The following is a 144179-nucleotide window of genomic DNA, read 5'->3' as shown; positions in this document are numbered from 1 at the left end:
CCAGAGGCCAGGTTTGAACGGCTTCCTAAAGCCGGGAATAAGAGACAGCGGAAATGTCCCTCTGGCGCGCGCCCAGCTCGGCAGAAGGAAAATGTGTCGTCCACTGGGCTCAATTAATTCAAAGATGCGGGACTGCTGGGCCGAGGGGTAGAGGGGTAGAGGGTGGAGGGTGGAGCGGAGGAAATGGGTCAGAGGAAGGTGAGAGGGCTGGAAGAAGAGAACCATACCTTTTTATGGCTACACTTTCAAGGTGTGACTTCATGGGAAAGCAGAAAGACAACAACCTTTATTAGAGGGATAGTTTCATATATATGTGGGGTTGGTTGAGGTACTTATCAATACAGAGTGTATTACCGATCAGCAAGGTGCCGGTTAGGAGCAAAACATACTTTCACCACTTCATATTAGAAGTTCCAGGTAAAAATGTTGACTTTAGTTTCTATTAGGGCTGCACAATCAATCAAATCTTAAGCCTGATAATGATGTTGTCTTCCAACGATTAAATAAACATGACTAACGGTGATATTAACGTTTTAAGAGAAAACTCTGCTGCATATCGAATCAAGCGCCCCCGAAACAGCCGCTCCCCCAGGGGGCGATGGAGAGGTTTGGGCTTCACTTTTGGGGGAGCTGGCATGTCATGTGATGAGTGCCCACTTTGCAGCAGCAGTTTAGAGTGGAAGAGTAAAAAAAAGAGACGGTCGGGAGAAACTAAAGTCAAATGTCTGGAACAGAAGACGAAGAGCTGGTCCCCCGAAATGGCTCGACATCGTTTCTCTGGAGGTATTTCAGGTTTAGGGTGAGTGATGTTAAGAAGACTAAATAAACTGCAAAGACGTCATGAAACCCACAAAGTGCAGCAAGATGAGTGTGTGAAGGCCGAGAGGAAGAACGAGCTACTCCTCGTCCTCGTCCAGCGTCAAGTCAGACATCCATCAGAGACGCTGCACAGAGACACCCTATCCACCCAACTCCTACAGACACACTGAAATCCCCCATGATGCACCACATTCAGCTAAAGAACCAGATTTTAAGTCTTTGTTTGATGCTAAATTTGTACATGAGCCTGAATGCAGCACGAAAGTGAACTGAAAGTGCTTTTGTTTGAAATAATCTTGCTGATCACTTTGGCCATAACCGTGCAGCCCTCGTGTACGTTGCATCTTTTAATGTTTTCGCTGCGTCACCTTGCAGTCAGACAGCCCTTTCCTCTGGCACTACTTTTTTTAACCGTCCAACGTCTGTATACCTACGCAGATCAGCTATTTAATATTATGATGGAGACGGACGAGAGACAAGAGGAGCCTTTTTATGAACCAGAATAGACAGGAAATAAGTTTCGCAGAGCGAGACGGGGCAAGAGAGAGTCAAAACGTCTGTCTCTGTTTGGGGAGTTGTTGAGTGGTTGATGGGTGGGTACAGCAGGGCTCTATCTGGCTTTCTGCAGCGGTTTTACACAATTCTCTTCAATGCAAACACAGAAATGTCTCAGTGTTGCCCATGGTGTGTTGATGTGCATATTTAGTGCAGCTACCCACAGCTGTGTGAGGCTAATATCACTTAAAGGACACACACTAATCTAATCTAATCTAATCTTAGCTCCTGTGTCTGCAAACTTCTTAACTATCCCTTTAAGAAAGACCTGTGACCTTTGACCCCCAGCAGGCCGATCAAACCGTCTCCTTTGTGTTTACATCAAGTATAATCTCAGGAATCCGAGCGTGACAAATGCCTGACATGCTTTCCTCTGGAGCCGGACATCAGCTGATATTGATCGTCAGGTGATGAGCAAAGGGTTCATGAGGTTGTCATGAGGAAACCGCCCGTTGAAGTCGTCATGACACTGTGGCTGACGTTTTTTTTGTACTCGATACACATGTACTTCATTGACAGAGCTTGTAAGACTCTGCACTGTAAGAATAGAGACATCTGAGTCAGGAAAAGATGAGATGTTGGAAGGATATACGATGCTGTAAGGTGCACACACACTTCCATTCTCTCTCACTTAGCTCTTCCCAAAACAGAGCTACACTCCGAGTACAAGACCGCGCTACGGAACTGATCATCTGAACACCAACGCACCTCAGCAGAAATCTTTTGCGCTGCAAGACCCACCCTGAAGTCCCTGTACTTTAGGAAAGTACGACCTCAAGAGTCGGGATCTTTTGAGAGGTAGTGCAGTGACTTTATTCAGAACTTGGTACCCACTTCTGAAACACATCAAGTTCCTCTAAAGCTCCCTCCTACCTAGGAAGGTTCCTGCGGTCCTCCTCCTCATCTCTGCAGTGTGTACTACCTCATCATAAGGACATCAATAAGTCTCAGAATCTGGACATTTTTAGGAGATCCTAAGAAGGTTAACAATCCTCTGTAGCTGCTTTTAGACGGCGATGAGACACTCAAACTCTCTAAAGAAACACACATAGTGATATTAAAACACAATATTCATGCCCACCAGCAGGAGCAGAAGAAGCAGGATGACTAATATCTGATGGCAGTGTTGGCTCTGCTCTCACAACGTGCCTCCAACACCAGAGCAATAACAAGCTTCCCTCCCCGCTCGGCTTGAGTCTCTGGGGCTGTAAACTAAACTTCACACCAGCAGCAGCAGGACGCCCGGGCCCACCTGGCAGAGCAGAACGCCAACTGCTGATTGGCTGGCACAGCAGCATGAGAGAGAGCAGCAGAACAGTCTGTTCTGACCTGTCTCTCTCTCTCTCTCTCTCTCTCTACTTGGCAGCCCATCATAAACAACCTCTCTCTCTGCATGAGTTACCTCGCTGCTGACGAGTTTCTCCCATGTGAGCAGAAGTGACACTTGTTTGTGTGAGTGTGAGTCCGCAGACACACAATCAGTGCTGGCACTCGACGGGAAAACAGAGACATTTATTTACTTCTTCTAGAAGCTCGGAGAGGGATGAAATCAATTATCAGAGCCCGTTGAGTCACCAGAGTCCCAGAAATACAGACATTTTGTAGATCTACGACAACAATTATTAACATATATAGTGATTTATTATTAATGTTTATTACATTTTTTCAATAGCATATAAAGTCCTTTCTTTAATACAAAGAAGTTTCCAATCTTTTTATCCCACGTTTTGTTATTATTGCAGTAATGTGGGATTATCAAGCAAAGTAACACTGCCAGAAACGTTACATGCACCTGACACAGTTGCGTTACAGTCCAACTGAATCTAATGCAAAAATACTTCTGGACTATTACAGGTCTTTTGGATAATGCAGCATATAACCTATAAACAGGTAATGCAGCCCCTTCTCAAACTGGGGGGTGTCTCCATCTTTGACTTCGGACCTCTGCTGACCTCACCAGAATAAATCACAACAATCTAGCGGATTGAAAAAACAAGGCTTTTTAAAATCATTCTAGTACCAACAAGCTTTAACTTGATCATTTGTACAATAAAAGCTCGATTTAGGGCTGCACTTTTAAATTGTTTAACTATTGCAACTGCAATAGTCGTGCGATTGTGAGGCAAATATACTCAAACACATCAAGCGGCTAGTTTATTGTTGCTTTGTCCAAAAGGAGTACTCACACAACAAAAGTTCTTCTGTTAGTGCAGCTCTTCACCAGAGCACAGAGCGAGCTGACCGCCGTGCAGCAGAGTCTGTGTGTCACCTGCATGTAAACTGTAAACAAGCACTCTGCTGCTCTCACAGGTCATGTCGGCGGTGTGATCGAGGCAGGCTTTTAGTTAAGCGTGGCGGCTTTTCAGTGTGTGTGTGTAATGCTCGTCCCGCTGCTTGTTAACACTGTGGCCACATACGGGGGCTGGTAACGGAGCGGACGTGCTGCGGAGTGTTTACTTGTAGCCGCTACACCTGCAACACAGGCACGGCGTGATGTTGTGTGTGCCGACAGGAAGTGGGAGACGGTGCCATCACCGAGCTGGGCACGCTGCTCGAACATACATTTAAACATCATGAGAAGTAGATGGTATATCGTAAAAGTAAAGCAACTGCAGCCTACAAGTCTGTTTGTATTTATTTCATGAAGAATAGTGTCTCCTGAACTCTCTCTACTTTTTAAAAACTCTGATGGTTTGTTTGTATATGCACATAAAAACACACTAAATTGATCTGGTATACTTTAATGATTTTCTTTTTTATCACAGAAAAATATCCCAGAACAAAAAGTCATCGCAATGTCAGATTTTTCCAGTATCGTGCAGCCCTCGATCTGTTCTCCGCAATTTTGTATCGATACAATACTGTCATGCAAAGTAAAGTGATTCTATAGTGTCCAGTGACCTGGTGAGACACCTCTTTCTCACACACACCTGCACACACACTTTCATGCAAACATGCAAAGAGTGAGACCCTCGTACTGAGAGGAGCGGTCGACTATCTGAGAAATACAAACAAACACAACCTCTGATCCCATGAACTCTGCGTCTCAGGAGATCAAAGGCTGTGAGAAGACGCTCTGCACTCAGCGGGGGGACATCACTGAGATCCAACATTGTATAGATAACAGCTTGACAACATGTGAGCAGAGAGAAATGCACTGGCTTCTTATGTAACTGCACCTTCACACAGCTGCACTGGTGATCTTCTCTACCAGGAAACCCTCAGTCAGAGGCGGAGAAGTTAACGTCTAACTAAGAGGCTCGTGTTTACATTAAAGTGAAGCCCGGCCCCCTCGCAACATGCTGCCCTGCTGGAAGGTCACACCATGGGAGGAAAAACACCAAATACTAATGTGTAACAAAGTCAGAATCTTACCACACAGTCGATAACAGTGTTGTTGAGGGGTGGAAGAAAATATCAAAACACTTTATTTTGATACGGCATCGATTCTTAAAAACACTGAATTGATTTTTAATCAAGAGTTTAAATGCAAAAAGGACGTTCTTCTCCTAATAAAATTTAAATCCCTGAATTTGCAAAGCAGCCGACACTGTCGATCAGATACCAGAGCAACCATGAACAAATATACAAAGATTGCATGCCATAGAACTTTCTGTTATTAACTAGTAACATAAATGAGTAACTCTAGGTTTAAAAAGAATACAACGAAAACAATTTAGTGTGGAGAAGGTTTGTTTGACACATCTCTCTCACTTGTGTCTGCTGAAGAGTATTAAAAAGACTGATTGTTAATGTACAGCTGCTGCTGTATTCAGTGAATTAACTGTTTAATTATCGGGTCAGAGGAGGAGACGTCTGCAGATAATTTGGCTCCTGTTAAAAACCTCAGGATCAATAAATGATAATGGTATCCTATCGTAAAAATTTGATTTAAAATGGATAAAATGAGCCTTGCTTACAGTATCACAAAATATCACAATATATTGAATGGTGAACATTTATTATCACGCCAGATTGTTTCTAATAAAACATCCTAAATATTCTTTGCAGATAAAAAACACTGAGCATGATATTCTATCTCTGAAAGAACAGATGCTTGAATGGTTGGTTATAATGACGAACGACAAACAAGAATGATTACACAGGCGAGTAAGGAAACTTCAAATCAAGTCTAAATAATAACAGAAATCAGTCGGGCAACATATTTATGAGAAAAATGAAATAAGTTCCTCTAAAATTGTTTTGATTATAAATCAGTGAAGTAAATAACGTGGTTAACATTTTGTTTATTAAACATGAAAGTGGGGAACGAGCTCCCAGAGAGCAAATTTGAATGTTCATTATTCTGGTTTTATCCGACTTACAAAGCCTAATGACTGCAGCGGAGTCAAACTGTGATCCAAGAAACATTTTATTCTCTTGTTTAGAAAGAAATTCTGTATTGAAATTAAAAGACTTCAAGCTAACAAAGATAAATTAATTGGTTTAAAATGTGCAACAATTATGACGCTCTATTTAATGCATGGCAGTGTGGCACAGCTCTCTGCAATGACGCTCAAATTCAGACAACTTTAACGTAATAGTTCTTTAACTTGCCATTTTATAACATGAAATAAGGGCTGCACTATGAGTCCCACTTTCTTTGTCATCAACATGCTGAAGTATAATAATAAGAATTTGATTGTGATTCCAACCTTTTGACATCAACAGACAAAACATCTAATTGATTTATAATTGGAGTATTGGCTTTAATACGACTGAGAAATTGCAGAGTAGCAGTTGGAACGCTGCAACAAAGCAACCTTTAGCCTTCCAGCTGTCTGTGCTGTGCAGAAACATGTGCATGATCGCAGATAACCACACACACCCTGATTTCACTTCATGCTAACACCTGCACACACACACTCTTGCACAAAACCACATGTGCACTCACTGAGAGAAAGACAGAGCACTTTCCCTCGCCATGCATCGATGGTCTGCGGCGGAGGGAGGAGCGAGAGGGGAAGGAGAAGGAGAAGGACAGGACGGGAGGAGCAGGTGGATGGTGACAACAAAACAGAAAGCGTGCCAAGCTGCCAGGCCTGGCCAACACTCAAGTGTATTCTAATGTGATTTCTCATTACATAACAGAAAGCTGGCACACGGCCGCTCCACACTGTAGCTTGGGAACAAACACACACACACACACACACACACACACACACACACAGAGACAACAGCAGCTAAAAGTCATTCCTCTTCGTCTTCTCATATGAGGATAAATGCAGCTGACAAGAAGGCCTTTAAATCTCCCTTTAACCAACAATGCACGAGTCATTTTAACCTCCATTTATCTACACAATGCGTGGGCAAAGACGACACCTCTAGGTCAAAGAATAAACATCAGAATTTATCTCATGTCGGCTGCAGGGCTCATGCTAACATCTGGACATATTTACAACCCCATCAGGGCACAACAATACGTTGGTTTGGCTGCATCAAGTTGTATGAGGGACTGACAAATCATTTTCCAACACGTCTGACTTTAATGTAGTTTATTTTGTAATTATTTGTAATTACAGAGATTCTTCTATGTAGTTTGGGAGGACTTAGTACAGGTAAAATCGACACCTGCCTCCCCTTGCCTTCTGGCTGCTAATTCACCTGCTTTTTTTCAAGAGAGTTTTAATGTCTTATGTTTATAAAAAGGATTTTAAAGATGCTTTTCCACCATGCAGAGAAAGTTATTATATACCCAAACCCGTGGCAATATTTGAACTTGATAATCATGAAATGTAAAACGAATTAAAAATGCACGAAATTATACCAACTTTCACATGAACGCATAATTCCTGTCTCTGAAGGCTGACCCAGCTGCATTGTGTAACCAGACCTACATTTATCTGTACATGTGTCCATATGGAAACAGCCAGAGGCATATACCAGTGCATTAAGAAAGCCCTGTCAGAGTGGGTTACTTCTTTATGTATTTCCATTATAGGCCTACAGTGGGATACATAAAAGGGGGTGGAGCAAGAGCAGCTGTAGTGTATAAAGGGGATTATAGGTGGTTATATAACCAGTGACCTGCCAGTGCAGGCCTACTGATCCTGGCACAGCGGAGTACAGCGGCTTAAAAGAGCGGCTTACCTCTGCAAATGACTCAATTCAACCTTAAACTGACATCATCTGTGACCAGATACATAACGCCATCAGTGACATAAACATCTGTCCTGTTTATAGTGACTACCACCCACATTTCTGCCTGCAAGGAATCAGTGAACCGTAGTCTTACTCACATTTACACAAACCTCCTGGAATATTAAAAATAACAATTCAGATTCTAAAAAGAAATACGTTATTAATGAAATTAGGATAATATGAACTGGAAAGCATCACTTTAATATTTAATTATGATTTTTAATGTACGTCAAGGCTACACTATAACCACCAACCGCGAGTATTCTGGTGACATAAGATAACTTGGATGATACTACACGAATGCATTTCTGTATAACTGCACACTGACTCACTGCTGTTTAGTGTATTACATAAGCCGAATTTCATAGTAAATAACAGACGATTCACAACGCAGCTTTGCGAGTTTCACAGGTCAATAATAAAGTAATAATGCGATACAAACATTAAATTGCCTGTTTTTTAAATGGAGTTTGGTTTGACGGTCTCTATGAAGCAGAGATAACGGGGCTCAGCGGGCACTGCTTCTTACCTTGGCTTGGTTTATGAGAAGCCCTACGAAGGTGGACACCAGCATGGAGCCGGACATGCTGCCTTTTCTCCGCATCTCCTGCTTCAGAAACGGGAAAGCGGCGGCCGGCGGCTCCTCGGGTACGGTCACCGTGTAGGACTGTCGCATGCTCGGCATGCTGGCGGTGGGAACGACCGGGTGGTGCGGGTTTATTCAGACGAACAGTGGAGACTTTCTGGGCGCTTCTGCTCTTCAGTCTTTTGCAGGAATTAGACGTTTGTCTCCGTTTCTGATAGGCTCCCTGCCTGGTGTCAGTCATTCATTCATATAACGGCACCGACCTCAAAAATCACGCCAAGTAGAGGACCTGTGGCTTTCCCTTTAAATTACTCTACCTACTGTATAATAACCCTACGGGAAGCGACGAGGCACAGGTTAAACGGATAAAAAAAGACTTACTTATGACAAAATAGATTACTATTGTTCCATTATACTCGGCAAGTGTAGGGGACGCGCGTGTCAGGTCTGTAAATGGCAACAAATGTAGCCCGAATTGTGCTCCCACTCCGTTTTACAGGTCTGAAGCTCCGCCCCTTTTGGCTCGGGTAAAGTCGGCCTACATCAAACGTCAGCGACCGCCTCCTCTCGTACTGCTTACGTCACGGTCCATCCTTCTCCACGCTGCTGTAACAGTCTGAAGGACTGTGGTCCAAGGAGACTAGTCATCTTTTAATGATCATGACAGGAAACGACCCACATGTTCCAGGTCGTTATTTTATAATCCACTATGTATTCATTTTAAAGTAGCACCATGATAAGATATAAATGGCTCCATAAACGTGACAAAAGGAATGTGATTCACTACAGTGTGTCCCCATGGTTCTTAAATTAGACTCTGCAGTCCTAAAAAAGGGTTATTAATGAGGCTTCCTGTGGTTCAAGCACACAAACAATAGGGGGTTTAGTACTTATTAGTTTCACTCTGTTGCAATAAGAGGATGAAGGAGAATTACCGCTGCAATTCTAGATTTAACCAGAAGTTTGACAACACAAGTGCAGACAGTTACACTTCTATAAGGCCAATTTAATTATGTATTGTATTATTCATTCTGAATCTGAAAAAATGTTTACACAAGCCCCAAAAATGCCCGAGTTGTTAGCATACATTAGCTTTTTTTACAGGGCAGTATTAGCATTATTTTAAAGTCTTGATAAATCCATATCCAATCTTATTTCTCCATTCATCTCTCATTTGTTTTCCACTTACTCCTTACAGTAAATATCTTGCTAGTTAGAAACTAATGCTCTACTATAGTTAGCAGGTAATCGCTAACTAGCCTGACAGGTAGAGTGCATGTAGCGTAGCCTGCTGTATGGTAGACATACCGGGAAACCAAAACAATGAGCTAAAAGACGCTGAAATGCTTGAGGGGTCTTCAGAGTGGGGTGATAACTGTTGGTCATTTGATCCATTCTGAACCATTGTTAATGTTATGTTGAATATTGATGATTGAAAAGAACTTACTGTACAGATGTTCTTTCCTGCTCTGTCACTAATGACCTAATGTGGTATTTAACCACCCTGATATTCTCTAACAAGTTGCACTAAACTAGTCTGAAGTTGTTGAGGAAACAAATATGCCAAAGATTGGAGTTAAAACAACAGAATTGAAGGCTAATAATGAATGCATGTAATCCATGAAAAAAAATCAAAATATTCATATTGAATGTTAAATCAATGCTGTAAACATTATTAAAGCAGCTTTAAGACTGAGCACACTATAAGCGTCAGTGTTGGGTTACGTTACTTTTAAAAGTAACTTGTTACATTACTACGTTACCTCCTGAGAAATTAATGCGTTAGATTACTTTAGCATTACGAAAGATAAACCCCATTTATGACTCGTGGGTTATACCATCAGGACGGCGTGTAGCGAACTGTATGTCTACTTTTGAATGTATCGACTCTACCGTCTGACAGTGAACTGGGCAGAGACATACAGTATTAGGCACAGCTGTTTCCATGACAACAATACAACACAGGCTCTTAGTCCCACCAGTGTTGTGGAGCTGTGTTTAGCTGCAGATGCTTCTTCACATTCGAAGTCGAGCTCTTCACAGCTGACGAGCCCTTATCCTCCAGACACAGCTTAGATTTCACCGTCATGTTCTCGTCACTTTCACCCAAACTTTCAGAATAATGTGAATATTTCCACGAAGTAAACGTCCTCTCTGCCATCTCGCTAGTTGAGTTAGCTAGCTGCACATGTGCACTGACACAACTGTGTTTATCTTCTGCTGGTTCGTAGCTTCCATACAGCAATTTTTTTTGCCAGTAACGGATTACTTTTAATGAAAAATTAACCAAATAACGGATTACTTGACTTGCAGAACTAACACGTTACGTTACTCATTACAACTGAAAAGTAATCTTAGTACTTTAATGGATTACTTTGTAAAGCGTTAACCCCAACACTGATCAGTAACATAAATTGTGTTTCTCTGTTGTGCTGCTATGATAACTTGTTTACAGTGTTCTCCTCTTAGTACCAGAACAAACCTTGTTTATACACATCTTGTTTTTAACTTGAGCGCAGCAAAACATAATTAGGAAAACATGCTGATGTTGTATCTGTGTGTTTCAATTCCATAACCTTGGTCTGGTGTCAAACAGTGTGACTGCGTCCGGCTTAGCCAGAAGCTGCTGGCAATGAGTTGTTACATCTTTTTTTAGTTAATGAGAGGTGAAATGAGGTGAAATATTAGGAGTAGCATAACAAAGTAAAGCTGGTGGTTACAGAACATAAAGCCGCTGCCAATAAACACTTGATGAAACATGTTGTTCAATGCTCACCGTACACAGGAAGACTTGGGTAAAGAATAAAGTTTGACACCTTCTCACATCTGAAGACATCTGAGTCATGACTACAACACAGCAAAAAATGGCTATATTGCATCGTCACTACTAACAGGACAACAACTTGATCCACAGCTGTCTTTGTGACTGCAGTGGTTCTTATGTTATCTGCATTAAGTCAGTATTATCTGTGTGTCCGTCTCCTGTCTGTCTCTATCCATCTCTCTCTTTCTCTCTCCTCCTCTATCCCTCTCTCATGGTCCATTCAGTTTCAGCTGATGTCTGTTCACCAATGAGTCTGTTTCTGCTCGAGGTTTCTGCCTGTTAAAATAAAGTTGTTGTTGCTCATGGTGGATTAATATTAGGTCTCTCTAAATAATAGAACAAAGAGTACAGACTAGAGCTGCTGTTTTTGTAAAGTCCCATGAGATATCTTTTGTTATGATCTGTCATTATATGCATAAAAATAAAAAATTGATTGGTTGATTGAGGCCTTAACTTTTTTGGCCTTTTTATGACTTTATTCAGAGTGAGAGGAAAGTTGATTAATGTCGGAAATAGGACAAGAGAGAGTTGGGATGACACGTGGCAAGGGGCTGGGGGTTAGAGTCAAAGCTGGGGCCGTGGTTTATATGGGTCCCGCAATTTAACCGCAGAGCTAAGCCTTGGCCTTAAAGCCTTAACTTTTGTTGAGTTAGCATTACCAGTTTTCCTTTCTCCCTGCTTCAAACTTTCCTCCTTCAGTGGAGCTAACCGCTGTCCTTCCTCGAGTCCTCTCCATGTTTACTATCTCTGCCATTTCTTTACTTCCTGTTTGGTACTTCCTGTTTGGTACTGTTTGGTTGTTCTATTGGTTGTTGGCAATGTTCACATGATTGAACTTTACTATTTGCATGAGCCCAGACTAAAATACTACTGAAACGTCAAGACAAGAAAAAGACTGACTGAAGACAGCTTGTAATGAGTTTTATGATCACCTCAAAGTTACAATCTTGAAGATCTCAGTTTCGTTCTCTTTGGCGGCACCTGTGGCGATAAACGGTAATTGCAGGAGCACACTTTCCATATATCCACAGTGTTGCATGTGTTCGTTCAGCCATAGTAGATTACTGTTTACTCGCAACACTTGCAGAGACCAGAAAAGCAGCCGCTTAGCTCCGCCTACCCTCTCTGGCAGACCAACCACTGCTGGCTGATGGAAAACACGTCACTGATTTTCTGCGAAAGTCGCACCAGACACCAAGTCTGTAATACTGCAAATGCAAAGGCTTTCATCAGAGGGTCACAGGCTCAATCACCATTGTGTTACCTCATTCGGGGATAGATAGATGTGTCTGTTACAGTCATGAAAAGCTGTTAGTTGTCAGCCATTTTTAAAGAGAAGTTTCTAAACTTGTGCTGCTAATGACTAAGAAAGATGAATGTGCTGTGCGTAACCTCCCACTAACAGGTGGAACAGTAAAATACCAACCAGGGAAAATGAGAATCTTCAACTCCACACTCATCTCTTTAACCTGGCTTTTACTTGGACTGTGTCATTATTTATTGCGTTATATTTTTAAGTTGTAATCTTCTTTTTGAATCATTTTTTATCTTTTGTGTTTATTTATTTTACTCATTTTAAGGTGACGTTTAACATTCAAGCATTTATTTGTTGTTGACACTCTGAACTGCTTCAAAGATGCAACAAAAATAAAGTTGAGATGAGGTGAGTTACATGTGCTTGGCCTGCTTGCACCATGTCTTGTCTTCATGTCCAAATAAATAATCAGATTGTCTTCAGAGAAATATTTAAAAGCACGGTGGGATCGAGTTTGTATGTGTACAAAGAAATAAGTGCAACATGTCCCCGAGCAGCAATCTCATGACCGAGGCTCAAACGTGTGTACACAACAAATATCCAAGGAGCACATTCCACCAGGCTAAACGTCTGTGTGTGTGTGTGTGTGTGTGTGTGTGTGTGTGTGTGTGTGTGTGTGTGTGTGTGTGTGTTTGTGTGTGTGTGTGTCTGAATGTCTAAATTCTTGAGATGGAAAACTACAGTGTGAGAGACGGTGGCAAAGAGTCAGTGTTTGTTTTAAGATATCTGCTGTCTGGTATTAAATGGGGCAAATGGCACCTCTGAGTTGTGTTATCTGTTAGAAGAGTACTAATACCCAGGCTAGCTAGCTAAATTAGCCACATAACAATGAAAACTCTTCTCTTAGGTGTTCACATTAAACTGAGATACATCATGCACCTTTAAAGGGCAACTTAAATCACTCATCGTTCTTGATAGGAGACCTGGACCCTTATGCAACATTCCTACAAGGTACACGGCATTCTTGAACTTGCAAGCCCCGATGCTAAATGTTGATGTCACCTGGTCTGTACAGTTGCAATGTGCCGGAGAGCTCAGGGTAGCGTGTGGGAGAGGTCCAGAACAGAGTGAAGCTTTCAGTGTCAATGTTCCAGCACAGAATGAAGTCTTCTGTACAGTCGAGGCAGAGCTGGATATCAGATCGAGAACGAGATAGAAGCAAAGGCGGCAGGAGGGAGGGGCTAGCAGGGTTTTGAGGTCGCCCTGAAAAAGGTTAAGCCCAACTCCTCCCCGTAATGTAGAGATGAAAAATAATTAAAAAGTTTAATGTAAAATTATCTTACTTATGATGTGAGAACTGTGAGTGATGACCGCTGACCTTTGCTGCTTGTTGATTGGTTGGTTCTTTTCATTGCTAGCCTGACAGCCCCAAGCACTAACCTTACTAAAGTTAGCCAAACAGTTTGTAGTCCAGCAGGTACTTTAAGTGTTGAATTAATTCAGTAAACTACAATAAGTGTGTCCTATCCGGTGTGTTAAAGCTAACAAGCTATTTAAAGACCGCTGTACATTAGTTATCGCGTAAAAAAAGACGAGGAAGAGTGGATGAGGTCAGTGGCGAAAACTTACACGTGGCTAATTCCAGGAAAAAGGATGCTAATTACTAATATGATGAAGGACACTGTGATGCCAAACATGGAGGACAATGAGTAAAATGAAGAAGAGAGAGGACTGTCAAAGCAAGCAGCACTGATATTGTTGGTTTAAGTCGTTGGTTAAAAGTAGCTACTAATGTTAGCAGCAGCTGCTAACTAGCAGGATTTGTCCGGATGTTTTATAAGCTGTGTCCCACTTCAGGGGCTGCATCCTTCGAAGGACGTATTAGAAGGCCGATTGTGTCACGGCACGTTGAAGGCTGTTCCATTTCGAAGGCTCCTTCAGATGCTGCGGACAAATGTGTCCTCCTTTTCATGGGCCACGAAGGATCCATCGGGTGCGTCCTTTAAGGGCTTAACATTCTTTACATCTTTGTGCACCAATTCAAACAAGATGGCGGACTCTTAAACGGCCGAGGAATACACTTTCAGCTCAATCGAATAGCTAGAGATACAAATGTTTAAGGGGCCTTGAAACTTCAAATTAACTTTGAAATAATAGGTTAAGTTATGTGACATTAGTTATTTTAGCTAGTTAGCCAGCTAGCTATCTGTTGCTAAGTGACAGGAGCAGCGCTTTTTGACACAAGGGTAAGGGCGGGAACAGCTGGTGCTGCGAACAGGAAAATCCTCCGTAAACCAGACCGTCATATTTCACTCCGGCCTCAGCGGTCTACAAAGGCTACGAATGACTCATCCTTCCTAGCCTGCGTCCTTCGAAGGATGCAGCCCTGAATTGAGCGACAGCTACAGTTTTTTTTTTTTTTTTTTACCACAAACAGCGTTACTTACCCCCTTCAAAGCTACCAGAATCCATTGACAAAAACATTACTTTTACCTCGCAGAACACTGGAGTTGTTGGTGTACCACTGATTCAAAAATTAGTTTATTGGTTTTATTGTGTGGCTTTGGTGTTTCACAGTGTTAGCTTGGATCCAACACAACACAGTAACAAACTATCTAACCAGCACAAGGAAAGCAACTCCCCTGTTCTGTGAGGTAGAATTACTGTTTTTATTTCACTGCAGTCTGGTGGCTTAAGAGGGCAGTTTTTGCTAACAGTTGTTTCTTGTTAAAAAGTATCTTACCTCATCAAAGAGGTCTACTTCTGTGGCGTACTTTTACAGGGTGTATTTGCCATGAAAAATTACATTGCAGCTATTACAGCTTGCTGAAGCTGAAGCACTGGGGGAATCTACTGGGGCAAAAACGTTTAGTAGTAATTATTTATTTAGACTCCTAAATGTGTTTAAATTAGAGCCCATGGATCTACAGAAAAAGTTTAGTATTCTGCCTTTGACTACAGCTGTAATGTTGTTCTGATATGCCACACACTGACCCACAAATCCTGCCAAGCAGTCCATGACTGAAATACTAAAGTACTGCCCTTTAATACCCAGAGAACAAAATAAAACTGTTCCAGACTTTGTTTGTTTTTATCAAACCAAGGCGGCAAACTGAGAGTCGGACGGTCTAAAAATAAAGTTGGCTCAACAAAAAGTCTAGACACAAAAACCTGAGCAGAACAACTCGGGGCACAAGCGAGCCAGCTTTCACTCAGGCATGCCTCCCCATCCTCCCTGTGGCTGCCTGTTTGTAGGATCAAAGAGCAGAAATGTGTGTGAGAGGTGTCTTTACAAACAGCTGACTCAAGGTGAGGTAACACTGCACCTTGTCTCAGGTTTATGAGTCACACATGAACAAAACCTGAACGAGTAATTAACAGGATTTCACTGAGCTTGAAGATGATTTTTTACCAGTCAGTCGACCGACCAGGCTGCAAACGAGCCAAAAGCTTACCTGATCAGGTGAACCTCTTTGTTACGAGGTAGAACTGGACGTGAATAACGCTGCAATAATAAATCAGTGTGTGCAAAACTACAGCAAAGTGTTGGGTTATAATTGTACTGTTATGAAAGTTTGATTACAACCTCTTTGATCACCTGACCGCCTTCACCGTTTGACCTATTTTCAGAAATCCTCAGACCTCTGCAAACATTTTGAGTTCAATGTTTCACAGCCGATAGAAACAATGGTGCTTAAATCAACCCAAGTTAAAATAGAGTGTAGATATCTTCTCAGGTTGGTGGTTTAAGCACAGATCTGAATCAGAATGGTAACCACTGGTAAGAACCAGTGGAAGAGTGAACAACAGAGAAACAAAAGTCAAGTGTCTGGAACAGAAGACAAAGAGCTGGTCCCCTGAAACAGCTCGCCATCGCTTGTTTGGCGGTATTTCAGGTTTAGGACGAGTGATGTTAAGAAGAACCAATAATCTGGTCATGATACCTGCGTCTGCGCCGCAAAGCAACACAGCTAACTTGTTCAAGAAGCTGAAAAACAAAGTGCAGCATGATGAGTGTATGAAGGCCAAGAGGAAGAACGAGCTACTCCCCGTCCTCGTCCAGCGTCAAGTCAGACATCCAGAACAGAGACGCTGTACAGAGACACTGAAATTACCCATGATGCACCAAATTCAGGTTAAGAACCTGATTTAAGGCTCAGTCTGATGCAGAATTTAGTTAAAGTCAAAAGTTGATACTCAAGTGAAGTATAGATATCTAAAACCTCGACTTCAGTACAATAACAAAGTACTTCCCTCCTCTGTGTTACACCATAAGAGACGCAAACAGACATATGACCACAGCAGAACCTCAGGTTACTTCTTGTTCTCCAATCCTATCACTGTATATTCACTGGATATTACGAAACTGGAAGAAGTAGAGCAAATCAGAACGAGGTCAAATTGTACATGTTGAGAACAATGCAGTGCGCTGAGAATGCTGTCGGACATATTTGGCAACTCGAATAAACAATCCAACTCCAGCTCTGATTAAAACCTTCAGCGGAGAACGAGGAGGTAAAAGGTGATCGAACTGGGTCAGAGGGATATACATTTGTTTATACACCAAACACGACCAACGGATGGCTGGAGTTGAACTGTCAATAGCAGAGGAGCGGTGTTCTATAGACAAACTGATACTCTATTAATAAAAGGAATAAAGCAGCTAAAGACTATTTTAATTGGATAATGTACTGCACAATGACTTAATGGCTCTTATTAAGCGATCAGCTTTAAATGTAGCTGGAGGTTCTTTTAAGCATGTGCTAACTAACAATTGTTCTTCATAAAAAATGTATCTTTTAATAAACTTTGCTGCTAATTAGGCTCCTACTGATACAAAAGATAAATAAAAAATATAGTTTTTGTCCGTTTAAAACCGAGGACAGACAAAGTGCTGATTTAACAAATCAAATCAAGTATCCATTTTTCCAAGACGAAGCAGAAGAAGAAGAAGCAGAAGAAGAAGAAGCAGAAGAAGAAGAAGCTATACTTTCTTAATCCCCGAGGGGAAATTCTGTTTTTACAAACATGCTACACACATTGGCCCACATACACACATGCACAAACAGGACTCCATGCACATGCACTAATGGAGAGATGTCAGAGTGAGGGGGCTGCACATGGACGTGCGCCCCGAGCCCAGGAAAGGAGCTGGCACCTCTCCAGCTACCAGCCCAAATCCAAGCTTGGTCCAGACTGGGAGTTGAACCACCCTCCGGTTCCCAAGCAAAGTCCCTACAGACTGAGCTACCGTCTACCCACCGACACGGACCCACTTTACTAGCAGCAACAAAAGCAAGCAAATAATAGTACTTGCAGCGTTGAGGCTGAAATGCTCCCAGACTTTAGAAGTTTCAGGACGCGATGGCGTTGCCTCTGCTGCCAACTTTTTGCTGTGTTTTGTTTACCTGTCCCGATTTCCCCCCTCGGGGATCAATAAAGGATTATCTTATCTTATCTTGTCACTTCCAGGTCACTGTTCAGTCAGGATCTGAGATCTCTCACAATCAGCTCTGGAAGACGCTGTTATGTCCACACAGCTAATTATTAACACACTATCAACAATTAAATCCGTTGTCGACTGATCGTTGCAGCCCTTATTTTAGGATGAATATCTTCGGGGAGAGACAGGATGGAAAAAAGGTCAAATAAAGATTGAGTTTTGTTTTCAGGTCTTGTATTTGGTTAAGATGGTTCCTCAGCTTCTGGGCTTTTCTGAAGCACACATTCATTTCTATATTTTATGTTGTTATTTTTAAACATGTTAAAAAATAAAAGAAAGAAATGCTAAGAATAATGCTGTTTAATGGAAAAAAGAGCCATATTTAATACGGTTATGCCGAGGACAAACCAGATCAGCAGATTGGTTTAAAGGGATGCCTGACATCTTTGTAATGGAAAAAAGAACATTTGCTTTGAGCCTCAAAAGTAACATATTTGATAAAAGTAGGAAAGAATCGATTGAGTTTATTTACCCGTAAAGAACCGACTTTAACCTTCCTGGTTGTTTGCTACAAATACTGGACTTTGAGGTTTGTTTGTTTTCTGTTGTTTAGTTTGATAAAGAATAAAATGTAAGATGCTTTGTGCTAACTTTCTACTAATATAAAATAAAAAATCTGTTCGTAAAACAAAGAAGCTCTGTAACTTTCATCATCCTGAACAATAAGAAAATCAAACAGCGCTCAGCATCTCTGCAGCCTGAGGACGGCTGACCTGATGTGAGACGATACGAGGTCACTAAGTGATCACACAGACTGTTTGTTTGATGCTCGTCATCTCTGACACGATTCTCTCCATGTTCGCTGATGACTAAAGATGTGCAGAAACACTGAGGATGTGGCTGAAGGCCTGGGGCATCACAGTGATTAAATGTGTGTGGAGTAACGGAGGCCGGAGGTTAATTACTGGTGCAAAGAGCCCAGCTGGTCACATCACGTTAAAGCCTCAGTGCTCCTCAGTGTGTGAATGACAGAGAGGTGTTGATAACTTCACAGGTTGGATGAGAGTAAAAATCAGGTTCAGGCTTGCCAGTTCCACAGCAGGAGAGGTGCCGGGTGCTTTAAGTTACCGATCTACACTCATAGATTAACATTAGCCTCTGCTGTGTGGTTAGAGGTATATTTGGGAAGCTAATTGGAAAGCTTAGTTGTGCACTACCAGTGACTTCACAGTGGAAGAAGTTAAACTACAGCAAAGATTGGGCGAGAAGACAATCGAACTTGACTATCTACAGGAAGTACAAGTCGTAAACGTTGAGTTGGACTACAGGTGAGGCGTGTGAGACATTACTGGCAGGTTTGTGTGACCATTTGGAGCAACAAAAGTGTTGATGAACAATGGGTTTAGCTCAGTGGGTGGAGCAGGGGCCCCATATACAGCTACGGTCCTCGACGCAGCAGCCGTAGGTTCGACTGCCACCCTCGGCCCTTTGCTGCACGTCATCCCCCGCTCTCTACTCCCAATATTTCCTGTCTCTCTTCAGCTGTCCTATAAATAAAGGCAAACTAGACACCTGAGGGAGAAATCCAGTTTGGTTCATTTGAGCTACTTCGAAAAAGAAGTTCAAAGTACTTTGTTAAAAATATGACGAATTTAAAACAAATGAAAATACAAAAAAACATGCTAACAAAAATGCCACTCACTTGGCCGTATTGCATAAAGCCCCTTCATGGTTCAAAGGTCATACATTAAGAAAAAGGAAGAAGAGCTCTGGTTGTGTATTCAGCATCCATCAGTCAGACACCTGCAGAGACAGGAGTCTAGGTGGGTTTTGTAACAAGCAGGGTTACTCAGTTGGCCAGGTAGCTACTAAAGACTGACTACTACAGACTGGGTGTCTGTGGCGACTTTAGCGGAAAAAAATCACCAGCAGCGCCCAGTTACTGACACGTTTTCCATCAGCCAGCAGTGGTTGGTCTGCCAGAGAGGGTAGGCGGAGCTAAGCGGCTGCTTCTCCGCTCTCTGCAAGTGTTGCGAGTAAACAGTAATCTACTATGGCTGAACAAACAAAGAAAAGATGGATGACTACAGATACAACTTCAACAAGAAGTGAAAATCCAAAGAAAAAGAAACAAACTCGACGCTCAGATGAAGCAAACAGTCTGAAAAGGAAAGCGACCGTCAGCCAGGAAAATCAAGAGTTACAACCGGAGCCAACCGTGGACGTCACACATGCAGCACTGTCTGGATATCTAGGAAGTGTGCTGCTGTAATTACCGTTTATCACCACAGGTGGTGCCAAAGAGAGTGAAAATTATATCTTCAAGATTACAATGTTAATAGAAATAATACCGACAAATTGGCACCATTTATTCAAGTTTCGTTTTAAAATTTTCAGACGTAAAACAGTGGAAATAAACCCCAGCTAACAATCCGTGGTGGACTTGTAAGACGAATAAAGCTGCAAGAAATGTTTTGTTGTTAAAAAAATGGGAATTTGTATTTTCCGACTTCAGTTTAAACAGTAAAGAAAAACATATTAACTCACATCTATTTAGGTTAATCCGATAATATAGTTTCAGATGTTTTTTACATAAAAGTGGCAAAAATATGTTTGCAAATGAAAGCTGCTGCAAAATATCAAACTAGCTGAGTTAAATGAACTTCTGCGTAACATGTGGGTCACTGGGTTTACAGTTATGGGCGGCTGGTCATTGTACAGTAGTAGTTTTTTCACTCCCCTCCCCCTTCAGGCTCATGACTGGACATGACTCTGACTCACACGAGGGCAGGATCGTTTAGGTTGTGTTGTGTCACTAATCTGTTTCTGAATGGAGGCTTGTATGAGCTGAACAGCAGCACCTGACTGATTACAGAGTACAGCTGGATTTATGGCTCTCAGTGGAGTTTACTTTATATTGTTAGATCTCCAAACAAGTCACTGTTTACTAATGTTGTAGAACTCCAGGCCGGTCTTAAGATCACTTTGGGGCGCCGGTTTAGCTCAGCGGTTTAATCGTGCGTCCCGTGTACAGAGGCTCAGTCCTCGATGCAGCAGCCCTGCGTTCGATTCCCACCCTCGGCCCTGTGCTGTTTGTCATCTCTACTCTAACACTGTTTCCGACACTGTCTACTGTCCTCTCTCTCAATAAAAGGCCAAAAAAATAATCTTGAATAAAAAAGCCCCCTTTTTAAGGAGCCTCTTCTCAGACTTAACTGCATATTTACTGGATCTCGTCTCACTCTTGCACAAAGAAGAATCAGGATTTTATTTCAAGAGACCACAACTGCAGAGATAGCATCGAACTGCCTGTGTGTTACATCAACATTAATGTGATTGGCACCAAAGTATCCTGCTTCAAACACAATCACTAACCTGCAGGAAAATCTGGAGAGTTTAGTTTGTAGGTGCGACACAGAAAATCAAAAGGTAAAAACCCTTCACAGTCTTTATCCAGCTGTTTTTTTTTAAGATGAAAATGCTAAAAATATTCAGCACATCAGGTTACTTATGCATCCCGGAGAAGCAAAGCCGAGCCCTGTTCAAGTTAGAGTATAGCGTCTTTACTTCTGTGAAAAGTTTACATGTAAAAGAGGCTGCAATGCCCGACCATAAGCACACATCCCCTTAAGTGCAACCCTTAAGTGCAAATTTTTACCATAGACTAAATAAAAGATGAACGACATGACAGCTCCCTAAAAGTGACGCCAAAACCTCTCTATCGAGACGGGGTCGTCTGCGGCCTGTAAGACCATTCAAGTTACGCCCCCCTGTTACAAGACACGCCCCCTGCTACAAGACACGCCCCCCTTCTTTGAAGTGGATCACGCGAGATGTCAAAGCGGGAAGGCGAAGCAGCAGGCTGCAGCGTTGAGGGAAGAGTGAGAGATCACTGTTTGCTTTAAGTTCGGACGTTTCTGACTATTAATAAAACACACACGTTTTGTTGCATCTACCATGAAAACTAATGATGGAGGTGGAGGGAGTTGGCGAAGCAGTATGAGGAAAAAAGACAGGAAAAGAAGGGCAAGAGCAATTTTGTATTTCACACCTTTTTTGTGTCTTCTAAAAAGGCCATTAAATAAAGATGTCTGTTTGTTTCAAGGGCCTGCACAGCCCTGCTGAACTTTTTAATCTGGCTGATTAAACCTGCTCTCTGACTGTGTGGGTGTGTAAAGACGTTCTGATCAGTACGCGGTGTACAGAGACCTGAGCAGACCTCGAATCAGACAGAATGTGACAGTATTATATGTTTTTAAATGAAGACTCAATGCTAGGGTCTAAAAGTCTGGATGGAAGTTAAAGTAAAATGAGTCCTAAACGTGTATTTGTGTCATCTGTCAAGAAAAACAACAAACAACTGAGGCGCAGACACACTTAATGAGGTCTAGTTCAAAGTGTGTGATTTCTTTCTAAGAACATAATCACTGTTGCAAAAACAGTTAATTAGATTAGTAACTTTCCCAAAGCTGTTTAACCGAGTGCACCTCTCTTTTTCACAGAGCAGTCGCTGACTATTTTTAACTTCAACATTGTTTGAATAATATAATCTCGAAGATCTCAGTTTCGTTCTCTTTGGCGGCTGCTATGGTGATAAACGGTAATTACAGGAGCACACTTCCCAGATATCCACACAGTGCTGCATGTGTGTTGTCCACGGTTGGCTCCGGTTGTAACTCTTGATTTTCCTGGCTGACGGTCGCTTTCCTTTTCAGACTGTTTGCTTCATCTGAGCGTCGAGTTTGTTTCTTCTTCTTTGGATTTTCACTTCTTGTTGAAGTTGTATCTGTAGTCATCCATCTTTTCTTTGTTTGTTCAGCCATAGTAGATTACTGTTTACTCGCAACACTTGCAGAGAGCGGAAAAGCAGCCGCTTAGCTCCGCCTACCCTCTCTGGCAGACCAACCACTGCTGGCTGATAGAAAACGCGTCACTAACTGGGCGCTGCTGGTGATTTTTAGCTGACCACCGGGGTCAGCCCTACACGGGTCTGTACTAACTGACTGAATGAGTGAGTGACGGTACTTTCACAGCCGTAGAGAGAGAGAGTTGCGACATCGTAATGATGGATCACGGAGCATGTTGGACCTCCACTGACATGACTCTCTGTCTATACGGCTCTGGATACTTTGTTCGGGGAGTATTTAAATGAAAATCTTTGAGATTATTCCTTTAAAGTGAAAAAATACAGATTAAACTGTTTGTTTTAGACGTTGTTTTGTTAATAAATAAAATTCACAAAATCTTCATTACGTCCGTGTAAACCTCCCTCAGTCAGATTTCTATCACATATCAGGGAGTTATTTTGTTTCTCTGACTCATCGTCCGTGTACAAATTAGAGACTTAGAGATTCCCTGCTGTCAAAATCATTTAATTTGGAACAATAATTAGTACTAATTATAATAATTATTAATAATTTTAATAATGTTTGTTTTTCATTCAATTGTTTACTAATTAATTCTGTATTCAAATGTGGAGTTTTTGAACACTGATACTGAGGTTGTTTGTGGTTTTGTGTGTTAGTATTACCTTTAGGTCTTCATGTCTTTCACAGGTTTCTACCACTCCCACACGTTGCAATATATTCTACACATGCTTTGTATTTTTGTATGAAATAAATAAATTCAATGAAACTAAAAGCTCATTTTTGCCATAAAAATCATTCAAATGATTAATTAATTATGAAAGTATTTGTTTATTTTCTGTTGGTCCACATATGAACTGTTTGGATAAGGTGTTATGTGCTGTTTTGTTCATCACATCTTTTTAACTACTGCTTGTATTTTGTCCATGATGCATTGCACTAGTTTTCTTCTCCTCTTCATATTTAATCCTGTCTTATAAGTCAACATACAGAAGACTACAGCTTGTTATTTTCATGCCTTGTTCAGTGTGATGTCATAGTGAATGTATGTTTGATGCTTTGTTAGATGTTCTTATTATAAGAGGTTTTTATTCCTGATTATAAATTCCCCACAAATTCTCCTCCAATCTCTCTTCCTCCTTCCTGCCGTCCACTCTCTCCTCCCCCTCCTTCACTCTCCTCCACTCGTGTAAGCGGTCATCGGGACTAATCCCGACGGGAAGTGGGTCAGTTGTGTGTTCTGTCCTGCACACGGCGAGCTCCGGTCACTGATACTGAGCTCAGAGCAGAGGCTGGAGGCGTGCAGAGCCCTGCACATCGTAGACACCTTCTGAGTGGTGTGAGCGAGCTAATTGGTGGGTAATAGGGAGTCAGGTATCTGTGCTAAGGGGTCATTTTTCACATCACCATGGAGCTCCTGCGTGCACTGGAATAATTACCTGCTGTGTGCATATGAAAGGTGTCTTACATATATGTTGTAACTGTCATTTTTGATGTTGTGAAGGTGATGAGAGAGTAAAACGCCTGGTATGATGCTGTTAAGCAGGTATTCAGTGCATTGAAGTTAATTTGAGCAACAGTGCCCCCCTTTGGTAAAAACAGGGTACTCTCAGAAGCCACAAAGCATTGTGGGGGTTTATCATGTGTGTGAAACTACAGAGATGAAACCAGTGTGACTCTGGGGTGCAGACTGCAGCTACTCAGCCCCACACAGCCCCTGGATATTGATCCTAACATGCCCCATAAAAGCAGCAAGCTCAGAGCAAAGATGAGGAGGCTCTCTTACCGTGGAGTCCCTGGTGGGGGAGTTGGACAGGCTGCTCGGCTCCCATGTCGAAGAGCCGTATGCTCTGCTGCTGCTGCTGCTGCTGAAGGCCTCCTGGGTGGAGCTCCGCGAGAGGGCCTCCTGAGTAGAGCTCCGCGACAGGCCTGAGTAGCCCGTGCGGGAGCTGCTGCTGTACGAGTTGGCCACATTGCTGGCCCGACTGCGGTAGCTCCGCAGGGCACTGGTGGAAGAAGACGGGGTGGAGGAGGAAGAGGAGGTGGAGGTGTCGCTGAGGCCCAGAGAGGCCAGGTCCCTGCTCAAGTCACTCTGGGATACAGATTTTCGTCGGCTGAGCGAGATGCTCGAGGCCACCGGTGAAGAGTAGAGGTAGCTGATCTGGGACGAGGGTGAAGAGTAGGAGCTGGAGCCGGTGTAGGTCGACCCCCCGCTCAGCCCCGACCCGCCGTAGGTCTTGACGGGGGTTCTGCTGAGGCTCTTGCTCCGGCGGCTGCTGCTGATGCTGTTGCTGCTGCTGCTTCCAAGGATGTCAGTGCGTGGGATGGTTCGCCCTCGGTCGGGGTCGGGGTCTGAGGAGGTGCTGTAGTTGCGGCTGCGGGCGGCGGAGCTGCTGAGATAGCTGGAGGAGGCGTAACCTGAGGATGAGGTGGAGGAGGTGGGGGACTTGTAGGAGGACACCCTGTCCCGCTCGCTGTAGGAGCTAAGGCCCGGGCTCAGGGAGCTGTAGGAGCTGTAGTGGCTGGTGTAGGAGGGGCCAGCGTAGCGCTTGGCGGTGGAGGAGATGCGGGACATGCTGCTGCTGGTTTGTCAGCCACAGGGAGGGAGAGCCTCTGGAAGACTGCATCGACTGCAGCAAAGAGACACGAGTATTAGTTCATCAGCAACTCTGCGATCAATACACTACAGCAACAATGTGGGCAGCAGTGAGGACGTCATTTATCTTTGCTTTAAGGAGCCTCCTCTGTTTCTTTAGACACAAAATGAGAATGCATCTTTTCTGCGTGTGATCATGAAAACCTAAAATCTAATATAACACATGCTACGCTCACTGTGTCATACAGTCGGCCTCTTTTAGAAGGGCTGGATTTTAGGACATTTCGTCTGTGTGAGTGAGAGGCTGGAAGTTTAAATGTGTTAATGTTTCCTCTCTAATCTAAGACCTGTAACTGCTGTTTAAATAAACATCATTTGGCATTTAACATTTTGTTATTTAGTCTGACTCTCCTTAATTCGCTCTGCGTGAACTGTGTGGGCTAAAACTTTCTTTTAATAAAGCACACATTTCTGTGCTTAACTGGTTAATAAGCTCATTTATAAACTGAAGATATTCTTATAATAAAACAACGTAAACATGGTAGAATAACAGCAGGTTATTTAAATGAAAACACACTAATAATGAATTTAATATTGATTGCATAAAGGGGCTGAAATGAGGCTGTTAAAGGGCCACGCGTTGACAAAGAAAAGTCTGGTGTAAAACACGACCCACACACTTTGTCACCTTTTAAACCAGTTATTATAAATCACATTTCCACTCACATTGCTACAGTCTTTCAAAGAATGCCACAGCGTTTCATATTAAGAGTCCTTTCTAACTTTCAGGCAGCCATTAGCTTCCATTCAGTGCAACACAAAATCAACTTATAACAACTTCCATCGTTTTGATCATCTATCAGAGTGAACGTCACGTTTCTCTGAGTACGTTATGCTGCATCGGTGCAGTGGAGACTGCATCACAAAGATAATGGAACTTATTCAAACTTTAAAACCACATCGTGCACAATTTGATCATTTCTCACTCAGGAAACTCCCAGTGGCATCAAGAAGACAAAGTGGCAGACAGTCTCTCTCCACAACTCCGGCTTTATGTTGAAAGTGTGAAGTTTGTCAACACATATCCCTCTCTACGGAAGCCATAAGCAGACATGCAGCCATACATTTTATTTACTAAAGTAAATAAGTTATTTTCAGTTGTTTTCTCAAGAATTCAACTTTGTTATCTCGAGATAACAAAGCTGGTTTTCTCGTGATAACAGGATCATTTTCTGTCGATGTAGAAAACAGAACAACCGGCTGCTCACTGTGACCTATGTTTGTTTGGTGCTTTTGCAGCTCAGGGGATTCGAGTCATGATCATGTGACCTTACGGAGGTGCAGCGCTGTTATCTCCAGATAAATAAGTCGAGATCTGCAGAAAACAAACCAGAAAGTAAATCAAATGTATGGATGCATGTTCGCTCAGGGCTTCCGTACCTCTCACAAGATCCTGTAACAGTAAGAATGCGATTTAAGCCTAAAAAAGATTTGTAAACAAAAAAATCTAAAACTACAAGCAACATGAAACGACATAAGAATGAAAATAAGGAGAAAAGGAGAGAATGATTGTGTGGCGTGTTACTTTAATGAACTCTCTAAAGATGTGTCAGGGTATTAAAACGACTGATGGGAAATAAACGTTACATATGAGGGCCTTACTGAGGAGGCTGATATGAAGTTTTACTGGTAGCTGGTAACTCTCGGTCCTGTAGAGGTCATGTTTGATAGTTTGTTATGTTTTATGAACATTTTAAAGAGGGGGTATTACGCTGTTTCACATTTTAAGACATATACACAATGTTTGATGTCTAGACTAAACATGGGTGAAGTTTCTGTAGGTAAAAGTATGTTGGAGTATTCCCCAGGCCAGGTTTCACACAGTTTTTTTCTACATGCTGCACTTTGTGACGTCACAAAGTGCAGCCTCAGCATGCTTCAGAGAGCTGACCAATCAGAAGAAAGCGGGCTTGTAGGGGCGGGGTTTCTTAAAGGCACAGAGCTGACTGAGTCGCTTCAGGCAGAAGCTGTATGAGGGCCTGCACAGAGCACCAGTGTGAGAAACATGGAGGAGTTTTTTAACTGTAAATTATGCTAAGCTACTAAGCTTGAAATTAGCAAAATAACCCCCCCTTTAACATTGCTGGATAGAGACACTTCTGGCTCTATTGCCCCTTCTGGCTCCACAGAACCATGATGACATTGGCCAAAGTGCCAAACTCTGGGCCTTGAAAAAGGGCGTTCACAAAGAAGCTTGCTTATGTGCTATTTTGGTGTAATTGTATGCTAAAGGAAGGCACAGCATCTTACTGGGCTGTAAATCACTCTCACTTAATAACCCCAGTAGAACCCTTCTCTTATACCAACATGAGATACACAGAAAAGTGTAATAGAAATCTTTCCTGAGTGTTTTGAAGTCTTAAATTGCACACCCCCTCTCTTGCAGGACACAGGCCCACCCCTCCCTCGTTTCTTCTCCCACGGCTATAATGGGAGTCCTGCAGGGCGTCGGAGGTAAAGCCTGCAGGCCGCAGCACAGAGTGTTCCCGAGGCGGCCCGAGCTGAGCGAGAGGCTCTTGTTCACATGCACAGCAGCGTCTGAATAAATAAAAGTATCTGGTGTTGCTGATCCGTGTTGAGTTCAGTGAGTGAGGCTCCTATTTCTTTAATCCGTCTCTCGCGCTGCTCCCTATCCTCTCTCTCTCCTCCTTCTCGGCACCCTGCCTCCTCTCTGAGAGCATCTCCTTCTCCTCAGTTTAATTTCCCCTCCTTCTGGGTCTCTATTGCTTTCTCCCTCCGTCTCTCTCTCCCCGTCTCTCTCTGTGACCACTGCTCTATCAATAATTTAGCATATGGATCTGGAGTAGGCAGACAGGCAGCAGGCTGGAGACAGGCCAAAACACACAGAAGCAGGCCAGGCGGCTGAGGCCACTCAGTGGAGTACTGCTTAGCCAGCCGAGCTAGCTGTACTAAGAAGCTGGCCAAGCTTAAAGTCAGGCAGCTAAAGTCAGGCTTGGTGCATGTTTGAGGTTTGCTTCTATTGTTTGACAGCAGGAATGTTTGGGAATGTTAGGATTGGCACTTTGACACAGAGAGCAGCAGTAAAACATGGATACTGTGTCTCTGACTTCATCCTTAGTTTTCGGATCTTAAACTTTACTTTGATCACCATTTTTGTCAATGAGTGATTGCAGGAAATACGTTTTGGCAAAGTGGTGGAAATATACTTTGTATGAATAATGGATGTCGTCACCCATTGGTTTGTGGACTGATGTTTTCAACTCAAGCCGCCATCTTGACTTTCTGGAGCCAGAAGTGACCATATTTGGATGAGAGGTTGGAGCTGGAGAGGAGCGAGGGTTTGGCAAACGGGATGTTATCAAAGCTAAAGTCTGTGCCCCTGGTAAATCTGTCAACTGGCAAATGAACCACGTAGTTTAGCATTGTGTTTCCCCCAGAATGAGATTGTATTTGTTGTGGTAGCTGACCAGAGAGACTAAAGAAGTTAAAGGAACAATTCGCCCCTGGAAAAAGCCGCTGTGAGTCAAAGCTGGTGTTCTCTATAATCCATTGAAGAAATCATATTTGAAAATGGTGCCATAGCTGTGGAGAAAGTTGTACAAACAGCTCGTGGTTTCACCCCTTCTACATTCCTACAACACCCAGCATGCATTGCACCCCTCCCTCTGAAAGGAACGGCCCAGCGAGAGACGCTAGAGTGAAACACTACCGTTTCTCTGCAGGCGACGGCTCAGAGCGGGACAGAATCTGAAATACGATGAGAATATACCGGTGGATCATCTAAAAAATCTTCAGGTCTGCAGTCGACATTTCAAACCTGACGATTTTGAATGAGACATGACATCGGAGGCGGCGTCCTCAATTGAGGAAGTGTAGTTTAGCGAGCTCCCTGGCCTCCGCCAGATGACACGTTTCATGTAGTCTGGTGGAGGTTTTCCAGGGCCCGTTGGAGAAGCGGACAGCCTCCTCCAAAGGCACAGAGCGACATTTTTCCCCCACCATCATGGCATTAGCTCCCCATAATAGCATGATAGGACTGAGGTTGAAAAACAGCGAACTGGCCCTTTAAGAGAGCCCATCACGTTCATATTGAATCTAACACAACAGAAAAAAGTGCTTAAAAATATCCCAACCCACTTTCATTTTGTTGCTGTGCAGCTTTTCTGTTTACCTTTCATCTTTAAACAATCAGGCCCTGAAAATAACGGACAAAACACCTGTCCAGGTGCATCACTGCTACACACTAAAAAGATACAACCTGCTAAGTTTAAACATTCATGTTCCCTCAAATTAGTTTTTAAATGTATCAATAATCTCGGCCCTGATCCTCTTTGCAGATACATCCAAAGAAAAGACAGTTGCAGAGTAACTTAGGATGGTGAACGGCAACAGTAGCAACATAATAGATCTAAATGTGGACAACCAGCCTTCTCCATTAAGCTACAAACTTTCTGTGCTAAACGTCAGGTTCATGCTCTGTATGTGAACGATGCTTAATTGCATCGTCCTCATCATTCAAATAGAATTATTTGAGCTGATTATTTGCAGCCTAAATGCAGAGCAAAAAAAAAGTTTGCGGCAGAGCATATTCATCACTTACAAGACTTCTGCCAACACATCCTTATCATCACACAAGCTCAGGCCTTCATTATGTGAGCGCTCACACTGAGCAAACACCAGGATAAAGAAATGTGTGAGTTATATTACAGTGAGGATCCCGGATGATCCGAGGCACCGGGAGTTCTGTTCTCTTTAAGTAAGACTCACTGTACGAACATGGATCTGTACTTTAACACAGCTTCTGCAGATTAGCCTGTATGTCCGTTTAACCCCTGACTGCTCATCCTTGGCCTCGGTTACACCCGACTCTCACTCCCTGTTTTCCCACAGCTACAGACCCGGGGCAGCGGAGTGAAACAAGCTCGAGCTCGCCTGGTGGGAGAGCACTGGAAACAAGCCAGTCTCACCCGTGGGAGTAACAGCACACAGCGTGGACACACAGGATTGATAAGATGATAGCAAACTATTTCTCTTCTGACGTCTCCACAGAAACAACAACACACGCGCGAGAACAAGGAGGCTGCACACACACACACACACACACACACACACACACACACAGACTTCAGCTACTCTGCATTTTCTGCCTCCCCCGAGGTTGTGCTAACCAGTGGTTCCCATAGCTACAGTGGCAACAAGCTGCATTTGTTTTCTTGCTACCGACGCATAAAGGACTTAAAAGCAGCAGCAGCAGCAGGGCCGCCAATTTACACTATCAGAGCTGCAGCCTGTTGGCTGCACTTCATGCTACTTTAAAAACACACAGAGGAAAGGAAAGGCTCAGACGAATCAGCCTCGTGCTGCTAGAAACGTATAGAACAGGGTCACATAGAAGTAAATATAAGAAGTCAGAGGGAAACAGACAGTGAGACTAAAGAAATATGACGTTATATATTCATAGTGTGGTGTGTCATTTTAACCTTTACATTAGCCTCATCCTCACTACACACTGAAGTCGAGGCTGTGAAGCTACCTTACAACATTAAAGACGCAGAAATAAGCGTCTAATAATCCTGAAGATGTTCATGTAAATAAACGTCTGTTAGTCACCATCTATCGCCGAATGAGGTAACACAATGGTGGTTGAGCCGATGGCCCACTGATGAAAGCCTTTGCATTTGCAGTATTACAGACTGGCTGTCTGTGGTGACTTTCATGGAAAAAAATCACAAGCGGCGCCCAGTTAGTGACGCGTTTCCCATCAGCCAGCAGTGGTTGGTCTGCCAGAGAGGGTAGGCGGAGCTAAGCGGCTGCTTTTCCGCTCTCTGCAAGTGTTGCGAGTAAACAGTAATCTACTATGGCTGAACAAACAAAGAAAAGATGGATGACTACAGATACAACTTCAACAAGAAGTGAAAATCCAAAGAAGAAGAAACAAACTCGACGCTCAGATGAAGCAAACAGTCTGAAAAGGAAAGCGACCGTCAGCCAGGAAAATCAAGAGTTACAACCGGAGCCGACCGTGGACGTCACACATGCAGCACTGTCTGGATATCTGGGAAGTGTGCTCCCGTTTATCGCCACAGGTGCCGCCAAAGAGAAAAAGATACATCTTTTAAACAGAAACATGTGTTAGCTACATCGCTCTCTTCAAAGCCACCAAACTTCATTGATAAAATACTGATTTTACAACACAGGATTTGGGAGTTGCTGGTTCCCTGCTGCCTCCACTGGTCAGTGTGTTTGTGATATTGTTTTGTGTTGCATCCAAGCTAACCCTACAGCAGCCAAATACCATTAAGTCACACAATAATACAAAGAAACTTGTACAGCCAAGGCAGTGATAGACCATGTTCCCCTGCTCTGTGTTAAATTGCTGTTTTTGTCAATGGAGTCTGGTGGCTTTGAAGAGAGCGATATAAGAGCTGTTCCTTCTTAAACTACGAGGTCCATCTCTGCAGGTATCCTTTCTGTAACGCTGTCAGACACTTGTCAGGTGCAAAAACAAGCACTTTTAATGCATGAACATTGGTAGAGAGCATTTCCCTGCCTGCTTCAAGGCTGTTGACAGAAGCAACCACACACATCATTAAGGCCCCAAAATATTAAATTGTAGGGCCCGCGTTTTAAAACAGGGATTCCCTCTTTAACAACTTCTTTAGATGAATAATATTTTCAAATATTAGAAAAAACCTACCTGAAATTATCACCTGACAAAGCCAATATTTACCCTGTTTGGCAGGTGACAGGTGCGAATTTAATTCCCTGTTTACTACTATTAAAGAGGCGTTCGGGCAGCCAAGCTTCTGCTAAACCTGTATTAAGAACCCTGTCGTCAACAGAGTGGCAGAAGTGACTACATGAGAAGATTTCAGCAGCTGGCAGCCTGGCAGAGACCTGCGGAGATGAGGTTTCACTTACTGGGCAGGTTTTAGAAAACCTTCACTTCCTGTGGCCTGAATCAAGAAAACAGCAAAGAAAACGCAACAAACTAGAGGTTAAAGTACCAATTCACACGAGTGGAACACTTTACATCACTTGTTTCACGATTCACAGGCTCAGTCAACCAAAGCTCACCTGAACAGAACGTTCTAGTTCCCTTCAGCTCAGTGTTTTGGTTGTTTAAAGATTTGGTTCACTCTCACCGCTCTTAACCATAAACTGCATAAAAAGATGGACGACAAGCTCCCTGAAAGTGAAGCCAAACCCTCTCTATCGCCCCCTGCTGACTGGCTGCAGTATAGGTCATAAAGCCCGCCTCCTCCATGTTAACAGATGGGACATGAGTCAAACTATAAAATCAAAGTACATTTTTCTCAAACATGGTTTCTGTCATTATAGTTAGTTCTTATCATGCTGATTTATGTCCAAGTGTTCATTTTTCATTATTTGATGCTATAAAAGGGGGGTGTGACCTCATGATTGACAGCTCTGTTGACAAATGGGGCTCCTGCAGCGTTCTGTTCCCGAGTAGCAGAGCAGAGGAGGAACGGCGAGAGGAGACGTAACTAACACTAACACTACACTCATTGAAGTTTCCATAAGCGTGAATATCTGCTTCAGACCGACACAAGAAGCTGCTCTGCTGCAGAGTGAGCCCACCTGAGGCTCCAACACGTCAAGGCCCAAGGTAAAGGTGTGTTTTGGGTAGAGGGAGGGGCGGGACGTCAGTACTGCGGCTCCACCAGCTGATCTCTACTGCACACACTCTAGATACAAATGTGCAATATAGCAGCGCCCGCTCCGGGGGGATATTAGCTTTATTTTCGTACAATCAGAGGAGATGGAGATGCTTCATCTATCTCTCTCTAGCTCTCAACACCCCTGTTGAAAACTGGCACTGACCCTGCGACCATCATGTGGCTAAAAAAAACGACCTGACATTTGAAGGATCCGACACAACAGACTCGTTCCCTGATACATTTAAAAAATGATGATGATTTTATTGGGTCTATCACCTCGCTGAAATGTGCTTCTGTTGAAGATCCGAGTTTCTAACGAGTCATGACTCAGATCTCTTCGGGCACATGTTGTCCTCACCTCGGCCGGTTAGAGAGCAGAGCCCATCTTAAGTGCAGCGGGAGAGTGTGTGTGATGACGCAGGACGGCACGGCTGCTGTGCCCCGAGGTGGCACTGCATGAATGTGACATCAGTACGGATGCTCTCTGGTGTGTGTGTGTGTGTGTGTGTGTGTGGAGAGTGTGTGTACTGTAGTAAATGCTCAGCTCGGTCTCAGCTGAGTCAGAGCAGGAGTGAGGCGAGTTCTGTGATTGATAATCAGAATGGATTTATGTTTTGTTTCACTGTTTGTTGGGTGTAAACTCTCTCTGGCTGCTGGTTGGTCAGCGGCGTGCATGTGTATTTGAAGCACGCACATTTATTTACACCTCGCGCACGTTTTGATTCCATAATGCCGGAACGCTTTAATAAAACACACTGGGGCAGCTTAACGCAGGCGTTGCTTGGTGCAATGTAAAATGGCGAAGGCGGCATGACGGGGGAGCCTTCTTACGCCGTTGTGGCAGAACCGCAGTGCGGGCTCCAAACTAACAGCCCCTCCCCCAGGGGGCGATGGAGAGGCTTGGGCTTCACTTTCGGGGGAGCTGGCGTGTCATGTGATGAGCGCCTACCTCTCAGCAGCAGTTTAGAGTGGAAGAGTAAACAACAGAGACGGTCGGGAGAAACAAAAGTCAGCTGAACAGAGGACGAAGAGCTGGTCCCCCGAAACGGCTCGTCATCGCTTGTTTGGAGGTGTTTCAGATTAGGGCGAAACAATAATCAGCAAAGAGGTCATGAAACCTGCGATTGATTGCGACTGCGATGGTGAGTGTATGAAGGACAAGAGGAAGAACCAGTTACTCCCCGTCCTCGTCCAGCATCAAGTACAATAACAATTTATAATCCATAGGACATTCTGGTGTTTCCATTACTACAATATAAACCACAACAGCTGTAGCAGTACAAACAAACACCACCATAACATTGACATAATGTTCTCATAAGGAATACAGTTAGAAATCAACACAGGGGCTATTAGGGGGTCTCTGAGCTGAGCTGGGTTTGGCGTGGTCTTACAGGCGGCTATATTTACCCTGAAATGTGAGCAGATAAGAGACTGCTGATGTCTGTGAGGGCCACACTGACGCCTCTGCCCTCCCTCTCTGCCCGGTACAACTAGCTGCCAAGCTGTGTCGTATTAAAGCGAGACTCGGCCGCTTCAATTGGCCACCCTGACCGGCCATAGTTGGACCTTCTCCAGCCTTCCCTAGCGACCGGTTCTGCATGCAACACTTCTGTTTTCTCCACAGCCGGGTCACGTGTGTCGCATCGTGCTACGAAGGAAAGCAGACTCTAAACTCCAGGAATTCAAAAAGCCGGCACATCATTTTTTCAGCACAAGTTTCTAAGACATAAAAGCACCCAGAGAAGAAGTCAATTAGCATTTATCATTTCCACCATCTGTTGGTGACTCACAGGAGAGGCCGTAAAGGCAGCAGTGACCTCACAGAGTCTGCAGTGATTGATGCTGCAGCCTCTGCAGCTCACTGGCATAATCCTTTATTTATTGAAGCAATCATTTGGTCAATTAGATACCGGTGTTATTTGAAACACCTATCAATCTCTGCCATACTGACTGACTCACAGAAATGCATCTGACACTTAAAGCAACTGGTGGTTAAAGCATTAGTTCACACTGCTGTAACAAATTCAGCTGTCAGCACACAGGCCTCCTAACTATTCAGAGACTCAATTACTCGCAGCACTTTAGCTCACCTGGGTGTCAGCGATGATCTCATTCACATTTCATTATGTTTATATTTATGATGTTAACAATATTATCCCTGCAACCGTCTCGCTCAGGGTGGGAGGCTCACATGCTGTTGTGACGTTGTGCTGCTGTGATCCAAGAGACTGTTAAATCTCAATCATGTCACCGCTTTTAAATTCATCAGCGTCTGAATAGACAATGGATAGTGAAAATCTGGAGGGTCATGAGGCCATTTTACGAGACAAACAACATATCTGATAACTCATTATATACCAACGGCAAAGTGACAACAGCTAACGTTAGCATTCAACCAATTCCCAGGCAACGTTAGAGTTAACAACTCTTAAAGAGCAGCTCCTGTTTTAAGACTTATAAAATGCTCTGCTTGAAATAATAAATCCTGTCTGATGTGTTTTTTCTGCAAAATATGTTTAATCACCTTGTAAAAATCCTCCAAAGGCGTCTCCTCCTTCTCCCTCATTAGGCCCCGCCCACTATGCAAATTTCCAACCGCCCCCTCCATCGTGAAAACAAAACACGTCTCTGCAATCGTTTAGCGGCAACTTGCTGGGTACAGCTGGCTCGCGCATCGCCGAAGTGGTTGCCATAGGTTACACGTAATGATATGCATAGCATCACCCCGTACATTAACGGGATTGGCTCCTTAGGTTTGTGACGTCTCAAACCTGCCAATCTGAAAACATGTTGTTCAGCCTGTCCTTGGTACACTGGAGTTTAAAAGCAGACAGGCCCAGCCATGGAGATGATGCTCATGTTGTCCCTGATATGTCTTGTAGCACATGAAGAATACTGGCTAGTGTCCGAAACAGAGGAGGAGAGGGTGGGAATGTCGCGGCAAGGGGCCAAGGGTGGGAGTTGAACCTGGGGCCGCTGTATCGAGGAGAATAGCCTCCGTACATTATTTAACCGCTGAGCTAAACGGCGCAGACACAGGTTTCATGCACTCTTTATTATTTTTTCTTGCTTAACATCACTCACCCTAAACCCGATGTTCCTCCAGACAACCGAGGACGAGCCGTTTCGGGGGAGTTTAACGAGTGACTTGCTCTCATCCTGTTTTAGCCTAACAACAGGCAGCGTTCAAAACTGAGCGTTTGTAACACTTCAAGGAATCAACAGGTAAGTATATTTTGAGCTAGCATGAACAAAGCTAGTACCAAGGACAGCTAACTAGAGTCTGACTGACAGGGGATTTTAGAAATGAAGACTTGTATTTATTTTCGACAGGAAATATTCCCTGTTTACCAAAACTGTGGCGCCAAAGAAAAAATAACCCTATTTAATGTTGTTCTACTGAGACACGCTGTGCTGTGATGCTATGCTACATGTGCTGCGGACAGTGTTGAGAGCATTGTAAACTACGGAGTCACAGCACACTCTGCTGCTTACGCTGTGTGATGAAACCGTCTCTAGATAAATCCAAGCTTTGTTTTCTGCATTATATGTTCTGAAAAGATAAATACACATACGCTCATATCTGTGACAGGCTCTTATCAGCTCCATAATATCGGTCTAGCTCTACTGATAACCTACTAACTCCAACCACATGGCGACAAAAACCAAGATGGTGACAGTAAAATGGCAAACCCCACATCAAAACAGTCACTGTGGCGACGTCCACTTCCTATATGTAGTTTAAGGTGTGAAGTAGTTACCTGCCGTGTTTGTAGAGGTGAGTGTCAGACTCTGATGGCACTGGGGCAGCTCATCCTACTGTTGCTACCCCACAGTGTACTCACACACACACACAGGCTTTGTGATCACACCTGTGGAAAGACACATTATGTTACATGACATCAGCACACAGGAAGAAAAACAGCAACATGAACAACTTTCATATGTGACGGAGGATTTTGTTGTCTGATCACAGTATCGCTCGATCATATGCTGTCAGATAATCCATAGAGGCCTCAAAGAAAGCAGAAACCTGCTTGTTCTGTGTGTGTCTGTGTTTCCCTTTCCGACATTCAGCATGAAGTGAGCCTGGAGGCCGTCGTTCAACGCATTCTCCGGATTTCATGTCCGACCATTAAAGTTTGATGATGCATCCTTCAGCTTGTATTATAAAATCCAGAAAAGTTGCTCAATTACGAGCCCAGGCAAAGACAAAGTTTGACTCCATCTTGGACATCGTGTTGCTCTCCCAGCACCTGTTTCAAAGCTTTTATTTATCATCACAACCAGCTACTGTATACCTACATTTTTACAACCCAATGCAATCCTCACACAGATCAATGGCACGGCGATGTTTCCTACCACAGAGAGACGTCCGCAGCTGCTACTCATGCTAGAACAACCCAGAACTTTCTGTAACGCTACCCTCCGTCCTCTATCACCAGCTGATCAAGCAGCCTGCACTGAACGTACGCTCTCAACCTACAAGCAGGTACCTAAAGGAAGAAAAGGAGGAAGAGTGGTGGTTAATTTGTTTAGTAAGCGGCTCACCCTGGTTGTTCTGAGCGGCCAGGTCAATAGACAGAAAGCTATGGGGTGCTACTTGGGAGGCTGTGGCCCCAGAGTGTGAGAGGATAGTATGAGCACAGCGATCCAGAATGCCACAGATCAGGTTACAGAGGCGGTAAATATAGCAGACGCCTCTGACCTCTACAGGTCACTCAACACTCTGAGGCATTCCAATTTGCTCTTAAAGGACTCGCATTAAGGCTTTTTATAAGCCGAGCTGGGTAAGCATCGGCTCCACCAGCAGCACGCCGCTTCAGCCAGCAGATCGGCTGCTTTCACAGAAATTAAGAGTCAGTCCTCAGCTGCACTGGATCAGGATTCATCCGCAGGCTTCTCCTCCTGCGATGGTGCCACTGCAGAGCAAATGGCAAAGACATGTTATACACCCGAGGCGTGTGTCACGCTAAGTAGTTTGTTGGCTGTCAGTTGCTCTGAAATTTCACACATCAAAGTGAAATTCGCTATCAAGTTTAACACGGACTGCACCAACTTTAAATGGACACTGGAGGTGAACTAAGTCAGAACACAAAAACACTTCGCAGTAGAAATCATTGGTCCAAAAGTTGGTCCAATAGAGCCGTCCTCTACTGATCAGTATAAATATTTTGCCCTGACTTTGTGCACAGTTGCATTAGGGAACATTACCACTATCCACAGAGAGCCGCAGGTTTAATGCCACTTCAGAAGAGGACAGACTTTGTTGTATAAGTGGAGTGAAATGGAGTAGGTCTCAGTAGGTTTCAATTTCTGTTTTGCTGCCTTGTCTATGACGACATAAGGGATGTTTTCTTACTTTTGTTTAAAAGGCCTTTGCCTTTTATAGCTAGGACAGTGGATAGAGTCAGTACTGAGAGAGAGTTGAGATGACACGCAGCAAAGGGCCGAGGGCTGGAATCGAGCCCGGGGCCACTGTGTACATGGGGCGCACAATTTAAAGTCGAGGTGAAATTACAATATAGGCCAAAAAAAATACAGATAATCCATTTCTTCATATTCTCATATCAAAATCTGATCATTTTTTCTTCCTGTAAATAAAAATATCCCGTGTTCTTACGTAAGTTAGCACCAAACAATTTCAACCAAGCAATCTGCAACATTTAGCCGCAGAGCACCAAGAACACTCGGTCAGTTAGCTAGCTACTGCGCTGTGGAGAACGTCTGTCTACGCCCACTTCTCAACGATCAAATCAAATCCCTCTAATGATATGTCCCGCCTGCACGTCCTGTTTCACTCGGAAATATGTCACGATACGGAAGCTAGATACTCTCGAAATGCCGTTTCAGCTCGACTCTTACCGCTGAGCTAACCCAGCGCCTAATAAGGGATGTATTTCTAAGTAAAATTACTTGTATGCAGACTTTGTAAAACTTGAATTGTGCTTCAACAAGGGAACCTGTGTTTAGGTTGTGTATTGGCAAGAATCTGGCGATACGATATGCGATCATGACACAAGGGTTAGGATGCAATATAGCCATATTTTCTAACCCTCGAGAAAGGAGATATATTGTGATTTTAAAATTGTCATTTTAGGGAAACTTTTATAGCACAAAGAACTAACCACAATATGTTTGAAATCCTATCAACATCCATTATCATAGCACTGCATTGTGTACAATTGAACTTCGTTGTCCAACGGTCCATGATCGAAAATGACATGTCCAAAATGAATGGAGTATTTCTCTGCAACTACAAGGTCTGTATGATCAATGGTATCAAAATAAAGATAACACTTGTGAGGAGGGGTGGGAATCACAGGGTAACTCACGATACGATACGCGTTAAATAGCCCATCATAGCAAATATATCACGATATAGTGATTCTACAATTATCGATATATTGCAAGGTAAACATTTCACGTCGCCCTCATTCATGTCAATGCGGTAAGTCAAAATTGCAGGGAAATCTATTTAGAGTGACATAGTTGTAAATTAAAATAGCAATATTTGGCACCAACCTATCAGTTTCACCAGAGGTGTTAGCATCATTGTATATGTCACTTGGTCATAGTAAATCAAGATTAAACACAGCAGAAATGAAAGATTTTCAACACATTTCTACTTTCAAATGATGCAGTTGCCTATTGCAAACCATAGAACAACATCTGAACGCTTCCTGTGCCAAGATTGATTCAAATAAAGTGAAGCAGAGTAAAGTTAGAGCGTAAAGACATGTTCATAATAAGATGATATCTAATGTCTGACAACTGTAATTGCACTTGTAGTGCTTTGTAAACCCCTGAGGGTTGGACACAATAAGTTCATGACCAGCATAACAAACGATCACTGATCAACTTGTAAGTGTTATGCAGATTTGTCAAGCCGTTTTCTACCTTGTCTCCCTTATTCTGGCCACATATGTTGATAATATAGGTCCAAAATCAGGTTACGGTAAATGTAGCACAGGTAAACAGTTGACATATGAGTGCAAGCCAATGGAAAAAGACAGACGCAGCACTGTGGTGGAGGTCTCTGTGAGGGGTGTAGCATTACATGACACAAGGAGGAGATGGGACGATTCAGGCACAGCAGCCGTGGTCGGTGTACTGCAGTGTCTGTAAATGCCTCTGGACGTACGGATTTAAGCCAGTATGAATGTATTTGAAAGCGTCCTGTGGGATAACGTTAATCTTACCTGCCATTAGATAACCACTCGTTGTTCGGTTAAGGCAGCGGGACAGGTCTGACTAAAGTCCGTCAAGGGGGCGGAGATGAGATTTGAACTGTGCTAACTTATCGTCTTCTGGACTGGGAGAAGGTGTTAGGGAGGTTGAAAGTTAATTCCACGATTATGCGTTATCGTTTCGTCTCTTAAACCTTTAGTCAGCGTCAATCATCGGTTAGTTAACTTGGCATTTAGCTGATTACTCATACAGTATCAGTGAAGCCAAGACAACAGCCTTACGCTAGTGTGTTCAGTAGTGATGTGTCGTTCGTGAACGAGTCGGCCATTAAAGCCAACTCCTTTAAGTGAAGCATGGGAGCCGGTTCCCGTCTGAGACAGCTGTTTTTTTTCTATATTCAATTTGGGGTTTTTTAGTAAATAACTCGAAGGAAAGAAATAAAATGTATTTGTTAAGAATGATCCATAAAAGTCTCACTTAGCTAATATCATCGAGAGCCAAACACACATTTAAAATGTAGGTTAAAAAAAATAAAAGTAAAACAATTGTTAACAGTCATTTAAAATAATACCATAAAAATTAAATGAAATATATTTGTCTTTACAGAGTGTAATAATTTGTAAGCGTATATTTTAATGGTGTATTTTTTGCTAATACAACTACAGTCGCGACCCTGTGACTGACTGGTGACCAGTCCAGGGTGTACCCCGCCTTTTGCCCAATAACAGCTGGGATAGGCTCCAGCCCCCCCGCGACCCTCAACAGGATTAGCGGTGTAGATAATGGATGGATGGATGGAACTATGGATGGATGGTTTTTGACATGACATGACATAGGCTATCCCACTTCTTACTCATTAATACAAAACAATAATTATGGTGTTCTCAATAATAATATGACTTCGTTCAATTACATAAATATTTGCACACAAGTGCAGACCTTTGCTATATTTAAAGTGTCACGGGTTCATTTTTTTTGTGATTTGGGGCTATTTAAATCAAAATGGTTGATTTATTAACATGCAATCATGGAGTAAAACATATCTTAATATAATGAAATTATAAGATCCATAAGTTGTTCTGAATGAAGAGCCGTTTGGGGAACGAAAGAGTAGGCTCGAGTTACTGAGCTGAGCCAAATGGTCCGACTCACAAAAAAGAGCCCCAATTCCCATCAATACTTGAGATAATACAGAAAGAAGGCTGTTTCGCAGTCATGGCCAATGCCGAATCTTTAAGTGGCTCAATTGACTGCTGATGTTTTGAGTGATGATAGTTAAGAAATGTATTCATCCCCGGCATGCCATGCAGCATAAAACCGCTTGTGTGGTGCTTCTGTGCATAGCGGTGAACAGTTATGTTGCCTATCAGGGCTTTAGTGGTGTAAGGTCTGCATTCACTCACCTCACAGTGTCATCCCGATCCAAACTGTCAGCGATACGCCCCCAAAAGTATCACTACGGCTTTTCAAACAATAATTTAAGTTGCAGTGACGGTTGACCGGTAATGTTGATGAGAAGACTTCCAGTAGCAACCAAGTAACGGTTATGTTCGCTTTAACGGTGACGTCATACCTGTACCAATGCTTGTTTCTGATTGGATCACACCTTTCTGTGAGCGTCACCAGCCAGCGCAGCGAACCGCCTCCTACACCGTAGCCATGGTGATGAACGTAAACATCAGGGATACTTTCATTGAAGAAAAAATGTTACGTGCAAATAACATTTGTATGGTTTTTATTATAATTTTTTATCTTTCTCTGTTTAATGTTAGGTATTAATAATATTACTGTGTTTGTTAATTGTTCAAATATTTAATAATTTTGTACTTTGACAGTAAAAGAGACCTTTAATTTTAAATAACATTGTGATAATTGTGTAATTTTGGTTTATGGTTATGACCCGATTATTATTATTTTTATTTATTATTATATTTATTTTATTTTTAGGAATAATATAAATACTTACAGATTTAAGTAAGTTGAGAAAGCAAGTACAAATAAACACTACAAGTAGTTATTCCCTAAAACTGTGCTAAATTTATTTTACATATATATATTGCTGCTAAAAAAGACATTACTATTATAGTAATGCACTATTGTCTTATTGACTTATTTAATGTCTTACTGATCTTACTTATCAAGTGTTTTTAATGTGTTTTTATACATATCAATTATATTAATAATTATATTTATAAACTTACATTTCTAATCTATGTAGACCTGTAAATAGTATTTGAATGTAAATAGTAGATTGATCTCTTAATGTTAATCTTACCTGTGATTGATTTCTGTGAGAGCAAAGATAAACCGGAGTCAAATTCTTTGGAAGGATAAAGATGAGTCTGATTCTGATTATTTACAGGTCAAAACCATAATAAAAGTACTGTTGTATAAATAAACTAAAATAAATAAACCTGTAAAAAATAATTATATTGTGTTAACGTCCTTTTGTATTTGACTATGCATAGATGTCACTGTGTGCAAGACTTTTAATTCCACTCTTAAATGTTCCAGCACTCAAGTAGTCAGGCATGCTGGAGTGTGCGAGCGTCTGCATCAAAGTGAATGAGTCATAATCAAATCTGTACCATGAAAACATCCGGGCGCCTGACATGTTTCCAAAGCTGCTGTGAATGAAACAAAGTGTCACACACCAAGGAGGGAGACGGCCATTTTATTACCAGCAAGTGACGCATCCTTCTCTACATAAACTAATACAAGAAAGATGACTCACTCTGTTCCATTTAATACATCATATAGGCTCCTAAAAAAAGTGAGCAAGCTTTAAATGCCACAGATTGTGAACAGTCCTGTGTTATATATATATAGTCATGTGAATTGTTTAGCTTAAATACTGGTGTACAAGTCTGAGAGGGGATGAAACCTGCACATTTAGTCCAACAAAGGTCTGTAATCAAATACAAATAAAGCCTTCTGAGATCGATGGTGCACTACTTTTAGAGACAGGCGATGACTCAAGCAGTGTTTTTACTGATATATCCAGGGTAGGAAGTATCCATTAGTTTCCATCAAACAGGAAGTACTATACTGACCCTGAACTATGTGTTTACTACTAAACTTAGCAAAGGAAATGTGGAGCTTTTTAAAGTATGAAATATCTCCATTTCAGCAGGTAAAACCCTAATCTCATTTATTTATTTTGAGAGTAATATCGGTTTATTACAGCTTTTCATTAGCTCAATTACTTCTTAAACATAGCACTGGTTTAAAGGAGGAACGAGGGAATTACTTGAATTTAAAGGAGAAATACACCCTCAGGAGTTTTTTTTTTGACAGCTTCGATTAACAATTCCCAACATAAAACAAGAAAGATGCTTATTTTCTGCCTGATTTAGATGAAAACATTGATAATACTTTTTAGCATGATGCTAAATATGAAGCTAGCAGCCCGTTAGCTTTAGAACGAACCCCCCTGACTGTAGCTTCATATTTAGCATACAGAGAATACTAGTGGTTCAATGTTCTCATCCAGTGGTGTATCCTCTAAATGTCATAATTCAAGAGAGATATCAGGTCAAATTCAAGGGTAGCTCATTAGCTAACATTGGACAACAGCTAATGTTAGCACTCAACAAATTGCTAGCTTACATTAATTAGTCAATGGTAAAGTTATCTAGGAAGTGATGAATACTAACACTAAGTTAGCTGTTATATAACAGTCGCATTTAACCAATTCCTAGCTGATATTACTGTTTGATAGTGGTGGCTAATAGCTTCATACTTAGCATACAGACATGCTAGTGGTTAACTCTTCTCATCTAATTCTCTAAAGGGTAATATGAACCTGTATCACAAAATGCCAAAGTAGAGTATCCTTTGAATGTCATGCGGGTCATTGGGTCAAATTTCGAGGTTAGCTCATTAGCTAACAGCTAACGTTACCACTCAACCAATTCCTAGCTTAAATTACCTAGCCAACATAAGGTTGTCCAGGAAGTATTGAATACTAACACAAGGTTAGCTGTTGTATAACAGTCGCATTTAATCAATTCCTAGCTGATATTTCTGTTTGATAGTGATGGCTAATGGCTAATGGCTAATGTTAGCTAGGGATGTTAGCTAATTGGTTAATGAATATGTTGTTTTATTTTGAAATATGGCCTGATTTTGCTCTGCATTTTCTCTATTCATGATCTTTTTAGTTCCTTATCATGTGAGACTCGTTGCTACGTTTAAATGTCTACGTGGAATACAGCAGTACGACTTTATCACAGCATTTGAACCAACCTGAGCATGATGTCAGAGGAAAATGGCCGCCATGTGAATTTGGTGAACAGCTATTGTTTTTTTCCTAACTTTAATATTGATTCTTACTTTGTTAGTTATGAATCTTTAATGTTACAGACAAATGCTTAAAATCAGGGGCTTTAAAATACCTTAGCCTATATTTACGGCTAATAGCAGGTGTGACAGTTAGCATTAGACATAATAAATAACATGATGACAAACATTTCATAGGGGAAAAAAAGGGGGGGGGGAGTCTGTATGAATTCAACAGGTAAACAATCAAATACCTGAAACTGTCATAGATTTTCCTGGGCTTCATTTAGTCCATTATTCCATAAATCCAAGCAGGCGCAGTGACCTCCTCACATACACAGAAAATCAATAAATTACATGCATACAGCCCATAATTAAATAAATAAATAAATAATTAAATCACACACCCTGTAAATAATAACAAACCATATGTTCTCACACTGATCAGCACAAACACAATAAGTCAATAATAACTTGGTGCCAGCACTGCACTGCTGCTCTCTCTGTGGCTAATGCTACGCTAACATTTATCATGTCTCTTGCTGCACCTTCACTCATCATCGTCTTATTACATCAAACCCTCTAATATTCAAGTATAGCAGTAGTGTTGTAACATAAACACTTGGTATATATAATAACAGGAGGGAATTAATGTAGCATTTACATACTTATGAGACACTTTGAGGGCGAAAACACTTTTAAAAAGAGGCTAAAGAACACTGAGCCGACATTTATCAACAGTGGATGAACTGAGAGTCCAGGCCGGACACGTGTTTGTTTCAGAACAGCCACTAAATGTGAATATTAATAGGGATACGCAATTATATTGGGGAATAGGAGAATGCACCTTTAAAAACGTGACGTAAAAAATAAAGCTTGTTTTACATGCAACCTAAATTGATGTAGTTGTGTTATTGGGCCCATTGAATGTGTACATTTACAGTGCCTTGCAAAGGTATAAATCCCCGTTTTTCCACATTTTACTATATTAAAACTTGAAAATTTTGAGTTCGAGGAGGAGTGAATACTTTTGCAAGGCTCTGTTTAATGTATGTTACGCCTGCATCCGTCCTTGGCCCTTCAAAATAAAAGCTCTCATAATAATACATTAATGAAACTACAGGAAAAACTGCAATCGGCCAATATGAGTGGGAAAGTATCGGGATGTTGGCATAAATAAATGATTGTGCGTCCCTAAATACAAATGCTGTGGCCTAACCTATCAGCTGTGTCTGCAGCTGTAACACTGTGTACTTTCATCTGCACTCTGCTTGCTATAGGAAAAATCGATAGCACCAAACATCAAACATCTATTCTCCTCTTATACAAGGTGGAGCTATATAATAAAATCAATACATACTGTGTTTTGATATTCTACATTATAATAACAGCTTTAAGAGTTATCTTTGGCGCAGGAAGGGGAGAAAAGTAGAACAAACACTGATGTGAAGCAAAGAGGGAATATTTCAGAAATAAAAGAGGGCAGTTAGATTAGTGTCTGTTAAAGGACACTTACTGATTATGTTCTTAAATGATCTGCAAATGAGTACACTGTGTAAAGATCCATAAAACAAGATCATATGCAAGGAAATGAAAGACGCAATGTTTGATGACATAACTTCAATAAATAAATGATCTAAAATAGACGACAAGAAAAACTAGTGTCTGCAAAAACAAAACAATCAACATATCTACCTTATGTGTGTAAAAGCTCCTTAAAATGACTCAACATAATCTGAGGATTAAGCAGGTAACTGACAGATCAAACCTGGAGTTACACAATCGATTTAAACACAGAAAGTTATTCCTTTCTACATCAATGTGCACTGATAGATTGTCTCTTGGGTACCCTAGTGTGTGTGTGTGTGTGTGTGTGTGTGTGTCACCTCTATCTAGTGAGATTACTGTAGTGGCAGATAATATGTTGTATTAATAACACATGACACCTGTAGGGGGCAGCATATGACACAACACAACAGCTGCTTTGTGGTAAATTGTTTGGACATGTGTGAGTGTACATTACATAGACTCTCCATAAGAAGTGGACACAGCCTCGGTGGACATGATAAGGATGTGCCCTAAACCTGCGTTCTTTTTAATGGCCAGCAGGGGGTGACATAACTGTTTGCAACAAGAAGTTAAATGGTAAAATGTTCCTATTTCTCTCTTGCACCTCAGTTACATTTTCCTACTGAGTTTATGGTCTCAATCTATAGCTTAACATTTTCTTCAGCACAGCACGATGCTGATTTTGTAAATGATGGTACCTGTCCAAGTAAAACAGACAAAAAAGAAGGGTATGCTTTAAAGCGGGGCTTCCACTGCGACCTGAAAAAGTCTTCGTTTACAGCCCTATTTAAGACACTTGAAGGAGACAGCTGTTCTTTTTTTTCCAGTAGGTACATGTGAGCTGTGTCTCAATTCAGGGGCTGCATCCTTCCCAGGACGCGGTCTACGGAGGATGAGTCATTTGTAGCCTGTGTAGACCGCAAAGATCGATATGAAATGATTCTGGTCTATCGAGGATTTCCTGTTTGCGTCACCAGCTGTTTTTCCGCCCTTACTCTTGCGCCAACCAACCCCCCTGGCTTCTGTTGCCTAGCAACAGGTAACTATCTGGCAAACTAGCAATCATAATTAAGGTCACGTAACTTAACCAATTCTTGTGGAAGCCAAAAACTTTATGTTTTAAGTGTATTCCTCGGCCGCTTGAGAGTCCGCCATCTTCTTTGTATTGGCACGCAATGAATCTTGGGATATGTTGGGCCGCGAAGGATGCACCCGATGGATCCTTCGTGGCCCGGGAAAAGGAGGACGCATTTATCAGCCGCATCTGAAGGAGCCTTCGAAATGGGACAGCCTTTGACGCGCTGCTGTGACGCAATCAGCCTTCAAATAGGCCCTTCGAAGGATGCAGCCCCTGAATTGGGACATACCTATCTTTCCCTAGCCAAAATTTGCATCCAATTTGAGGATCCTGAAATATGGACGCACCTTGTTAACCAAGGTTTTAGGGGTTAAGAATTACTGATGTCACAGTGGCTACGTCCACTTCGTATATTCACTCTATGGTACATGTGTGCATAAAGTTAGAACAACGGATCTTGTTTGGTGATAAAGAAAGAAACATACAGATGTTTTCTGCCTCTCATCCAGAGCCAGGTCGTGATGCAGCAGGCTCAGCAAGGTCGCTTCAACCTTTTCCAGCTCCTCCAGGGGGTCCCAAAGCGTTCGTTCTTAAGCCAGATGAGACATTTAATCTTTCATGAGGAGTCTGAGATGATGCTCAGAAAACCTCCACAGGAACGCACCAAAAAGATCCCAATCAGATGCACCAATCACATCCTCTGGACGTCTGAGCTGATCTTTAAGGTTGAGCACAACTACGGCCTCATATGACCGTAGCTGAGAGTTGGAACAGATGGACAGGTGAAGTGAAAGTTTTGCTTTCCAGCTCAGCTCTCTCTTCACAGTACAACGCCTGCATTACTGCTGACACTGCGCCAATCAACCTGTCAATCTCAGGCTCCATTTCAGACTCGCTCATGAACAAGACCCTGAGATGCATGAACTCCTTCGCTCGGGGCAGCAATTAACTTTCAGCCAGAGGAAGCTGTCCTCTGTTTTCCAGCATAGAACAAAGCCTTGTCTTACAATTGGAGTTGCTAACTCTCATCCCAACTGCTTAAAATTCACTTGTAAAGCAGGCTAGTGCGAGCTGAAGGTCTGGGTCTGATAAAGCCAACAGGACAACATCATCTGCAAAGAGAAGCACATTTAAAGTCTCCTCCGACCAGATGCACCTATCCATGAAAATTACAAACATAATCACTGATAAGGGGCAACGCCTGGGACAGCCTGAACGTGTGTTCAGACCAGAAGCAACAATTACTTTCAAAGTCAATGCCAAGACAGGAAAAACACTTATTTGTGCAAGCTGAAAAAAACAGAGAGAAAGAAAGAGAGAAATGAGTTTGATGCTGTGTCTCGAAAGAGCAAGACGCTTGCATGATGCTGTGTGTGATTCTCTTGGCGCCCCAAGATCGCCTCAAAGTTTCTGGCTTGTGGACAGACATGACATATTTTGGCCTCCCTTTAACAAGTTCAATTCAATAAATAACAGCAAACTCTGATTATTTTAGGTGCAAATTAACAGATTTTGCTGTAGTAAGCCAGATTGCAGCTGACATGTGACTTTGAAACCGCCGCTCACCGGAGACAGATGGACAGGCACTCTGCACCTGAAAAGTAATGGCAGTGGTTCCTGTTCATACGAAATATCCAGGAGCCGAAACTGAAAAAATTCACTTCACTGCTTTTGGTCTGAACACAACTTAAAATCCTCTTAAGACATGTTTGATTTCCTGCCGGTGCCACATACTTCTACAGAGCCCAACACAAAACAAGCCTGGGGACACGGTCGTACGCCTTCACTGAGTCCACAAGAAACACAGAACTCGATGAAGGAAACATCAGCCCTCAAATAGTGTTTAAGCTGAAGCCATTTTGTCATAAAGTGGTGTCTTTTTCCTTTTTCTGTACGACCAATTTTCCCTGAACCTGCCTCAAAAATCCTTTTAGCATGTTGTTACTTTACTTTTCAACCTCAGTCTTATAATGCTAACATGGGGAGCTAATGCCTTTATGTTGGAAAAAAATGCAATGTCACTCTGTGCCTTTGGAGGACGCTATCCGCTTCTCCAATGCACCCTGGAAAACCTCCGCCAGACTACGTAAAAGGCGTCATCAGGCGGAGGCCAGGGAGCTCGCTAAACTACACTTCCTCATTCTAGGACGCCCGCCTCCGATGTCATGTCTCGTTCAAGATCGTCAGGTTTGAAATGTAGACTGCAGACCTGAAGATTTTTTAGACGATCCACCGGTATATTCTCGTTGTATTTCAGGTTCTGTCCCGCTCTGAGCCATTGCCGGCAGCGAAAACGGTAGTGTTTCACTCCAGCGTCTCTCACTGGGCCGTTCCTTTCAGAGGGAGGGACGCAATGCATGCTGGGTGTTGTAGGAATGTAGAATGGGCGAGCTGTTTGTACAACTTTCTCTACAGCTATGGCGCCAATTTAAAATATTATTGCGTCTATCGATTACAGAGAACACCAGCTTTGACAGTTGACAGCGGCTTTTTTCCTGGGGAGAATTGCTCCTTTAAAACGACAGAACTGCAAAGACTGAGAGAAGCCTTTTCACTGTAGGAACATCTTGTGCCAAGCAATTAAACTTATCTGCACTTGATGTTAAAAATAGAGAAGAAGTTAATTTATTTCTACATTTGAATCTTGTTTCTGATACATCTTAAAACATCTGGTGGGATCTGTTATGGTTTAAAATCAGCATGTTATACGACACCTACCTTTTATCAAACAATCACAGCTTGATGTAACATCTTCTAACCTTTACCCTTAAAATAGAAAAAAAACACCACTGAGCAACAAAATGGACCCAAAAAAATCATCAATCTCTGTATAAAGTGTTAGGCATGAGTTTCCTTCAACAAGTGCTGCTCTTCCTGATATTAAGCCCACGTTACAGGTGCAGATAAGCGCAGCAGAGCCTCACTACTAATCAGGGTAGCTTTTGCAGTAAGTGGGCGAGCCGTTGGTGCTATGGTACATGTGGTGTACGTAGAGATGGAGCCGCTTGGCCGGTACAGCAGTGCCCTCCCCTCCTCTGGTTCAGCTGCGAGCAGATTGAGAGTTGCTGCTCTCTCCGCCTGTTCCCCAGACTGACAGATTTGCCCACCAGCTCCAGTGGACTCCCCTTAAATAAAGCTGAAATAAATAAAGACAAAAGTCTCTCAGGACTGGCTGCATTTCCTCCCAGCAGCCATCTGTGCAGTCTCCATGATGTTCTTCGCATCAGTTTCTTGTTTTACGCTCCAGCAAGCGGACGGCGGATCCTTTTTTCCATATGCGTGTTCCAGTGATTTTGTGAGTTCAGTTCAACAAATAATCCAATTAATCGATCAATCAGTGAGTCCCTCTTCTCAGCCGGTTCGTCACCAGCCGTTTGTTCACTTGGTCTTGGGCACCACCAGTATTTCATCACCGTCCTGGATGCTGTAGGAGTGGAGAGCCCGGGTGTTGTACTTCATTTCCTCGGGGCCGAAGGCGCTGCATTTGTCGATGTAGTAGAGCCGCATGCTGTTGGTGGAGAGCTGCACGACGGTCGTCAGCTGCTTCTTCAGCTCGGCTACGGTCTGGTCCAAACGGATGTTCAGCTGCAACAAAGATGGACAGTTTCTACACTTAAGCCTGAGGGCTGTCACTCATTTCACTTACAAAGAGTGGAGTGGTAGAGGGGTCTGAAGAAGACCAGAAAAGTGCAGTCCATTTATAATAGTCTTAAATTTAACTTGTTTAAACCTGCAGAAACCTGAAGTATTAAGACTCTTGGTGCACCAGTTAGTCAAAGTAGGGGGCAGTGTTAGGAACACACCTGTTGCACTTTTTCCTCACACTGAACCTCCACCTGGGCACGGCAGCGAGGTCGGAGGTCAATCTCAGCGAGTGGTTCCAGCTTCCCATACTTGGTCACCAGAGAATGATATCTGAGGGAGGAAAAGAGGAGTGTTTAGACCAAGAGCAGGTGAAAGTCAGCTTTGTGTCACTGCACGTCTTGACTGTTGGATCATCTGTGTTTAAGAGCATCGGTTCAACACAACCCACAAATATCCCTTCTACCAGATACGTTGAAAAAACAAATTTTCTCCAGGGACTCTGTCTAGATTAACTTCACTGCTGCTCCCAGTTACTTCAGTCAAACCAGAGCCCAGTTTGACGTCCTGTTAGCCAGGATCGATGCCAGGATTCCTCTGATGGACACCAAATACCAGCATTGCTTTTCAGCTGCGGAGCGCCTGTCCATCTGGTCCCAGTGAGTGGCAGTTTCACTGTATCAAGTCACGCGTCAGCTGCAATCTGGCTAAAAGCACAATTACTTTTAAATTGCTTTTTTAAATTGACTTGAGATCGACCATTTCTGATGCAATACCAGGATGTCGGGAGAATCACAACCCCGTTAGGCTTTCATGAATCAGTGTAAAAAAATTCAGCTCACAAGATGGCATTTCAGGTCGCTCTGCACATCTGTCACGTGGGCTGAAGCTATAGCGAAGGAAGCTCATGGGACAAACTGCTCACCCACATCTCTGTAGGAGGGCAGGTGAACAACAAGTACCATCCATCCATTATCTATACCTCTTTGTAGAGCTGCACGCATCACAATTGCGATGTGCGCATGTGCAATAGTCACATCACAGGACGTGTGATTGTGAAGCAAATAAAGTGAAACACGTCGAGCTGCTACTTTATTGTTGCTCCGTGCAAAACGAAAACTCGCCAGTTTTTCATCACTTATCTACAACAAAAGTCCGTCTGGTATCACATCAGTGCAGCTCTTCATCAGAGCACGGAGTGAACTGACCGCTGAGCTGCAGAGTCTGTGTGTCATCTGCCTGTAAACTGTAAACAAGCACGCAACACTGCTGCTGTCACAGATCATGTTAGCAGGATGATCAAGGCAGGCGCTCCGTTACGTGAGGCAGAGACGTTTACATTAGCAGCCGTGTGCCGACAGGAAGTAGAATACAGCGAGCTTTGTTTCAAAAAGTCACCGGGCTGATCACGCTGATTAAACATACATTTGAACACGGTTAGATATGCTAGATTACATACCGTTAAGAGTAAGGCAACTGCAGCCCACAAGTCTGATTGTATTTATTGTATAAAGAAACGTGTCGATCCACCTGAACTCTCTCTACTGTTTCATGCAGGTGTCAGAGTTGCTGAACCAAGTGTGGTAAAAGGAGGAGAAGAGGTTTTGTTTTGTTAAACGCAAAAAGATTTAAAAGTCCCAAATCATAAAAAGTATGAATGTTAGTTGTTCATATAAACATGAAAACAAACTGTGTTTATTTGGTATAATTTCCTGTAATTTAAAAAAAAAAACAATAAATAAAAAAATAAAAAAATAAAAATAAATATCGCAGAACAAAACGTTTTTTCTAATATCATGCAGCCCTTCTTAAAATTAAAATCATCCCAACCGATTTCTCTATGCTTAACAGGCTAACAAGCCAGATATGGTGAGTGCACACTCCGATACCTGCTAATACATGCTATCATATAAATTCATATCATATTAATTATTAAATTCTAGATTTTCACTCAATGAAAAAAAATTATTTGTCCGATATTTGGATGAAAAAAATCTCCAATTGCACCAAAACCATAAACTCGGGTGGAGCTTAAGTTCAGCGACTGAATCAGCTGAGGTGACACTGAGCAGCTCCCACCTGTCACCCAAAGTGACCAAACCCCTAATTATTCCTGACTTTGTGCCTAATTTAAGGGTTGAGTTATAATAAAAATCACTCCCGCCCAGCTGTTAGGAATAAAGAAACTAGCTACAGAGACCAAAACAGCTTTTTGTACCAGGCTGTAAACATGTTTGATTCTGCTGTAAAGTTGGACATCAAAATACGGGGCCTGTTGGGGATTGACTCGCTTTCGGACGCAGCCTCAAGTGGCCACTTAAGGAACTGCAGCTTGCCGCTTGGTCTGAACGCACCTTTAGAGTAGAGACAGTGTGCTCAGCGTACCTGTAAGGCAGCTCCTCCTCAGGGTAGTCTTGGTAGTAACGGATGAAGAACCTCTCTGCGTCTTCTCTCTCACTGTCACTCACAACACTGCCATTTAACACTGATATTGAAGAAAGCCTGGGAAGAAGCATACACGGTGTATTAAGCAGTAGAGCGGCAGGTATCTATGATACTGAGAATCTGAAGTTTACCACGATTCCCCTTATTACATCACTGATGTCATGGCAGAGACTCACTGTGCTATCATGAGGCTGCGTCGCTCGGCGTTGGTGTAGGTCTGCAGTAGAGGGATGCCCTGCAGCCGCACCTCCTCCAACTTTGGAAAGAAGTTAAGCTTCTCGATGTCATCCCACCGGGTGAGACCTGAAAACACACACACAGAAGTTCAGCTGTTAGAACAAGACAAATAAGTTGAGGTCTCGAGAAAACAAGCGGAAATTAACTTGTTTTCACGGGAAAACAGTAAATGAAACTCGTATTGATCATAACGGATTGAGTAGTTAGATTGTACTGTTAGCACAGGTTATTTTAGTGTTCGTTAGAGTTGTGAGTTTATATTATTTAGTAAGTTAGTTAGCAGTTTAGGCAGTAGTTACTTAGGTTGTTAGATCTTTCCAATTTTAGCTAGCTTGTAACTTTAGTTGTAGGTTAGCTTTAGCTGGTTGGTTAACTTCGCTAGTTAGCTTTAGTTAGTGTTAGTATTTGTATTAGTGTGTGTATTTGTTAGCTAGTGTTGGTATTTGTATTAGTGTTAGTATTTGTTAACTAGTGTTGGTATTTGTATTAGTGTTAGTATTTGTATTAGTGTTAGTATTTGTTAGCTAGTGTTGGTATTTGTTTTAGTGTTAGTATTTGTTTTAGTGTTGGTATTTGTTTTAGTGTTAGTATTTGTATTAGTGTTAGTGTTTGTTAGCTAATGTTGGTATTTGTATTAGTGTTAGTATTTGTATTAGTGTTAGTATTTGTTAGCTAGTGTTGGTATTTGTTTTAGTGTTAGTATTTGTTTTAGTGTTAGTATTTGTATTAGTGTTGGTATTTGTATTAGTGTTAGTATTTGTATTAGTGTTGGTATTTGTTAGCTAATGTTGGTATTTGTTTTAGTGTTAGTATTTGTATTAGTGTTGGTATTTGTATTAGTGTTAGTATTTGTTAGCTAATGTTGGTATTTGTTTTAGTGTTAGTATTTGTTTTAGTGTTAGTATTTGTATTAGTGTTGGTATTTGTTAGCTAATGTTGGTATTTGTATTAGTGTTAGTATTTGTTAGCTAGTGTTGGTATTTGTTTTAGTTTTAGTATTTGTATTAGTGTTAGTGTTTGTTAGCTAGTGTTGGTATTTGTATTAGTGTTGGTATTTGTATTAGTGTTAGTATTTGTTAGCTAGTGTTGGTATTTGTTTTAGTTTTAGTATTTGTATTAGTGTTAGTGTTTGTTAGCTAGTGTTGGTATTTGTATTAGTGTTGGTATTTGTATTAGTGTTAGTATTTGTTAGCTAATGTTGGTATTTGTTTTAGTGTTAGTATTTGTATTAGTGTTAGTATTTGTTAGCTAGTGTTGGTATTTGTTTTAGTGTTAGTATTTGTATTAGTGTTAGTGTTTGTTAGCTAATGTTGGTATTTGTATTAGTGTTGGTATTTGTTTTAGTTTTAGTATTTGTATTAGTGTTAGTGTTTGTTAGCTAATGTTGGTATTTGTATTAGTGTTAGTATTTGTTAGCTAATGTTGGTATTTGTTTTAGTGTTAGTATTTGTATTAGTGTTAGTGTTTGTTAGCTAGTGTTGGTATTTGTATTAGTGTTGGTATTTGTATTAGTGTTAGTATTTGTTAGCTAGTGTTGGTATTTGTTTTAGTTTTAGTATTTGTATTAGTGTTAGTGTTTGTTAGCTAGTGTTGGTATTTGTATTAGTGTTGGTATTTGTATTAGTGTTAGTATTTGTTAGCTAATGTTGGTATTTGTTTTAGTGTTAGTATTTGTATTAGTGTTAGTATTTGTTAGCTAGTGTTGGTATTTGTTTTAGTGTTAGTATTTGTATTAGTGTTAGTATTTGTTAGCTAGTGTTGGTATTTGTTTTAGTGTTAGTGTTTGTTAGCTAGTGGCCAGAATGGGTCGGCAGTGTTACTTCCCCCGCTTCAATAGCACCTCTGGATTGCACTTTTTTCCAGCGGACCTAGAAATGAGGCGTCGGTGGTTGCGTGCATTGGGCCTACCGGACTGTGAAGCTGAGAGTGTTTCCAGAGAGTGTTTCTCCAATGTCATGGAGCTGGATATGGGTTTTGACTTAATGCCTGAAATAATGCAGGATGCATCATGGATCTCTGTTTCTCTCTATTAAAAAGTAATAAAGTCACTATTAGATTATGTAATGAGTTAAGGGATGTTAATTCACTGCTACTGCATAAAATAATCTGCATAATTTTAGCTTGATTAAAGTTACATGAAACTGTATTTCTATATGTTTATCATATAGATTAAATCTGACAGCCTGTTGGACTGAAACAAACAAAGTGTTCTGCTTTCAGAGAGGCTGAGCAAATAAATGGGTCTGAAATTAAGCTATGAGTAACTAAAATCCAGGTAATTATATCATCTACTGTTTATATTTAAGCAACATCACATGAAAGGGAGTGATGTTGTGCTGAATATCATCACAGCTGTGATTTGGTTGTAGGCAGATAATCGCAGATAATCACAGTCGTGCTGATATTCAGTACAACATCACGAGTGTCATATTGCTTTTATACAACAGTTATACAAGCAGCAAATAGTAAAAAAACAGTAACAATCAACAACAGATTATTTTTGCTACTCTAACTCAACTAATTCCAATTTAACTGAAACTGGACTTGTGTTGCCAAGCAACCCAAACATTCAGCTGCAGCCTGTGTCTGCAGGTTACCACAGATCATTTATCATCAACCAGTGAGATAAGAGTCTGCTGTGTTTCAGAGGTACCAGCTTGCTTAATGTAGACATACACGGTCTGCTGTGATGTTAATTAACAGTATTCAGAACATGTGGCTGAGGCGGAGTGATACACAGAGTGAAAAGTCCCAGTGATGTCGTGCTCTATATCAGCACTCATGGAGTGCCTCTTGTCCAATCAGATTACTTGGTCAGAACTAACTGTTGTAACGGATGAAGTGGCTGTTCATTAACATTCACTTCTGCCTGTTGGTCATGTATTGTGACATACATTTCTGCTGTTGGTCTTTTCATGGGCTTTAAGTTTGTAGAAATCCTAATCAACCTCTCTGCTTTATTATCTCTTGCTTCAAGAGATCTGAACTCAATAGTAACAATCCCTGGACTCAGAGAAATTGAACTTTTTAAAGGTGAAATCATAAAATGGCTTGTAAGAAGGTGGTTTTCTGTGCTTCAGGCGGAGGAGATATGACGCAGCGATCCACTGAAGACATCTGAACATGTCTTTGGATATTGCTTTTGTCCTCTCGTCTCCAAACACAACTCTAAAAATAGCATGACTGCTAATACTCCCTGAAATAGAAACAATTCCTGAGATAAAAGCTGACGTGGAGAAGAATCTGTCGTGAGACTCTACAAATAACACAAAGATTTGAGGATGAGGTGACATGTTTGCTTGTGCTAATTTTATCAGCTGTTATGAAGTCGTTGCATAAAGATGCTGCTGCTGTTATTGTGGAGGGACTAAAAAAGATCCAGTAAGAACTGAAAATCTGAAATGTTTACACAAACAATGAAACCATTATAGACTAAAACAGCCCATTTTAAATGTTTGTCTCAAAGCCACTGGATGTTTGGCTTAAAATTGAAAATAAAATGCCTTTGTGATATTAAAGTAAAGTGTCTGCTCAAGCATCCGATAGAGTTTTAACCGTTTCTCAACACTGTGGAGGCGGAGCAGATCAAGTTTTGATTGTGTTGAGCAGCCCATTCGGTCACAGAATTTTCAGTTACTAAATGCTTTGCTATCCATATCATAGTTAGCAGTTAGCATACACATGCAACGTTAGCTGAGATGCCCCTATCTGTTCTCAAAGCTATGAAGGCAATGCTAAACGAGATCTCTGAAGTGTTGGCTAGAGCTATATTATTACAGAGCTAAACTATCCACACCAACGCTCAACACTGTATGTTTTATTTAATGTTTATTTGTATAGGGACAAGTATGAAGCAAGTAAACCGATGCCACAAACTACAGCCTTGGCTAATTTGCAATGCCCGTCAACAACAAATGCACAAGAGACAGTACAAAACACACTCAACCATAAAACAGATATAACGATACAGGATACAAAATATCCGACAATAAAACTTAATGTAAAACAGGAAGCACAAAATCATACATGACTACAAGACTGAGCCCTCTTCAAAACCGGTTTCAGACAGAGTTTAAAAAGCTCCCAGTCAGGGTCCAGTTTAACTCTGCAGGTGAGGCATTCCACATATTGATCCCCTGAACAAAAAAAATGCTTCGTCCAAGTGATAACTTACGATGTCCAACACCCTTGGACATAAAGTAAAAAATTGGTCTGTGGACGGTGCTGAGAGTAAAAAGCCAAACAGCTGGCATGTGAATTTTCTTTTGAATGGATCAAAGAATTAATGGTGTAACAATTTTGGAACCCATCAGCTAAAGTCTAACGACAATGTTTCCTCTAGGAGCAACTTTGAACATGTCGGGCATGTTAACACCGTCATGTCTTGGTTCATTACATCCCCCGGATTCTGTCTGTGCTGAGTCTCAGTCTCACTGTAAACAGTAAGTTACACAGAGGCTGCTCTCTGGCTTACTTCAGCGGCATGAAGCCCAAACAGAAACAGATTTTCTTGTGATCGACTTTAATTAACGGCTCCTCAGTTTGCTGAAATAACAACATCATGATGCAGATTAGGAACAACATGAAGCTTTGTCAGGTCTGTCCTCAAGAGGAGAAGAAAACTACTTTAACATGAGAAGGAGGGCGGAGCCATCATTTCTGATGCATTCGCGGAAGTCAGGAAATCTAATCGTTGACCAGCTTTCACGTCAAGTTAAAATTTTTTGATCTAGAACAGATTGTTTGCTGAACTCGTCTGTTTTTAGAGATTAATAAGAAGCTAAATCGTTGTCAGATGACGCCGTTGGGAGACGGGATGTCATTACGGCGGATTACGTTCCTCCTGCTTTTGCTCTCATATGAAACTTAAATGAATTTTAAATCAAATTTGCATTTAAACTTATTTCTCAAATGTTTAAGATGTGTATTACGATGAATGTAAAACCCTATATCACAAATAAAGAAGGCTATTTGGATTTCAAGTTGCTTTACACCAAAACACACACACACACACACACTCACTCTCAGATCCACTGACCTGAGTTGTGCAGGTTGATGCTGCGTAGGTTGGGGAAGAGCCGCTGCAGGATATCCTTGTTGTCCTGAATGGACTCCAGGTTGTTGTTGGCCATGACCAGAGTGTCCAGGCTGGGGAACATGGAGCCAAACTTGCGGACTTCGGTCCAGTCCTTGAGGCTGTTGTCGGTGATGTGAAGCAGGCGCAGGGTGGGGCAGGCCACGCTGGAGGCACTCACACTACTGTACTCGTTAAGGCACAGGAACAACTCCTCCAGCCTGCATGAGGAAACAGGAGAGAACAGGACTGATGTGCTGTGTGAAACAGAAAGGGACTGATCTGGGGTTTTCACATCTTATAAACCCTGCAGTCCTACCAAAAAGGTATCTTTGGCATCTTATCTGTCTTTAAACAGCAATATCCTGCAAATAAAGCAACAGAGAAACAGTTAACTCTTCTCCTTACTCAGGTATCTCCCTGGTGAGCAGCAGCAAGGTGTCCCAGGACACCTGAGTGTTGTTGAGGACGAGGCGTCGGACCCGAGAAAAGGCTTCGGCACACCGTGGCTCGAGGGTCATTCCCGCCAGAGGGTTGGAGCTCAGGTTCAGAAACTCCAGGTTGGGGATGTTGGAGACAATCTTACTGATCTGGAAATGAGAGGTTGATTTGTAGTTTTATCAGTGACATTAGACCATATTTTACACGTCGACGTCACATTAGGGGGATGATTGATCGGCAAATGTAAAGACATTGATAATGAAAATCTAGAATGACATCGGGCCATTTTAACCTACATTTTTTTATAACCCATTAGCAAACTCTTAGACAACTGCTAACATTAGCCTTCAACCACTTTCTAGCTTACATGTGCATTTAATTGTGTTACAAGATACAGCGGGAAAGGCAAAAAAGAACTGGTTGAATGCTAAAGCTAGCTCTTGTGACTTAGCTGTCGGTAACAAATGAGTTATGAGCAAATATGTAGTCTTAAAATATTGTTTAGATATGTCCGGATGTCCCTCTTAATTTTCACAATGAATTGTCTTTAGCTGATCAATCCAGAAGCCGTGAAATTATAGCGATTATATATATAGCGATGCATTTTAAATTGAATAGTCAATTAGTGTTTCTGGACAGTAATTGAGCTCTACAGCACAGCGGGAGAAGATGAGGCTTTGGACGCACACTCAATACTTGTTTGTAGGACAGATTAGTTATTGGTTGCGTCTTTTAACAACATTGTTTGACAACAAATATAATATGAACTTTGGCTAGCTTTATCCTTGAATGAAAATGAACCACTGTAACAGCACCTCATGCCAGTCCTGCAGCTTGTTGTGAGACAGGTCCAGCTCTATGACATGGGCACAGAAGGCAGCGATCTCAGCCTGGTCTCCTGCTCGTCTGATCCCACAGCTGTTCAACACCAGCACACTGGGCAGGTTCAGGCGGTCTGCAGGTGAGAAGAAAGAGGAATTAGACGATGTTAGAGGGGAATATTGTCACTGAAAAAAACAGGCTTTTAGAGTTTTTATGTAGCTTAAGTGTCCTTCAGATTAATATGTAATTAGTTACAGGAGGCTAGGATTTGTCAAAAGAAAAAATGAGTGCCTGTAGAAAAGTCCTTCAGAGGGACAAGCTTTCCTACGCTACTGTGAGGACCTTCAAGGGCCTGAACTTTTACTAAATTAAGAAGGTAAATCAGCACTTCTTCTTTTACCAGAGTCATTTTCTTACACAAATATCTATACTTTTGTGTACTTTTGCCTCCTCTGCCCCCCCTTACCTTTCATGGGCGAGCCTTGAGGACCCACGGTGGGCACCACCACCACGCCCATCCCAGGCCCTCTGCGGTACGGAAAATTCTCCGGGCTGTACTTTTCACTCATCACCTCCACAAAGCTACGGCCCTCCAAGTCCTCTGGAGGCTCCATGGCTCTGTCCTGCCGGGCTGATCCCACCTCAGCTGGACCAAAGTATGGGGAAGAGGCAGACACCCACAGTGATTAGCTGTACACTACACACTATGTCCAAACCGGGATTCAGACCAAGAAGCTTGTAGCTGTGAGGCAAGAAGCCGCTGTACTTATAAATAACAAGAAATTAAATAGTGAAATATAATCACTCTTCCACAACCCAAAAAGGTTTCTTCTTCTCTAAACCCGAAAGTGGAGAAAAGCAGAAGACAAAAAGAGAGGGACTGAAAGCATTTGCGTTTCTTGACAGTAGGAGTATAACTGTTACCTTCTTCTTATTCTAGTATTATGTTCATTATATGGCATCAAAAAAACAAGAAAAAATACTCATATTTCTAAACTAACTCCGCATTACACCTGATTCTGATTCTAATTTCTGCATAACAACTGACTTTAAAGACATAATCTCGAAGATTTTCATTTAATTAAAGGTCTGTTAAGTCACCATCTATCTACTGTAACACAATGGCGATTGAGCCTATGGCCCACTGATGAAAGCCTTTGCATTTGCAGTGTATAGTATTATTATGGACGGGGGGGCCGGTGGCGACATTCGTGGAAAGAAATCGCCCAGTTAGTGATGTGTTTCCATCAGCCAGCAGTGGTTGGTCTGTCAGAGAGGGTAGGCGGAGCTAAGCGGCTGCTTTTCCGCTCTCTGCAAGTGTTGCGAGTAAACAGTAATCTACTATGGCTGAACAAACAAAGAAAAGATGGATGACTACAGATACAACTTCAACAAGAAGTGAAAATCCAAAGAAGAAGAAACAAACTCGACGCTCAGATGAAGCAAACAGTCTGAAAAGAAAAGCGACCGTCAGCCAGGAAAATCAAGAGTTACAACCGGAGCCAACCGTGGACGTCACACATGCAGCACTGTCCGGATATCTGGGAAGTGTGCTCCTGTGATTGACTTTCATCGCCATGAGGTGCCGCCAAAGAGCACGAAACTAAGATCTTCAAGATTCTAGCTTTAAACCTTGATTACAAGGTCCTCCTCTTCACATATAAAGCCTTTCATTTTCCAGGACTCTTGTTAGCTTTTTTGTAATCTGCTTCTGGTTTCCAGCAACATCCGGAAGTAAATCTGTGATTCATCCTTTGTCGGTTACACCCCAAAGCTGCGGGACACTTCAGCTGTAGATATCAGGGAATCCAGCTCACCTGTACTTTTAAACAGAAGCTTAAAATGATCTCTTTACTGTAGCCCTTAACTCAGGAGGACTTTCCTGATATATGCTCCTTTAAACATTGTTTTGCACTTTGTATTGCTGCACTTATTTTAAAATGTATTTTACTTCATTTTATGTAATCTAATTTTTAATTGTTTTATTATTTTTATAACGTGGGTTTTATTTACTTTATAATATCCATTTGATGAATTTTATTTTGATCTCCTTTTCTGCTATGAAGTGGGTTTTAATTTTACGTATTAAATGTTTACGTTTTCTTATTTTTACTTTTATTTTTAACTTTATCATCAACAAATTAAGTTTATTTTATTTATAGTAATACTGTTGTAATGTATGTATTTCTATCGATGATGAATCCTCTAAATGTTGAAGCTTTATTTAAGGTAACAGTTGATAACTGTTGACAAACTGATTTTTGTTTGATTCATTTTGGACTGAATCCACATCAGCCCCCGTCTTTGTTTGAGCCTCACTCGTGTAAATTTCCAACCCTTGTCTCCTGCTAAATATAATTATCAGTTAATTCATTTCACCATGCGGCCATTAATAAAATATTCTCCATCCTAGCGTTTGTTTGTTTGTTTTTTTAAATCAGTCCACTTTTCTCTTGCCTGTATATCTGAGTCATTCATGCTGAAACACGAGGATGTTCTGCTCTGATGAATGACTGCATTTCTCTTTAAGAGAGGTACGAAAGATAGTGGGAGCAGGGAGGGACACAAGGAGGTGTCCTCCGCTCTTATCAGCAAACCACAGACACTGTCCCATTTAAATCTCCCTAAATCTACTCAGAGGAGAGAAACACAAAGTCTGATCAAAGTACAAACTTTTAAAAATAAAACAGGAAGAGAAGAAGGCCCTTTTGACCCAATGTATCACTTAAGGTTTTATAATTAAAACGTCGAGCATCTGTGTGCTTTTTAAAAACGCACGGGCGGGCAGAGCCTTGCTGTGGAATCTGCTGCAGGGAAGCATTAATTATGTAGTGGTTTTTGCTGAAATAAAAAATAAAAAGATCCTGTTACAATGTCTCATTTGAGGAGAATGAGCTGCGGTAAATTGTGGTAATGTATGAAAGCAATTTGTTATTCTTACGCTGATACATCGAGTTATTTGCTGTGACACTCGGTTATTTTTACACCCATAAAACAACATGCATGTTCGAAAACCTTTCTCTAATTTACAACTGTATGTGGTTTCAGTTCAAATAAAAATGGCAGGAAGTGTCTTACCTGAAGAGACGTTTCCTTTGATTTGACCACCTTCACTGCTCACTGTCTTGGTCTCTGTTAGAACTGTTGGCCTGTCAAAGAAATCAATAGTAGCCTTATGTATTTTGCATCCACTGACAGATGTATTTGTGCATTCATTTTGCATTCAACAAGACAAATCTGTCGATCAAAAAGATAAAAGACAAGGCCTTTTGCATTGTTAGTGGTGTCTTACTCCAGAGTGGCTGGTAGGGCTGACAAACGTCTTCAGAAGAAATGCTGGCCCCTCTTTGATCAGATGTCACGATTTGATCTGGACAGGCCAGAAAAGGGAGGCGGACTTGGAGGGCTGTCACCACATGACACTGAAGAGCAAACAAGGTCAAAGATCACTGTCTACCTAGTTATTTATTAATTCACTCACCAGTATCAATATAATCAAACAACATGGAATCACTTTAAGATTTAGAGCTCAGTGCTACTGTGAGCAGACATACTGCCTCCACAGTGCACATGCAAACTGGACAGGAGATTCCCCAAAAGAGTTAACAAAATAAAAGCTAAATATGAATCCCACTTACTTAATAATGACATTTTGTGCTGCAAGCAAGTGACTTAAAAAGGAAAGAAAACATTTTGATATGTTTGTTTGTCATTAAATGTACAAAACCATGTCAGTCGATTAACCAAGACGTTAGTTCAAATTCGGCATACATCGTAAAGACAAAACAATTTACATTTGAAGTAATTTAAACATTTATACGCTCTTTACCTGCTTGAATCTGTCCTAGAGGAACGTCTATTTGGTCAAAGTGATCGTTAGAACAATAGACAAACCGATTCTAAAAGACATTTTATGGTAATATTTAGCTTATTATTCTAATATTATTAAGCCGACCTGATATGAAACTTTTAGTGTTTCGTTATAAATCTTAAATGATATTGTCACGTGATATATTAGCTCATAAGGCACAGGCGTCACTATAGTGATTGAATGTGGAGTAAAATTTGGCTTGTTCTCTTTATGTGAAACCCGATATGTTCAAGGCCCCTTTAATGTTTGGTGATTTTATACATCTTTGCCTTTAAGTTAATGTATGCATCTTACAGTTTGAAAAACATGACAACCTGCGATTCGGCACGAAAGTCTTGTAAATTCGGCTCTTTATTTAGATTAAATAACTTTTATACGTGTTTTACTAACGACAGCCCTTCACAAACATAACTCTGGGTTGGGGAATAGTGCTCCTTGCAACCACAGACATACCGATTATCGTTGATAACAGTTGATGTTTCATCACAATATTGTGCTATTATTCAATTATATTTACGCCGATCTGATATGTAACTTGTCGTAACTCGTAAAAGAGCTTATGTTATGTTGTAACGTTACACATTAGCCGATTCAGCGTGTGCTCCTCTCAATTGAACGAATATTGAATGGAATTTGGCTTGTGCTGTTCATGGTGAGCTCGTTTTCCCAAATGTCCTTGAAAAATATTGTAATTGTATCCTTCTTTGATTATCAGTCAACGTACGAATCAAAAAGTATGTAAAACATGACGCTCTGCAATTCAGCATGAATATATTGTAAACTCGGCATATTTATTTATGAAAAATCTGTCATTATTCATATAAAATCACAACTTTTTTTTCAACGTTATTTACTAGCAAAACCCCTCACCAACTAAGTGGTGAATCCCGAATCAGAAGGGTTATAAAAGTTGATATTTCATTGTTGTTAGAGAAACTTATTCTACGGAATTGACGCCGAGCTAATTTATATATTTTGGGGATTAGTAAAAGGTATGATATTGGTGCTAATACAGTAAATTAGCCCTGTAAGGTACATTCAACTAAAAATGTACATATTCTTGAATCGAGTCTGGTTTTAATCAAACTAAGAAGCGTAAAGGTAACCCTTTACAGACAATAAAAACACATTTTCATATCATATTCCCCTGTTAAGGAAACTAAATTTAACATGTGAATAAAAATTACAAACTAAACGTTATGACAGCCGAGCAGCAGACAGTGTCCAGTCCAGAATCAGAGAGTCTGACCCCCAGCATCAGCTCGATGGAGCCGGAGATGGATTGCAGATGGCAGCGGTATAAATATACTTTCAATTATCACTAGCTAATGCCAGTATGCTCAGAGACCTTGTCAAAAACTGATGAAATAGAAGGCCGTCTTTCTACATACCTTTAATGTCTACTTTGAATTTTCCTTGTTGATAACAACAAACCAGCTGTCATTTTGCTCGCCAGTACATCCCGGAAGTGACGTAGCTTGTTAGCCCGAAAACGATTTTTTTCTCTTTTATTTATTTATTTTTACCTCCTTTCAAGTAGCAACACTTGAAATGTATTTAAATTTTCCGAGGCCGTTTACATTGTGATGCTAAATTATTGTAAAAAATAAATAAAAGTAATAAAAACAGAGGTCCCCCTCGAGAAGATGATGATGTCATTGTGTTTCTGCTGTTGCTGCTGATTCTGATGATATTTATCTTTTCCTGCTTCGCATGTATTTAGCTTGCCTGGTAGTCAGCAGATAATGTCCTTGATTTTTTGTTGATAAAACTTTTCACATTTTAGCAATTATCATTGCAGGAGAAAATTTGCCAAGACGGCTAAACTGGCACATAAGAAGTGTCTATTAGAGTGTACAGTCTCTAGAATCTTAAACTGTATAAATTAACAGATAATAAGACTGATAAAGATGGTTGCATTAAAATTTAGGTGCTATGGTTCAGGTTTTCTGCAAAACTTAATTGTTAATTTAATTAGAAACACCTGTGAGTTTTCAGCTTTAAACCTGTCAGTATGTCTTCTACAGTAAACTGCTAAATAGCCTTAAATAGTACTTGAAAAATAAGAATCACCTTAATTATTTTAGAATAATATTTGTGTCTTCTTTTTAAATGTTTTCTGAGAGAGCATCGTAAAAGTCATATAACAGACGGGGTAATAAAATAAACAGCAGGCAGGACAATAATTGGCAATGCAATACACTTATAACAACAAACACTGTATTTCTAATTAAATGAAACATTAATTAACACATCAAATACAGCACATAAATCGATAAATTGTCCATAAAACAGCCTAAAGTGCATTATTTAGATATTGCTAAGATAGGAAGACTAGGGAATGTAATGTAACTGCTCACAAACCATGGATGACCTTTAACCTTTGCTGAATGAAAGCACAGATATTGAATCTAAAACAGACCATCTGGAGACTCTGAGGTACTTTCACTAACACTAATTTCCTGTTTGTCTTTAGTTGACCCAAATTAACAGCTATATTTGTCAGGAAATTAGTTATTGATCTTAGTTTTTAAGAGTCAAGAGGGTGAAACAAAAAAGTACAACAGCGCCACCTATATTCATAATGCATTGTTGTTAGTGAAACTTGTGTTATGTTGAGTAATGCCGAGCTGATCTATTTAATGGGATTAAGAAAATGTCCGATATTGGTGCTGTTACAATAAAAATATCCTGATAAGCAACACGCAACAAAAAAATTGACTGATTTTTGAATGGAGTCTGGTCTTTTTTAAAGTAAGAAGCGTAAAGCTAATCCTGTACAGACTGTGGTACATACAATAAAAACTAATGTTCTCATCATATTGCCACTTTAAACAATACAAGCAAGAGAGCAAAAATCAGCATAAACCACCACCACCACAGTTTTGTCACCAGCAAGAAGATATCATATAATCAGCATATTTCCCTGTGAAAGATCAATGTTTATTAAGACAAAATTACAACTTTTATATATAATTTATATTTCATTGTTGTTTTCACTCTCAGAATTGATGCCGAGCTGATCTATGTATTTTTTAGATTAGTAAAACTTCTGATATTGGTGCTGTTAGATTAAAAATATGCTGATAAGAGCACAACTGAAAATTGACCGCTTTCTGAATGGAGTTTGGTTTATTTTTTAACAGTAAATTAAATTGATGGATTAAATTGAACTTTCTGTTTTAAGATATAGAATGAAGTACGAGCTAAAGAAATATACAGAGCGAGTGTTTAGTACTTAAACCACCACCAGGTTATGTGACAATAACAGAACATATCTACACATCATCACTAAACATGGCGATTAAACATGCATTAAAATATCACACTTTAAATCACATGTATTCTGACCCTGACCTGCCTTACACGGCACTACAACCACTTTCAGGTTCTTTCAGTCTCACAGCTAGATCCCGATTTCTCTATGCAACAGTGCCCCCTAGTGGTTCTGTGTCAAACTAAGTGTAATTAGTCGATATTTTACTCACTACAACATAAAATGTTTTTGCTACAACACCACCAACAACAAAGTAATAATAGATTAATCCTAATCTAATTTTAATGCTAAAAGTACACAGGCAGACATGAAATAACACAACAAACATGTGACTTTGAATAACATGGAGGTTTATTTAAAACGTTACTGCGATCACAAAGACAACTTCAGTGTTCAAGCTGCAAATGAAAGGAAAAAATGTCAATTAGTTTTGAATCAACAGTCTGAACAAAAGGGTTTCATTCTTCCTCATACAAGTATGCTTCTTTTTTAAGCCTAGCTTTTCATTTCATCATGTTCACCAAAAGTTTGTGTTTTTGCCGCTGACAGGCTCAGAGTGGTATTTTAAGTGTCTGACAACATTACAAAAAGGATCCCTACAGAGATAGACCTTTTTGCTTTGGACTAAGATGACCAGAAATGGCCAATTCATAACTCACCTCAAAGCCACCAGACCCCATTGACAAAAACAGTCATTTTACATTGCAGAAGGCAGGATTTTCTCGCCTACCGCTGCCTCGATCGATTAGTTTGTTTGTGTTACTGTGTCTTCAACAAGTATTATGTTGGAGCTGAACTAACCATTTAAAAAAAGTAAAGTCAGACAAACAAACATAACAATAGAGGCAGGGGTAGACCAGCAACTCCTGGGTTCCTCAAGGTAAAATTACTGGTTTTGTCAATGGAGTCTGGTTACCTAAAAAAGAGGGATGTCACGCTGTTTCTGTAGGGATCCTTTCTGTAATGCTGTCAGACACTTAGAATAACAATCTGAGCCTGAACTTTAGATCGTACTTAGATCAGATTGGAGCCATTTCAGCCTGTTTTGCAGCTGGGATTCAATAACTTTTTGTAGCTTTTAGTCATTTAAACAAAAAAATGTCCTAATAGGGCGCACTCTCTCACAGATAGTTACCTGAAACACAGGGGAAGATGTAGTTCATCTCAGCCTGGTCATCTGAGAGGACAAAGAAGAAATGAGTCAGAAGTAGAAGAAAAACTGAACATCAATACAGGGAAATATTCTTGTTTTTATAGTTGTGCTTAAAGTAATCGTGACACACATGTACAGTGAGTTACAAGTTATAGTTCCACCTGTTTTAGGAACCTGTCTGAAAAACTGTTTTCTTTAAGATAAACTGCAGCCTTTGTTCTTTTAAGCACTAAAAGAATATGTCCTGGTTTCTCACACATACGTTATAAATTGTCGTATTTGATCCCTCAAAACGTAAAGCTAACCCTGAAGCTTTGCTGAAACTTTTTTTGTTTAAAATAAGCCAGACTCCAAACGTCAATTTTTAGCTGTATGTGCCCCACAGAGATATTTTTACTGTAACAGCACCGAGTTCAGACTTTTTACTAATCCCCAAAATACATCGATCAGCTCGGCGTCACTTCTGTAGAATAACTTTCAATAACAACAGTGAAATATCAACTTTTATAATCCACCTGTCTGTCGTTGGATTCACGACTTTGCCCCAAAGTTACTTGGTGAGGCGTTTTTGATAGTAAATACCTTATTGGTCTGAATATTAGACGCCCCCCCCTTACCAAGACCAAATCTGTTTTTTTATAAGAAACCATGTTTTAAATATCTTTAAATTAAATTATCACATTTAAATGAAATAAAATGCCTTTCACAATTTCAATAAATCATTAACCAACAAAGTGAGGTTTATTTATGGAGCAGTCTTAAAACAGCTGGATGGCGCCATCTACTGTTGTGAACGTATATTGGCTTTTAAAAGTCTAGACCCTGAATGTAAGACGATCCCACTTTTTCAGATGTATTTCAAGGAAACTAAACCCGTCTTATATTCAGACCCACACGTTAATTTAGCCTTAACAACCACTGATTTTTCATAAGACGAATTTACAATATCTTCTTTCTGAATCGCAGGATGTCACTTTACATGTTGACTGATGTGTGACCGACTTACCTGGCTGGTAGTAGTCGTAGATCTTGACCACAGCTGGCTTCAGGTTCTGCACTGGGAGCTCCTGTACGACGTCTAAACTGTGGTTGATGGCTGTGTCATTTGGTAGCTGTTGGACGAAAAACAGATCACATGATCAGAAAGGAATTTTTCAGAACATCCATTATTGTTCCTCACTGTGATTCCTCTCACCTCCCGGAGGTACACCAGAACATGGTCATCCTTTTGTTCTACACGATCCACCAGCAGGGCACCTTTGAGCTGTGAGAAGATTTCATTCAGCTCTATTATTAGCACAATCATTCTGACATCACAGAGGTTAAAGTTACTGTATTAACTCACCTCCTTCAGGGACTCGGGGTCAGGGACGAACCCAGAGAGCATTTTGACATCCAGGATCACCATGTTTGTGGTTCTCTCTTTCCCAGTGTATCTGTAACGAAACCAGAAAAATGAGTTAGTTACAAAAACACCACCAGGAACTACTCGGTGCCAGATCCCCCTGGCCTATTCGATGGATTCCCATGTATTTGCAACACAAGAACATCACCTTCTGGGCTGTATCCTGAACAGCATCCACGGCTCTTTTAGTTGTATGTTACAGATTTATTTAGATGTGTGACTTTTCCATTGTTTCCTTTAATACTTCATGACATGTTTAAAGTGAAAATCTCAAAGTTCTCAGTTTCGATCTATTTGGCCGCACCTTATGGCGATAAAAGGTCGGGCGGTCGCTTTCCTTTTCAGACTGTTTGCTTCATCTGAGCGTCGAGTTTGTTTCTTTTTCTTTGGATTTTCACTTCTTGTTGAAGTTGTATCTGTAGTCATCCATCTTTTCTTTGTTTGTTCAGCCATAGTAGATTACTGTTTACTCGCAACACTTGCAGAGAGCGGAAAAGCAGCCGCTTAGCTCCGCCTACCCTCTCTGGCAGACCAACCACTGCTGGCTGATGGGAAACGCGTCACTAACTGGGCGCCGCTTGTGATTTCTTCCGCAAATGTCGCCACAGACAGCCAGTCTGTGATACTGCAAATGCAAAGGCTTTCATCAGTGGGCCATAGGCTCAGTCACCATTGTGTTACCTCATTCAGCGATAGATAGACTTAACAGCGGTTATTTAAATAAAAATAAATAGTTTGGCCGTGACCACTGTGATGTCATCCATTTGCTAATTAACCCCACTTTCGAAGCCTCAAGTTCCTCGTTTCTATTCAATTTAAACTTACAAGGACGCAAACTTCAGAGTCATCCTGGGTCTCGTAGAGGTGCTTGTGCAGACGGCTTCTGGCTTGACCTCCACCCGGAGCGTGGTGACATCGGTTGGAGTCGGGATGTTGTAGTGAAGAGAAATCTGGAAAAAAAGGTCAACGACAATCTGAGGAATATATCCTTGCATGCTGTGCGACAGTTGTTTTGTGTTGCTGCTTGTAAACGCACTAAATCATGAATCATGAATCCCCTTCAGGGTCCCTGTGAGTGTGTGGAAAGGGCCTCGTACCTGATAACATAGTGGCATGTTCACTGACCTGCATTGAAGCACACGCATTCCCCTTCACCTCCAGGCTGTACTTCCCTGCCCCTTCCTTCAGTACCTGCTCCTGGTAGAGCAGCTTGTTGTTATTGTTCACGTCGAAGGTCAGCGAGCCGCTGGGCGCCTGGATGGTCACTGTGCTCGCACCGTCTGGACTGAACACCAGAGTGGAGTAGAGAGCCAGAGCCTGCAGAGCCACAACTGTGTCCTACAACACACACACACATTATATGAGCAACATATGGAGCATCCCATGTGTTTTTAAATCTTTGTTATTTAAAATAAAACACTAGCTATGCCACAGACATTTCAAAGAACATTGTTTGCTTCATATTTGTCCCAGAAGAGTCCAGTTTCACTCTGTTTGAGCCGTACCTGTGTGGAGGAGAAGCCTCCATAGTAGTTCTGCTGACTGGTCAGCCACCTGATGATGCGGCTGGAGACTCCCAGGTCTTCAGCAGTAGGAGAGGCACCGAGTTTGGCCAGCAGCACATAAGAGCTGATCTCAACAGACAGAGAGGTGGACGTTTCTGATGCTGACTGAGACCAGTGAAGGAAACCTCCTGAAAACAGCCACAAACAGAGAAACAGGCACGAGGTGAGCTACATCCACAGTGATCTCATGATCTCTCGCAGGACCGTAGGGAAGTGTTCTGGTTTCCATTTGTAGTCCGAGTAATATTGACCAATCATGTATCAGCAGGCTGCGGCGTATGCAGGAAAAACGTGTGGAGAGCAGGCAGAACATAATCCACCGTAATGACATCTCAGCTCCCATCAGCGTCATCTGACAACAACTTAGCTTCTTATTAATCTCTATAAACAAACATCTGCAGCAAGTTCAGCAACAATCTGCTCTACATCAAAAATTCAACTTGAGACAAATTCCCTTGACGCTGTGTCACGAAAGCTGTTCAGCGTTTAGATTTCCCGACTTCCTTGAATGCATCAGAAATGATGGCTCGGACCTCCGTTCAACAAACGTCTCATGTTAAAGTAGTGTTCTTCTCCTCTTGAGGACAGACCTGACAAAGCTTCATGTTGTTCCTAATCTGCATCATGATGTTGTTATTCCAGCAAACTGAAGAGCCGTTAATTAAAGTCGATCACAAGAAAATCTGTTTCTTTTTCGGCTTCATCCCGCTGAAGTAAGCCAGAGTGCAGCCTCTGTGTAACTTACTGTTTACAGTGAGACTGAGACTCAGCACAGACAGATGAACAAGCGCTCCTCCGGGGTATGTAATGAACCAAGACATGACAGCATTTATTTTGCTTCACTTTTGATCTGAACACTCGTCGCTTCTCAAGCTGCTGACTGGACTGTAAACAATGCAGCGCACGGGAAAGAAAGTCTTAGCTGGAAGTCGTTTAACGCTAAACGCTGGCTCAACCAGAGAGTCGTTGGCCATCGTTGAGATATTATTCAAAGCAATTAAGCCTGAATGTTTTCCTTAAGTACGATGACTCACCTTCGTGTATTGCAACGGTGTCGAGGTACTTCAGAAGGTGAGCACGGGTGTCCATCTCTCCTGCCAGTGTGAAGACGTACGCCAGCAGAGCTGTGGTGTAGGTGTTCCTGAAGTCACCGATGGACTCTCTGAGGCAGGACAGGCTCCTGCTCACCACAGGCTCCTGTAAGAGATTAAGTAATAGACATGACAACTCTTTCTGGATGACATGGAAAACCTCCCTTCGCATGTGATTTAATCCCTCTCTCTAGAAGCCAAACATCAAAACAGAAATAAAACAACTATCGGAGCGATTTGTCCTGGGTTGAGTTGACTCACAGTTGCGTTCGGGTTCATCTCCAAGAAGGCAGCAGTGATGTACGCACTGAGAGTCACTATATCAGACACACCTCCCTGTGGAGAGGAAGCAACATACAGACGTTTATAATCACTAAACATCCAGAGTGGCATCTATCGTTCATGTCACCATAATGAAACTTTTGATATGACTTTAATGAATTTACCCAAATAATAAAAGGTAAAAGAAATCTGCTCTCAAATGGGAGTCGACACATCACAAACTCTCTACACTAACAGTTTTATCTCACCTTCATTCTGTTGTTGAAGAGTTTTCCTGACGGTTCAAAGCAGCCATTTTCCCGTTGCCTATTTTCCAGCCAAACCTTTGACTCTTGGATCTTTGTTGGGTCGATGAACACGAAAGATTTTGCTTTGGCGAAGGACCTCAGCACAAACGCCGTCAGCCTGAGGATATTGAAGCAAAGTTAGAACACGCTCTGGGTGAATACTTGATTCTGATTGGCTGTCAGTTATTTCAATTAATCTGAGAATTCAAAGCAACAGCCAGTCACAGCCTCTGTTTACAATACATGCTAATTGTTAACAAGCTAACAGCTAATTACAACGATGAGGGACTTTAACATTTATTTTAACCTCTTTGAAGAATAGAAAAAACAATGTAGAGTGTAGTCCTTCAGTAACACTGAACACCACATGATGGCGCCTGTAACACCGCCCGATAGTAAATATGACAACAAATAATAAATTTGTCAACAGAACATGTGGATATGATTCAGTGATGTGCTCACCAAGTGTTCCCCGGGCCCGATCCGAATGTGCTGTAAGCGCCGTCCTGGTGCTTGTAGTTCAGCTGCCTCTGGTAGCCTGTATGAAAGGAACAATGCTTCTTATTATTCTTATAACGACTGTGATGTTCACATTTTCAGATCTGAGGAAATAATTAGATGAGCTGAATGACTCAGTGCTCTTACTTTATTTAATATTCATAATACACAGCTTTGTACGGAAGCCCTGAAGGGAAGTGAGAAAGTGTTTTCGATTGTCTGATCTAAAACATTTTCTCTTGTGTGTTTAGAACTCATGAACAGGTGAAAATAACTTTTTTCTTTTATCAAATTTTATTTCCACACGGGATAACAGACTATCCATCTACCTTCCTACCTATCCATCTTACTACCTACCTAACTACCTACCGACCTATCCATCCATCTTCCTACCTTCCTACCTAGCCTTCTACCTACCTTCCTTCCTTCCTACCCATCCATCTTCCTACCTACCCACTCTTCTACCTATCTACCCACACCTACCTACCTATCCATCTACCTATCTTTGTACCTACCTTCCTACCTATCCAACCTTTTACCTACCTACCTACCTTCCTACTTATCCACCTACCTACCTCACTTCCAACCTATCTACCTACCTAACCTTCGACTTACCTACCCATCCATCATTCCACCCACCTACCTTCCAACATACCTACCTACCCATCCATCTACCTACCTACCTACCTTCCAACCTATCCAACTACCTAACCTTCTCCCTACCTATCTACCTACCTACCGACCCATCCATCTTCCTGCCTACCTTCCAACCTGCCTACCTACCCTTCTACTTACCTACCCATCCATTTTCCTACCTACCTACCTACCTACCTACCTACCTACCTACCTACCTACCTACCTACCTACCTACCTACCGACCCATCCATCTTCCTGCCTACCTTCCAACCTGCCTACCTACCCTTCTACTTACCTACCCATCCATCTTCCTACCTACCTACCCTTCTACTTACCTACCCATCCATCTTCCTACCTACCTACCTACCCTTCTACTTACCTACCCATCCATCTTCCTACCTACCTACCCTTCTACTTACCTATCCATCCATCTTCCTACCTACCTACCTACCCTTCTACTTACCTACCCATCCATCTTCCTACCTTCCTACCCTTCTACTTACCTATCCATCCATCTTCCTACCAACCTACCTACCCTTCTACTTACCTACCCATCCATCTTCCTACCTTCCTACCCTTCTACTTACCTATCCATCCATCTTCCTACCTACCTACCTACCCTTCTACTTACCTACCCATCCATCTTCCTACCTACCTACCCTTCTACTTACCTATCCATCCATCTTCCTACCTACCTACCTACCCTTCTACTTACCTACCCATCCATCTTCCTACCTTCCTACCCTTCTACTTACCTATCCATCCATCTTCCTACCAACCTACCTACCCTTCTACTTACCTACCCATCCATCTTCCTACCTTCCTACCCTTCTACTTACCTATCCATCCATCTTCCTACCTACCTACCCACCCAACCAACTTTTAAAGACCCCTTTCTTAAGTCTGTCTTACATTAGCATTGTCTCTGTAATTGATCGTTATGCTAAACTGAAACTTATGATTTCTTTCGTTATCGATTAATCTGCTGAATATCTTCACAATTAATCGTCTAATCTCTCAGAGCCCAAAGTCACATCTTCAAATAGTTCACTTTACAGTTTCTGCGATTAATAATCAAAAACAAACCAGTAAATCCTCAAATTACGAACTTTGAACCAACAAAATGTTTGACATTCTGCTTGAAAATAACCAAAAACTCTAATTTATTATGGTTTTAATGATAATTGCAAGTTAATCTTAATATCAGAGATTCTTACTTTGTTTTTAGCTTCAATATTAAAGAACAGATACACACCACTGGTCAGGAAGTTGAAAGCCTTGTCCTTGATGGCTTGGGTCAGTTGCTCTGTGTTTTTCAGGTACTGGAGGATGTAGATGTTGGGGGCCAGGAGAGCCATGTTCTGCTCGCCGCACCCGTACGGCATCCGCAGCAGCCCGTCCAGGTTCTTCAGAGCTCGGCCCAGGATGTCACCTGCAAGAAAACACCGACTCACTAACCAGGTCTTTGATTTATAAATGGGTTTGTCCGGGGGAGATTTTGGCTTCACTTTTGTACAACAAGAGGAAGTGGCGATGTGTCGTCCATCTTTATATTCAGTCATTGGATTTTACACATCAAAGTCTGTTTAAAGGTGCTCAGGTGCACTTTTCAAAGACTAATTTCACTCAACATAAATCATCATATTACCCAGGACTGAAACAAGAGCACGGGCAGATCCAGCGATCACGTTGTCAGGGAGTTGTATTTCAGTTTCCTCCGCCAAAGTCTCATCTGTAAACAAACAGAGAGACACTCAGGTATAACTCGGTGCTTAAATAAAGTATAACGTCACATCGACTGACACGATTAGACTCGGGTTCAACCACACTGACCTTTTGGACAGAGCAGCCAGTTGTGGGTCTTTGTCATCTCGGTTCCCTCAGCCTGAAGAGTGAAGAAATATTGTAAGGAGAAAAAGTACAGTGTGGATGATATAAGACGAGTACGGGACAAGAGATATATATTTGGAGACGCGGAGAATAAAAAATGTAATGAAGTAAAATAAGTAATTGTATGATGAAAATCTCATTTTTAAGATACCAACCTTCACTATGAGAGATTTTGTGACAATGTCGATACGGCCTCTCTCCGGCACGCTCACGATCTCGTTGTCACATGAAGCGTGGGACGCCACAGCCTCGGCGGTCACTGACACATTTACGACCCCTGAAACAAAGACACATTAAGTTGGTTTTCACTTGGATTAAAAAAAGGAAGTCAAATATCTAGCTTTTAATATTTATATATTTATTATCTGGCTTTTAATTTGAAGTAATGTTGTAGGCAATATTATTTTATTGTATTTTCTTCACTTTTAACAAATTTTTTGTGATTGATTTCTCACATTTTATTGTTTTATTGTTCAAAATGTTTCTTTTGTTGTCAATCATTGGTCTTATTTTCTATCCACGTGTTTTAGGTTATGTGAGCGGCGCTCAAAGAGAGCGTTCATCGAACATTCTCATATTTTTGGTGAACTGAACGCATCAATTTGCAACTCATGAACGAGAACGTGAGCGTAGTTCACTCTGGAGAAACGCTCTTGTTCCGAGAGGTACCACGAGTTGCCGGGCAGTCGGATTCACAGCACTCGGCACGCATCCAACATGGCTAATGCTGCGAGCAATTCAGCAATTCATAGCTGTGCTGCTGAAGCCAGTTCTTATGAACATTAGGAATTTTATGAACAAATCAGAAGAGACTCTAACGGGAGCTTTTCTGCAAATTGTGCCCGCTGGGTCTTAAAAAATACAAGTCAGAACATGAGTTGCATCAGCAACATATTTGAAATGACAAAAGTGAAAAGTAATAGTCTCGAAGATTTCAGTTTCATTCTCTTTGGCGACACCTTCTGGCGATAAACGGTAATTGCAGGAGTACACTTCGTACACATCCAGACGTCCACGGTTGGCATCCACAGATGTTTGTGGATAATTAATCAGACTCACACTGAATTTTACTGATTTGAGCCACATTTCCAGAAGCTCTAAATACTGAAGCTACAATGCCAGAAGTCAGAGACTCAGTCATAGGAACAGGATCAACAGACTCAATAATAATTGTTTCCAATTGTTTGCCAAAAGCAGCCTGACCCCCGTGGCAGCCTGTAAACCTTTATGTTCACACCAGCTTGATTAAAAACTTCACCTAAGGCTGAGGGGTCCATGGTCCAGCTGAGGGTCTTGCGCTCACTGCCACACAGACAGGATGAGTACTGGTCACCGGAGAGGGGGGTGAGGGTGTAATCCAAGGAGGGTGTTGGGGTCACAGTCACCTGTTCAAAAGAGACAATGCATTTTATGACTGGGTATATATTCAAAATGCCAACGCTTGATGAATCTGTAAGAGAGTGAAAGGCTTCTTTACAATAGCATTGATAAAGTTTTGACCTGGAAAAGACAGCTGAGTATATATGATGATCTTTGATGTTAAAATGTAAAGGGAAACCTGTCTTGCTGTGTAATAACACTTCTGTACATGTGAAATAATTTCGTTACCATGATGCAGCTGGACAGGTAGTTGAAGACGGTCGCCTTCAGCTCAAAGTTCTCCCCCCGGATGATGGAGTACGGTAGGCTGAGCTCGAGGAAGAAGGGCTGGAAGACCGTGATCTCTTTACGAGGAGCCAAACCGAAACCCTGAGAGGACAAACAGAACGCCTCCGTCTCCCAGGTGGTGATGGTGTCGGGGACAGTGAGGGGCACGTCCTTCATTCCCGAGTCCCTGAATCAGCACAAACACAGAAGCCAGGAGACATTTAACACATATTTGCCTCTCTTATCTTAAACATGCACACACCGCAAGTTCTGAAAATGATGGCACAACACTCACTGCAGGTTCATCCTAAGCAACGTACCATCCCATATAACCCTGTACTCCTGAATCCTGAACTGGAGGTGACATTGTTTGTTTTCTGTCAACATTAGCATAGCTAGCTAACGTTAGAGTGTTTACAGATGGTTGGAAACACTGTCAGCGGCTCTGTCTCCTCTCTCTCTTATTGTTGTGAATCACTTGGAAAGGACAATGTAGTCATCCAGATTTGAAGTCCTTTATATCCAGAATGTTTTAGATTAGGGCCTGATGAGTCTGCCATAACATTATGACCACCTGCCTAATATTGTTTAGGTCCCGGCTCGCCTTCTTCCCATAGTGCATCCTCCATCCACATGATGTGATTCATCAAACCAGGCCACCTTCTTCTATCGCTCTGTGGTCCAGTTCTGATACTCATGTGCTTTCTGCGGTGGCACCCTGACCGGTCTGCGGCTAACCAGCCCCATACACAACAAACTGTGATGCTCTGTGTGTTCTGACACCTTTCTATCAGAACCAGCGTTAACTTTTTCAGCTGTTTAAGCTTCAGTAGCTCTTCTGTTGGATCGGACCACACAGGCCAGCTTTCACTCCCCACGCGCATCATTGAGCCTTGGCCGCCCATGACCCTGTCGCTGGTTCACCGGTTTTCCTTCCTCGGACCACTTTCGGTCGGTCCTGACCGCTGCAGACCGGGAACACCCCACAAGAGCTGCAGTTTTGGAGACGCTCTGACCCGGTCGTCTAGCCGTCACAATTTGGCCCTTGTCAAAGTCGCCCACATCAACTTCGAGGACAAAATGTTCACTTGCTGCCTAACATATCCCACCCACTGACAGGGGATATTGTAACGAGATAATCAATGTTATTCACTTCACCTATCAGTGGTCATAATGTTATGGCTGATTGGTGTACCTTACTAAGTAAAATGTCTCTACAAATAATCATACAATCACATACAAAAGGTAGAAAATCTGTGTTAAAGCTCACCCAACTTCCACCAGGTCCCATATCCAAGTCTCAGGGAAAAAATTGCGGACTGTCTCCACTGGTGTAGGGGTCCCGCCTCTTTCAGGACCCGCTGCACCAGCTACACCCATTCTGGCCATTGTAGGAACCGAGTCATAAACTACATGATATTCTATAAAGAAACCAGAAAATGTTCCATCAGAACACGGGATGGCAGCTGAATTAATGCAAGGATGGTATAATACATGAAATAAAAAAGTCACCATAGTGGTTTCTGTGGTATTGTTCTCCTCTATAACTGAGGCATGTAGGCGTTCGAATAAACAGATTGGTTGCCATCTTCAGCCCTACATTCTGAAAAATCCAACAAAACACAAAAAGAGACCATTAAAAGTTTGTAAAATGTACAACAACAAAGAATTAAATATTGAACACATACCTGGAAAACGTTGTGAGCATCATCTGTGGCGCGGTGTCTGCGCCTGTATGGCGCAATGGATCTTACTGATCTCACTAGCAAGCATTCAGTGGGGTCTTCAGCTGCGTATGGAATATGGGTTGATTTTCTGACCGGCAACAAATTAAATATCTGGAAAGAAAGGAATGGTTACAATGGTAAGGCAGCAAAAATGAGTTTCCTTCACTAAAATCAATCTCTCAAGCTCTCTGGCATTTAATTTAGAGTAATGTTATAGAACTACCTTTATCCCATGTGTTTATGTTTTCTTATTTAACTTTAAATAATTGATTTTTTACATTTTATTGTTTTACTTTTGTATTTTTTTAGTCTGTTGTTTTCTGTTCATATTTTCTCTCCGTTTGTTCTATGTTTGTATCAATGACTGTATATATAGATGGACGACGTGTCTCCGTCTGCTTCCCACAAAAGTGATGCCAAAATAGCCCCCGTGATAGGCGCTGCCATCTTTCGATGGTGACGTCATTTGGAGCCAGAGACTGCGCAGTAGAGATCGGCGGGTGTAAGCCACTTCCGCCAACCAAAACACACGCTTAACTTACCGAAAAAACAGCACGGATCCCGCACACCGGCGTGTTTAACAGCAGAACAGCTTCTCTGTGTTGGTCTGAGGTTAACGTTCACAGGTATAGAAACTTCAATGATTGTTTTTGTTTTACGTCTCCTCTCGCCGTTCCTCCTCTACTCTGCTAATCCGGAGCAGAACGCTGCAGGAGCCCGATTTGTCAACAGAGCTGTCAATCATGAGGTCACACCCCCTTTTTATAGCATCAAATAACTAATTAAAAATAAACGTGTCAGAAAAATGAACACTTGGACATAAATCAGCATGATAAGAACTATAATGACAGAAACCATGTTTGAGAAAAGTTTATTTGGTGTGTATTTTGATTTTATAGTTTGACTCATGTCCCATCTGTTAACATGGAGGAGGCGGGCTTTATGACCTATACTGCAGCCAGTCAGCAGGGGGCGATAGAGAGGGTTTGGTGGCACTTTTAGGGAGCTGTCATGTCGTCCATCTTTTTATATGGTCTATGGTTTGTATGAAAGGTTCCATTTAATTAAAGTTGAGTTGAGTCTTGTTTAAAGGAGTCAGCTGAGGTGGTTCAGGCAATTAAACAACATGAAATGAAGATTACATTACAGCTCTGAGCAGTGCATGATAAACAGAGAGTTAGATGAACCTGAGTGTTCATGGAGATTAGTGGATACTTGGTTCATTTCAGTATTTAATTGTCTTACAAAATATTCGATACCAAACAGCTAGCTTTACAACTGGGTAAAACTTGCAACAACATCTGCATTGAACTGACTTGATCAGCTGTGTTTTTCAGTCGGTAACAAACCAAGTAAAAGAGGAAAGATTGACCGTGAATAAATCTGTAACCTTTGGATGCCTGATGGCAATCGATGGCAATTTTGTGCTTCATTCCTTGTTCATTACCTTGTCTGTATTCAGAGTTTTCCCGGGCTCCTTGATGAGCACGCTCTGGTCGACAGCGCTCACACCACACAGAGAGTCTGGCTGGGCCGTTATCTGCAGGGTGTTCTCCTCTCCTGGGACGGCTGAGGACGGAGAAAACTCCAGCGAGACCTAAAACAAAGAGTGTCAGTGTGATACAACTGTCTATTGTACTTCAACATCTTTTGAGAATGCTTTTATAAAGTCTTACTGCTGTGTTTAAGATCGTAATGTGTATAAATGTAGCAGGAAAAATCATTATCATTTCACCAATGTCAAATTGATCTGCAACTGAAAGATGGATAGTGAAAATCCGGAGGGAAATCAGGTTATATTTCAAGTAAAGAAAAAATACATATTAGCTAGCTATCGGGCCATATCACTAGTTATTACACGGCTGTGTTAAATACTTGATTCTGATTGGTTAATTACGGCATTCCAAGGTCTGTTATTCCTCAACAATAGACCGTTGTTATGAAGAACAGACCGTTGCTAGGTATGAGGCTCTAATCACACAATCTGGAGGACTAACTGTAATCATATCAATCCACAAAAAGAAGTCCGGTAAATTTGACATTGGTCTGTTTACAGAGGAAATAAAAGAAAAGAGACGAAACAGCGGAGAGAAAGCAATAAAGGTTAGACGATGCAAAAGCTAACAATGAGATCTACAAACCTGAAGACGGCACATGAAGTAGACATTAAACAGAACACAGTACGGGATACGGCGGCGTTTAAAGACGGTGAATGGAAAGGAAAATGTCAACAGACTCTGACAGTGACGAGACAGAAAACCTCCATCAGGTGCTGCGCTCATTTACAGAGGAAATGTTTCCATTTAATGCGAGTAACAACAGCTAGCTTAGCTCATTTTAAGAAGGCTACAGAGTTAACCGTTCCTATGGACGCAGCTCTCACTGTGAGTGTAACGGACTATTTCTAAACGGAAAACGGAAAAAGCTGTGTCATAAACCGAGGAACCATTTCAGGGTGAGATGTGCTAACATCACTGTTTAATAGCATTACCCATAGCCTACAATAGGAATGGAAATTCCTTGCTTAGAGTAAAATTAGCTAGGAAGTGGCTCAACGCTAACATCACTCTCTGACATATAACATGAGAAATGGGAAAGTTAATTCCTAGCTTACATTTCAAGCTTACATTAATTATTAGCTAGTAAGTGGTTCAATGCTTACATCAATATTTGATAGTGCTACATGATATGACAGGAAAGGCATATATTTCCAGCTAACATTATTACTAGTTAAAACAACGTATTTAAAGTCGAGCTGAAAAGGCATTTTGAGAGTATCTAGCTTCCGTATCGTGACGTATTTCCGAGTGAAACAGGACGTGCAGGCGGGACATATCATGAGAGGGATTTGATTTGCTCGTTGAGAAGTGGGCGTAGACAGACGTTCTCCACAGCGCAGTAGCTAGCTAACTGACCGAGCGTTCTTGGTGCTCTGCGGCTAAATGTTGCAGATTGATTGACAGGTGGATGTCATGATATTATTGGTTGTTACTAGCTTATGTAAGCACGCGTGCTATTTTGTTTTACGGGAAGAAAAAATCATCGGATTTTGATATAAGAATACGAAGAAATGGATTTTCTGTATTTTTTTTGGCCTATATTGTCAAATAGATGCACAATATTACCGGGGATGTGATCTAAAAGGATTAAAATGACATTTTTCATTTCACCTCGATTTTAATAACCTATTAGCTAACTTTAGACATCAGCTAGTGTTGAAATTCAGCTACTTTCAATCTCAAATTGCTGTTAGCTAGGAAGTTGCTGAATGCAATACAATAGGAAAAGAAAGCAATATTAGCTAACTGATTTAGCTTCCCGTCCTGAGTTTGCCTAAGAGGAAAATGGCTGCCATTCAAATGTGGTGAATATAACCAAATGTTACATGATTCCACACCCACGTCTGTCTACACACTGACCTTGTGACTGAAGCATTTCTCAGTGGAGAAGTCAGCATTGTTGGCGATCACTGTCTCACTGGGGAGGACGGCGTAAGCAACAACCTGGACTTCTGGGGCCATGTCTGGAGACACTTTCAAACTAAAGGACACCTTGCCCTCCGTCACTGAAACAGCAAACAAGCTTTTATGTCATCAATTCATAATTCATAGTTTAAAATGTATCTGCTGAAATTTGTTTCATAAATGCTAATGCAGGGTAATAACTGTATGCATTCCCAACATGCATCATGCCAAACCAAATGTGTACAAATTCAGGTGTCATATTTTTGGTCTAGATATTCAAGCTTAACCATGCCAAAACCAAACGCAATACCAGGAACAGTGTTAATTTCATTAATAAAAATTACAACGATAAATGTCAACAACCTTTTTTCTTTCTCACAAGCTACAAATAGATTGTTGATAAGAAAAACTCTGATGACACGCATGTTTTGTTTTCGTTAACGAGACAAGACGGGACTCAAATGTTAGTGGTTATGAAATTTTCCCACAATAATCTGTCTGTCAAAATACAAGCTATGCATTCCTGTAACTGGTTGAATTGGTTGAGGGGCGTCTGCAGATCCCCCTGAACCTGACCTTATTACTCATGATGTTAACTTATTTTTTAACGTAGTGCTCTGTATTAATGAGAGACAGAGAGACGCCCTGTGTCTACAGATTAGGTGGGAGAGTCTCGGCTAGATTATCAAAGGGAATCCGGATATTACACAAGTAAAAGTGTAAAGAGATGCTGGTCTTTACAGATATAAACACTTGGTACAACCTGTCACCTTGATACCAGTTTCTGATACCTGTATAAGACTAATTGGATTGGGTTAAAGAGACAAGACTTTCTGACTCAAAGTTACCTCTATGTACAGATTCTACATAGAAAGGTTGGGACGTGGATTTCTAGGAAGGCAAGTGTCCTGGTTTTCGTTTAAACTACGCTTGTAGTCCGAGTAATATTGACCAATCACGTATCAGCAGGCTGCGGCGTATGCAAGAAAAACAGTCTGTGAAGAGAGCAAAAGTGAGGACGATTTAGCTTCTTATTAATCTCTATAAACAGACATCTGCATGCTAACAGCTAACAAGCTGTTCTAGATCTAAAATTAAGTTGAGATGAATTCCCTTGACGCTGTGTCACGAAAGCCGTTCAGCATTCAGATCTTCCGACTTCCTCGAATGCAACAGATCGATCCGACCTCCGTTCAACAAATGAGCATTTAAAAAGTTTTCTTCTCCTCTTGAGGACGGACCTGACAAAGCTTGAATTTTTACTTCTTACAAATCTGCATCATGATGTTTAAATTTCAGCAAAGGTAAGACCCGTTAATAACAAGTACATCACAAGAAAGCGGTTTCTCTTTCTGTAAAAATGCAGCACGCGGAAAAGGACGTCTTGACCTGAAGTCATTTATGCTAAACGCTGGCTACACGCCCGGCACATTGAGCATCTTTGGAAAGTGCTGGAGAAGACTTTACGCAGCGGCCCGACTCTCTCATCATCAATACAAGATCTTGGCAAAAATGTAATGCAACTCTGGACGGCTAATGTGTGGCGTAATCAAAGCTAAAGGCGGTCCAACGAAATATTAGAGTGTGACATTTTTTGGGGCCAGGCAGTGGATAATGTATATGAGACCCTAAATTACAGACCCAGAAGGCTTTTTTGTGTGTTTCTAGCAGCTTTAAACAAAAGTTCAGTTAATCATTGCAAAGTGAATAACTTGTGGTTGATTGACTGAATGAATCAGATATAATCCGCTTCTCCCTTTCTCTCAAAGAATAAATAAAACAAACATTTACATTATTTGCCCTCATAATTAGAATTTAGTCCCTGGACTCATGATTAACGCCTTTTCCTACCTGGTTTATCGTCCACTTTAACTTGTTGAAATCCTTGCATTACAATGGCTCCTCTGGCTAAGACCTGTGAAGTTCAAAAGACACAAAGAATGAGATGTATTACAGATATTCTCTTGAACAGCAGATTACTAACAGTCTTTGCTTTTTCACCATGTTTGTCACAAAAATATTACACTTAGAAAACGTTGACCCACCAGATACATCAAATCCGCTGCGCCCTGGTCCTCCCCAACTACAGTGTAGCGGATGGATATGTTTTCCTCTGTGTCACAGCGAAGTGGTTTACCCTTCTGCTGCACCTCCAGGGAGCTGACTGTTTTAGTATCCTGAGAGGTAGCTTGGGCCAAAGACACTGTGTGCTCTCCGGTTTGATGATATGGAGTTCGACGCCCGTCGTACCTCGGCACGGGTTTGCTGCTTATCTACATTGTGGAGTTAAAACATCAGAGGTAAAATTCTGTGTGTTGTAATCAAGCTTTGACAAGACAAAATCACTGTTTTCCACCCTTACGTCACTACTGTTTACTTAAAAGCCAATATGCGAAGATTTTTCTGGTTATAATAATGAGATTTATAGTCTCTAGAACGCTAAACTTGCTTTTCTAAACACTATTACAACAACTGCATGGACTTTACAACAGGCTATGACGTTATTCTAAATGCCTGTCATGTCCAACTGCATGCAAAATCAAACAAAATGAAGATTGTAGCAACTTTCAGCACATCGCTTTGGTTTTCAAGCGTAACTTTACATAATTAGTTCCCTCTCACAGCTCTCATGAGTCAGTGTTACAGTCAGTATACTACCTCCACAGTACCAAACAGCAGCTGGACACAGTTATAGACTAGCTAAATAAGCTGATAATGTTCTAATGTGTTGGTAGAGACCAAAACAGAGCTTTAAGTAGAGTGAATACTGTAAATTCATCAAAGCTTCTTGTGTCGGTCTGAAGCAGATATTCACGCTTATGGAAAGTTCAATGACTGTAGTGTTAGTGTTAGTTACGTCTCCTCTCACCGTTCCTCCTCTACTCTGCTACTCGGGAACAAAACGCTGCAGGAGCCCTATTTGTCAACAGAGCTGTCAATCATGAGGCCACACCCCCTTTTGACAGCATCAAATAACTAATTAAAGATAAACTTGTGATACACTTGGACATAAATCAGCATGATAAGAACTAACTATAATGACAGAAACCATGTTTGAGAAAAATGTATTTGATGTGTATTTTGATTTTATACTTTGACTCATGTCCCATCTGTTAACATGGAGGAGGTGGGCTCTATGAGCTATACTGCAGCCAATCAGCAGGGGGCGATAGAGAGGGTTTGGCTTCACTTTTAGGGAGCTGTCATGTAGTCCATCTTTTTATACAGTCTGTGGATGAGACTTTAATGCATCTCCACATCGTACTTACATGGAGGTTGAGTTCCCTTTTACTGTCGTCTGTGCTCATTGTGAACGCTGCCACTCCCTCGCTGTTAGTTGTAAGATTCTGCAGCAGATGTGCCGACCACCTCTCACCCTCAAACAGGTACAGCGGCATGTCAGGAATGGGTCTATCATCGTAATGAACAGCTCTAACCTGTTGGAAGCACAGGGGTGTATCACTGAGGATGCTTCAGTTGTTGTGTGGAGACTCACTCTGATGAAGTGAAGACCACGTGCACTTACTTTTCCGGACACATCTGATCCTTGCTCATAAATCTTGGGTGTGTCAAAAAAGGACAGCTTTCCGATTACATAGGAAATCTCTATTCTCTTGTGTTGTTGGTGTGAAATACCTGTACAAGAAGCCTCTGTGTTACAACTCTGTGTACACCATATAGATTAAATCCATGACATTGTAATTCTCTCTTTTTAAAATATTAGATTTGGACTTGCCTGTCCCCTCCTCCTCCACACTGGCCTTGAGTTGGAGTGAATCTCGCAGCACTTTTTGGTCAATTCTTGTGAAAGTGGAAATCGGGAAGATAAATGTTGCACAGCCTGTCTTATCCGCCTAGAAAGTGAAAAGAATGTGAAGAATTCGAAGGAAATTAAAGTGAATAGAAAGATTTGTTTCAAACTCTCCACCTTTATACCTGAATTGCTCCTTAAGAGTTTGAATTTAAAATATACAAACTTTAAACTGGTTACAGGACTTTTGATATTCTCTCATTTGCTCAGTGTTTTCTAAGGTGCCCCCCCCAGGTAAATCATAACATTTCAAAGAACAAAACACATTTCATACAACAAATTACTTTAAAGAAAACACAAAAACAATTTCAGAAAACAATCTTGGAACCCATCGGCTATAGTCTGACGACGATATATCCTCTGGTGAACATGTCTGGTTCAGCCAGCGTTTAGCAATAAACAACTTCCAGCCCAGACTTCCTTCTCCGTGCGCTGCATTGTTTACAGTCCAGTTAGCAGATTGAGAAGCGTCCGTGCGTTCAGATCAAAAGTGAAGTGAAATTCTCCCTCCAGATATGTCAGCAAAATAATCGCTGTCATATCTTGGTTCGTCCCATCCCCCGGAGGAGCGCCCGTTCATCTGTCTGTGCTGAGTCTCAGCTTCACTGTAAACAGTAAGTTACACAGAGGCTGCACTCTGGCTTACTTCAGCGGGATGAAGCCCAAACAGAAACAGATTTTCTTGTGATTGACTTTAATTAACGGCTCTTCAGTTTGCTGAAAGAACAACATCATGATGCAGATTAGGAACAAGTCAACATGAAGCTTTGTCAGGTCTGTCCTCAAGAGGAGAAGGAAACTACTTTAACATGGGAAGGAGGAGGTGCTGGTTTAGCTCAGTTGGTAGAGCAGGCGCCCCATATATAGAGGCTACAGTCCTCGTTGCACTGATCGCAGGTTCGACTCCCAGTCTGCCGATCATTTGGTGCATGTCATCCCCTGCTCTCTCCTCCCAACGTTTCCTGTCTATCTTCAGCTGTCCTGTCAATTAAAGGCAAAAAGCCCAAAAAATAATCTTTACAAAAAAAAAAATGAGAAGGAGGACCGAACCATCATTTATGATGCATTCAAGGAAGTTGGAAAATCTAAACGCTGAACGGCTTTCGTGACACAGCGTCAAGGGAATTTGTCTCAAGTTTAAATGTTTGCTAACAGATTGTAAGCTGAACTTGCTGCAGATGTCTGATTATATAGATTAATAAGAAGCTAAATCAGATGGGAGGATCAGGATGTCATTACGGCAGATTGTGTTCCACCTGCTTTTGTTCTCCACACAGACTGTTTTTCTTGCATATGCCGCAGCCTGCTGATTGGTCAACACTACTTGGACTACAAATGGAAACCAGGACACTTCCCGTACTAAAATCCAGTCGCATGTCAATAGAATTTCACAAAGCATAACATTTCATACAACAATACATTTTACAAAATATAAAATAATAAAATACAACTCTTCAGAAAATGTTGTTGTAAGTTTGCAGTGTTTCCTTTGAAACGCCGTTGTGTTTTGTGATTGTCATCGTGTTAGACCTTCAGGGTCACCATGTTTTTAAACCTTTCTTTGATAATGAAAGTTCACTAACTCTCTTCAACTGTACCTGCTGTGTCTCCATGTGGGACGGGGCTGTTACCTCTGGATGTTCAAGGCTTACACCATAGTATCTGCCATGATAGCGACTAAGAGGTCGGTGCATCTCAACTATAATCTTACCTGGCACAGGCTGTCCGTATGTGTACCTGAATAGATGGACACAGAAAAAAAAGTTCAACAGTCATTTTCAGTCATTTTCTCACCAAACTGTATGAGTGAAAGAAATTTGACTTACTTTGCACAAACTTCAGCTTTGAATTCTTCCTGCCCAATACTCACTTCATCGGATACGTTTATTTTTACTTCAAATTTCGGCAAAACTGCAGATAAACCATTCATTGTTAGCATTCTTGCTTAATGACAACATAATAAATTGGAGGTTATAAAGATTAACAATAACTTACCATACTTCTCCACCTTGAAGTAGTGATGAATTTTAGCTTCACCAATCGTCACGATGATATTGTAGCCTCCTTCGCGAGCCTCAGAGTTCAAGGAGTAAGAAAGCTGCAATATTCTGCCATTTGATGTTTCAGTCAACCACTGTCCAATCCTGTTGTTGGCAGAATCCTATTCAACAAAGTACAAATAATTAGGTAATGTATTTATCTACATGACAAAAGTAGGAAACTAATGTGAATACAGGAAGAACACGTACATTTTACACAGAATTCAAGTGCTAATCATGCTGCTTCACAGTGTAAAAATAACATGATATATTGGAGTCAGTTTATATCTTTGTACACAGAAGTTGTTGATAAAATAAAACGTGTAAAACAAAACACACAAAACATATGTAATGGAATATAAAGAGATCATAGTTTACGTCTCTATGGGAATATGTCTGTGAAGGTTCTCAGTCATCCAGGTCATGGTTATTAGCTGCATTTTCCATAGAAATTCTAAGCTTAATCCAAAAGGCAACTGGACTCCGTTGAAGTTCTTGAAGACGTTTCACCTCTCATCCAAAAGGCTTCTTCAGTTCAGTTTCAGCGTATAGTACTAATAACCCACAGAAGCGTATATTTCTAGCTCCGTCCACCAGTCAGTTTAGAGCTGAAGAAGCCTTTCGGATGAGAGGTGAAACGTCTTCAAGAACTTCAACCGAGTCCAGTTGCCTTTTGGATTAAGCTTAGAATTTCTATGGAAAATGTACTCACCTTCCAAAACACTGCAACCAACCGCACTTCATTTGCTCATTTCTGGTTAATTTCCAGATTTTAATTGCCTTTCTACTAGTCATATTTTGAACATACTAGCTTTACAAATATTCAAAATGGTATCCCACAAGGGTCCATACTGGGTCCTATAATATTTGTAATCTATAACAATAAATTAGGTTGAAATGTTAATGACACAAAGTTTAATTTTTATCCTGATAACATCATGATAATACTTGAGTCTGACTTCAGTTTGTTACGAGTTAATATAAAAGATCTCAGGGTTTTTCTTCGCTTTTCTGTTACCTTGACTTTCCAGCCACCTTACAGGTGTGGAACATCAATTACCAAGTTGAATTTACAGTAGAAACAATGTTGAGTGGATATTTTCTTACCTCAATTTCGATGATATTGTACTGAAAAAAGCGAAAAAGAGGGATGCATTAAAAGACGATTTCATTTATGTTGTTGACATCACAAAATATTTATTTTTTATTATTATTTTTAATGAGGGTTGTTATCCTGATCCCAGCTAAAGGGGAGGATGTAAGATGGAGTTCAGGAACAAAGTGTAATATGCTTTTAAATTGGTCAAACAATACAACATTTGTTTAATTGTTACAGTGATAAAGCACATAAAGTAGACATCACATATTAAGCGCCTGAGTCTAGTTACGTAAAAAACGAACAGGACTTTGTCCTTGCAAGATAAGCCCCAAAATATCTGTCAATCAAAACTATTTAATTAAACTTTTTAATTACTTTATATTTGTTACAATGACAGCAGACAATCACATTAGAGGTTTTTATCTTTCGACCTGACCCTGGGACCCGAACAGGGACCGGTATGGGTCCATGGTTTTTTATGGTCGGTCTGATCACATCCCATTCTATTACAGGGGGTCCCCGGGCTTTATTATAATATTATTATATATGTGTACTTTTTGTACAACAGGGCCCTGGACATCCTTCAGGTATTAAATCCATTAAAATATACCCAGATCAGCCCAAACATCTTTGGGGATCTACATAAGATCGAGAAAGGAGAGGCTGTTCAAACACTCACCAACTGACTGGAAGGTCTTAACTTGCTGTCCAGTGAGACGACTCTGAAATGCACTGAAAGATATTGAAGCGATTACATGTAGCTTTTACAGTTTATCCACTGTAGTTTAAAACATCCTGACAGACCTCTGAAACTTAAATCTGTAATTCTTAGGGCCTGATAAGACAGGACGCTTTTAAGCAGCTTGGGGCGGCTTTTTGTCATTGTTTTCAATGAGAGGCTTTTTGCGCGCTGCTTTTGCTTTGCAGAACGCCTCGCTTTTCTCCGCTCTGTGCGCCTTGCGTTTTTTGAGGAAACGCTCCGAGCGCCTCGAGTCGAAAAAACTTCAACTCAAAGCAGAAAAGAGCCCGACGTCATGGGCGTTTTTTCTCATTGTCCAATCGGATGAAAGGAGAGGCGGGCCTTCTGTCAGTTTACAATGTAACAGTTAGGTTAATGACAGCTAATGATTCGGTGGTTGCCTTAACAACAGTAGGGGAAAAAAGCCGCCCCCGCTAAAACGCGCTCTGTCTGATCGGGTGTTTACTTCCACAGTGTTTTACAGCCTGCAAAGCGCGTTCTGTCTGATCGGGCCCTTAATCTGCTTCTCTGCCAAAGTCTGAGCACTATAATGTTAACATCATCACAGATAAACAGATCAATGTTACCTGTTTGTCCAGGGAGGTAGATTGGTTTATCAGTTTGGACGAATGTGCTTGGTCCGTAGGTTTTGATCATGACTTTTCTGACTTCCTTTGAGTAGAATGTTTGTCCTCGCACCTCCACCTCCAACATCATAACTTCATTTTGAACTGAAGGAGGCTGTGACACACAGATATTTTTATTAGACACCAAGGGTACCATTAACTCCTCAAAGATGTATGCTGTTTTTAAAAGAATTTACAGATTCATCGCATGTGTTTGTTTTTTTACAAATATATTGTTACCCTGGTATGGATCCCTAGCTTCTATAATAGCCATTCCATTTCTATTTTATTTTGACCTATTAACTTTAACTTGTGTATTATGTGACTTTCATTCCTCAGTTGATAATGGAAAAATTAATTAATAAAAAAATTAATAACTAATTTGCTAAAATGACCTAGCTAACAGTTTTGTTAGCTAGGTCATTTTAGCTAGGCAGTAATGCACAGCTAAGAGTAATGTTAACCAGGCATTGGTTGAATGCTAATATTAGCTGTTGTGATTTAGCTGTCCTTAGTGAGTTATCAAATAGATTGGACTTTTTGAATTTGGTTTTCTTGTTACTCTTTTTGTATTCTGACAGACAGCAAATTTGAAAAGAGCAGCTCTGTTTTTCAGTTTTTGGCTTTGAGCACCGAGCGAACATTATTGTTTGGTAGTGTTACAAAAGTGACACAAAAGGAAAAGCATACATTTCCAGCTAACGGTTATGTTAGCTTGCTGATGGTATTGTTAGCTAACAGTTTTGTTGGCTAGGTAATTTTAGCTTGGCAGAAATGCATGGCTAAGAGTAATGTTAGCTAGGCATTGGTTGAATGCTAATGCTAGCTGTTGTGACTTAGCTGTTGGTACTTAGTAGGTTATCCTCTCGTTACTCATTTTTTGATTCTGATAGCAAATTTGAAAAGAACAGCTCTGATTTTGAGGTTTTCAATTTTTGTTTTTTGGTTTTAAGCCCCTAGCTAACACTACTGTTTGATAGTGTTACACAACACGGAAGGAAAAGCATACATTTCCAGCTAATGGTTATGTTAGCTAGCTAATGGTATTGTTAGCTAACAGTTTTGTAGGCTAGGTAATTTTAGCTAGGCAGAAATACGCGGCTAAGAGTAATGTTAGCTAGGCATTGGTTGAATGCTAATGCTAGCTGTTGGTACTTAGTAGGTTATCCTCTCGTTACTCATTTTTTGATTCGGATAGCAAATTTGAAAAGAACAGCTCTGATTTTGAGGTTTTCAATTTTTGGTTTTTGGTTTTAAGCCCCTAGCTAACACTACTGTTTGATAGTGTTACACAACACGGAAGGAAAAGCATACATTTCCAGCTAATGGTTATGTTAGCTAGCTAATGGTATTGTTAACTAATAGTATTGTTAGCTAGGTAGTAATGCATGGCTAACAGTAATGTTAGCCAGGCATTGGTTGAATGCTAATGTTAGCTGGTTTAACTCCCCTGTCCTCAGTGAGTTATCAAATAGAAAGGTGTTTTTGAATTTGGTTTTATCTTTACTCATTTTTTGATTCTGATGGCAAATTTGAAAAAAAGCTCTGATTTTCAGTTTAGTTTTTGTTTTTAAACGAAAAAACAGCCTGTAGTTTAGTTATTCATTTATAGATTCTGATGGAAAAGCTGATTGTACTTTAGTAACCCTGACCTTTGACTTATGAAAGCGCATTGTGAAACCCCTTTTCTGCTGTCCTAAGGAATGTTTTTTATCATTTAACACATTTTCAGAGAATTTAAACGAAATGTCGAGAGCTGACTGTAAACTTGTTGCAGTTGTGGAATTCTAGAGTGGATGTCTTCTCCATGAGGGTTATATTCTGTTCTTGGGACATCAACTTGACGGTCATGACCAGAGTCTCATTGGGCTTCATGAGACTCGCACAGAGCTGGGTTTCAGCTCCGGCTTCGATAACTGCAGGAATGGTGACCATGTACTGCCTGCGGACACAGGAATTATACACAAAGAAAAAACTCAACATATCTTAGAAGATAGAATTTCCAATACTGCTTAAAATCCAAGAGTTGTTTTAACGCTCGTTTGAAATGAACGTATCTCCTGTGAGCATGTTACAACAATATGAAATAAATGACTATATTCTTTTGCTAGTTTTTAGACAGTACGCGTGAACTTACGGCCCTGCCACTGCCTGATCCGCAGACATCCAGCTCAGATAGACAAACAGTGTCCATGTCCACGTCTGAACCCCAGGACGACCCATGACTGACTGCGATGAGCCCCAGAGAGAGCATGAGTTAAATAAACTCTGCCACAAATCAATACACCTTTCCCCCACATCACACAAACCCACTCATCAGTTCTTGGTAGGCTTTAAGTCAATCATTTGCAGTAAAGCCAAAGTCCTGATATCCAGACAGAGAGCACTGATGAAATTAGGCTGTTCATTTATATTTAATCTCTGTTAAATTCAAAGACAATTGATACCAAACCAACTCGATTTGTTGGCTATTGAGTTGCCTTAAATAACAGGTTACTTAAAGCTCCTGTGAGGATTTTTCATTATTAGTTATTAGTTATCAAACAGACTGAAACTTATACGGATGCCTTTATATGGCCTACAAAAGGAAACGAGACCATCAGCGACAAAATTGACCATCTCCATGTACTTATTTTTACCGTGTCGATGTCGGACGAGGTGATCAACAGCATGCTACTGAAACAGCCTTTTTTATTACATTTTCCACAGCAAATACTCACAGTGAGTGGTACGTTTGACTGTTAAAAAGAAGCAGAATGAGATTTTTCGTTAACACTACTTACCCATGTACAGGCCAGGATTAGCAAAGAGAAAAAAAGGAACCGCTCTGTCCAAAGGGGTCGTAAGTTCCTCACAGTAGTTTTAACAAATGCTGAAACAGTCTCAATTGTGGTTTTGGGTATAAGCGAGTTAACAAAGTAAATGCACCGATTCCATAATTTATTAGCTGCCAAAGAATCAACTGGTTTCTGTTTAATTATTATGCGAGAGAAATAAACAACAATAGCGCAGTGCTAGCATAGAGTGTAATGATGGTCAAAGCTTGCAAAATGTCAGCAATAAGTGTTTATCCTTCTTTAAAATGTATATTATTTTAAAACACTGTATTGAAGGGATATTAGATATCCGTCTAAAACAAAATCTAGGTCAGAATGGGTGTCAGGAAGAAAATCCGGTATCAGAACATCCCTGGCCTTTACTAATGCGCATAAGAGCTAGCTAGCTAGCTGCAGGTCAAACAGCTAACGACTCATTAAAGCTGGCTCCAGCTGGCTCTAATTATTTACCAATAATTTTTCTCTTATAAATTATTTTTGACAAATATTCTTTATGCACATGCTTTTTACCGCTAATAAGTACAAATACTTCTCTACTGTACTTGAGTGGAGTTTCCAGGTATCCAAACATTACTGGAGTATTTATTTTTCTGACTACATTTTACTTTCAACCCCTCCAACTGAACACAAATACCTTTATTTTATACTCTTTACAATTTCAAAACGAGCTATTTACTTCAGCATTTGCATTGGAGGGGAATTATTGATTACTGATGACAAACACAATTATTGCACAGACAGGGGACATACTTATTGGCTACTTCAGAAACCTCCGGGAAACACTATTTGCTTTGTAGGATGCATGGCAAACACACACACACAAACAGTTGTCAAATGACTGTCAGGATTAGGCTGGCTTAATATCTATTAGAGTTTTTACAGCCTGTGTGTATTAAAATGTAAGATAAGCCTAATTCTCCTTCACAAAAAGTGTTTAAAAATCCGGTAGATTAACTTAAAAGAATAAGAAATTAAATAAAACATCGTAGAGGCCACCAAATTCTGGCTGCAATGCAAACGCCTGACTCACTGATCCTTAATCTGTCATCTTTTGACCCTTTCAAAAGGTTAGAGTTACATGCTTCAATTGGGCAACCCCCTGTTAAAAGTTAACCGATGACCTTTACCCCCTACTTTAACTGTGTTTACATTCTATAACAAGAGGTGCACTGTCCAGGTCACTTTCAACACACTGAACAGGTAACTCCTGTGGGGTGTGGGGTCACTGTATTTACACTGATTCATTATTTATTCTGCGCAAAGAGAACAGCGTCCAAACATACTAAACGCCTCTGGAGATTTGGCTTGAAACAGGTAAAATAAATACATGATATCAAAGTTTAGAGTCTCATTTATCATTCCCGAAAATCTGAGTGAAACTGAACGTAATCAAATATTTGAAAACCTGGTTCAACAAACCGTCCACTTCTCCAGAATGTGTGGGCGTGGCTGATGCTACGTTTGAGCTGTCCGAGTCCAAATTAGAGGAGGAAGAAGAAGCCCTGTTATCCTATGTTGTCCTAATGTTTACTTAAGTTGGTCACGAAATGGTGAGTTTAAAAAAATTGTTTGCAATCTGTATCATAGTTAGCAGTTAGCATAAACATGCTACGTTAGCTTTGGTTTCCTTTTTGTTCTAGCTATAAATGCAATGCTAAAAAAAACGATGGCTCTGCTTTCATTAGCCAGTGTTATATTATTATACAGCTACACAACCAAATAGCTAACTTGGCAGAATTAATATTGGTATACATCCAAGCATAACCACAACGAATTACAACCCAGAAGGTTTACAGAACCTTCAATGACTATACTACATTTTTTTCTTATACTATTTTCGACTTTTTAGATTTTTCTTTAGATCTTTTTATTGCGTACCAAACATCCTACATCATATAGTAGGAAGGCTTTTGTGGGTTTGGGTTTCTAGTGGCTTTAAACTGTGTCTTCACTGAGACAACAACTAAATTTATCATTAACTTGCAGGAATAAAAAAAGAGGCGACCAATCACAGTTCTTCAGTGGATTTATTTCGCGCTTGTTTTAAACCAGTGACATGAACCAAGAGGATTTTTTAACAACCTAAACCAAGGGTCCCATAGAAGAAAACTACTTTAAAATGCTCGTTAGTTGAACGGTGGTCGGATCGATCATGATGCATTCGAGGAAGTCAGGAAATCTAAATGCCGAATGGCTTTCGTGTCAGGGAATTTGTCTCAAGTTGAACTTTAGATCTAGCGCAGGAATAAAGAAAGAGGCAACCAATCACAGTTCTTCAGTGGATTTATTTCGCGCTTGTTTTAAACCAGTGACGTGAACCAAGATGATTTTTTAACACCCTATCCAAGGGTCCCATAGTAATAGTTTGAAGGTGGTTGTCAGGTGTGTTGTAGCTTCAGGGGATGTGCGTGTAGGCTTTCATCTACAGGATGTTTCCTCTGTGCAGAGAGGGTTATCGGCACAGCCCTGCCCTCCATCCAGGACTTCTACCGGTCCAGGGTCAGGAAACAGGCAGAATAACATCACTGCAGACCCCTCACACCACGGACACTAACTGTTCAAACTTCTCCCCTCCGGTAGGCGATACAGAACACTGTACGCCAAAACAACCAGACACAGGAACAGTTTATTTCTGTCACTCTGATGAACAGTTAAAGTGTCAATTCACATTCTGTGAATATACTGAAAATACTACAACCATCTTCCTCTTGTATACAACAACCTGATTCAACAATATATATAGTATATAGTACTTTTAGTTTTAAGTGTCTGTGTTACCTTGTCTAACCTGTCCTTGTTTTAAGTGTCAATTTACGTGTTGGTACATTGAGCTCATTGTCCTCTTAAAATTACACATTAAGGAGACTTATGTTTTTATTTTACCATTCAAACCAAATGTCAATAAATTGGCAATTTGAACTGCAAAACTAGCCCTTCTGAAGATAGCCCATGCCAACAGATGGATACTTTATTAACCCTTTACAGGAAATGACACACACAGCAGCTACAATCCCAGTCAAGACACCACATCTAAGGCTGAACATAACAAACATTTAGGCCTGTTAAAATACAAAACAAAAAATGCAGCAGTTATCTTCTTAAAGTTGTTTCCCATCATTCGTCTACCAATCTGTCAGTGAACTTGAAATATTGGCAACACAGGGAACTCCTGCTGCTCTTTATAAAAATCGTAACACAAGTGTAGTATAAAAAAAGGGGGGGAGTTTAGATGTATTATAGCTGGCAAATGCATCAAAATATACCAAAGTTAGGTTATGACTATAGCATCACATACATTGTTTTATTTGTACTCATTGAGCCATGCTTATTATCACCTTTAATCAACACATCTAAGCTATGTTTAGTAAACTTGTCTTTCTTAAATGACTTATTAAAGTCATAATCTTTTTTAACATGTTTCCACCTTCCACACACGCACGTACGCACGGACCTGCAAAACTTCCAGTCAGTTAATAAAGTAAATAGCATGTAAATAAACTGCAGAGGAAATAAAACATTGTTCAACAAACACAAGACAAGTTTTTAAAATGAAGGTCAAGATCTTTTTATTGATTGTTCATTAGTTTTATGAATCACACATACAGTGGTTACACGGCTGTGAGGGGTGTTGACTGTTTGAGTATGTTTGTAAAAACAGAGAGAGAGCAAATTAAACTGGAATCAGTGGTGAACGGCGGAATGACCACACTTCACTCTTCAAGCTGCAAAAGAAAGAATACGACTTATTTACTGCAAAGATTCAGCCTGCTCTCATTGATTGCTTAATTTAGTTATAGGTTAAAAAAAGGTCACATTTAGAAACATTTATTATTCCTTATTTAATTGACTAATTTAAGAAATTATAGCTCATATGATGCAGTACGATACGATACTGTATTGCCACCTTAAGAAAACTTGTCTTGAACTTGAATTTGCCTCTTCAGTAGTACTAATACATTAAATAAAACATTCAACATATAAACAAAGAAACACCTAGCAATCACAAACAACATATATTGCACATTACCCATACTGCACATGCTCCAGATAACTTACGTGGCAGGGATTCAATTACAGAAATATCACATTGCATGCGTTAACTTGTAGGTTACAAAATTGTCACATTTAGAATAATTTATTATTCTCTTTCTATTGATTAATTTCAGATATTAAAGCTTATAGGATACTGTGAGATACGATACGGTAGGATACGATGCACTTTACTGTCCCCGTAGGGAAATTTGTCTTGGACTGGAATGCTGCCTGCTCAGTAGCATCAATAAACAATCAACATGTAAACAAAGAAGCACCTACCGGTCACAACCACAAAAGACACACGTATATTGCACATTACTCATATTGTAATCCATATTTACAGATTCTACATAGAAATGTAGAACAGGCGTGGCAAGTCTTCTGGTTTCTGTTTGTACTACGCTTGTAGTCTGAGTAATGTTGACCAATCACGTATCAGCAGGAAAAAGTCCGTGTGGAGAGCAAAATGGAGACATCTGCAGCTAACAGTTCAGCTAACAATCTGTGCTAGATCTAAAATTCAACTTGAGACAACTTCCCTGACATTCGGCGTTTAGATTTCCTGACTTCCTGGAATGCATCATGATCGATCCGACCTCCGTTCAACAACAATTAGAAAGTAGTTTTCTTCTCCTCTTAAGGACAGACCTGACAAAGCTTCACTTTGACTTTTTACAAATCTACATGGTGATGTTGAAATTTCGGCGAAGGTAAGACCCGTTAATTAAAGTAAATCACAAGAAAGACGGTTTCTTTTTCTGTAAACAATGCAGCACGCGGAGAAGGAAGTCTTGACTGGAAGTCGTCTGTGCTAACCGCTGACTACACGCCCGGCACGTTCACCGGTCTCCCCAGAGGCTATATCGTCTCAGACTGTAGCCGATGGGATCCGAGATCGCCCATATTGCACATCTTCCAGATAAATTATGTGGTAGGGATTGAATTACTACAGATTTACTCCATTATATTGGTTTTGTAAAAAATATCATATTGCTTCTGTGTGATACTTAAAATCGTTACCATCAACACAAGGGTAGGTGTATTCTTCCTGATCTAGGTCACCTGAAGGATTAAAAGAGAAGCAAAAAAGAGTCAAATTTTGTTTGTTTGTTCAACAGTGTAACAAAAAAAATGCAGCATTTCAAGCTTTTGAAATGTTGTACAGCTCTGATAGGCAGCAGAGTTTGTTATCGTCTGTGTCAATGTTTAGTAAAGACAAAGTATCTGGTTTACTTGGCTGGTAGTAGTCGTAGATCTTGACCACAGCTGGCTTCAAGTCGGACACTAGGAGCTCCTGTATGAGCTGTAACTTGTAGCTGATGGGTACGCCCTTTGATAACTGGAAGAACAAAACAGTCGATACCATCAGAAACAAATCTGCAGAGCATCATCTATCGTTACTCACTGCGATTCCCCTCACCTCCTTTAAGTACACCAGGACATGGTCATCATTGTGTTCAACACGTTCCACGTTTTGTTCACCTTTGAGCTGTGAGGAGACAACATTTAGCTCTATCATTAGCACAATCATTATGACATCAGAGAGGTTAAAGTTACTGTATTAACTCACCTTCTTCAACGAGTCGGGGTGTGGGGTAAATCCAGAGAGCATTCTGACATCCAGGATCACCATGTTTGAGGAGCTCTCCTGTCCAGAGTATCTGTAACGAAACCTTTCATGTATTATCCTTGTTTTGTTATTGAAGGCAGTGTTAAGTTTTCATTTCCTGTTTTATTTTCACCCTTCCCTCTTGCTTTACTTCCTGCCTTTGCAGCTTGTCTGATCGTTTGCCCTACCCTCATTGTTTTCCCCTGTGCCTCACTGTCCACCTTCCCACGTGTATTAAGTCTTTTTAATCCCTCGTTTCTGTGGCAGTTTGTTTTTTGTCAAACTTTCCACCCTTCCTCCCATCAGCGGCTATCTGATGACGATTTAGCTTCTTATTAATCTCTATAAACAGACATCTGCTGCAAGTTCAGCTAACAATCTGCTCTAGAACAAAAATTCTACCTAAGATAAAGTCCCTTGACGCTGTGTCACGAAAGCCGTCCAGCGTTCTGATTTTCCAACTTCCTCGAATGCATCAGAAATGATCGCTCAACAAACGAGCATTTTAAAGTAGTTTTCTTCTCCTCTTGAGGACAGACCTGACAAAGCTTCATTTTGACTTTATACAAATCTGCATCATGATGATGTTTTTTCAGCAAAGGTAAGACCCGTAAATCACAAGAAAAAGGATTTATTTTCCTGTAAACAATGCAGCACGTGGAAAAGGAAGTCTTGACACGTTCACCGGTGTCCCCAGAGGCTATATCGTCGTCAGACTATAGCCGACGGGATCCGGGATTGCTCCAACAGTGACTTACGCCTACTAATATGTATACAAGACTTTTAAGTCACATACTTTAAAAGACTGAGTATCTTGCAGGGTGACTACTTACAAGACTAGACTGGATTCCTGTTGAGATTATTTCCCATCATCCTTTTGATGGAATTTTACAAGAAGATAAATGAACAATGGAGCTGAAACAGAAGCAGCTTGCGTGCGAAGTGGTTTGCTTTACATGCGTTGATTGAGGCAAAACGGATAAGCTAGCAGGTTGTTAGCGAGGCATTTCCTTCCTCCCTACGTCAAAGTTCTCACTGGACCAGCCAAAGCTAACCGCTATCACGCTAGCACCTAACAGAAATTGAGCGTTCAACTATTGTGTCACATTCAGTTAGGACACGCTGACAACAGCCCTCGAGCGTCCCCTCCATGTTTCTCACCTACATCGTTAAGTGCTTCCTGTTGCTGGAGGTATCGCACCTTTTGGTTGTTGACAATGAACTTCACTATTTGCATTAGCCAAAACTAAAAACTGATAATATATGATGTTTTTTTGTCAAGAAAAAGGACTTTAGTTTCATGACCACTTTACACTAAACACTCGAGATGATGAAAGCTCGCCGCAGCAACGCCTTTGTCTGCAGCAGTGAAACCACCTAGAAGTTGTTAGGCAAAGGAAAGTTTGTTCACAATGACCAAATTATTCAATCATTGCTGCAACATCTGTAACAAGTTGTTTATATCTTACAGGCACTTCATCTTCAGATTCATTGTGGGTCTGTTAGTGAGGACGCCGCAGGTAGCCCCTGTACTGAGGTCTACACTGAGGGTGTTATTTTGGACAGGAGTTGGGATGTTGAAGTGATGAGAAATCTAGGAAAGAGAGACACAAGGAATATTTATTAATTTCATAAACATTGAACAACCTTAAAAGCGAACGTCAATGGACTTTTATTTGCATTTTCTAAAACCATGGTTCTCAACTGGTGGGTCGGGACCCAAAAGTGGGTCGCGGGGCTGTTTTCAGTGGGTCGCTGATGTGTGCTTGGAAAAAAAAGTCTATGCTGTGCCTTTATTTTGAAGGACATAGGTTTCCTATGACGTGCGTGCAGTAGTAGAGTAGTTAAGTCACGCTCCATGTATCCACCGATTGGGTAAGCCCAGCTCCAGTTACATTTACATTCTTGAAACTTGATGAGCCTCACAGTAGATGCATTTATGTTGCACTTTTTTTGTTTATTTCTGTTGGAAAAAGGCTGCTAATTGAATTAATTGTAGAGGGAATATTTCCTGCTCGTCAGGTAGCCGTCTCAGGTCCAAACTGAACAATTTTTTTATTAAATAAATTTGAGTGGTTGAAAAATGTCTGAAATTTGGGTGGCGATTCGTCATTAAGGAGGTGGTAGGTCCTGAGGCGAAAACCAGTTGAGAACCACTGTTCTAAAATTCAGCTAAAATGTACGCAGAATTTCATGGAAAATTGACAAGTGACATGTTCAAAGGTCGAGAGAAAGCTAGTTAGTGGATTTTTAACCAGACGTTTTGGACTGTTTCCAAGAATAAGAATGAACATCCTTGCTTAACGAGAGGGCTTAATCTCAGATAAGACGGTCTACCTCCATTATAAAAAGCAGATGGACACATGGCCAGAAATTGCATGATTTTTTCACCCGTCCAATTTGGCTTCAATGCGTATGAACAACAACTTCTCTGCTGTTTTTCTTTGAGCTCCAGTGTATCTAACGAAAAGGCTGCCTCCTGTCCTTCCCTTTTTTGTTTGGACACTGGAGCCATTTGCTTTAAAGGAAAATAACGACATCAAAGGAAAACACCACGGTCGCTCAGAGCTTTATGTTTCACCGTATGCTGATGACACGACGTCATACATGTCTAACCTCTTAAAACTCCTGGACTCGCTTAAGAATTTATTTGATACATAGTTTATCTTTAAAGTGATAATCTTAAAAATGTTCTTGTAAATAAATGCCAGAGAGGGTAGGCGGAGCTAAGCGGCTGCTTTTCCGGTCTCTGCAAGTGTTGCGAGTAAACTGTAATCTACTACAGCTGAACAAACAAAGAAAAGATTGATGACTACAGATACAACTTCAAAAATAAATGACAAAGAAACAAATTTGACGCTCAGATGAAGGCAAACAGTCTAAAAAGGAAGGCGAGGAAAGAGTTACAACCGTAACAAAGGGAGCCAACCGTAGACGTCTGGTTAAATTGGGAAGTGTCCTCCTGCAATTATCGTCTACCACCAAAGAGCACGAAACTGAAGTCTTCATGATAAAATCTTTAAAACAGTTAACTAATGACAAGAGGACTCAGCTTGCTTAAAGATAAGTTCAAAAATGTTAAGCGCGTACAAATCTGGATCACACACATATAATGAACTTCATGAAGGTAACTCTACTCCTTTCCCAATTTTAAGATATCTAAGAACAGTATCTGCTGCCTGCTAATTTTCTGGTACTACTGAGCTAGTGACAACAGGGCGTAGTTATACAGTCAGTGTTTGTGGGGTTATACAAAGAGAAACAGGAAGAGCTGCAGTTATGACTGACCTGCACCGAAGCACACGCATTCCCCTTCACCTCCACTTTGTACTTTCCTGTCATGTCCTGCAGCACCTGCTCCTGGTAGAGGAGCTTGTTGTCCGTGTTCACTGCAAAATCCAGCTGACCGCTGGGAGACAGGACCGACACTGAGCTGGCACCTTCTGGACTGAACACCAGAGTGGAGTAGAGAGCCAGAGCCTGCAGAGCCACAACTGTGTCCTACAACACACAAACCAGAGCCAAATACAAGTGATCACATTTTGTGTGAAAATCGAGCAAGCAAGTTCTACATGCAGGACTTCAGGTCCATCTGAGGCCCTGATCAGACTGATTGAGGGGTTTTTGTTGCATTGAGAGGCTTCCTTTCTCAAATGTTTTCAATAAGAAGAAAGCAGTTTGCATGCTGCTTATGTGCCCTTGGTTTCTCACGTTTCAGACTCCTAAAGGGCCTTGTGTTTTCTTGCTGTCTTTGCACGCTACAGGTGGACAGTCCACTTATTAATCCAGTTAATTGATCGAGGACGTAATCGTTCTCTCAGATTGTTTAAAAACATAAAAATTGGTAATATTACTTGTTAATACTTGCTAATATATTTGACAAGTCTTAATAAAGATTGGCAGCCCTCCCAAGAGAAGTGTAAGTGTTGTTTTCCCTGAAGAGATTCCAGCTTTACTCTGTTTGAGCTGTACCTGTGTGGAGGAGAAGCCTCCATAGTAGTTCTGCTGGCTGCTCAGCCATCTGACGATGCGGTGAGCATAGCCCAGCTCTTGAACAGAAGGGTTGGCACTTAGGATGGCCAGCAGCACATAAGAGCTGATCTCCACAGACAGAGATTTGTCTGTCGCTGTCTGAGTCCAGTGGATGGAACCTCCTAATAACAGCCACAAACAGAAAAATGCACAAGGTAAGCTACATTCACAGTAATGAAGCCTGAATGATTTCTTTAAGCAGGATAACTCACCTTCTTTTACTGCCACAATGTCCAGGTGCGTCAGAAGTTTAGCACGGATGTTCATGTCTCCTGCCAGGGTGAAGACGTACGCCCGCAGAGCTGTGGCGTAGGTGTTGCTGAGGTCATCGATGGTCTCATTCATACACGAGAGGCTGTTAGCGATAGACTCCTGTAACAGATTAAAAGAGTACTTTACCTGTGCTAGCGTTGCTTTAGTAATTTAGCTGCTAACCACAACAGAGTTTGGCCTTGGTTAGTTATGTGTTCATACATGCATATTTGCATGACATGGTGTGTTGGTCAGGATTAATGCTTGCCCTGATATGAACAATGGTATAAGTTAAATTCTGTAAAATAATTCTGGGTTAAAAAACAGTAAAAAACACAAGCATGTAGGACATGTCAAATCAGAACAAAGCAGCAACGTGTCAAGATCTGTGTGATATATCTGTGTAAAGTTATTTGTTTGGGTATATCTTGTGAAATCAATTCGCAGTTAAAATTTTAATCAGCACAAAATCTGATTACTTCAGGGAGTCTACTCACAGTTACGGTCGAATTCATCTCTAAGAAGGCAGCCGTGACGTAAGCACTGAGAGTCACCTCATCAGACACTCCACCCTGTACAGAAGAAGCAGCATAAAAACGTTTTACAACGTTTTCAAGTCCTTATCAGAAGTGGCAAATTGTGTATAAATTGGTATAAAAAAACTACAAGTCAGGGCTCAGACTACAGGAGTTTTTCAAAAATCTGTTAAGAAATCTGTTTTGGGTCCTTGGTCAGCGCAGATTATCAGTCTAGATTATCTGGTGAAGTTAGATTCAATATTAAGCCTCCCGAACAGCTCGCAGAAGGATTGGAGCCGTCCCTATAATAACAAACCTGTTTGATATAGGATTTAAAGTCTAGATGATTATGTTGGTACTTTCTGAGAGAAAAGCCTACAAATAGACGGAGCAACGGTTAAAGTCGAGGTGAAATGAAAAATGTCATTTTAATCCTTTTAGATCACATCCCCGGTAATATTGTGCATCTATTTGACAATATAGGCCAAAAAAAAACAACAGAACATCCATTTCTTCGTATTCTTATATCAAAATCTGATCATTTTTTCTTCCAGTTAAAAAAAAATATCACGTGTGCTTACGTAAGCTAGACCTAACCAATCTGCAACATTTAGCCGCAGAGCACCAAGAACGCTCGGTCAGTTAGCTAGCTACTGCGCTGTGGAGAACGTCTGTCTACGCCCACTTCTCAACGATCAAATCAAATCCCTCTAATGATATGTCCCGCATTGAGGCTATCGCTAACTAGCATACATTTGAAGGATGAGTCACATCTCAGGAGGTGCGATAGTGAAGCAAATGAACTGAAACACGTCAAGCTGCTCACCCAGTTTCTCGTTTTCCATCACTAATCTACAGGAAAAGTCACCGGAGAACAGAGTGAACTGACCGCTGAGCTGCAGAGTCTGTGTGTCACCTGCCTGTAAACTGTCACAGATCATGTCTGCGGGATGATCGAGGCAGACGCTCCGTTACATGCGGTAGCTTTTGAGTGTGTGTACTCCAGCTATCAGCAGCACCTTGTCCCGGCGCTGGATAACGCTGTGACGTACATAAACGGACCGTTTACAGAGCGGACTTCCTCCGAGTGTTTAGCGGCTACACCTGCAGCGCACACACAGCATGAGGTTGTGTGTGCCGACAGGAAGTAGGAGACGGCGAGCTGCTGTTTTCAAAAGATACTGTCACAGGTTGGTCAAGTCTTTGTATTTATTTTAAGAAGCGTGTCACTCCTCCTGAACTCTCTCTACTTTTTCATGCGGCTGTCAGAGTCTCTGAACCAAGTGTGGTAAAAGTAGGAGGGTTTTTGTTTTGTTAGAGGAAAATATATACGTTAGTTTTTTGTGCAGCCCTGTTCTACAGTATGTGACGCACCATTATTTTGAAATCTTACAGCCTGTGCATGTTTGAGATTAGAGAGAAGAAGGTTTTTCACATGTGAGGGTTGCTTCAAATCGGTAAAACTCCCACAATCCGAGCCCGGTTTGACCTTCTGTTTCCGTTATCATCAGTCATTTCTTTCAGCTCACCTTCATGGCGTTGTTGAAGAGTTTCCCTGACTGTTTAAAACAGCCATTGTCGGTTTGTTGGCTTTCCAGCCAAGACTTAGCACCGTCAATTACTGATGGATCAATGTAGATGAAATTCTTTGCCTGGACAAAAGATCTCATCACAAAGGCAGTCAGCCTGAGGAGTTTGAAACAAAGTCGGACATTTAAGACAACAGGAAACACTGATCAGAGTAATGTGCAGAAGTGCTGTTACATCATCTACTCTAAGTTTAAAGGTTTTCTTCTTTCTATCTTGAGGTAAACTATATGTACATGTGGTATAACACAGTAAATGTTCTTTGTGGATGATTGATCAGTTAACGTTCTCACCAGGTGTTCCCTTGTCCTGATCCAAATGAGGTGAAGTAGCCGTAGTAGTTCTTGTAGTTCAGCTGCCTCTGGTAACCTGCAGAACATCAGGAACGTGCGTATTAGGGCAGTTACAGTATGAGCACTGCTGAATGTGAGGTTAGTTTGTTTATCTCACGTAGGTTTGAATGTTCAGGTATCAATAAAAGACAGTTGAGAGATGAGGAGCAAAAAGCGTTTTAGTCACCTATAAAAATCAATATGACTGCAAGTGTACTCTTTATTTTGAAATATTTTCATCTTATCTTTTTTTGGCTCTGTTTTCTCGACTGTTTTTTGTGTTCCCAATAATCCTCTATAGAAAAATGGTCTCTGTAAAGTTGTCTCAGTGTTGCTCGGTGAGTGTTGTTGTTTATATGCCACAGCTGTCTATGGCTCATACTATCAACAGAGCACGGTGAAATCCATATGGTGACATGACACAATTTGTTTCAACAGTCCAGAAAAAAACACAAACATGAACTGACTTTTATTTAGCGAGAAAAAGCACCTCCTGACCCAAACAGCTGATCTGCAGCACACAGGGCGCAGCAGGTGAAGGAACTCTGAAGTGTGTTTGATAAAACATAGTGCCAAAGAAAGGAGCTGCTTAATAGCAGAGTGAAGTGGTGAAAATATTCATAATATAGCACACATTTATACACTGATATTGTTTTAAAGTCGAGCTGAAACGGCATTTCGAGAGTATCTAGCTTCCGTATCGTGACGTATTTCCGAGTGAAACAGGACGTGCAGGCGGGACATATCATTAGAGGGATTTGATTTGATCGTTGAGAAGTGGGCGTAGACAGACGCTCTCCACAGCGCAGCAGCTAGCTAACTGACCGAGCGTTCTTGGTGCTCTGTGGCTAAATGTTGCAGATTGATTGGTTGGGTCTAGCTTACGTAAGCACACAGGATTTTTTTTTTTTCACCTGAAGAAAAAATGATCAGATTTTGATATAAGAATACGGAGAAATGGATTTTCTGAATTTTTTTTGGCCTATATTGTCAAATAGATGCACAATATTACCGGGGATGTGATCTAAAAAGATTAAAATGACATTTTTAATTTCACCTCGATTTTAAGTGCCAAAAATAAGCACCTAGAGTATAACGTAGCGTAGTCCGTGTGTACTCCTGCTGCTACTGACTATAGGTAAAGCAACGACATTCGATAGTAACCACATACAGAAGAATAATCTGTTGTCTAAAATTGGAATTAGGAGCACACAAGTTGTCGTTTTTCAGCTGTAAAGTAAACAGAGACTCACCGCTGTTAGTATAGCTTACACCCTTTTCCCTGATGGGTGGGGTCAACTGATTTGTGTTCTCCAGGTATTGCAGGATGTAGACGTTGGGGGCCAGGCGCACCATGTTCTGCTCTCCGCAGCCAAACGGCATCATCAGCAGCCCGTCAAGGTTGTTCAAGGCTCGGCCCATGATGTCACCTGCACATAAAACACTGACTCACTAAGAGCGTAAAACCAACTCAACTGACCTTTAACGTTCAAAAAACGTTTAAAATTTGTATTCTGACTTTACATTAACAGCTTAATCTTTCTTAAAAATAAACACATTTGCAGAACAAACTGAAATTGTGTTCAGTTAATAATTTTACACGTCTGAGCACATTTTCTCTCTTTAAAGTCCAAAATGTGTTTTGGACACTTTTGGTTCTGTTGGATGTTTGAAGTTCACTATTCTCAGTGAAGAAGGAGACATCTTTGCTCCAGCATTTACACTTTCAAAATGCTTAAAAACATTTGCTCATTTATAGATTGGGTTTATTTTTCAATAGGTAGACGTGTAGATGTATTTTGTTACAGGTTGTAAAGCAAAACAAAAGGGGATTTTTAAATTTGCTGTCAGTTACATGAAAGCTCAATCATTGTGAAATGGTTTGACAACAAGGGTGTAGAAGGAAAACTTTTTATGCCCTTAATAATGATGCTTCGAGGGGGGAAAGTCTCTCCATTCAGTGTTAATGAATATAACATTTTACCCAGGACTGATACAACAGCACGGCCAGATCCGTCGATCATATTCGAAGGGAGGTCTATGTCAATTTCCTCTACCAGAGTCTCATCTGTAAACAGACAGAGAACAAACAAGTTAAAGAGAAACTTAATCACCGCTTACACAAACGTGTCAGGGATGGTTAGTTTATCAGGTCAGAGTGCAGCATATGATGTAATTTAGCCATTAAAAAAGAATATGAGAAGAATATGAAACCTTACCGTTTGGACAGAACAGCCAGGTGGAGGTCTCCTTCTCCTCAATTCCTTCGGCCTGATGGGAAAGAAAATAATAATTGTTCAGGCTTCTTTCATTACATGCAGAAAATAATGGTTAAAGGATACTCTTTCACTTTGTCATCTTGCTTTAAAGATACCCACCTTGACTCTAAGAGTTTTTCTGACGATGTCGATGGGACCTCTCTCTGGCAAAGTCACGATCTCGTTGTTACATGTCAAATGGGAGGCCACAGCCTCAGCCATCACCAGAACTTGCAAATCCCCTGAAAAGACAAGAAAAACAAACACCGTGAATCTCAATATTTTAAATATCAAACCAATTTTGTGTGTTAAGGCATGGTGGGAAAACAGGAACAGCGGACCCTCCATCTCATCATTCCGCTCAGTGTGACTGAATGCTGGATTCTCACCTAAGGCTGTGGGGGTCAGGGTCCAGCTGAAGGTCTTTCGCTCATTGCCACACAGACAGGATGTGTAGTCGGCACCAGGTTTTGGTACGAGTGTGTATTCTAAGGAAGGGTGTGGGGTCACAGTTACCTGTGCAATAGGAACAACAGTATATTTTAGAACTGAGGATTTTGTGCAAAAAAAGGGTACCATTTTGAGCTCAAAAAAGCACAACTTTTAAAACATTTTGTTAAATTCAAAACAAAAATGTAATTATCAGGAAGCTTTAAACGGTCCTAGTTAAGAAATGAAACCTGAGGGACAAGAGAGATGCATAATACATGCTTTTATATCTTCACGCCTGAACTCAGCAGCCCGATTATTAACTAAATCAAGGAGGTTCTGTCATATCGCTCCAATTTTAGCAGCACTACACTGGTTGCCCATTAAATTTATTATACAGTTTAAAACTTAACTAATAACTTATAAGGCCATAAACGGTCCGGCTCCCGATAACATGAAATAACTTTTAACCCCCTACAGCCCAGCCAGGCCCCTGAGATCAGCTGAAAACCTTTTAGTGGTTCCACAGACCAGACTGAAAACCAAGGGGGACCGTTCGTTCTCGGTTATGGCCCCTCGGCTTTGGAACAGCCTTCCCCTCAGTGTGAGATCAGCAGACTCCCCTGCAGCTTTTAAGTGCCTCCTCAAAAATCACTTTTTATTTTTATTGTGTTTTATGTACATTTTTTGTTGCCACTGTGCTTGCCGTAGTATCATCATATCAATGTACTTTCTATGCACTTTATTTTTCGTACATTCAAGAATGTATTCTTTTACTCTTTTATTGTCATTCTATTTATTTATATGACATTACTATCTGCCATTATTATTATTATTATTATGTGATCATATCTTATATCTGCATCTTAATTGTTTTTAATGTGGTGATTTCCTTCCACCTGCTCCACATGGGCTCATTCTCCTATCCACATTTTACTTACTTACACCTGAACATATTTATTTTGCACTTGCACCTCCATGTGCTTAGGTATGGGCTCAGGGCCGCGTGACACTATTGTATGTTGAATGACTTTTGTATATCACTCGGGGGATTTCTGTTCTACTCTGGAAAGCACTTTGTGCTCCAAGCTTGAAAAGTGCTTTATAAGTAAAATCATTCTCATTATAAAGTTGACCAACGTGTTTTGTTCGGTCCAATCAATGACAGGTTGACAATGCTTCAAAAGTGAGTGTGAAAGTGAAAAGGGGAAAAATAGTTAAACTAACTCAAACTATTAGGCTCCGTTCAAAAACCATAAGTTTGGATTTAATGGGTTTGCAAATATGGAAAAGGAGATCATCAGCATATAAGGACAATTTAACTGTGAATCGTCTGTTCTCCTTTTAGTTTTAGTATCTTGTTTAAGACGTGGTGGGTTTTAATAGCTGGGTTGAAGTGAGACCATGGCCTGTTTTCCCTATGAAGGTGGAAATATGCAGATAAAACCATCTTAGTCCAAAAAGGAGCCAGATTTGACTCCCAAAAGAAATGGGTGAAGTTCCCAGGCAGTATATTAATAAAAAATTGGTACAAAAAATGTTTTCACCTAGCACCATCCAAACTAATGCCAATCAGTCTTAGCTTCTCTTTCTGTTTAGATCACATTACACCGGGTGCTCCTAGCATGTTAGCATGTTAAAATCATCCATTACCATGATGCAGCTGGACAGGTAGTTGAAGACGGTCGCCTTCAGGTCAAACATCTCCCCCCGGATGATGGAGTACGGCAGGCTGAGCTCGAGGAAGAAGGGCTGGAAGGCGGTGAGCTCTTTGCGAGGAGCCAAACCGAAACCCTCAGAGGACAAACAGAAAGCCTCCGACTCCCAAGTGGTGATGGTGTCGGGTACAGTGAGGGACACGTTTGTGGATCCAGACTCTCTGAATCAGCGGAAAAACAGAGATCAGTCACATTCCCACTTCCCAAGGTCTCTTGCTATTCTCCACCTCTCCACCAGAGGCCCTCATTTTTTCCCTCCCTTATCCATCCACACACCTGTTCCCGGTTATGATCAGCCTTGCGACAGCTTACAAACTGCACTCTAATCAGTCCACTTCACTCATCAGTCTCATGCCCTTCATACCACAACATTCAACTTGTTAAATAATTGTTGTTGTGAGTTTTCTTTTGGGGTTTCCAGCTGCCAGTTTGCTGCTACCAAAAAAAGCCCTGCGTGAAAGTGTTAAAACATAAACTGGGGCTGCATGATGGTGCAGTGGTTTGTCGCCTCACAGCTAGAAGGTTCTAGATCCTGATTCAAATATCGGTTGGGATGCAGTGGGCCTTTCTGTGTGGAGTTTGCATGTTCCCTCTGGGTATTCCAGCTTTCCCCTTTCTGAACCCACAGGTGTGACTGAGCTTGAATAATCAAATTAAAACAATGTGAGAAAAGGATTCATGTGTTGGATAAATTGCACAAAACACACTGCGGTGTAGTGACTGTGATCTCAGATCTGCTGTGTGAATGTAAAGTAGTTTCAGTTCCTAATATTTCAGAGTCAGATCATCCCTAATACAGATAAAGAATATACCCAGGCAATATATAGACTCATTGTAAGAGAAACATCTGAAAAATTATTTATACCTTTCCTGAGCATCTTAAATGACTAAAATGATTCGTTAGCACAATTTGAGCCATCAGGTTAAGCTGTATCAGTTTGTGCCGGGAGACAGCCATAAGTCACATTTTCCCCTTTCATGAACATCAAAACTATTTGGGACAGGAGCTCACCCAATTTCCACCAAGTCCCATACCCAGGTCTCTGGGAAGAAGGTGCGGAATGTCACCATTGGTTCTTTGGCGAACCCAAATCCACCTGCGGGTCTTTCCAATGAAGGAGGATGGGCATGAAGTACAGGACCTGTAAAGAAACCAGCATATATGTTCATGGCAGAGAACAGTGATGACACAGTGAGCTGTTTAAATGCTTGTGTATATTTTCAACATGACACTAGATGGAACATAAAAAAAAGTCACCATGCGGGTCGTGGACGTATTTTCTTCCTCCGTACTTGAGACATGAAGGCACTCGGATTTGCAAGTTTGTTGCCATCTTCAGCCCTACATTCTAGATAACCCAACAACATGCAAGTATCATTAACAGGTTAATGAAACAACAGAAAATATAAATATATTCGTATGTCAATTTTAGTGAAGTAAATACCTTCAAAACGGTGTAAGCATCTTCTATCGGCTCGCCATGCAAAACGTATCTTTTAGGCCTCACAACCAAGCATTCATACTCATCCTGAATGTCAAATGGAATATAGGATGTTTTTGTGACAGGCAACAGGTCAAATATCTGAAAAGAAAGGCATGGTGCAAGATTATAATCTGTTGGTGCAATGAAAATGATAGGGAGCTTTACATCCACAATGCATTTTAAAGCCCCCCTCCAGTGAACATCAAGTGTTTAACCTTGTAAACATCTCCATGTGGTGTTCTTCATATGCTACAAGACATATCAGGGACAACATCAGCAGTCATCTCCATGGCTGGGCCTGTCTGCTTTTAAACTGCAGTGTACCAAGGACAGGCTGAACAACACGTTTTCTGATTGGCAGGTTTGAGACGTCACAAACCTAAGGAGCCAATCCCGTTAATGGACGGGGCGACGCTGACTATTAACGTTAACGTTACTACTACTAATTACTACATTTCAAGTCAGCTAAGTTTCAACAAGTTGCCATTAAACGATGGCAGAGGCGTGTTTTTTTTTCGCGATGGAGGGGGCGGTTGTAAATTGCATAGTGGGCGGGGCCTATGCAGATTCAAAGTGTTTCTAGGGAGAAGAAGGAGACTCCTTGGGAGGATCTTTACAAGGTAATTCAATATATACTATACTGGATACATTTTTCCAGCACGTTTTACAATTAGACAACAATATCCGCATTGAACTGTATTGATCAGCTGTATTTCTGAGTAGGTTACAAGAGGAGAAAAAGAGGATTGGTCGAGAATTAAACTGTGGATGCATTATGATGTTAACAGTCCGTATGCGATCTTTTGTGGTTCATTCCAGCATTTACCCTGTCTGCATCCAGAATTTTCCCGGGCTCCTTGATGAGGACGCTCTTGTCGACAACGTTCACACCACACAGAGAGTCTGGAAGGGCTGTCACCTGCAGGGTGTTCTTCTCTCCTGCGACAGCTGAGGACGGATCAAACTCCAACTCCACCTGATGCATACAGAGAACTATTAATTTAACATTTTAAGCCTCTTCCTGAAAGTTATATTAGCTGCAAGTTGCATGCCATGGTTTGAGCAGAAGAAGGACATGGTAAGTTATACTAGCAAGGACGCACATGGCTCGCACTGCCAAACCCCCAAACCTTTTGAACATCAGGTTAGAGCATTGTAACTGACTGCTAGTGAGGTATTCATCATTTCCACAATATAATTTGACATACATAAAACTGGCAGATTTTTTGTTTATAAAGGGCTGCAACGGATACAACTTGATTTTTCTTCTCACTGACCTTGTGCCTGAAGCATTTCTCAGTGGAGAAGTCAGCACTGTGGGCGATCACTGTCTCACTTGGTAGGACGGCATAAGCCACAACCTGGACGTCTGGGGCCATTTCTGGAGAGACTATGAGGTTAAAGGACACCTCGTCCTCCGTCACTGAAACAGCAAACATGACTTATTATTCACATGCCTCCAGAGATCAATAAAAATGAAGAAATCATCAGGCGAAGCTAACTTAGGGGGTATATCCACCTTTGGTATCTTTTATTTCAATCTCCTTGAATCCTTGCTGGATGATGACTCCTCTGGCTAAGACCTGGGGAGATTGAGACAAAATGACAGAGTGATGCAAAAAACAGCAGATTTCAACCCCGACTGCAGAAAGTCAAAACTAATTTGTCCGTCTTTGATGTCTTTGGCTTTACTGAACACAACATTGGTAAACCTGGATAACTGGTATAAAGCTGCTAGCCGTGCTAGCTCTGGGTTTGTTATTGTGATGAGAATGCGGAGATGAACTACTGAATCCTGTGAACACCGAATGAGCTGATGGACATCAGCTACGTTGCACAGCCGGTGGACATTGGGACTGAAAAGGGGGGAGTCAGGCATTGTCTGAGAGACTCCGGAGAGCGTGCTGTGCGTCGGGGGTGGTGGCGTTCACTCCGGGATCAGGAAGGTGCCATTCGCAGCTGGTTAGGGCTAAGAAAGGTACGACAGGGGGTTAGCGTGTTCCTGAGTGAGGAGGGGGAGATGGGGAGGTTTGCTGCCTCCTGTAGTTAGACAGGGCTGGGGCTGCAGGAACGCAAACCGCCTCTGCCACACAGTTATTATCGCCACCAGCATACTGCTGTTGACGTTCACTGACTTTGCTCTGCTGTGCCGTCTTATATCCATATTTACAAGTAATATTCGCGTATATTTATGTCCATTATTGCTGTGTATTTATGTGCAATATTTGTGTATATTGTTATCGAACAGCGGAGAGGCTGAGAGGGGTTGAGTAATCACGGGGGGGGAGTGTGGTTCACTGCATTTCCAGAAGTCTGACATGATGTGCTCTCATCATGTTGTGTGTTATTGATCTCTTGGTGGTGTGTGAAACAAAGCTTAAGTGGTAGTGTTGCCAGTTCTGGCGCCCTCAGCGGTGGTTGCTCTCCTCTAGTAAACCTACAGAATCCCTGTTTCCAGTGGCGTTGCGTATTAACAAAGATTGTCATTTTATGTCATTCTTTGTGATTGGGTGTGATTTGCCTCAGGTTCCTGACACTTCTCCCACACCTCTTACGGGTTTCTGGTAGCTTTTCGGCCAGGCTACACCTAAACACAAAATTATAACATTATAGATGAAACAACTGATTTCTACACTGAAATTCTTTAAAAGGGAAACTTTGTGTTTAATGAGGTTGGTGAGTTTGGAAACACTTTATAGTCATGTTCACTTATTCAACATCATTATTCTTCATTATTCTTCAGATCATTATTAAATGGTAAATGGACTGTACTTATATAGCGCTTTTCTAGTCTTGCCACCACTCAAAGCTGCTTTTACACTTCATGTCACACTCACCCATTCACACACACATTCTCTCACTGATGGCCTAAGTGCCAATCTCCAATCAGATCTATGCTCAGTCATACCCTGAATGATGGCTATGCCACTGGGAGCAATTTGGGGTTCAGTGTCTCCCAAGGACACTTCCACATGTGACTGTAGCAGTCAGGGATCGAACCCCCGACCTTCCGATTGAGAGACGATCGACTCTACCACTGAGCCACAGCTGCATTCTGCCCGACATTATTGTGCAACTACTTAGCCTTAAATCAAAAGTTCTCCCTCAATAACCTTACAAATTATGGCTCTCTGAAAGTGAGGATGTAATTTTATATGACTTATGATCTTAATATGCTTTGTTCAGTATGAGCCTTATGTCCATGCCCCTATGCCCATGTCACTGTAAGACTTCATCCAGCACTTACCATATACACCAGAATCCCAGAGCCCTGTGCCTCTCCCACGATAGTGTATTTGATAGTCATGTCTTCATCTGAGTCACAGTGAAGTGGTGTCTCCTTCTTCTGCACATCCAGGAAGCTGACTGCTTTAGTGTCCAGAGAAAGATCTTGGATCATAGACATCGTGTGGCTGCCTGACTCATAGTATCCTTCTTCACGAGCATGGAAGGCTGATGAAAGCTGTGTTTTGTCACTTGCCTAGATTGCAGAAGAAGAAACATTATAAATGAGCTCAAGTAGCTTGTAGTAGAAAGTGACTTCATATCCTTTAAGGTCATGTTTTTAGTGCTACTTCATACTTACATGGAGGTGGATTTCCCCGTCAGAATTAGCTGTGCTGTATGTAAAAGCTGCGACACCATCGCTGTCAGTTGTGAGATTCTGCACCAGAGTTGCGGCCCACCTCTGACCCTCAAACAGGTACACCGGCAGGTCAGGAATGGGTGTGTCATTGTAATGGACTGCTTTAACCTGTTGGAAGCACAGAGTTGTATCACTGAGGATGCACGTTGCTTCAGTATGTCTGTTCCTCCTTGTTTTATTTTACCTGGTGTTTTATTTTGTATAGTTCACCTGGTGTTTTATTTTGTATATATTACCTGGTGTTTTATTTTGTATAGTTCACCTGGTGTTTTATTTTGTATATTTTACCTGGTGTTTTATTTTGTATAGTTCACCTGGTGTTTTATTTTGTATAGTTCACCTGGTGTTTTATCTTTCTTTAATTGCCTGTGAAGCACTTTGTTCCTGCTGTCCATAAAAGATGTTATATAAAGAAACTTTGCTTACTTGCACTGTGCAGAGCAGACCTTCAACAACATCTATTCTGCCCTTAAATCATTAATATGAATTTTGGATTGTGAAAAAAATAAGAACACATTTTTAAAAACGTTTTTTTCCTAAAAACAAAAAGAGACGTTACCAGTGGAATCGTTAGCACCATAAAGAGATAAACACTTCTTTACAAGTTTTAACTTGTGACTCTCACTGATTATTAAATGCAGTTTATGATGTTATTACGTTTTCATTATGAAAAGATTGACCGCTTATTACTGAGCTAATGTGCCCATTGATTAGTAATGTCTGTTAAGCACAGAAAGTCTAACTTAAAAAAAAGTTAAATGCCAAATGATTTTTATTAAAACAACAACCTACTTAATTTTTCTGATTAAAAAGGCGCATTGTTAACACATTTACACTCCCAGCTTTAAAGGTCAGACATAGGACTCCTTTCCACTTCAATTTCAGCACTTAAAAAAGTAAGCGAGTACGCCTGGTGTAGAGGTGCACTTACTTTTCCGGTCACATCTGTTCCTTTCTCATAAATCTTGGGTGTGTCAATAAAGGACAGCTTTGCAACAACAAGGGAAATACTCAGCATCTTCTCTTGTTCGTGTGTTATACCTGCATAAGAAGCCCCCCATTACTTCACATTATTTAAATTGTGTATATTTGTATTCATATAGTAGCTCTCTTTATTAAAAAACATAATTGAACTCATAGACTTGCCTGTCCCCTCCTCCTCCACTTTGGCTTTGAGTTGCAGAGAATCTTGCACCACTTTTGAGGACATTTTTGTGAAAGTGGACATCTTGAAGTTGAAAGTGGCACAGCCCGACATGTCTGCCTATAAAACACGATACAATAAAAGGTGTTTCAAATATTGTTGAAGCAGGAAAGTGTGTCTGTCGCTGTGAAAACGGTACCTTCTTCGTCTCCATGAAGCACGGGGGAGTTAAATCAACATCATCATGTCTAGAATAATAGAGACGAAGAGGTCGGCACAGCTCGACTTTAATAAGGCCTGGCACAGACTGTCCGTATGTATACCTGAAGAGATGAAGAAAAAAAGCATCGTTGTTCAAACAGTCATTTTCTCACTAAATTGTAACCATTTTAGATCACAAGAGCGTTTGAGTGAAAGACTTACTTTGCACAAACTTCGACACTGATTTCTTCCTGCGCAATGCTCATTTCATCAGCTGTGTTTATTTGTACCTCAAATTTCGGCAAAACTGCAGATAAAACGTGATTGTTAGCGCTCTTGCATCACCACAAATGCTTTAAAATGGAAGAAGGACAAATTAGCCACAACTTACCATACTTCTCCACCTTAAAGTTTTGATAAATTCTTTCTTCACCAATCGACACAATGACTTTGTAAGTTCCTTCACGGGCCTCAGAGTTCAAGGAGTAAGAAAGCTGCAATATTTTGCCATTGGATGTTTCATTCAACCACTGTCCAATCTTGTTGCTGTGAGCATCCTGTTAAAAGGCAAAACGAGGACATGAGGGTGAACATGTACACGCCAGCAGAAATACAGGGCTCCCTTTTTCTTCTTCCGCATGATTACAGATGACACAGTTGATGTTAAAACATCATGTTGACTTAGCACACTTTAATGAAAGCTAACACTAGCAGATCTTAATCAATGTAGAGGCAGGCTAATAATAGTTATACATATACTGGTGTCACTGACAGAAATAACTCCTGATTAAAATATATTGCCTTAATCAACACTGTGGCAGCCACGTTATTTTACTTATGCTCTCTGTTGTTGTCTGTAACCAAGTCTCGCTCACGAAGAAGTCTGCGCGAGACCGTAGTTGTTGCAGGAAAAAGGAGAGAGGAGCGAGAGAAGACGAAGACGAAGAGGGAGAAGTACACAAAGCGTTGCTCAGTGCTATCTAAAAGATTGTCATGGCTGAAGATCCTCTCCCTCTTCGTCTTCTCTCACTCCTCTCTCCTTCTTCCTGCAACAACTACGGTCTCGCGTGAGACTTCTCCGTGAGCGAGACTTGGTTACAGACAACAACAGAGAGCGTAAGGTAAAGTAGCATGGCTGCCACAGTGTTGTCAGACACTTATGATAACGATCCGAGCCTGTCAGTAGCAAAAACAAGCGCTTTTAGTGGCTGTATGTTGGCGTATGCCCGGTGCCCCGTTACATTGTATCTCATTTCGCAGCTGCCGGCCGGTGCTGCTGAATACTGGATCGATTTCAATAATTGTTGTCTCCACTAGTCACTTACACACAAACACAATTTAAGCTTTCCTTGCCAAGAATCTTTTTGAAGTCCTGAGCTCTAAATTGTTGATATGAGAATCAGCATCAAAATGTCAGACAGTTTTTCTGTAGTTGTAAACAGGAAGTTAACCAGGTGAATTTAGATAGAACATAAAAAAAGGTGTGTGGATATCGTCTTACCTCAATCTGGATGGTATCGTACTGCAAAGAGACAAAGAGAGAGATGTGTTAAAGGACGACTTTACAACACAATGTCATTAAAGTGTTGAGTCTGTTAACTAATATTTAAGTTTGTGTACTTCTGTATTATACCCTTGGCTGCTGTATAGGAGTCACCAGAGGCCCAAAGATACAATAATATTCTAGTTTATCAGTCATGATGTGGTTTTATTGCCACTGTAAACATTTTGTTGAATGCTGAGTATTTCCATAACATGAACTTTGATTTATTATCTTTTCTTTAACTGCTAATTATGTCCACACATTAACATTTTTAACATTTGATAAAATAAAGTTTTCAGTTAAATCGAAATGACCATAAAATTCAGTGTATTAGACGCACTTTTCTTACATTTTCTTTCATCTGAAAAGTGGACTTCCTATATACCCGTGCGACCAATGTACCAGTATAAAATGCAGAGAGAGGTATTTTATTGTGTTACAGTATTTTACCCAGACGATGGCGCTATAATCTACAATCTAGAATATATTCCTCACGGACATGCGCCGCCATGATCGCCGGTGCAGCGGCCGTCCTCACAACAGTCAACATTACTGTAGGCTGAGCTCAACTACCGCACCGGTAGCTAGCAGGATTACAAACTCCACATGGTGAAAACAGATGGTAGGCTGTAATTTGTATGTTTCAAATGAAGATGAATTGAGATAATGTTACAATATAATAAGTTATAAATAACGTATACACGCGATTTATTAGTAAATAGCAATAGAAAACCTTTTGTCCCTCTGGAATACCCCAAAACAGACGGCGACTAATATTTCGATGCGACTTATATTCCAGGTTTTACGGTAAATAAGGTTGTCTCCATTTAACTTAACCTTTGTTGGCCTCTTCAGAAAAAAAACTGCGCATTTTCCAGTGGACTGAAAAATAAATTGTTTTTGTTTTTCTCGTTGCAAAAATGTGTTACCTTTTATCTGCAGAAATACTCTTAAAATATCAAGAGATAGATACTTGCTGTCTGTCTTTAGATGCATTATCATAATTCTGAATGCTGAATCTGAATATTTCAACTACAGTAAAGAGGCTTTCAACTGAGTATCTTACATTCTCATTAACAAGACAAACTTCTTTTTTGAATTAAAATTTGGTTGTTAGGACTTTAAAATGTGTTTTACTGCAACAGAATGTTAAAGCTCCTGTGAGTCACTTTCAGTTTGTGTTGATTTTGGCGCCCCCTGTGGACAAAGCCGTACCTCTTATCTCTTTGATGACTTTGTCCTGTACATGCTGTGGTGGTGGTTTTTAAAATAAAATCTCATCCTGCTTTCTTTAACAGTCATATGCCTCACTCACTTTACGTTTTCATCCTGGAAAATATAAACAACGGCAGCGTGCAGTTAATCACTCCGTCTGACACCTACCCGCCACCAGCAGTTTCAGGCATTAAAAATAACTATACAGAAATAATCAATCTTGTCGCTGATGGTCTGCTTTGATTTTGTAGGTCATAAAGAGTCGTCAGAATTAATTTCAGTCTGTTTCATAGCCAGTGAAAAACTCCTCACTGGAGCTTTAAGAAAACTGGATTTATAACAGCATCAGCTATCATTTTCAAACACAGCCCGGCTGAGTTTACTCAGAGCTTTACAAGGAAATCATTGATAAGCGAGCCCAGTCATGTCCGGAACTTCATTTCGTAACTTGCTCAACTTGCAGGTTTGTATATTCTGGCTTCAAACCTGCACCATTATCAAACTGTGTAACTGATATCATGAAATGATGTCCTAAGGTTCATTTGGCAAGTTTAGGTTTTGGGTAGGGATAGACCGATATCGGCCGGGCCGATTATCGGTGCAGATATTCGGCATTTTGACGCATATCGGCATCAGCCTTTTTTTTTTAATCCGACAGCCGATAAGAGATCAATTTAAAACTGGATTATTTTGGCTCTGATGCAGCCGCACCTCTCTGTCTGCAGTCACTACTCTGTCTCCAGCATTGTCCCACCCACAGCACTGATTGATTACACGCAGAGCCATGGCACGGGTAACAGCCAATCAGCAGTGAAAGCTGTGCATGCAGACCATCACACACACGGCGGAGAGGAGAAAAAGTTCATTTCTTTGCAAATTTTATTTAACTTTGTTTTATTTACTTAAAAAAACTTCAGGAAGTTATTTATTTATTTATTCAAATTTTCAGTTAACTTTATAAGAGATGCTGCTGACCCTGGGAACTCCCTGCGCTCTTTGTTTGTTTGTTTAATAAATATATGCTTAAAGGCATTTCAACAAAGTTAAGTGTTGGAGTTTGTATTATTCAAAATTTTGACGCCAATATTTTCACTTTTATTGCAAATGAATATCGGCTCCAAATATCGGTTATCGGCCTCCTTGACTACTAATAATCGGTATCGGTATCGACCCTGAAAAAACCATATCGGTCTATCTCTAGTTTTGGGTATCTGCCAATTACCTAAATCAATGAGTTAAACTTTAAAAGTCAGGCTATAACACTGCTGCAAATTAAAGTCAGAATTCAAATATCATTCGTTTATAAGGAGAACTTGATAAAGTGTTGCATGTTGGGTCCTGTCACCCTGAGAGGTGCACGAGGGCAAAAAAGTTCGGGATTTTCTGGATCGCTTCAGCAACTTGAAGCCCATACAGCAAATGCACTATTACTTCCTTTACTAGTTCCAGCATATCTTTAGATTCGGCTGTTAGTGGATTTGTCACCTCCAGGTCTTAATTATTCAAAAAGGAGCTGTAAGTGTTTGTGCAACTATTTGATGACTATTTAAGTGTTTTTTCTAACCTGAACCATTTAAAACTAACCAAACATTGTTTTTTAAGGTGATGGACGGGGAAAAAACACTTGTGTCACTGTGTCTGAATGAGATGCTAAAGGGGGTTGGAAAAGCCTTGGCATTTTATGTCCTGGGATAACAACAAGGTGGTGTGCTACAGGAAGGCCTTGTAGTTGTAACTACAGGTCGTCAAATTGCTTTCAAAGTCTTTTCATGTGAATTTAAAAAGACAGCCAGCGAGTTCCCCGGTTCAGCAGGGGTACACCTTATTTTTCACAAGCTACTTGATCCTGAAAGTGAATCTCCTGACCCAAAAGTGTATAAACTAAATAAAGGACTTGATATTAATAAAAGATTAACTGGGTGAATTTGACTCCAGAGATTATGCTTTGGACTAAAGTTATAATGATTTTAGAATGTTGTAATATTGTCAATCCGACAACAGCCAAGTTTTATCTCGAGGTCCCTCCCAAGTAAAATTGCTGCGTTAGAATAGGATGCATTAAAATATACCCAGAATGGCAATGACACCCATTTTTATAATCTAAATGAGATCGAAAAGAAAGGAGAAGCTGTTCTTACCACCCCGACGGCAGGTTTTAACTTGTTGTCGATTGTGACGACTCTGAAATTCACTGACATGAAGACAAAGAGATTACATGAAGCTTTAACGGCTCACAAACAGAATCCATTACAGAAACTAACATCTTCAGTGCACTCAGTAATTACATCATTACTATCAAACCAACAATTGATAGTATTCAATGGTTAGAATAATAGAGAATGGCTTCTAATTAAGCCTGCTCCCTTTGCGTCTGTTTAAGGATGGGGCAAAATGTTGACCATTAATCAGCTCTCAGCTGTCTAATGTCATTCTGCTTTGTATAAAGTTTCCAGATTCTATGAAGGTGATGAAAATCTGGAGGGGCACGGGACAATATTTTATAACTCATTAGGTACAGACAGCTAAGTCACAACCGCTAATGTCAGCATTCAACAAATTTTGGCTAATATAAACGTTGGCTAGGAATTTACGCATCTCCTACCATATCAAACGGGAATATTAGCTAGGAATAAGTTGGATGCTAACATTAGCTGCTGTCTAACAGTGGCTAAAGGGTGATCGATATATCAATAAGTGGCTGATCGATCAGGAAGCATTCATGTTTATACATTTTGTAAACCTGGAACCCAGCAGTATGACATTTAGAAGAAAATGACCGCCGTGTGAATCTGGTGAAAAATGCTGGCTTTGTTTGGCTCAGTGTAAATAAACACAGCTAGCGTAGCTTCTTCACAGTGTTTTTATGGGGAGCTAATGAACCATGTTACACATCTGTTACTGGTGTCTCCTAGAAACTAAGTTTGTATCTAACTTAACTTTTTTTCATAATGACTTACATTTCTCGGAGTGAAAGACGGCTACATTTATGTACAGAACATAAGATTTTAGGATTTAGGATGTTATGGTTAGGAAAAGATCTTAGTGTATGTTAAATGGCCCATAAAACACAATATGTGTCTTAAGTCACTGCAGACTATCTCTGTTATTTAACATAACCATTAAAAAGCTGAATAATATCGTAGTCACCACGGCTGAACTTTTACTTTGGGGTGAAAAGAAATGATTCCTTCAGTGTGAACATGGTTTCAACATGGCTGACAGGTTCATCACATTTCCTCACTATACTGAGAGACAAAATTATTCCTTCCTTCCACATTTCCTTCCAATGTATTTGCTGACTACAATAAGTTGTATAAACATGGAATTCTAGGAGAAGGGGAATGTTATGTTAGTAAGCCAGAGCTGCAACGTAATGACAAAAATACTTTTGTGTCCTACGCTGCATGCACATCAATTATTCGTAAAGAGGTATTTAGTCTATAAATGGTATCATATAACATCATCAAAGATAATTAGCTCCACGTTACCATTTTGTCCAGGAAGGTAGATTGGTTTATCCGTTTGGACGAATGTCATTGGTTTATAGCTTTTGATCAGGACTTTTCTGACTTCCTTTGAGTGAAACGTCCCTCCTTGCAGCTCCACCTCCAGCTTTGCCATTTCATCGTTACCTGATGGAACCTGCGTGAAAGACAGTCGTTTATTAGATATCAGGAGAACCAGTAACCAGAAAATCATCGTAAAGCATCTTCTTTTTTAGTCTGTTGAAACCTTAGCGGTGTGTCAGCTTTTGCTAATTTACACCAACGTAGGTTATAGCCTCCGTAAATCTGCCTTGAAATAGTACAAATGCATATATGTGACATAGTTTTCTTTAGCATCCACTCAAATCTGAGGAGATTAACTTTCAGCTATTAGAATACTTAGTTAAAAAGCAGCTAGTTTTGCTGTTTGGACCATTTCTTAAGACTGTGTAGGCGCGGCAGATCACATTTTGATTGACAAAAGATTGAGTGATCTGATTTAGAATCAGAGGAACAGAAGCCATCTGAAAATATTCATCTATTCATTTCAAACAGTCACTAAATGATGAGTTTCAGAATGTTTTGCTCTTCATTTCATAGTTCGCAGTCAGCATAAACATGCAATGTTAGCCGAGATGCTGTTTGTTCTCAAAGCTATGAACGCAATGCTACAAGTTCACTCTGTAGTGTTAGCTAGTGCTACAGAGCTTAAACCCCCCCCGCTGAAAATTGAAAACCACTGTTGACTCTCAAAACCCTTGGCCATTCATACTTGGCCTGCGGACGGCGCTAACTAGGGGTGGGACAAAATATCAATATTGGAAGATATATCGTCGTCCTGACTGGTGTGCTGCAGTTATCGTATCGCTGGTGTCAAATTTGATGATGTCTCCAATCTGAGTCACTTAAGACTCACTCCTTAAGACTTTCCCTATGATTGGAACGCAAACTAATTTTTGTAACAAATATCGTAGCTTAAGCACGCCCTATTCAAACCCAAAATCATTACAATTTTGACAATGACAATATTTTAAATTTGGATTAAAACTATTTTTATACATTTTAGATTCTACGTTTTATGTAAATGTTTTACTTGGATAGAAAGCAGTGGCTTTAAACATTTTCAAAGGATGTTGAGGAAATGAGTCAAAGCGCATCTCGAGATCTGACCATGAACTTGATGCAGAAGTGATATGGCTGACTGGTTATCTCCCTGATGACGGTCAGGTTCTGCTCCTGGGACATCAGCGTTGCGGTCAGTGCCAGAGTCTCGTTGGGATTCAGGAGACTCGCACAGAGCTGGGTTTCAACTCCGGCTTCAAGAATTGCAGGAATGGTGACCGTGTACTTCCTGCAGACACAGAAACACACAAAGATGACACAAACTTCAGGATCGTGCAGCAAAAAGTGAAAAATATTAAACGTATACACATGAAATACACATGCGATAATTATTCTTTTCCACATTGCAGGTGAACTTACGGTCCTGTAGCTGCTTGACCGACAGACAACCAGCTCAAGAAGACACAAAGTGCCCATGTCCACATCTGAGACCCAGGACGATCCATGACTGACTGCGATGAACCCCAGAATGATCATCACTTAAATAGCGCCCGAAACAGAGACCAACCCACGTTCACACCCACACAGACGGACACGAACACGTCATGCAACCCACTCTATTTGACTTCCCTTTCTTACATATTAATCATTTATAAATAGCAAAGTAAATAAAGAGTTTAAAGCAAACCAAAATTAAAGTTACCTATTTAAACAGCTTAATGGGGTTTTGTGCTAAAACGTTGTGATTCCGGGACACTGTTTCGCAGAATGTGAGCATAAAAAGGTGAAAACATCTTGTTTATTTGATATCGGTTTTACTATAGATTCTACATTATGTAAACCTGCTTTGCTCTAGAAATTAAAGTCACGTTTTTAATTTTAAAGCTCCTTTTTGAAGAACTATCAGTGCTTTTTGATTGTTATTGTGTCTTTGTATCTGATCTTGTTTTGTGATGCACTTTGAGCTGCGACATCTGTGTGAAAATGTCTCAGAAAAACATATTTTAGGCTTTTAATAATATACCAGCGCTCTTTACTGATATTGTAAAGGTGTTTATATTTTTGGACTTTATTTCTTCCCTTAGGATATTGCAGCTTTTCTCTCTGTGCATTTCTTTCTCCATGACGATGCCAAGATGTTGTTGGTTGTAGACAAATACTTCCATGAATCAATAATGCGTAGGCTCATTAATGTGATAATAATTCAGTTCTGCAACTTTGCACTTTACCCAGCGTGGGAGGTTGACCTCTCCAGGTAAACAGCTCTTAACCTGATTTGGTAAGTAAACCTCTGCAGACTGATGAAACCAGCAAACACCTGTTCAAATACTGTCACAGATTACAACACTGGAAGATCATCCACATTTGTTTGGCAGCAGGTACGCGCATGACTCAGACCACGCGGAAGAACCGCCTACATCCTGTGACAGAACAAATGTTTGGCTTTATTATTTATCATGTCATTTCAAGCTTTACAGTGTGTCAAAAATGGGGTCAAAAATAAGGAATGAATCGCACCCTCTACTGCAGTGTTGTAGTTAAGTCACCAAACCTCGAGTCAGAGTCGAGTCTCTAGTCTAGGGATAGACCGATTATCGGCATCGGCCATTTTTTTTTTTTAATCCGACGGCCAATAAGAGATCAATTTAAAACTGGGTTATTTTGGCTCTGATGCATATGCTTAAAGGCATTTAAACAAAGTTAAGTGTTGGAGTTTGTATTATTCAAAATTTTCACGCCAATATTTTCACTTTTACTGCAAATTAATATCGGCTCCAAATATCGGTTATCTGCCTCCTTGACTACTAATAATCGGTATCGGCCCTGAAAAAACCATATCGGTCTATCTCTACTCGAGTCCCCAGTGTTCAAGTCCAAGTTGAGTCACCAAAGAAGAATTCGAGTCCGAGTCAAGTCCCCATTACCTAAGTCCAAGTCCTCAAGGTTTAATTATGTTAAATGCAACTAAGCTGAGCTTTAACTGTCTATCATCTGTGCGTCCTCATGTTTACGACCTGCACCCAGCTCTTAGAGGGTGTGATGTTCTTAAAACACGGAGCCAAATGATCAATAAGTGATCTAAAATAAAACTTTAAAGACAGGTCTGATGGAGCTCAGGATTTATGAAGACCGCTGTTTCACTCCAAACTATTTTCTGTATGAACCTCGACTGACTGTGTGGGACCTTTTGGATGTGTAGAAAACACATTACATTCATTAGAATTACATTCTGACTGACCTTGTCGGCGTATCTGAGGATTTAAATTATCAGTGAAATGACAGCGCTGTGTGTCGTGCGTAAATGTGTACCGCGCCGGTGAGACGCACTCATCGTTTCTGTGCGATCACTGCAGGTGTCTAATAAACGCTAAAATACCTGCAACTAGGGCTGCTGAATTAATCGAATTTTAATCTCAATTACGATTTTGGCTTCCACTGATTACAAAAAAAAAGTTATTAAAAGTAAAGTATGTTTACTATAAAAAAGTATAAAAGTAAATCCGTTGTTTGGAAACACTTTGGTTTCAAAGAGTCTGACGAGGAGCAGCAACAAAAACTGACACGACCAATTTGTTAAATCACCTGAAAATTAATCACCGAGTTGCCGATGACTTTATTTTAATATTAATTTACATGTTATATAATTTATTTTAAAAGTTCTTCCGTTAAATAATGTTTGAAGTTCAAGAAAACACACTGTGACAGACTGTTAAATAAATGGTTGCTGTTCCAAAGTAAATAAGTCATCGTTTTCAATAATCGTGATCTCAATTATTGACCGAAACAATCGTGATTATGGTTTTTGCCATAATCGAGCAGCCCTACCTGCAACCCACCCCGTTAGCCCAGTCCACAGTGACATGACTGTGATCCGTGCATCACTACGACACACCCAATGCTGCATACACATATCTACTAGTTTACAGTGTAACAGTAACGTAGCGGTACATTAACCTTTGTCTTTTTTTGTGCATTTGCACTGAAAAAATGTCCAGGCAGCTTTTCTCAGTGTACTTTGCTGTAAAATCAAAAAAACGCGGGATACGTGGAGCCTCTTTAGGCATCCTGTCAGGAACAAGACGGCGAGTGACGAGCATGCAGGGGAACACACGTGATAGCTCTCGCTCCACACTGAATAAATTATTAAAAACAATAAAACATTTCTTATCAATAAATAAGTCGGAGGCCTAGACTCGAGTACTACAACACGGCTCTACTGATTCAATAAGGGACAGCCCCCGACAAAGACGAGGGGAAAGAGTTCATTCAAGAGCAGCTTATCAGAATGTATAACAATGCAGCTCAGTAAGGATAAAGATGCTTAATAACGCAGATCGTTATGTTCTTTACTGTTTACAGACACTCAAGTCTGCAGTGGAGCTCAGACACACCCGAGATGAAACAAAGAAGTGAAGAAGAACATCAGGCTTCATGATCGAATAAAGTTTTAATATCAAATCGTCACTTCTGTTCTGTCCGGCGTCAGCCGCTCCCTCTCTTGCTCATCCATCAGTTTCTTAGGACTGAAGTACTTCCTTGAATCCTTGAATCATCCAGACTAGGGCCTTTCTCTCTCATCTCAAGGGACTTAAAGGTTCCTCCCACCAACTGATACTGATCATCTGTGTTTTAACAACAATCCATGAATTATTAGGCAAAAAGCCCTGCTGGTATATTGAAGGTACATCCATGCCATTTGTTCCGGCTCTATGTCTCCCTGTTGTGTTTGTCCCTTTTCCCCTTCTGGAGCGGGTTGCACCAACTGGTCTTTACTAAGCCTGGTCCTAACTGCTAACTCGTCTTTGTTAAGACCAGTCTTCAGAATGGACTTCACGTCAGTTGCACCAACCACACTTAAGCCTGGTCTTAACTAGGCCCCGTCTTAGCGACGCGCGTTCATGTGAATGTCCATGTCAGCGTCCGTTGCTAGGATACACTGTTAACTCTGCCGCTATTTTGCTAAATTGTTGGTAATCGTTCATCATTTTCTGCAACAGAGGACCAGAGGAAAAAACAATTTTACTGACATTGAAATTAGAAAATTAAGAGTTGTGAAAAAATGTATTGATGCCAAGCAGTAAAATATAGTGACAAACAGAGGGCAAAAAGTGGAATAGCTCTCTCAGCAAGGCAAAAAAGGACGCACCTTCGACAAAAAAAAAACACCCAACCAGCGGGGGTCCCCCTCCGAAAACATCTGCGTGCAGTGACATCATTGTGGACATTTTTAAAAAGGATTCCCCTGCCCTCACTGGTTTGGTCGGGGTGGAGAGCAGCGGTGTTGACCAACCGCTGGAAGAGAGCGTCTCTGCAGAGGTGGATGTTCACATCACAAGCGAGCAGAGTAGCGTTTCTGTGAATTGTGAAGGTGTGTATTCCACATTAACTACACATTTATTTATTAGGTTAAGTTTGTTTATTAGTTTAACAGGCTAATAGATGAAACAAATAATAACATCTGCCAACAAACTCTGCTTCTATAGAGTGTAATAACGTTATGCTACATCCTAGAAATTGTCACATAACAGTAAAGGCCATATGAATTTTCTATTTGATTTCAGACTCTACCGATGCCACTCCAAGCAGCAGCGGAGGCGGAGCACCACCACCACCAACAACTAAATGGAGGAGACGGGACGACCTTCAGCAGGTCCTGATGGAGAAGGAGATCCTAAGGGTGGAGGCAGAAACACGAAAATTGCAGACTGAGCAGGAGAAGTTGGAGCTGGAAAAACAAAAACTATCCCTGAAATTCCAACTGCAAAAAAGTTGCATGCACCTCCCTGTCTTGTTGTTGAAGAGGGTGCGGACAAGTCGTCCACCAACGTCCTCATGCACTGCAGGGACAACAGGAGTGCGGATCCTCTTGGTGACGCAGATGTTGTGGAGGACAGTGCAGGCTGCGATTACAGTGCAGACTCTTTCAGGGTGCATCTGCATCTCCCCGTGAAGGCAGTAAAACCTAGAAAATATAGCTAATGACTATGATACTGTCAGGCCCAAATTTCTCTCTAAGTGGCGAATGTTGTTTTTATTTAGTCCAATTCTTTCATATTTAGAGTGAACATGAGATTAATAATCTATTTAATGAGATAAGTCAATAGTCAGCTTTGCTTTGTGCGATTATGTGTCCTGATTAATGTGTCAGCACCATGGATAGCGGCATTTTCCGTCTCCCTCACCCCTCTTTGGCCAATGACGCTATCCATGGTGCTGACACATTCATGGCAACTAACCGAGATATGTTCCAATTTTAAGACTTTAATTCATTCACTTTTTTGTTTACTTTATTCGTAACCATTTTCACTTGATTGAATGGCCTTCAATCACGTTTCAACTTTTACTATTTATCTTGCCCTGCATTTTGTTATGTTAAGTTAACACATTTGTTCAGCATACATTTGCGGTCTATTTAAGGAATTAAATAAATAAACACAGCATAAAGGCAATTATTAAGGTTTAAGTGGGAGGAATAAAAGAAATAGGCTAATTATGGTTTCTGTGTAGCTCACCTGCGCTCGAGGTCTCCGATGCATCGCTGGGGTGATCAGCCAGCGTTTCAGTGGGTAACCGCTGTCGCAGAGGAGCAGCCCGTTCACTCGAAGCCTCTAAGTCCTGGTACATGCACCCTCCCGGAGGATGCGTGCATCATGTGTAGATCCAGGCCATCTGGCCACTAAATTAAAGATCTTATAAATGGCGTCGCATACAATTTGAACATTGATGGAATGATATCCCTTGTGGTTAACATAGAGATATTCATGTTCAGATGGCACCTGGATTCGGATATGGGTCCCATCAATGCAACCCACGATGCCAGGAATGCCAGAAGCCTGCCAGAGTCACCATTTCATCACCACCGACTCCGCGCAAGGCGGCGGCTCAGTGCCAGAAACACCCTGCATATGGATCAACAGGTGGTGGACTTGTGGACAATTATCATATCTCCAACTGTATTTTGAAACGCACCGTTTGCATAAAAGCGATTAGCAGCTGCAACGAGGGTGACAACGCTGCGCTGTGGTCTGACACAAACTGCAAGTCCGGTGACAGCTCTCCAGTAAGTTCAAATAGATCCCTCCTACAGAATCGAGACCTCTCAATCAGCTGCTCATCGTTGTATATGTCCAATGGATTGCTTTCTGGATAACTCTCTCCCATCTAAAAGCCTGCTTGTTTTAAAGTCTATAAATAAGACGTGCCCTTGTGCTCAAAGCTGTCGTTACTATAGAAACAACCTATATTTTGACTTTACGCCTGCTATTGAGTAGGTGTAAGTTTTACACCCGGTCTTAGAAGAGGGCTTAAGCCTAGATGGTGCAACCGGCTTAACTATTAGGTCGGAATTAGAAGCTATTAATTCAACTTATACTCTCTATTGGCCATTACCAGAACCCGACTCTTCACTTGAAGATGATAAACAGGTATGGAGAGACATATTTATCTGAGGTAAACAAACCTGACCCAGCAGCGCTCAGGGACAAGAGGAGACTTGGCTTAACCTGCACAACCATGTGTGTTTTGTTTGTGCTTTTTGTTGAATTAACTAGAATTTACGCAAGTTTGTGCCCTTTTTCCTTCATCTTTGAACACGTAAGTGCATTAGTGTAAATGTTTTTTCAGGCCACAAGTCAACTAAGTATTTGCTTGATCATATCTGAGGCCAAATCAGCAAAAAGTCTGTCACACAAATAGCAGCCTAAAGTGCTTCACACTATAAAACGAAACAAATACAGACAAAAAATAAAAACAAAATAAAGCAACAATAAAGGCAAATACACAAGACTAAATATTATAAGAAAAAAACCCAATAAAAATCAATAAATACAAGTTAGTAAAAGTTAAAAAAGTTAGTAAAAATGGTCAGTGGAGCTCGAGGAATACATCACTCAGCAGATATCTGATATGGGCCATTCACAGATATAGTGTTATCAAATTTTTTTTTTAAACATATAATCGGTAAAACAATGCTTGTGGGTATGTTGAAATTGGGTCATTATGCAGTTTAGACAGCGCAGGGTGCGATTTTGCTGGAAAAACTACATGGAGCATTTATGGATTAAAGTTTTGCACCAATTATGTCACTTTTTAATAACAGACTCCAGCAAAAGGTACACCTGTGTTTCCTCGCTCTAAGCTCGAACAATTTTCAGGTCAAATCTTTCTTCTGTCTGCTGGTTTGTTTAGTGAAATGGTTAAGTTAAAATAACCCCCGAAGTCTTTGAATATATTGAAGAGTTGAGGGTTTATTAAAGTACGATGCATTACAGTAAAAAATAAAAACATAAAATGCAATGTGTGAAAAATCCCCTCCTCCTCCTCTGACTCTCCTTTACCTGCCTCTTCACTTCCTGAATGGGCGGAGCTTCAAAGCTAATAAAGGAAGCCAGCTCACCTGTGACAAGCTCTTTTGGGAACAATGGAACTGGCTGGCTGCATGTGGATACCCCCTCACCTCAAGTTTGAACTGTGTATTTGATATAAAACCAGTTAAACCATAAATATTTGGACTGGAACTAGGAAAACCAGGGTTCATCTAAAGCAAATATTTTTCACAATGTTTTAACAAGTAAAAACTAATCTCACCTAGGGCTGCACATTTATTCGAATACCAATCATGATTTTGGACTTTCACAATTAAATATTTGATTGTCGGTGATATTGAAGTTTAAAATGCATGCTTCGTCTGCTGCATATTAATCAAGCGCTCCCTAAACTAACAGCAACTCCCCCAGGGGGCGATGGAGAGGTTTTGGCTTCACTTTTGGGGGAGCTGGCCTCTCATGTCATGAGCGCTTTCCTTGCAGCGGCAGTTTAGAGTGGAAGAGTACACAACAGAGATGGTCGGGAGAAACAAAGTCAGATGAAGTCAGTGAAGTCGAGGAGGCACCGAGCCAGTTGGTAATGGGATTAATGAAAAGACCATATGGGGAGTACTGAAGTGCTTTAACTTACAGATCATGCTACTGCTTTGCAGGTACCATGAAACATTACATTTTACATACAACTCTGGTACTCTTAGAATAAAAAGATCTGGTAATAGACTCACAATGCCTCCTACAAAGCCTTTGGTTTCACATGGGACTCTGGTCTCCTGCGTGAAAGGACTTGTTTGACCCATCTATCGTCCTAAACCACCATCCAAACTTCACTCGTGAGATTCTTAATCTATCATTAAAATCATCAACAAGGTCATCAAGAAGCATTTTCAAAAAGTTTCAGAATATGTCAATAACCTTGTTGGGATACATTAAGGACACATCTCACAATAACAGTCTTTGGACAGTTATTTGATGTAGAAAAAGTGGGGTTAAAAAGGACATCAGACTAATACAAACAGGGATCTTGGCAAGGGATGACATCGCATATCACTAACCCTGGCGTGGGTGGCACTATGCACATGCGGGACAAGGATGAAACAAGCAACAAGATCCAAGAAATCTCTCAGATCAGTGAACTTGAAGATAAGACGTTATGTTATCATGTTTTGAGAGGGGGTGGAAGACAATCACAATGAGTTCAGGCTGTTCTGCTTCTGTAAACATTGCTAATTTTTCAAATACTTAAAACAAATACCAAAAGGACATAAATTGCAATAAAACTAAATAAAACTGTGGTGATCCCACTCCGTCATTATTTATTTTACTGGAGTAAAAAAGGGGAAATTAGGAGAAAAAGTCTCCAACAAAGAAGCTTAACAGAAAAAAAAGCTGAACAATTCTCAGAAATAAATCATGAATATATAGCGTCTTGCTTGAGAGGGATCTATTATTCAAAAGTGAAAATGTGTACAATGATGGGCTTGTTTAAAATATAAAAAACATCCTATGCAACTTAACCAAGATACACCGATCAGCCATAACATTATGACCACCTGCCCAATATTGTGTAGGTCCCCCTTTTGCCGCCACAACAGCCCTGAGCAGGCATGGACTCCACTAGACCTCTGAAGGTGTGCTGAGGTGTCTGGCACTAAGACGTGAGCAGCAGATCCTTTATGTCCTCGAAGTTGCGAGGTAGGGCCTCCGTGGATTGGACTTGTTTGTCCAGCACATCCCACAGATGCTCGATTGGATTGAGATCTGGAGAATTTGGAGGCCAAGTCAACACCTTGAACTCATTTTGTCGTGTTCCTCAAACCATTCCTGAACCATTGTTGCAGTGTGGCAGGGCCAGTCTGCGGCTACACAGCCCCATATGCAAGAAACTGCGATGCACTGGGTGTTCTGACACCTTTCTATAAGAACCGGCATTGACTTTTTTAGCAGTTTGAGCTCCTCTGTTGAACTGGACCACATGCGCCAGCCTTTGCTTATCAATGAGCCGGTTTGCCTTCCTTGGACTACTACTGGTAGGTACTGACCACTGCAGACCGGCAACAACCCACAAGAGCTGCAGTTTTGGAAATGCTCTGAACCAGTCGTCCCTTGAAAAAAGTTGCTCACATCCTTACGTTTGACCATTTTTCCATTTCAACTTCGAGGACAAAATGTTCACTTGCTGCCTAACATATCCTACCCACTGACAGGGACTATTGTAACGACATAATCAATGTAATTTACTAAACCTGTCAATGGTCATAATGTTATGGCTGATCGGTGGATATTCAGTTAAGGGCAGGCAGTTGAGTAGCTTAAACTGTAATAATAGATGTCTAAAACAAACGGAATCTGAATGTATGTGTATAAAAGCTCTGAGCCAGGTCTCCTGTACCCAAGTCCTCCCTCCAACTTACGTTTAGGTAGTTTGGAGAGTAGCTTTTTTCTTTTACTGAATATTAATATATAAAAAAGACACATGGTCTGATGCGTAGGGCTTTATCTTGAGACACTCATCTATTGGACTGTCTGGTTGTTTAGATGGGAATATTCAGAGGTGTGTGCAGATGAAATCTTGGATTTGCAGTACCTGAATAAAAAGATTTTTCCAAGCCTTGAAGTCCAAGCCTCTTTCCTCAAACCCTCTTCTTTCCCTTCCTTGATCGATGCAACCTTGTCTTCTGCAACATGTGATTGCCCCATCACTGCAACATCTACAAGAGAGTCAAGAGTTAAAATACAGTATATTAGTAAAAAAACATAATAATGAAGAGGAACAGTGGTGGCATTTCACACAACTAAATGCTTACATATGATGGATATTGAAAGGAGGGGGATAGGTCTATTAGTATATGTATCAAGTTAAGAGTGCTGGCATATCTTTTTTTTTTTTTTAACCATAATCAAGCATGTCTACCAGAATGTCCCATTAAGTCCTGCAGGTAGAGGTTAAAAGTAGGAGTAGGCAGATATAAGATTTTTAATACCAATAACGTTGTCACCAATAATAATGACAATCTAAATCATTGTCACCACAAAACATCTATGGCTTTACAAATGGCTTCACCTTTGAACAAAAACGACTGTAGCACTGCTCGAGTTAAGTATGGTAAAGCAGATTTATCCAATGAAACAACAGACTCCGGCTAGCTAACAGCTGCCTGCTAGCTGTAGCTAACGTTAGCTCGAGTTACACAGCCCATGACAGAAGTAGTTTACTTTTACCTCATGACGCTAACTAAGTATATTTGCAGCCACTTCAGACAGTCCTCTTCTTCTCCGTCTTCTTTATCGTCTTTTAAATCCTCTATCCGTGGATACACCAATGACTGTTTATACAGTCTGTGAGATACACACATTAGCATCGTCATTGCTAGCGTTAGCATTCTGTAATCATTGCCAACGTCCGCTCTCACTCGTTTCTTAACGATAAAAAAGCATCTGTCCATAATCCGCTAATTAGCACGGACATATTGTATCTCACCGAATGATTCGTCATTTATAATAACTCTCTGACAGGTTTAAGTCGTCCCGCACATTTACAACACGACGATATTACCCCGCAAATTTCGTCGCACTAAGAAACACCTAACGTCCACGGCCATTATCACCTACGTCATTGAAACGTCATTACGCAAATCAAAATATGAAAATATTTGTGTTTTTACATATGAAAGAATTGTTTTCCATTTTCGGTCTTGTGTTATTTATCTTATTTTCATCTTCTTTTTTTGATCTTATTTTAACATTTTATTATTTGAATTTTACTTTTTAAATCATTATTACGACACTCTATCTTTGTATTAATAATCATTCCTTTTCATTTAATTTATTTTCATTTGTAAAAGCACCTCAAGGGCAATTCCTTGTATAACAGTGCACTAGAAATAAAGCTTATTATTATCATTGTCTTTGTTGTTGTTGTTATATAAATACTAGTGAAAACTAAATAAGCTATTGGTTTGAAAATTCTGAACCCCAAAAATTTACATTATTACAATTGCGAAAAATAAATACATTAGTTTACATTTAATAATAACTGCAACAACCAATATTTCAATAAACCGTGTTACAAAAGACTTAAAATTACATGTTACAAATATAAAAAGTGTAAAGATCAATACTTTTTTTTTATGGAGGAGAAAGACATTATAAACGCAGGAAAATGTACCTTGTACTTGTGTTTGTAATGGTACATCCATTTCACACTGTTTGCACTGATTGCACAAAACAAATGGTCACTTTTATGATATTATTTTCAACTTACACTTGTTTTCACTAGGTATCTGGGAACTATTGACACTTACACTGGTCTGTTGAACTAGAAAAATCGGCATTCATATTATAAGGGTACATTTTTCGAGAATTCAGGGTTGCAGTTCCATTTGTGGTCACCAGATGTCGAAATTTATACGCTGCTTGAAGGCAATGGAAGCATTCTGTCAGCTCTACGTATTTATTCAGTGGGATGAGGCTGTCTGAAACGCTCCTTTTGGCAATATCTTCTCTTTGAAGTAGTGGCTAAAGATGAATACAATTAAATAAAGGTTATTAGAGTTAGGTGTAACAAGTACTTGACATACATTTATTTATTTCACTAAAGTTCAGATCTTCAGTTACCTTTTTGCTTTTTTTACACTAGGATGTTAGGTAAGGACTTTTCCACAACTTGTAAAGAAAAATAAAAAACTTGCATGCAATATATAAAATCCGTATTTTATATTTCCCCGTAAGGCTTTCCGCAGGAGAAAACTGACAGCCGGAACAAGGAAATGACATCTAGCCGGTCCATCGACATCACGGGTTCAGCGTTCATTCATAGTGGAGCTGTCTGAGAGGAAAGCTGTGAATACAATCAACGATTTCGTGTGTTTTTAATGGCCTCTGTGTTACTAAAAACTCGCTGTTGATTCGTAAACTATCAACGGAGTGAACCGGATCACTGACATGTCGGAGGAAGCAAGTTCTCCGGTAAGTTTTACTAGAATTGACCCGGTGTTTAGCAGCATGCATGAAGCATCTTCGGTGGTCGCTTGGAGATGAATAGCGCTATTTCCGCATGCTACGTCATTTGGAACACGTTGATTAGTTAATCTTCGTGTCAGTCTCAGCGATTTGTTCTCCCATTGGACGATTGAAAAGATATGAAGTTTCTGTCAAACGGTGGCCGTTGAGACTAGAAAAAGCAAATGAACAGTCAGTTTTAAGGGTTCATTTTTTAGAATAGTATCGTTTTTACCACGTAGTTGACCGAGATAATACACTACTTTGACAAACTGCCTGAATAGCATGTCAAAAAAATTGTGTAAGCAGAACACGTAACCCCAAGGTTGTGTTTCCCTGTTCGAATGCTGAACTTTAATACCCAATATTTTAGCCCTTGACACCTTAGATTTAATCACATCGCTTTGCTTTCCAAGGGTTGATTGTTTACTGAAATTCGTCTCAATATCCAAGCAGAAACACTGGGTATTGTCTCTACATTTATACCCTTTAATTCGAGTTGAACGAACCGAGCATCATGTCTGCTTCCGCCCAGCAAATTTACGTCTGTTTTTGGTTGTAGTTTTCATGATGTATCTGTCTACGAAAGAAACAACCACACAAAAGTTATGAATGTTTGTCAGATTAAGTGCTATTTGTCACACTTCATCCATGTCGAATGAAGGAATGCAAACGTCTGACAATCGTATAACTCTAATGAGTCTTGTTTATAATGCAGTAACTTGACGCAAAGCAAACTAACATTGAATTGCTAGATTGTAAAATGCAGTTTTGACAAAGACACAAGAAAGAGAACAAATGTAAAAACGTCGTCTGTGGAGCACAGTAACCAATAATGAGAGAAAGGGAAAAAGAAACTAGATAGCTAGAAGTTGTTTGAGTATCTACTTGTATACTTTATAAAGAAAATATATAAATTAAACGTTTTCTATTATTGAATATTTAATTCTGCTAGGTTCCACGGGTTTGAAAGGACAGATCAGCTTGATTTGTATGGGTTTAGATATATTCTTTGATATATAATGTGGTTTATATCTTCCTATCAAAGACACAATAACAAATATGCTTTAAAAGTTAATTTCACATGTAGGGTTCTGTCTCAGTTTATAGGAGCCAGTCTGTTTTTGGTGGCTGGACATTTAGAAATAAAAAGTTTCAGAGGAGGAACAGATCGCTCTATGTAATACAAACCCTGTGACCACACCTCAAACATGAGACCCATCTTAGCTGCCCCTCCCTGCCTTTATAACGGACCCCATGAATTAGCACGCTTATCACTGGGAACCAGAGATATCTTGGGGTGGAGGTCCTGGAGGAGGAGGAGGAGGAGGAGGAGTAAAAAAGACCACTGTTCAGTATCTTGACTCTATATGACCTCAGCACATCTCCTTACCGAGACACAGCAGGCAGGCAGAGGACACAATAGCCTGTACAGTGCACACGCTCAGTGCGGACTCTCAGAATTATGGAGGAAGGACCTTACAAGTACATCAGGGTGAGGCGAGCAGAGAAAACGCCTCAGCACATTCATAAAGTAGTTACAGAGGAGGTTGTTACTGTTTCAGGCCGATTGAAGGACATCAGTAACATATATTTAAGTGTTTTGGCACAAAGTGAGATTAAACTCTTTTGTCTGATTTCTCTTTTGTCCCGGCAGAACGGGAATGGAAAGGTCAGTCGGGTCATCCGGATCGGAACCCGCAAGAGTCAGGTACAGTCCTACTTTCATTCAAACCACGAGGTTAACTTTAAATGTGCTTTGGTTAACATTTTAAACATTTAGACAGTGTGGCTTTTACATCATTGCAGATTTAAATATTTGTGATTTATTTAAGTTGTAGCTTAAATTTAAATATGACCCCGACACAGCCTCAGTGTGTCAGTGAAACGTGAATTATCTAGAGCTGCAACTGTTAATCTATTGAAAGAAAAACATATAATTTAATAATAAATTAAGATTAGAGTTAGATCAGATTAAGTTTCTGTGATTTTTAAAGCTATAATGTCAAACATTTGCTCATTTTGCTGCTTTTTTGTTAAAAAAAAAAAATCTTTTAGTTTTAAACTGTTTTGATAAAAGAAGACATTTAAAGACGTCTCTTTGGGCTCTGGGAAATTCTGATGAGCATTTTTCCAAACTTTTTGAGAATTATTAGACTAAATGATTCATCGATTAATCTTAAAGAATAATCAACAGACTGATAATCGTTAGTCGCAGTCCTTGAATTATCTGATGCTGCCTCCGTGCTGGTTCAGATACAGCAGAGCGACACGTCTGAGGCTCTTCTCCTACAGATAACAACGTTGTGACTCAACAATGTGTTTTTAAGATAACTGTTCTTCCTCCAGTCTGTCAGACTGATTCGATGCTCTTTGCCTCTGTGGTGTTTTTAATCATTTTTACTGCTATAATGCTGCTAAAGTGAATCTCTTCTGTGTTCTTCTGTTCCAGCTGGCTCGTATCCAGACCGACAGCGTGGCCGACATGTTGAAAGAACTGTACAGTGACGTCGACCTGGAAATAGGTGAGAATCATCGCAGCCTTTATTTTCTGTTAGAGGCGTTTCAGCTGCAGCTTTTGTCTTTATTAGAGCCTCATCAATAAACCGTTCAATCAAATTATCAGGCCGATATGGGCCTGTCACAGAAATATCTGTATCAACATATATGTTTCTGTTACTCACTGATATGAGAGTGTTTGTTATGTGATCATAAATGAAAAGACAAATAACTTATTGATCCCAATTATATTTGTCATGATTTACACACATGTTGTTTGTCTGCTAAAGTCCCATTAGTAAAGTACAATTCAGTATTTTAATGTGAAAGAGCTCAGTGAGCGACGTCTCTGTCTTACGTAACAGAAGTCATCAACACCAACATGGCTGCCACCTCGGCGCCTTTCACCTTGTTTCCTTCAAATGAGACAAATAGTCAGCGCGTGTTTTTCTCGCCTCTGTTGAATCAGTTTTGATTTTCTGTGGGGACGAAATGTTTCTCTCCTTTGACTGATTTCTTTCACTGATCGTACCCTGAAAAGTTTTAAACAGAAGTGAAAATCACTGCGTGTCCGGTCACGTTGAGAGCTGCAGCTAAGCTAAAGGAGCATTAGCCAGTTCTGTTAGCACGCAGGAGCTCTACAAGGTTTCTTTGAGTGTTAAACCAATATTACTTTAGCAACTAGTGGCTGTGAAGTCTTTCTAAAAGAATAACAATTATAATTCTCCGCCATCGTACATTTATTTTTACAAAATCAGCCCATGCTGCTCCACCAGGAGGGGAGGGACTCAACAACTCATGTGACACGTTAAGTCAAAATGCAGTCGTCACTTACACAATATTATTCCTTCACATTAACAGAGGTTGTTTCCACGTCTGAAGCAGTGTTGTGTTAAAAGTGTGGCTGCTCGATGGTGCTTCCTGTCACCTGAAAATCCTCTTTTGTGTTTTCTCTCTTTCAGTCGGCATGACGACGACCGGAGACAAAATCCTGGACACAGCTTTATCGAAGGTGAGGCTCGTCATGACGCAAATATACTTTATAAACACACACGTCGTCCTCCACCAACATTCAAGAGGACGATAAAGAACAAACTCTTCAGCTCTAAAACTCACAGGCTTCAGTGTCAGTTCATGCTCACTCCTCATTGTAGGATTGATTTGAGGTTTAACTTGATCAATGTAAAGTGAGAGAAAATGTTTGTTTGTTTTCAGATCGGAGAGAAGAGTTTGTTCACCAAAGAGTTGGAGAACGCTCTGGAGAGGAACGAGTGAGTGTGACGCTGTCATCTGTGGCTGACAGCACGCAGGCTTCACACCATCGCTTCACCAGCAGACACCAACCGTCTTTACACACTCGACTGTTCAAGCTAAAAACATTTTTACAGCAGAAACATCTTTAATAATGTCTGACTTTATATGAAATGCAGCTTTTAGCCTACAGCAGGCCTTTTTATAATCCACAACATCCTCTGAGACGTCAATGAGAGCTTCATCTAGGACTCAAAATAACTGTTGTTTTAGTTATCGATTAAACTCCAGATTATTTTCTCAATTAGCAGATTAATCTTTTAGTCTTTAAAATGTAAAATCACGTCTTCATTGGTTTAATTTGTCCAACTAACTGTCCAAAACCCGACGATTCTTCATTTATTGTCCTGAAAGACAAAGAAAAGCTGCAAATCGTCACATTGAAGAAGCTGGAACCAGAAAATATTTGACATTTCTGCTTGAAAAATGATTATTAATTGATTATTAAAATAGTTTAGGATTCTTTCAATGAATCGCTGCAGCTCTTCGTGCCCAGAGAAACCCTCTGACTCGCTCCGCAGCCTCAGATGTAGCAGCTGTTTCTCTTCTGAAGCAGCTTTGAAGACGTAAAGCTGAATGGCTGTTTTATTAAACGCCGTGAGACCTTGAACGCAGCGTGTAAATCTGAGCGTGCTCTTGTGTGCCCTTCAGGGTCGACCTGGTCGTTCACTCGCTCAAAGACCTTCCCACCACGCTGCCTCCAGGATTCACCATCGGGGCCGTGCTGAAGTGAGTCACACACACACACACACTCACGCACACACACACACACACACACACAGTGTTCAGTGTGTCTGTGTATGTTATGTATGTGTGGAGACTGTTTGATGCTTTAAAGGGTCAATAGGTCAACTTTCAGTCAGAAAAACCTTCTAATGCAGCAGTTCGATTATTATTTAAGTTTCCAGCTTCATTCCAAAGACTTTATTTTCACTTACTGACAGTTGCAGCTCCTCAGAAAGTTTGAACAGGCTGAGTTTAAATCATTTTGCCACAGAGTGAAGATCGTGACCTGGAGCTCAGTACAAGTGGAACATGTCTTCACTTACTGTCTCTTCTGCAGGCTGCTTTAGTTCTTGTTGTGAAGCTTATTGTGGTTGTTATTTGAGCAGCTGTAACCACTCAGTGTCGTTTGCTTCCTGCTGCTGTCAGGAGAGAAAACCCCCATGATGCAGTGGTGCTACACCCGAAACATAAAGACAAATCTCTGGAGACTCTGCCAGAAAACAGGTGCAGTCACACAGATCCTTCCACCTGTTGTGTTTGTGTTCCCCTCGCATCATAAGTGTGGATAAGTTGACCTCCTTCTGTGTGTTCGTGCAGTGTGATCGGCACCAGCTCGCTGCGCCGCGCCGCTCAGCTGAAGAAGAGATTCCCCCACCTGGACTTCAAAGATATTGTATCTTTTTAAAGACTCTCTGGCTGGAAAATGAGCGAGTTGTTTAGATTTCACTGCCCCACAAACTGTTAGTTTACAGGTTTAAGAAGCTTTCAGGGCGCTAGTGAGACAGAGTGGTCTCTCAGTTGTTTTCCTGAGCCGTCGTCTGCAGCGCGGGAACCTCAACACACGTCTGAAGAAGCTGGATGAGAAGGATGACTTTGCCGCCATCATCCTGGCTGCTGCCGGCCTCAGGAGGATGGGCTGGGAGAACCGGATCAGCCAGGTAGGTACAGTTTTAATCGTCTAAAGTCGACTCTGTGAAGTCTGCGGGGACATTTTATCATCTGACTGTCTGATCTGTTCCTCTGCTAGATCCTGGGGCCTGAAGACTGTATGTACGCTGTGGGACAGGTATGAACGACGGCCGCATATATGACTGACACATACGAGTGTGTTTACCTTGATGTGGCTACAAGTCTGGTGTGTGTGTTGATTTGTTCTCCCTACATGTGTGTGTGTTGTCAGGGGGCTCTTGCGGTGGAGGTCCGAGCCAGAGATGAAGACATCCTGGAGATGGTGTCTGTCCTCCATCACCCCGACACTGTGCTGCGCTGCATAGCTGAGAGAGCCTTCCTCAGACGACTGGTACACACACACACACACACACACACACACACACACACACACACACACACACACACACACACTCTCTCGCACTGTATGAATATGGAGGTGACTGTGTGTTAAACTGTGGTTTGTAGGAGGGAGGTTGCAGTGTTCCAGTGGCTGTACACACGGAGGTGAAGGACTCCCAGGTGAGAGTGCTACACAGATACCTGCTTCTGACACACACACACACACACACACACACACACACACACACACACACACACACACACACACACACACACTTAATAAAAGGATAAAGATCATCTCGCACTGTAAAAGTATAAAACATGAAGGTGAAACTGTTTGATGTTTCCGTCCCAGCTCTACCTGACGGGGGCCGTGTACAGCCTGGACGGATCAGACAGTCTGAAGGAAACCATGCAGACGAGCGTCGCTGCGTCTGAAACGGTAACAGCTGAGCGCACAGAGTAGAGACCGGAGGAAACGTGTGATCAGTGTGAAGTCTTTAACCAAACTTTAAATGTGTGCGACAGAGCTCGGAGGAGGTGGACGAGCGGCTCCAGCGAGTGGGAGTCACAGCCAGCAAGATCTCCGGTGCAGCCCAGGACCGGGCCGAGCGGCTGGGGGTCGACCTGGCCAACTTACTGCTGAGCAAAGGAGCCAAGGAGATCCTGACGGTGGCCCGGCAGCTCAACGACGCCAGATAGTCCTGCCCGGGCTGAGGGGCGGGGCTCTGGGAGGAGTGGGCGGGTCAGTCACAGCCTCATGTCCAGTAGATGTTGTTCTTTTAATGTTACATATTTGACAGAGATTTAAACACTACCTGGACCAAAGTCGTGCTCAGTGCGGTGCTCTGCTGCTACGTCTGAAACACTCCTGCTTTTGGTTCCAGCCTGTACTTACACACAGAACCTCGTAGAACCTCCTCCTGAGCCGTGAAGCCTGACTGGGATTATCAGAGAGAAACACCAAACTGCCTTCACACGATGTCACAGCTGTTACAGAATCATCACTGGCTGAGATTCAGTCCTTCATTCATACGATCTAAACTCAAAGAGTCAGTGAGATCATGTTCCCGAGTTCTCCATCAGACCTTTCATGAGCCTGATTCCTGTTATTATGTCAAGTTTTATCAAAAAGGCCTCATGAAAAATAAAAGTACGTTTTCTGCGTCGCTTGTTCAGCTCATGTTGAGTGTAACAGTTTCAGCTGCCTTAAAGAGTGACGCTTCCTCTCTCACAGAGACAGAATATATTTAACACACGTGATGAGGAGCTCGTGATGCCGAGCTAGTGATATGAAGAACAGTTCCTCTACATGAAGGAGATAACTTGTTTAACACCGGAGCGATCGCTGCGTCTGGTTCTGTTCTCTGGTTTTAAACGTGCAGCAGTTTGTCCTGTTGACGCGTCGCTGACGTTCTTTCTGCTGTAATATCAGAATCAATTACAAGTGAAACTGTGACATCAGAACAGAGTTTTACAGCTTTGCACTCATTTCACTCTGAGCTTGATTAATGGACAGTTTGGACTCATTGATGCAGGAGCTGCTGTATGTTGTGGTGTTGTTCTCCTGAAACATCACTTTCAACAAAGCTAAACAAGAGACCTTATCTATTAAGAATTCATGTTTATTGTAGTTATAAGATAAATATAAGATATGTTTCGTATAATAAAGACTTCTATAGTCTTGTCATTTTCACTTTGTAACATAAATACATCACCTGACTCTCCTTGCTAAGAGATATGGATCTCCTACTGATGGTTTATTTGTCTTGTAGTTATGAATTCAAATCTGTATTTATTCGACCTTTTCTTACAAATATGAATTTTCTCATCATTTTAAAACATGTTTGTCCCCCACATAGACTGTTTATATGAAGTCGACGTATCATCTTATTTCTTTTTGAGCCAGAAGTGACCGTATTTGGACGAGAGGGATGAGCTGGAGAGGAGCGAGGGGTTAGCAAACGCTTAGTGATGAGCTAACGCTAGTGCTAGCTTGGTTAGCAAGGTGCATCTGTTGTTCATG

The 144179-nt window shown here is 41.0% G+C and overlaps 5 protein-coding genes across 7 annotated transcripts in view; 1 reads left to right on the top strand and 4 right to left on the bottom strand.

The window, feature by feature from the left end:
- usp2a (ubiquitin specific peptidase 2a) overlaps positions 1–37384 on the bottom strand; it is a 56630-nt gene extending 19246 nt beyond the window's left edge. For 2 of the 3 annotated variants that reach the window (XM_069676556.1, XM_069676558.1), the window contains exons 1-3: positions 37342–37384; positions 36552–36662; positions 24275–25118 (exon numbers count right to left, since the gene is read on the bottom strand). In XM_069676556.1, coding sequence (XP_069532657.1) covers positions 24275–25063 — 789 coding nt within the window. In that variant the 5' untranslated portion in view covers positions 25064–25118; positions 36552–36662; positions 37342–37384. Of the gene's footprint in view, positions 1–8044; positions 8479–24274; positions 25119–36551; positions 36663–37341 lie in introns of those variants that run through there. The other variant, XM_069676559.1, reaches the window with a different exon arrangement.
- Positions 37385–50186: 12802 nt separating this feature from the next.
- tbcela (tubulin folding cofactor E-like a) lies at positions 50187–62873 on the bottom strand. The gene is made up of 10 exons (XM_069676694.1): positions 62803–62873; positions 62589–62659; positions 59977–60156; positions 59504–59643; positions 58656–58837; positions 58212–58468; positions 53113–53239; positions 52877–52993; positions 50713–50824; positions 50187–50494 (listed from the first exon to the last, which is right to left on the bottom strand). The coding sequence occupies exons 3-10, from the start codon at positions 60122–60124 to the stop codon at positions 50288–50290; spliced, it is 1290 nt and encodes a 429-aa protein (XP_069532795.1). The 5' UTR covers positions 60125–60156; positions 62589–62659; positions 62803–62873; the 3' UTR covers positions 50187–50287.
- Positions 62874–67024: 4151 nt separating this feature from the next.
- On the bottom strand, positions 67025–92840 carry LOC138604555 (alpha-2-macroglobulin-like). The gene is made up of 36 exons (XM_069676488.1): positions 92755–92840; positions 92379–92559; positions 90579–90732; positions 89932–89984; positions 89261–89281; positions 88110–88275; positions 87941–88025; positions 87713–87851; positions 86040–86157; positions 85830–85939; positions 85573–85740; positions 84349–84576; positions 84155–84218; positions 82259–82404; positions 80287–80436; positions 78801–78950; positions 78625–78715; positions 78383–78533; positions 77074–77299; positions 76724–76850; positions 75621–75742; positions 75409–75460; positions 75224–75307; positions 74831–75007; positions 72904–72979; positions 72403–72559; positions 72134–72208; positions 71816–71978; positions 70722–70909; positions 70342–70554; positions 70042–70166; positions 69157–69247; positions 69007–69075; positions 68818–68923; positions 67794–67835; positions 67025–67056 (listed from the first exon to the last, which is right to left on the bottom strand). The coding sequence occupies exons 1-36, from the start codon at positions 92838–92840 to the stop codon at positions 67052–67054; spliced, it is 4359 nt and encodes a 1452-aa protein (XP_069532589.1). The 3' UTR covers positions 67025–67051.
- A 4183-nt stretch (positions 92841–97023) lies between these two features.
- On the bottom strand, positions 97024–124510 carry LOC138604558 (alpha-2-macroglobulin-like). The gene is made up of 36 exons (XM_069676491.1): positions 124425–124510; positions 124113–124293; positions 122946–123099; positions 121596–121648; positions 118201–118221; positions 117091–117256; positions 116922–117006; positions 116698–116821; positions 116501–116618; positions 116286–116395; positions 115295–115462; positions 114956–115189; positions 113228–113291; positions 112986–113131; positions 112535–112684; positions 111670–111807; positions 111483–111573; positions 111237–111366; positions 110160–110385; positions 108467–108593; positions 108198–108319; positions 108039–108090; positions 107804–107887; positions 107073–107249; positions 105781–105856; positions 105430–105586; positions 103880–103954; positions 103343–103502; positions 103071–103252; positions 102387–102599; positions 100568–100692; positions 99060–99150; positions 98910–98978; positions 98723–98828; positions 98510–98551; positions 97024–97176 (listed from the first exon to the last, which is right to left on the bottom strand). The coding sequence occupies exons 1-36, from the start codon at positions 124508–124510 to the stop codon at positions 97172–97174; spliced, it is 4308 nt and encodes a 1435-aa protein (XP_069532592.1). The 3' UTR covers positions 97024–97171.
- An 11633-nt stretch (positions 124511–136143) lies between these two features.
- On the top strand, positions 136144–143482 carry LOC138604591 (porphobilinogen deaminase-like). Its single transcript, XM_069676537.1, has 14 exons — positions 136144–136294; positions 137985–138038; positions 138780–138852; positions 139789–139838; positions 140042–140097; positions 140789–140866; positions 141290–141367; positions 141461–141536; positions 141688–141801; positions 141891–141929; positions 142044–142163; positions 142280–142333; positions 142509–142595; positions 142682–143482. The coding sequence occupies exons 1-14, from the start codon at positions 136271–136273 to the stop codon at positions 142853–142855; spliced, it is 1077 nt and encodes a 358-aa protein (XP_069532638.1). The 5' UTR covers positions 136144–136270; the 3' UTR covers positions 142856–143482.
- Positions 143483–144179: the final 697 nt, after the last annotated feature.

This window comes from Semicossyphus pulcher, unplaced genomic scaffold, assembly GCF_022749685.1.
Source record: "Semicossyphus pulcher isolate SPU_LCO1_2020_fin unplaced genomic scaffold, fSemPul1.0.p SCAF_26, whole genome shotgun sequence".
Taxonomy (NCBI): domain Eukaryota; kingdom Metazoa; phylum Chordata; class Actinopteri; order Labriformes; family Labridae; genus Semicossyphus; species Semicossyphus pulcher.
The sequence above is the reverse complement of the archived record's forward strand: the minus strand, read 5'-3'. Positions and strand labels throughout refer to the sequence as shown.

Coding starts and splice junctions, on each gene's coding strand:
- LOC138604555 (XM_069676488.1), bottom strand. CDS start 92,840: ATGGGTCGTCCTGGGGTTCAGACGTGGACATGGACACTGTTTGTCTAT. Junction 88,026..88,109: donor CTTCAAGGTGGAGAAGTATG/GTAAGTTATTGT, acceptor GTTTATCTGCAG/TTTTGCCGAAATTTGAAGTA. Junction 82,405..84,154: donor TAAAGTGGACGATAAACCAG/GTAGGAAAAGGC, acceptor TTGCTGTTTCAG/TGACGGAGGGCAAGGTGTCC.
- LOC138604591 (XM_069676537.1), top strand. CDS start 136,271: ATGTCGGAGGAAGCAAGTTCTCCG. Junction 141,802..141,890: donor GGGAGAACCGGATCAGCCAG/GTAGGTACAGTT, acceptor TTCCTCTGCTAG/ATCCTGGGGCCTGAAGACTG. Junction 141,930..142,043: donor GTATGTACGCTGTGGGACAG/GTATGAACGACG, acceptor GTGTGTTGTCAG/GGGGCTCTTGCGGTGGAGGT.
- tbcela (XM_069676694.1), bottom strand. CDS start 60,124: ATGGAGCCTCCAGAGGACTTGGAGGGCCGTAGCTTTGTGGAGGTGATG. Junction 52,994..53,112: donor CGCAGCCTCATGATAGCACA/GTGAGTCTCTGC, acceptor GCTTCTTCCCAG/GCTTTCTTCAATATCAGTGT. Junction 50,825..52,876: donor GAGGAGGAGCTGCCTTACAG/GTACGCTGAGCA, acceptor TTCCTCCCTCAG/ATATCATTCTCTGGTGACCA.
- LOC138604558 (XM_069676491.1), bottom strand. CDS start 124,510: ATGGATCGTCCTGGGTCTCAGATGTGGACATGGGCACTTTGTGTCTTC. Junction 111,808..112,534: donor AAATTCTGGATGCAGACAGG/GTAAATGCTGGA, acceptor CTTTCTTTTCAG/ATATTTGACCTGTTGCCTGT. Junction 103,253..103,342: donor CATTGTGGCAGTAAAAGAAG/GTGAGTTATCCT, acceptor GGCTGTTATTAG/GAGGTTCCATCCACTGGACT.